This window comes from Spea bombifrons, chromosome 3 (genome assembly GCF_027358695.1).
Source record: "Spea bombifrons isolate aSpeBom1 chromosome 3, aSpeBom1.2.pri, whole genome shotgun sequence".
NCBI classification, from domain to species: domain Eukaryota; kingdom Metazoa; phylum Chordata; class Amphibia; order Anura; family Pelobatidae; genus Spea; species Spea bombifrons.
The window spans coordinates 87,550,807-87,694,985 of NC_071089.1; the positions used below are offsets into that span (position 1 = coordinate 87,550,807).

General features: G+C 39.2%; 5 protein-coding genes across 6 annotated transcripts in view; 2 read left to right on the plus strand and 3 right to left on the minus strand.

Moving 5' to 3' along the window:
* Nucleotides 1–777: 777 nt before the first annotated feature.
* On the minus strand, nucleotides 778–5,342 carry ZNF639 (zinc finger protein 639). The gene is made up of 5 exons (XM_053459718.1): nucleotides 5,182–5,342; nucleotides 4,230–4,296; nucleotides 2,891–2,986; nucleotides 2,692–2,799; nucleotides 778–2,567 (listed from the first exon to the last, which is right to left on the minus strand). Exons 3-5 carry the CDS (start codon nucleotides 2,973–2,975, stop codon nucleotides 1,483–1,485), a joined length of 1,278 nt encoding a protein of 425 aa, XP_053315693.1. The 5' UTR covers nucleotides 2,976–2,986; nucleotides 4,230–4,296; nucleotides 5,182–5,342; the 3' UTR covers nucleotides 778–1,482.
* A 16,234-nt stretch (nucleotides 5,343–21,576) lies between these two features.
* On the plus strand, nucleotides 21,577–26,728 carry KCNMB3 (potassium calcium-activated channel subfamily M regulatory beta subunit 3). The gene is made up of 4 exons (XM_053459766.1): nucleotides 21,577–21,905; nucleotides 23,789–23,989; nucleotides 25,357–25,555; nucleotides 26,037–26,728. The coding sequence occupies exons 1-4, from the start codon at nucleotides 21,796–21,798 to the stop codon at nucleotides 26,442–26,444; spliced, it is 918 nt and encodes a 305-aa protein (XP_053315741.1). The 5' UTR covers nucleotides 21,577–21,795; the 3' UTR covers nucleotides 26,445–26,728.
* An 8,065-nt stretch (nucleotides 26,729–34,793) lies between these two features.
* PIK3CA (phosphatidylinositol-4,5-bisphosphate 3-kinase catalytic subunit alpha) lies at nucleotides 34,794–52,174 on the minus strand. Its single transcript, XM_053459922.1, has 20 exons — nucleotides 51,795–52,174; nucleotides 49,559–49,768; nucleotides 48,874–49,124; nucleotides 46,555–46,800; nucleotides 46,381–46,466; nucleotides 45,896–46,001; nucleotides 44,747–44,899; nucleotides 44,525–44,659; nucleotides 43,446–43,570; nucleotides 42,988–43,069; nucleotides 42,199–42,363; nucleotides 41,742–41,845; nucleotides 41,332–41,503; nucleotides 40,828–40,934; nucleotides 40,129–40,250; nucleotides 39,036–39,114; nucleotides 38,124–38,294; nucleotides 37,160–37,277; nucleotides 36,917–37,068; nucleotides 34,794–35,798 (listed from the first exon to the last, which is right to left on the minus strand). The coding sequence occupies exons 1-20, from the start codon at nucleotides 52,144–52,146 to the stop codon at nucleotides 35,528–35,530; spliced, it is 3,207 nt and encodes a 1,068-aa protein (XP_053315897.1). The 5' UTR covers nucleotides 52,147–52,174; the 3' UTR covers nucleotides 34,794–35,527.
* Nucleotides 52,175–63,865: 11,691 nt separating this feature from the next.
* On the plus strand, nucleotides 63,866–81,000 carry ZMAT3 (zinc finger matrin-type 3). Its single transcript, XM_053460761.1, has 6 exons — nucleotides 63,866–64,036; nucleotides 69,352–69,662; nucleotides 73,192–73,311; nucleotides 73,766–73,932; nucleotides 76,580–76,677; nucleotides 80,596–81,000. The coding sequence occupies exons 2-6, from the start codon at nucleotides 69,378–69,380 to the stop codon at nucleotides 80,802–80,804; spliced, it is 879 nt and encodes a 292-aa protein (XP_053316736.1). The 5' UTR covers nucleotides 63,866–64,036; nucleotides 69,352–69,377; the 3' UTR covers nucleotides 80,805–81,000.
* Nucleotides 81,001–126,142: 45,142 nt separating this feature from the next.
* KCNMB2 (potassium calcium-activated channel subfamily M regulatory beta subunit 2) overlaps nucleotides 126,143–144,179 on the minus strand; it is a 110,962-nt gene continuing 92,925 nt past the window's right edge. For both annotated transcript variants that reach the window (XM_053458847.1, XM_053458846.1), the window contains 2 exons: nucleotides 142,938–143,133; nucleotides 126,143–126,921 (listed from right to left, as the gene is read on the minus strand). In XM_053458847.1, the coding sequence (XP_053314822.1) occupies nucleotides 126,637–126,921; nucleotides 142,938–143,133 (481 nt within the window). In that variant the 3' untranslated portion in view covers nucleotides 126,143–126,636. The remainder of the gene's footprint in view (nucleotides 126,922–142,937; nucleotides 143,134–144,179) is intronic.

Genomic DNA, 144,179 nt, shown 5'->3' on the forward strand with positions numbered 1-144,179 from the left:
AGACCGTCCCGCGAGTGACTGTTTTGTGGAAAACCAATGATGTTGCACCCATTTTAGAGCCATAGAACGCTGTGATGGACATTCTACACTCCTAAAGAGGGACATCTGGGTTGTAAAGTGTTGCACCACCAGCCGTAGTTATATATATATATACATATATATATAACAAAAATAAATGAAAACTGAACAGAATATTTGGGCTCAGCCGTGACCCATACAGGGGTTTATTCATTAAAGTCAAAGTTCCCACAGTTGTACCTGTAAAAAGGGTCTGGTTGTCCCTGCGTAATGCAGCTGTTTGGGGGATTTTTAGGAATTATTGCCGTTACAGTTATTTGAATTACTCCGGGTCATTCGACAAACAGAATGGAAAAGAGATTCTGTGACAGCTGCTGAATCAATGTTTTCCTTAGATGTGTGAATAAAGAATATTAAACTGTGAAAAAAAAAAAAGGAAAAAAAAAAAGATTCTGTGGAAGTAAATGGGCAGGGGCTTCACATTCCCCCAAAAAACATAATTGATCAACTATAAAAAAAATATATATATATATACATATATTAAAAGGGTTTTTTTGTAGGAGCTTGTAAAACCAACAGCATGTGTGTATTTTGATAGCACTTAAAGCTATAAAGTTGCCTTTTAAGTATCAACCTTTAACAACAATATCAAAAAATAGTTTTATCAGTGTGGGGAGAAATGGGAACTCTCTCCAAAACGTTCTAGTCATTTGCATGTCAATCAGATGCAGTGTGTCTATAATACAGCCGGAAGTCAAGTGTTTAACAATAATTTTAATTTTGCAGATTTATCAGACCGTACACAGGCGACTGCCCACCACAAAGCTGTAAATAAAGCAGGTACACAATAAGGTCACACGCTGCACTGCACTTAAGAATTCTCTGCATGACTTGCCCACATAGTAAAGATCATCTTTTTTTATGCAACAGAATAAATGTATTTTCCAATTTAGACACTTATTTAATAACAGCACGGGTGCATGATTGCAAGGTACAAGCTATTCTCCTTTTTGAAAGACACACCTTATACATTTCCTATAATGTGACCGTTCATACATGTAAGGTGCATTCAGCTGTGTGAGCAGAAGATTAAAAAGATTCCCCACAAATGGCATTTGTCTAGTCCAATAAGTTTTCTTTTTTGTATGATTCAAGTCCATGCAAATTCATTTTCATAAATATACAGTAACAATGTCCACTGGAAAAATCAGAAATCTTTCACCAAGTACGGAGTATTTTTTTTTTTTTACTTTTAAATACTGATTGCAAACTAATTCGGAGTGTTATTTATTACTGTGAAAGTTACTATCCAAGAACGCACGTTTTGCAACAAATAGGCGAGTCAGATTTAATTTAACACATAATTACATCCGCATGCATTTGCCACCAGCAACCGTGAGAAAGATTTATTTGGTAGAGCTAGAAGCGATAACTACCAAAAAGCACAATAATCTAGTCTACTTCTTAATTCCCCAAATCGTGAGTCACGAGATGACTTTTAAGTTCATCTTCTGACCCAAACCTCAGCAGGCAATTGCTGCATTTATGGGGCATGTCTGCAGAGTGTCTAAAATCTAAATGCGTCTTCAGATCTTCCAGCTGGCCCGTGGAATATTCGCAATACTGGCATAGGTAGACGCCTTCAGATGAATGAGAATTTAAATGCTGGCTGTATTCCAGCATCCCAGAGAACCCTTTTCCACAGTCATCACAAACGTGAGGGTAGAATCGGGTGTGTTCTATCGCTACGTGCCTATTGACATTGGTGTGGAGCCTGCTGCTGAAGCCACATACTTGACAGACAAAAAAGTTTTTGGACTTATCAAAGTTGATTTTGTTTAAGAGGCTGAACTGCCCGCGAGCCCCGCTATTATAAGCATCGCTTAGCTCGATCAAGCGACAGGTGTGTTCGTTCACCACATGGCTATGGAGGTCTTCCGGATCGTTGGTCTCATGCTCACAGAACTGGCATAAGTACTGCTCATCACAGCTGTGCTCCTGGAAGTGTAAGTACAGCTCGCTACTAGTGCAGAACTGCAGGTCGCACTGCTCACACCAGTACAGAAAGTCATTGAAATGCACATCGGCCACATGATGGTTAAGGCTCTCAAAGGAATTGGTCTTGTAGTCGCAGTGCTTACAGCTCAGCTGCTCCTCGTGGATCTTCGCGTGTTCTGAAAGCAAGTCATCACTGGAGAAGCCCTGTTTGCACACTTTACAGATGTGCGACTCGGCACATTTGTGCTTCAGAATCATGTGCTGTTTGAGATCATTGAAGTACTTGCTGTTATAGTCACACTGCTCACATCTGAACAGGCCGCTGCTGTTGGCCCGGAGTAAAGGCCATTTCTGGGCTGCAGTCAAATTCGAAGGACTGCTCTCAGGACTTTCATCGATCTGAAGCGGCGAGTCTTCCTCGCTGACCGGTGAAGGCACGTCCTCAGGTTCTTCGGTGTGGATCTCCACGACTGCATCCTCATCATCCGGCTGCGGGATTAGCGTTGGGGACTCACAGTTGTCCCTGCTCTCTCCATTAGTACTGAGCTCATCTGAAACGCACAGAAATTAGAATGTAGCCGACATAAGTACATTGAGACTATACACACACATTTATAAACTTGTATGCCTAGAGTTTCTATAAGTAGGCAACACATAGATATAAAAAAAAAATACCTTCAGTTTCTGGAGGTTTATATTCCGGTGGGATAATGGAGCAGACACTGTAACAGTGATCAAAGAATATTCCATTGTTTTCTATCGTTTTGACAGGAACAGACACTTCTGTTATCAAAAGACAAAAATGAAGCCGGTTAGAAAGCATTAATCAGCATAAAAAACCTAACGGATGGAGGACACCCTCTGATTACCGTACCAGGAGATGTTGCAGTAGCAGCCTGTCCTGCATATCGAGATGGGAAAGAAGTTTTCCTTTTTCGTTTCTTGGGATGTTCATTCATGTCTCTGCAGTCTAAAAAACACAGACTAAGTTAATTAACAAGAAAGTACGGATAAAGAAGGTTAGAAAGGAACCGCCCCGCTGCATCTCTGGTCACCTCACACGCCATAACCCGATATATAACTGTAGTTTGCAAAATGTAAACTTTCCATAGACGTGGACATTACATTTAATCCTGAACCTGACATCTATAGTGCCCATCAACCCTGCTTGCTTTCACATGTCATATACTTCACGCTGGTCCAATCATTTGCCTCTTAAGTTCCAAGACACCTTAGATCATGGCTCTAGTTTAAAGGAGTCTTCTGCCAAGCCGGTTACGTGTGGTCCACCTGGTACCTTTTTGTTTTGTCCTCTGGTCTCGCGAGCACCGAGGGCACAGTGCTGAACCCTTGGAGGAGGGCGGTTGTAGAAGACCAATATCATTACTGGTTTTTGTCTATGTAAGTTTACCTGGATAGCTTCCTATTTTCTTCCAGTTTCTTGCTTAAGGTGAAGCGCTGCATGTCTCCACTTTAATTCTGCTAAGAACCTTCTTCTTTTACCTAATGTGCCCTATGTTTTCACTTGTACCAAAACCCTGTAGATCGTAAGCTTGGAAGATGTGCCCTTATACCCCATAATGATTTAGCTTGAGTGCTGCAATACATTTGGCGTAATATCCAGAATCACCAAAGAATACCATCGAGCCACATTTTGATGATCATGTAAACTTGGGGTAACTAAGTTACATCATGTCATCAAATTGTTTTCAAATTGAAGAGCTCGCTAACTTTTTTTTTTTACTTTAAAGTAACATCAAAATTAAACAAGTGCAGTGCAATGCTTTGCCCGTAAAACAAATTATTTTATAATGAAGATGCACTTAATAGACTAGAAGGCAACAAGCAAAACTTTTATGTTTTGTGATGAGCAAATGTCAGGGTAAATAAACATACAAAATTTCAGGGCTAAATAGATTTGTCCCGATCCGTGTTTAGTTCGGGGTAATTGTAAGTTTTTTTAGAACTACAGCTGAAGAGCAGTCAAAGTGAAATTTCTTCCTACTCTCACTCGAGGTCGCTCGGGACACCACGGCAAGTTTGCTTTTATAATTAGTAGCCGCAACATCTGGCATAAAACACAAAGCTGTATACTGCAATGCGACATGCACTCGCTCACCGAAACAACTAATATACTAACCCGGAAAGGAATAGGACCCAGCTGTGGCCATCCCAGAGCAAATGTCAAAAGTAATGGGACAAGTTATACTTACGGTCGTTGCTCAGTCATAAGAAGCGAGGGTGCTGCTCTTGATGTGTGGGGCGGGAGCGCCAACGCTTCTGTACAGAAGAAAGGAAATATACATATATATTGTGTACACATGGTAAATCCAGGATGGGGGGGCACGCGACCCAGACCATCCATCCCCTTATTCCCCCACCTACCTCGGAGGCACACTCACTGTGCAAACTACCGCTCACAAAATGCTTCTTACTGAACCATTTGTTCAGATGTTAAAACCACACTTCAAATGTGTTCTATCAATAAAGGGAAAGATTCTTTGGGGAAATAAGCATGTTTCAGCTTCAAAGAATGTTCTTGCTATGGCCTGCCTACCCATTGTACAGCGCTACAGAATATGATGGCGCTATATAAAACAATAAAAAATCACAAGACAAATCTAACATCCATAGAGGCCCATGGAACATACTACCGGGGTAACAGCATTCATGCGGACGGAGGTATAGTATAGCACATAACAGACATAATAAATATGCAGGAAATTGCATGATTGGGTCCTTTTTACTTTGGCCTTTAAGCACAGTGACCGGATCAGCCATTTTTTCCACGACTTTTCACACGTAAACTGCTACCAGGCAGCACATGGGACACAAACTCCCAGATGGCGATCAGTTACTTCACTAGCCATGCCACATATTAGAAGGCTGCACTTTACATGTGCTGCCCCGCAACATGTGAAACGTATACGAGTCCCGAAAAAACAAAAATGGCTGATGCGGTCGTCCTACCTTTGATCCCTCATCAAGATAACATATATTATTTCCCTGGGAATATTCCATGCCGGTACCACAAAATAACACGTATGTAACTATAAATATCAACCGAGGAATGAATGGCAACATATGACAATAAATCGCGGTTTCCTTGAGGAGAGAAAATACATATTGCGATCAATCACATTACACCGAATCTTCGCGACTCACCTGCAATGATTACACACAGGAAAAGGAAGCGCGAATCCAGCAGCCCCGAATAATACCCAATCGGTTCTCCTACTGACAGGCCACAACTTGAATCATCATGGAGCGCACTCCTTCCCAGGCCCAGAACCAACGAGCACCGAGCGGGAAGGAGAAGCCCGTTTGAAACCAGAGAATGCAGGAGCGCCACCTACTGCCCGCCTGGTGGAATTTCGCACAGCAGTGAAAGCAAACTCCAGGAACAGATATTGGAAACGTAATCAGATTACATAATCTTAGTCCTCCGACCGTCTCGGGGGCAAAACCCTTTGAGTCAAAGGGAAACGACGACGCATTTTTGAATTAAGGGCGCATCTATATATATATTCTAAGAAATACTTATTTAACTATACACGGGGGGTAATAAGTAGCAGGTGAGGGCGCCAACATTCAGCTGGGGGGTCACTCCAGCCACGTGTTTCAGTGAGTAGTTTAAAGCTCATGTAGAAAACGTGTATGTATATTACATGCTACCCAGTCCTGGGCAAAACATATTAACAGAAAGTGAAAAGCTTGTAAACATATAATGTGGGGGTGTAGATTATTCTTTGTTACACTACACCCTGGTGGTTGTGTGTGGAAAATACACTAGAAATTCAGGCTAGCACAATTTTGGGATCTTTTTGCTAAAGAAAGAGTTGTGATTGCAACTCCCTCACTTCAATATTCATCAAGAAGGGTAAACACTGGCAGGTTTCTCGAACAAGATCTGAGTTGGCCCTGTATAATGCATAATCCAAGGTGAAGGAGTCTTATTTATATAGCACTAACAATTTACACAGCACTTCTTACAATACATATATTTAAGGAGAATGACAAAACTAGAAAAGGGAGTCTAAGACAAACCGATACATTAGGTAAAGAGGGCCCTCTATGTTATGGAGTTATTATGCAAATACCGGTTATGGTTATGGTAATATTGCATTGCCTTGTACTTCCTGTTCCAACCTCTGACCTGGATGTAGTTATACAGTTTAACAAGATTCCTCAAAGCAACAGCTTACTGTGTCTTGATTTCTTTACATGAAACACTCTACCACGTCACTGCCTGGCTTAGTATATAGTGATGAGGGTTATACTGTACCACCTCAATGTCTGGTTCAGTGTATAGTGATGGGAGTTACTATGCACCACCATCAATATTTGGCTCAGTGTATATTGTAGTGATGGGAGAAATATTTTTCTATGTTGGCCCAATAAATATTTCTCTTCATTTTCTTACCAAAATTGATAAAATTTTGCATCAGATGATTATTGTTAATACCATTAGATAAGAATAATTGCCACTGGAGAAAAGGTTTATTATTCATTATTCTTTTTGACTGAGAGCCAAATGCATGCTCTTCGTCTCTGCTTTCTCCCCTGTGCCTCACACTGATTTCTAAAAACTGTAAAGGAGACATGTTAGGTGCCAGATACTAATACAGTAGTGAACTTTATTATATTTACATCTAAAATACAACTATAAGAGCTCACTACTGCAAACAATACAGTTTATGGCAGTTTAGTACAATGAATAATGGCTTATGGACTTGGATCAAGTCCCATGAGCAAATTTGTTTTGGCCCATTTATGGATATGTTGGCCACCAGAGGGCATAAACTGTATGTTAGGTTCTTGGTGATGAATTCAAAATAAAAGCTACACGCTAGAGAAGACTGTATCCAAATGTTATTACAAAGACTAAGATCAACAAATGCACATACTTCGTCTTCTTCTTCTTATATGATTATAGTGATTATAATTGGAAATTATTCTAGCCTGGGTGCCCGAATAATTATAATTTTAATAAAGACAGGAGGCGAGTATTTTGCATATCTTCCTTTACTTCTCACCAATAGCAGCAAAGAAAGAAATACTGATAAAGAAAAAACAACCAATAAACATCCTTCAGAAGGTATATAAACCCTAGCCAGTCCTTCCACTTCCTCTTTCGACCGCTGAGAACCGAAACCGCCGAAGAACATCCAAACACCGGCCACCGACACCGGACACGAACTGGAACTCCAACCGGAAGCAGGAACCGAGGCGAAGAACAGCTTCCAACCTCAGGTGACGAAAAAACTGGAACCATGGCAGACTCCCAACAGGAACAAAGGAATCCTCAGGAGAAGAGCCTCAACAGCAGGCAAGGAAGTATCCCGACGAGAAGGGGCACCGCCACACAAAACCAGAGAGGGCATCAAGCTGAAAAGCAAAGAGAACACGTAACAGTACCAGATCCCAACAATAGGATAATGAGAACAAAGGTACATAGCGGCAACGATATGCAGAGGCAAAATCAAAATGATAAAGCAACACAGCGAAATGCACCAATTTCAACAAACAGGGGAAAAGACCCCACGAACAAAAATTACCTCACCAAGGATCCTGATGCTAAACGGGAGGGAAGGGAGGGAAAATACTCGCCTCCTGTCTTTATTAAAATTATAATTATTCGGGCACCCAGGCTAGAATAATTTCCAATTTTAAGGCAAGACAGGAGGCTTCCTATTTTGCAGTTTTAACGCCCGACACTAATGCGGAAACTGCAGAGGATAACGGACGGAAATAAAAGGTGCGAAAGGTAGAAGCACGAGACCAGTCCGCCGCTGACAAAATATCACTCAAGGCCCCACCGGCCCGAAGAGCACCCGAGGCCGCCGCTCCCCTGACCGAGTGGGCCCCAAAAGAGGCCGCTACACCAGCCAGGGAGAGTAACCAACGCACCCACCTGGCCAAAGTAGGACTCGAGACCGGCTGAAATGGCTTAACATACGAGATAAGCAACTGTGAGGATGAAGGAGGTCGGATGGCCGACGTGCGCGCCAGGTAAGACTGAACACATCTAGCCACGCAAAGTTTAGGATCATCCGACAGGTAAGGGTAGGCAACTGAAGAGGACAGGGACTTGGTCCTCCTGCGAATGGAGAAACGAATACCATCCGGTGAAAAGGAGATAGCCGAGGCATCGAAAGCCCGAACATCAGAGACCCTGCGAAAAGACAAAAGGCACAAGAGCAAGGTAAGTTTGGCCGACAACTGCCGTAAAGACAGAGAATCGTTATCGGGCCAGGCCCGAAGGAAGTCCAGGACCAGAGCCACATCCCACAAGGATTCATACCGAGGGGCCGGAGGCCTGGACAACCTAATGCCACGCAGCAAGCGGCAGACCAAAGGAGCCTTACCCACCGGCTCACCTGAAAAACCCACATGGCCGACCGAAACAGCCGAACGAAAAAGATTGATAGTCCGATAAGACTTACCCTCACGAAACAAGCCGGCCAGAAAATTAAGAACACCCTCTAGAGGGGCCGAATGGGGATCCATTTGTTGTCCCAAACACCAAGAAGCCCATCGACCCCAAGCTGACCGGTAAGACTTCCGGGTGCCCGGAGCCCAAGACTCCCTGAGCAGGGACTGAGCGACCTCCGATAATCCCTGGACGGACTGGGGTCCCCCGAGATCGTCCACAGCACCAGCGACAGGCGACCCTCTTGGAGAAGAGGGTGAAACTGGCCCCCCGGGTCCGTCAGCAGCGACGGAAAAATCGGAAGGGCCAACGGATCTCGAATAGACATCTCCAGCAGAGCGGGGAACCAGGGCTGCGCATGCCAGAGCGGAGTCACCAGAACCAAGGAGCCTCCTGCGCGCCGAAGAAAGTGGACGACCCGAGAAATTAGAGCGAAGGGGGGAAAAGCATAAGCGCCGGACACTGGCCAAACCTGGGTGAAGGCGTCCGTCGCCAGGGCCTCCGGATCTGGAAGCCAGCTGAAGAACTCCCTTAGCTGGCGGTTCGTCCGCGACGCGAAGAGGTCTAGGTGAAGAGGCCCTCGGAGACGCTGGATGTCCTGGAAAACCCGCGGGTGAAGCCTCCAGTCGCTTGCATCTCTCCAATGTCTCGAGAACCAGTCTGCTAACAGGTTCTCCGGACCCGGAAGGTATTCTGCTTGCAGAGTGATGTTGCGAGAGAGACAAAAATCGAAAATGCCCTTCGTCAACTCTGTAAGGAGCTTGGAACGCGTACCTCCTAGGCGGTTGATGTACCGCACTGCCGAGATATTGTCCATTCGGAGAAGGAGGCAACAATCGGATCGGTCCCTTGCCAAGCTGCGGATAGCGAACGACCCCGCAATCAGCTCCAGACAGTTGATATGGAGTGAACGCTCCTCTAGCGACCAAGAGCCTCCCGTTGCCTCTGTGAGGGAGGCTGCGCCCCAGCCCAGCAAACTGGCGTCGGACTCCAGGATGAAATCGGGGTGGGACCCGAAAATGGCCCGGCCGTTCCATGCTTCCATATGACGAAGCCACCAACTTAACTCCTGACGAGCTTCTTGATTGAGCCGGACCGGCTGATCGTAGGAAGGAAGAGCGCGAAGGTGTTGCGCCTTCAAGCGCTGGAGAGCCCGGTAATGCAGTGGAGCCGGAAAAATGGCCTGAATGGATGCTGAGAGCAGACCCACCACTCGAGCCAGCATGCGAAGCGAGCAAACCTCCTTCCGCAAGAGGACACGGATCTCCTTCCGAATCGTCACCATCTTGGATCTTGGTAGGCGAAGCATGGCCGCCTTTGAATCTATGATGAACCCCAGGAACTGAATCCGTTGACGTGGAACCAACTCGGACTTGAGCGTGTTGACGATGAAGCCCAACTGATGGAGCGTCTGGACCACAAAATCCGTCTGTCCCTGGAGGAGATTCCGACACCTGGAGAAAAGAAGAATGTCGTCGAGGTAAATAATACAAGTAATCCCCCGAGAGCGGAAGAAAGCCATCACTGGCTTGAGGAGCTTCGTAAAGCACCAGGGGGCCGAACTGAGGCCGAACGGGAGCGATCTGAATTGCCAAAGTTGATCGCCCCAGAGGAACTGAAGGAACTGTCTGTGTTCCGGATGGATAGGGACGGAAAGGTATGCGTCCTTGAGGTCCAATCTCGTGAACCAATCCCCTTCGGACATAAGGTCCCGTAAAAGGTGAATACCCTCCATCTTGAAGTGGCGGTAAGCCACAAACGCGTTGAGGGACCTGAGATTTATCACGGGGCGAAATTCTCCGGAGCGTTTCCGAACTAGGAACACGGAACTGAGGAAAGAGACGGGACCCCTGGACCGTTCGATAGCCCCCTTGGCCCGCAGTGCCCGGAGTTCTGACGCTATCAAGAGTTGGTCGGGCACGGATCTGACCGCCGGAGGAGGCCTGCTTACCTGGAAGGGGGGAGACACAAAATCTATCTGATAGCCGCGAACCGTTTGGAGGATCCAAGGGTCTAACGTAATCCGCACCCAGTTGCGGAAAAAACGGGAGATCCTGCCAGCAACCTGTGGATGGGAAGAGAGACAGGAAACATCTGTACTCACCGAACCCTGAGCGTCCTCTGGGGAAACCGGTAGAAGCTCTGCCTCTGCTGCCTCCTCGCTGTGAAAACTGTCGCTGTTGAAAAGCCCCGCGGTAGGACTGCTGAGTCTGCTGGGGGTATCTGGAGCCTTGGTAGGAGGAACGGCTGGCGACCCGGCCCCGCGGTCGTCCAGCCCTGGAGGAAAAACGAGGGGCTGGCTGGAATACCTTCCTCATGGAGAGCTTGGCTTTATTCCACGAAGACAGGAGGGAAACATGCCGATTAAGCTCTTTGACAAAGGCGTCGCCAAAAAGCAGTCCGTTGGCAGCTGCTCCCAAGTCCTTGGAGCCCAGTTCAGCAAGCCGAGGATCCATACGGAGCAAAGCCGCCTTACGCCGTTCCGTGGCCACGGCGACGTTAGCGTTTCCCAGAAGGCAAACAGTCCGGAGAGCCCAATCCCGGACAAGTTTGGGATCCAAGGGAGAAGCCTGGAGGTAAGCCCTATCCGCTAGAGACAGAATCTGGGTAATGGGACCTACGAGATCCAGGATTTTATCCTGGGCGGATTTAAGACCCTGCTCCAAACCCTTCCTAGGATCACGCCTAGCGGACAACAGGGCGACAATATTAGGGTCGAGCTCAGGTGTGAGGGCCACCTTGTCGGGAATGCAGGGACGAGGACATTCAGCCCGGAGTTTATTGCGCACTTCCTTAGCTAAAGGTTTGCGCAGCCATTTATGAATATATAATGCAATGTGTTCTGGAGGAGCCCATTCAGTAGCCCGGGGATGGCGCATTGTGGTGGGATCAAATAGGGCAGAGCCGGAGGGGTCTACGACCGGGAGGTCGGTAGAAGCAGAGGCAGAGTGGGGGGTAACCGAGGGCCCTCCGGAGTGATGGGGTTCATCTAGATGGGGTTCCTCCACCAAACACTCACGTATGAATCGTGAGTCCAAGGTCCTGGACGAAGCCAGGTTAATTGAAGCCTCAGAATTGTCGGATCTTTCTGCCTGCCATTCGTCTATAATGGAGAGGGGGAGATGGAGGGACTCTTCATCCCCAGCGGTATGACGCCCGGAGAGGAGGGATGGGGCAGAGGTTTTAGGGCGTTTGGCAGGAGCCTTGCCCTTGCCCGCCGAGGCACTGTTGCCCTTCCAGGGGCGTTTAATAGATCTAGTCTCCTCCTCTGACTTGTCAGAACCTGAGTCTGAAATAACATTAGAAGGGGCCACCGGGGCTGGTAGTGGAGGCTGGGCCGACTGGGGCATGGAGGCTGACATTTTAGCTATGAATGACTCCACTGAGGAGGAGAATTTAGAATCCAGCCAAGCCATAAAGGCATCCTGGCTCGGGGCGTTGTCCTGAGACATGATATAACCAGCAGGGGCTCAGCCTGGGAAATATATATGTGTGTATATATATGACAGGGACTCAGCCTGCCGAAAGCCAATAATGATAATGGCCCTCAAGTATAAATGTGTGAATAGCAGGGGCTCAGCCTGCATAGATATGACAGGGACTCAGCCTGTCTGAAGCCAGTAGCAATAAAGGCTCCAATAATCTCTGAGGCACACAGCAGTGATGTACACACAAATTCAGGGGCTCAGCCTGATTGAAATTTTTTTTTTTTTGAAACCTGCAAGAAAAATGAAGGTTCTGTAAGGAAAAAATTAGGAGACAACCTAAAAAATCGAAAAACAAGTCACAATGGTGTCCAAATCCCGAAAACGCGAGATCCGGACGCCCCACACAACATGGCCGCCGAAAACGGCAGCAATGTAAATAAAGGGAAACCAAGATGGCCGCCGCCACAATAAAATCACGAGAGAACAAAGATGGCGGCGAAATCTCGCGAAGCGAGACCTCACCGCCAAGCCAGAATGGCCGCCAAGCGGCAACGAGAGAGGAGAACTCCGGAAAGCCCGCGAAACTAAAAAACCGCCGGCAAGGGAGACGCCGGCACAGAGAAAACGCTGGCACTCAGAAACGCCGGTAGAAGATCAAAAACAGGTAAGGAGGGAGCGGAACAGACCGCGGCAAACCAGAGGGGAAAAAGGAGAAAATATATATGAGGAAACTAAGGGGGGGGGGGGCGGGATGGAAGGGAAAGAAGCCGAAGCCTCCGAGGGGGGAAAAGTAAAAGGGGCAGCAATGCCGGGGACAAAGCACTTATAAGCCGAAAGATAAATATATGTATATATACATATATATGAATGAAAATAATAACAGTTATGTAGCAAAATCACAGGAAACCTGTAATGGAAAATATCTGACCTGTCACTATCGGTGAGCAGCAAAGAAAGAGGAAGTGGAAGGACTGGCTAGGGTTTATATGCCTTCTGAAGGATGTTTATTGGTTGTTTTTTCTTTATCAGTATTTCTTTCTTTGCTGCTATTGGTGAGAAGTAAAGGAAGATATGCAAAATAGGAAGCCTCCTGTCTTGCCTTAAAATTGTTATTATTATTTTTATTATTATATGCTTAGGGTGATTTTTATTCTTTATTTATATTGCAGCAACAATTTATACAGGGTATGACAAAACTAAAATTGACAGACAGACACGCTGATACATTGAGTTAAGGTGGCCCTACTTGCCATTTTACAATCTAGAGGATTTAAAGTATGGCAAGACAAAGTAGACATTACACTATATAGGTCTGTGCCTAGACAGCATAACCTACATAGTATCTTGTGCCCAATACCACATGTTCTACTAAAGCGGACAGGCTCGTCACTCCGTATCCTGGCACTCAGTAGAGAGGACAGCTGCAGCAGAGGTGGGTGCTGGGGGTACTACTCAATTACATAATGCAATTGAAATATTTTGAATTTTGGAAGATATGGAGCAATATATCAAGCTTCAAACTATTGAAACAGTAACCAACCTGTTTCTAGTGGTTCACAAAAATCATTCTCACGCAGAAAAACCCAAAACAGAATTTTACCCGCTTCATGCTTGGAAGATAAGAAATGCAAGTCCGTGACCTTATGCTCTGAGAGTGAACATATCTCTGCAAGGAACTCTCTTTTTAGTGTTTGTGTATAAAAAGCTACGCATTATTCCCGTATCACCTCCATCTCTGTGTTTGTATCAAATACAAATACTGTAGAGTGTTTACCGAATACAGAAGTGTTTATAGACTAAATAAATTAGCCAAAATTAAAGCCATCTGCATGGATGTCTTCCAATAATTTATTAAAAGACTATTTGTAGGAATTGCACAAGATTTTTCTCCTTCATATACAGTATCAGTATCTGTTTCATGCTGTGTAATGTTTATTCAATTATATGACCTGTAGGCTTATCTTCCATCTTGAACTGGTATGAGCTAACCTGAAGCAAGGTCCTTTCCTTCCATAGACCACAATGTAACGCGTAGATGCTGAAGCTATGTACACTCACTGACAACAAGCCGTACGAGTTTCAAAATTTTGTCTTATAAACAATGCTTTTCCATTTCACTGATATGACCAGAGGCAACAATTCTCTTCCTTCTGAAAACATTCCATCGCCAGAGAAGAAGGACCAGCTCTGGACATTTTGTTCTGCTGTACAGCGATGGTTAAGCTGGTGAGAATGGGCTCAAGTTCAGCTCAAGGGAAAGTCGATTAAATTGACCGTGAAATAAAGCAGCTCATAACACATTTGGCAGAGAACACACGTGTGATCCTGTTCAATATACCTTTACAGCAGTTGAATAAAAAATCATAAACGGAGCACAGAAATAACCAAGTTATTTCTTGTTGCTCTGGGCATCCTGGGGCTACATGTGGAATCGCAAGTAAAGGACACAAGAAAGAGGCAGCGGCCCCATATAATTAAATCAGAGCAGCCCTAGCTCCATGTTCAGGGGACGACTGGCACCTTCTAGCATTTTGCCCCCCTGGTAGCTAATATACCCCACATACTCACACATACTCACACATACACACTTGCCCTAACACACACATACGCTCACTCCAACAAACACTCCCTCTAACACAAGCGTACACACTCAATCTAATATACATTCACACATACTCGCTCCCTTCCTTGCCTTCTTTCTTGAGCCTCGCTTTTGCTGGGGGGTCATGTAACATCACGTTACATGGCAGAGGCCACATATTCCTGCCTCCGCAAGTGTGCCAGTTTAAGTCTGACTGGTCTTTTTTGAATAACTTTGGAGCGGCTCGGGGGGCAAATTGCCCCTCGACCCCACGAGCCAGCCCCCCCATGTTCTCCTAGTGATCCATTCTCCAACCTGTCATCTCTATGTAAGATCTGTAGAATTGTCAGTGTTGTACTCACGAGGTTCTATGCAGTTATGTATTTCACTCATATTCAGCCCAAAAACCTTTTTGCAGCAGCCTGATGAAGTAATAATCATTCAGTAATCATAATTACTCTTTTACCATGCCTCAGAATCTTAAAAGGTACTTATCACGTCACCATATGAGGGATCTTACCTAAAGTGCATTACCATGCACATGCGGGCTTTGCCTGATATTTGATACAGTAGAATGTACCCCATAACTGCCCATTCTAAATATGTCACATTAGCATTCAGGATTGTTGAGAAAACTTTGATTTCATGATGGGATTCCATAATAATTTGAATATTATTCCAAGCAGACACTTTAAAACTTATTGACAGGGGTGGGCAGGGAGCACTCAGATTTCTGCTGATCTCTTAATCATTAAGTTTAATAGTGATATCTACTTTTATGCAAACTCCCAAAAACTCCTGTGTCAGGATCAGGATCAGGAACACAAGTGGAAGAGCTCGTACATCCTACCCCTGGCAGCAGGGATTAGTAATGACCATGTCGTTAGTTCACCAAGTTCACCATGCAGTCCACTACTGCCACGGAAGCCCACAGGACCACCCCAAGCTCCAGAGCAAGCTAATACTGAATTCACTAGTCAGTTTATTAAAAGATATGTAACAGCTGTTCGATTTAGTTTAATATCTGGAGCAGGTTAAACATAATCAACCAACACTCAAACTTATGTGGAGTGTTTTTCAGTCTGTTGTGAGAGCATAAACAAAAATCAGTGTAAATACTCATTTTTGTGGTATACTTCTCTTTAAATTCCCTGTTGATACTAAATAAAGAATGATATACGTAAGTCTGCCCTTTTGTTCCTTTTGTCATTTTGCTTCCTGCTGAAATCCCTCGAGATCTTGAAGGTTAAACATACATCTGTACCCTGCAACGCGGGGAGCCTTTCCTAACAATACAGAAATCTTTTACATTTACCAATCTGGTTTAACTGCTTGCTGGCGGAAAAATATCAGACCGAAAATATTATTATTATTGTTTATTGTTTTATATAGCGCCATCAAATTCTGTAGCGCTGTACAATGGGTAGACAGGACATAACAAGTACTATGTAACATAAATTGATTTACAGAGACAACAGGTGGGGAGGGCCCTGCTCAAACGAGTTTACAATCTAGAGGGATTTAGGGTGTATTACACAAAAGGTAAAAGTGCCACTGTTGGGGATAGACCAGCCACGCTAGTAAAAGTATTGCAGGGGAGGGAGTAGGAAGGGTAAGCTAAAGGAATATGGGAGGAAAGGGGTTAATGTGCTATGTTGTAAGCATCCTTAAAGAAGTGGGTCTTGAGGGATTTTTTGAAGGAATAAAGGCAGGGGGAGAGACGGATAGACCGGGGGAGGGCATTCCAGAGGATGGGGCAGCCCTTGAGAAATCTTGTAAGCGTGCATGAGAGCTCAACTTTAGGGTTCACAATAGAAAATGGAATTTTATATAAGAGATGATGTCTTTCATGTTTCAAGAATTGCTGGTATTAGGCTATATTCCAATTAAAAAGAAAACATTTCTGGTAGAGCAGTACGGTTAAGGTTCATTTTTAGGAGAGTTGTAGTTTAACTAACTTCGCTATATGTTATGAAGGTCCAATACTGGTAAGCCTCTCTAACTTGAAAGCCTCAGTTGTATTTGCATAATTCAATGGGTGAAGACAAATTGAAGAACTCTCGATGGTCTAACTATACGTTATACAGGACCAGCCAAGCCACTGGGACAGGACCTTCATAATGTTGAGGAGCTGAAACACAACTGTCCCACAAACTCCCCTGTCAACTCTTCCTGCAAACTCTCCTTTTAGTGAATCAATAGTGATTTGATGGATAGTCACCCTATCCTTGCAGAAACCAGAAGTGCAAAGGAGAACTGACACCAATTTATTTTATTGCTGATATCAGATTAAAAATGTTTCCAAAAACATTGTACTGTTTCCTAAAACTCTTCTAGTGTTCTATTTGTTATTTTGGTCTAATGGAACACTTTGCCTCCTTACCATTCTGCTTTGTTGTAATCAATAGAATGGCTCAGTCTAAAGCACCCAGACAGATACTCTGACTATGTCTATGGAGAAAGGGATTTCATTGTTCTAACAGGACTTTATTACCTATAGGAGGATGCTATACCTTTCTTGCACAGGGGTCATAATGGGGGGAAAGATAATAAATGTGTGGGTCATGGTACATCTTTGAAGTGTGGGCAGCTCTCTTATCTAACAAACTATGAATATTACACAAAACAAATTTAAAAAAACATAAGAAAATTAGGATGTCCTACTTCCCTCTTACTGGCACACCAATAAAGCAACTCCTTCCAAGGACCAGGCTTGTTAGTGGGCCATGGACCTTTTAATAAAGGGACCTTTGGTCACCTGTCCCTCAACACTTTTTGAATCAAGGTCTAAATATGTCTCTGTCCAGTTTATTTTATTGACTTGACTTGGCCAGGGTCTGAAATGTATTTTGTGGTTGTGTGAAGAACCACACCACACATGGGCAGTGTCGTGAAGTCACAGTCCATCTGTAGGGTTCCCAGTCTCCACCTCATTTTCTTCCTGATTAGTTGCCCAATTTTTTTGTAACCCATGTAGAAGCCATAGCTTTGGGATTAATTAATGACAGGTTAAGTTAAAAGCCGCAGACCTATATGACATGGAAGTAAGAACAACTTACACTTTAATGCTCTGCCTTAGGATTTCTTTAGCATTGTTGCAAAGGCATATTTCAGTTGTACGCCTGTATGATGTCACCTGTTTGATATACATCTTCTCTTTGTGAAATATGCCAGCAACCTTTCGATATAATTAAGCATATCTAACTATTTGAACTTTGACTAGTTTAAATAAAAATAAATACATTGAATGTAAAAGCAAATTTAATAATTAAAATTATAATAAAAAATAGTAATAATGAAATTCCACGCTATTAGTAAAGACAGATCATTGGTGGTGGTTATATTGAATTTTACAGTTTCAGTAGCCTCTTGGAAAAGCAAAACCAGATGCCACCTTTTCAAATATTTATGAACCACTGAGTAGCTAAACCTTCCTTTCTATTCAACACAAAAAGATTATGTACAATTTTAGCCCGTTCAGCCAGAGACAACAAAATATTCATCAATTATTTACAGGTCAGTTGGGTTGGTATAAAAAAAAGAAAGAAAGAAAAGGGAAAAATCCTGGCAAGTCATCATGTTCAGGGAAACAAAAGCTTCACTTATAAAATTCTTTCAGGGGATTTCAACCAAAGATTAGTCAAAGGTGCGTGAAGGATGACAAGCAGGAAGATGCCCACTCATCGAGAAACGGATGGCTCTCTATTCATTATGTCGGGTAAAGTATTTTCATTTGACCAAGTTACCTTTTGTTGGCGATGAGAGTTAAAAGTTTAATGATGAACCAAATGGGGATTAGGTTTTGATTTGACCGTCAGCTAAGGATTTAATGATAATCAATTATCACCTTTGGTCATTATCATTTTTTCATAATTATAGGTTTTTTGTTTTTTTTTCATCCCATTCAATATTTGAGAGATTAAAAATCCACTGTTCTACCAATAATTACTAATTACATTTACTATATTACTAGTTGTAAAATATTGTACATTTTTAAAGCAATTGTGCTAATTGTATTTATTGATTAAAATATGCCATGAGCCAAGATTTCTTTTTTACTGCTTCTTCATGTAATATATTTTTTACATTAAAATACATAAACTAGTTGATGATCTGACATTTTTCTCCAATGGGTAAATGGCAAAACAGGTTTCTTAATTTAGAAATAATCAGTTTTTTTAATAATAACATAAATGGTGAAATCTAATTTTCTTTGCCTTCTTTGTTGATCAGTATTTTCGTGGATGAGATCTTCTGTATGTTTAGTGACTGTTTCAGTCCACATAGCTGAGATAAATCAAATAGTTTTTTTTATGTGTTGGTATAAAGACACTAGTGCAAAAAAAGTAGCTGCAAAAATAAGTTGTGCATGTGCTTATCAAAGGCTGAGCAAACCCGTGGCTCTCCCGTGTTTACTGCTGTGCTATAGCTTTTACAATATCTGACTGAAGGTGATGGGAGTTATAGTTTAATGGAAGGCATCAATTGGTCAGACTGAGAGCACAATCTTGCACAGCCTCTGCTACCACGTGTATAAGCGAGAAGTAATGGCGGTTGCGCCACCATGAAGGAAACAGCTGTAGACCATGACTATATGACTTTGTGGCCCATTGCGGCTATATACTAACAGTACTATAATAAACGTGGGTTATCAGTGCTTCAAAAGTTTGTACGTGAAGCTATATCCATCAGTTGTCATTTGCACCGGGGATTCCAATATTTTCTTGTAACCCATCTCTTTCTCAGGTGAAGGCAGTTGATTTTGTATTGTGTGTAAAGGCAAAGCTAGAACAATAACGCTGCTCAATATTTCTGCCTGCAGTGTAGAAATAACAGATATAAGTCAGGGAAAGGCAAGTTACATAATGACTGGATCACTCTTGTGCTCCTTCCTGTGTTCCTTTTATGGGGTTTTAATGCATTTTCTGTACATGTGCATTGGATGGAACTAGACAAGACACAAGTTGTTCAATAGGGGTAAACTAGATGGACCAATTGGTTATTTTCTGCTATCACTACGCCTCCGGTTTTCTTAGCCCTTTGCTACAGGGCGTTGCATATAAAAGGTGAGAACCCAGATTCATTTTAAAAACTCCCTCCAATAGCCCAGAGTGCATTATGAAGTTTCAACGTGACATCAACAGGCAGAGGTCACACATATTTGGGTCAACTGTACTCCCTACCATTGTTCCTTTTAGATGGCTCCTGCCTAGTCTTATCTACCTAGCCTACTAAGCTCACCCTTTCCAGGTTTAGCCATCAATGGTAATTCTTATCATTCTTATCCTATTCTACCTGTTACACACACTTACACCTTTCCCCTCTTTCCACCTTTTCTAACAAATGTTCACACATCAAACCCTCCATTCATATTGTCCTTCTTTTACCTCCCCACTACGTTATTGCACCGTAACGCACAACCAGACTCAGAGACATTAAAGTATTGACCGTCTTCAGCCTAACTACGTGCGGCATTGTTCCCTGTTAAGGAGCCACCTAGACATTTAATACTTTTGTGCCTAATACGTCGACAAAGCTACTTGTCATGCATAACTGCATGCAGTGGCATTTAACCCTGCCTCGACGTGGTTAATAAATAATAATCATGTAATTAATACATGATTGGCGGAAATCCTTAAAAAAAGCACTGCATAAGCCAAAATCCATTGACAGACAGCATGGAGTATCCGGCATGGCTGGTGAGCAGAGACATCTGGCTCCAGCACAGGGAAGCAGAGTGGGACAAATGCTTAATTGATGTTAAATCGCTATGTGCTTAGTGATTCCAGAACAGCAGTCAGTTCAAATAGGTCTTATTTTTAAATCTATAGCAATGTTTGGCATTTGGGAAATGTCACTTGTAATGAGATGCAGACAGATGTTTAAAGGGGAAATTCAAGCAGACTCATTTGCTCTTATTTGCCCAATTAATACCGATTGTATATTTTAAAGTGGTCTATAATATATATACATTTTTTGAATTATACATGTAAAAAAAAAACAGTTTATTTTATGGTAATGTTCACAAATCTGTGCATGTCTTCTAGGCACCGTAATTTTAAGTAGTTAGTGTTATTTGTCCTACAATAACACATTGAATGTCACAAGTAAACGCAATATACTCATAATACAATGTCACACGAGTTTAACAGGTTATATAGTATATGCTCACTTTTCTCACGTGGATATAAAGTGGAGGGCTCTATACACCTAATCAAGATTTGGCTACTAACTTCCATAATATGGTGGGATGGTTAATGAGAAACCCGGGGCATCATTGTCTGTGACCGATGTGACCCGAAAAGTGGACACAGGCAACTGGTCCATGTGTTTTAGTTGGCTTGGCTTTAAAACACATCTAATATGTTCTGATGACCCAGGCGTTGGGCTCCAGAGTGGCTTGAGACCTTTCTGGCTCACCTACAGACAGTACTGTCAAATAATAATGGCAATATTAAGTAAACTGGGCTCCTCAATCAGAGCTAGAGCAGATCTGGGCTCATCCCTTGAATCTCCAAAACACGGTCAATCAAGGACCAAACTTCCAAACGTTGCTTATGGAGGACATTTACTGGGGGCTGTGGTGGACAATTTAATGATGTTCTGTGGTGCCTATCCCTGCTATATATCATAGGCACAGAGTCACACTATGCTTTATTTTCAAAATAAATGATTTTGGCTGGAAACCGTATTCCGTAAGGGATACTTGATTCGGAAAATCTGTCGTAGGAGGCATGCGCTTGGAATACATGTTTGAAAAACCCTTAAACGCAATAATAATCATTTATTTTATGGTGGTATGTGTACTATGTGTCCTCAGTATAGAAATAGTGATCATAATAATCACTCTAGGCATCAAATAATTTAGTTTACTAATCATGTTATCACCGTAAACCTAAATTAGGCAAGTTTTCTGTGTTTCTATGATGAATTCGCTTCTGACAGTAAGTAAGAGCCAGCTGGAAATCAGAACTTTCCTCTACAGGCTTAACATGAGCTCCTGAGACTCAAGAACTTCCCAAAGGAGTCATGGTTTCTATAGAAACATGTAATTCACTGAAGCGGAAACACCCAGGTGATAAAATATGCTTTTTGTTAGACAGGCATTAATTAGGAAGCCTGTTATCTTCGTAGGAGACAAACCCTTTCTTGACCATTACGACATCTTGCCTATGCTTTACAGTTTTTAAGCATGTAAATTTGGAACACTGCGATAACAGCAAATAATAGCAGATAGACACATCTGGTGGCCCGTGTGCTGAAGAGGAGGAATCGTGTTGGGGCTTATGGCTGGAGTTTGGCCTTAGCTGGTTCTATTTAGCTTACCCTTATAGTTGATGGCCCTGCTAAAAGAGGAGATGTGGATGCAGTCAGTGCAGCAAAGGCAGTCATTCAGCGTGCCAATCCAGACCACCCTGCAAAGCAGCCGAAGGCAGCGCTACACCAGGTGAGGCCAAAAACTCTCAGAACTCTGTAGATAGAGCTATAGGGAATGCAACCATGCTATCAATTCTGGCTTTTAAAAGTTCTTTGCCATCAATTTAATGAACCGTTATCCGTGTTCTTCTTCCACCGATGAGGTTGCATTGGTCTGAAAGAAGAGCTGCAGCTCACAGCAGTGGGGTGTTTGGGGTTGGTGTGTGTCCATCCCTGTCACTCATTCCCAATGACACAGTGAATGGGGTGGAAGAAGGAACTAAAAACCAGTGGAGATGCTGGAGTCATAGTTTTCCAATGGGCTAAAAGACCATAGCACACATATTCATCTCTGTATCAGAAATTAGCTCACTATTTGTGGTAGCCCTGTTTAGGGTCTTTGACAGGGCTGGTCTTAAAACCTTTAGTGCACAATGCAAACTGTCACTAACCCCCCCCCCGTCCTTCCTGCACTAATATACTACATACTAAGATAGTGGTGTACATGGTGGTGGCATCGGGCTGCTTTGTAGGAGCTTGTAGAGGAGTGGGGGATCTGAGCAAGAAGTGTGGCTGCAGGTAGAAGAAAGAGGGGGCATGATTTGTCTCTGCCAAAAGACACTGCAAGTGAGCTCTTCATCTTCCCTGCATCCAGCTGCTGAGGACCCCAGAAGCTGAGACCATTAAGTGCTAAGGATCCATGTGCCAGGTTGCCATGTGGCTGAAGGTATATGTGCTACATTGAAATTGCCTTGTGGTTTCGGCTGTATTACTATTTGGTAGCAGAGGGATAGAAGTCAACCTGTGAGATCTAAAGCCGCCGGACTACACTGGATACAGCAGCCAGGGAAAGGCACTCAGCATTATCTGCAGGCCAGTCCCTATGTACAAGGACACCTATAGCATATAAGGACCTAAAAACACAAGTACCACCACTTTTCTATCAGGAGCCCCAATATATATGTGTACCACTGTTACCCCACAGAACTGGAAAAACACAAGGGTGGGAGATGATTTGGATGGGGGTTTATTAAAAAAGTGGTTTATTTGCTAGATAACTTTCATTGCAATGTTATTGTTATGTTATTATTATTATTTTTTTTATAATGCGCCATCATGTTCCGTAGCGCTGTACAATGGGTAAACAGCACATGACAAGTAGTATGTAACTTAACAATTTGACAACAGGTGAGGAGGTCCCTGCTAAATGAGCTTACAGTCTAGACCTCATAACACTCCTTTTTCAAGAATATATATATATTATAGTGTGTAATTCTTGTGTTCTGTGTGATGTGTGTCCTAGTACACTATAATGTAAGAGTGATAATGGTAACAGTTTAGTGGTATTTTAATTTGGGAAGCAAATGAGCCCTTTGTGCAGTGGAACAGCTGTCAGCACCATGGACAGTGAATAGATTATAATAGCTCAGCGTCTGAAACACTGCCACAGAGCAGAGAACGTATGGATGTTTACAAAAGTCGCATGGCCCATTAAACTACATAAAAATAGATTGAAACACATGAATTTTTGTTGCAGTCCGTTTAGTATTTAGCCTAAGGGCCAATGCTGTAAAAGCATTCTTCCTCAGATCTCTTTTCTTATTTAAAGTCAGTGAATGTATTCTTATGTAGCTAGCTGCCTTTGTGTGTGCATATCCTCTGTTGATTTTTACAGATATCATTTTCTGTGTATTTCAATAAACTTTATTATTGCAGAGAACACTGAAAATATATATAATCAGATCAGATTCCCAATATTCAAAATATTGCCAAGGTAACGCTTGTTGGTCCTACATAGTCCAGACTTGTGAATATCTTCTGTCTGATTTGTTTTAGAATTAGAGTTCCTTTTTCCACACACCCACACAAAAAAAATCATATAGCAATTGTCATTAAATGCTCTCTTATTTTAAGGGAAGCCTTTTCCTCAGTACCTGGAAGGGCTAAGAGGAAGGAAAGCAGCAGCGATGGGGTTAAACCATCTGATAAGGTGAAGAAACAAGTTTCAAATGCTGGAGAAGATAGAGCGATGCTGCTTGGGTTCACAATGATGGGGCTTTCTGTACTCATGTTCTTCCTACTTGGAATCACCATTTTGAAACCATTCATGCACAGGTGCGTAATGCAACATTCATGCCAACACACATGGTATGTTGTGGCCACTGAAGACGCAGAGACATGTTCAGGTAACAGTCCAAATATAATGTGTTGATTTGATTGATAAAAACTAAAAACTCATCTTTATGTTCAGAGTAGGAATCAAATCCAATGTTTTGCTTAATTTTACTCTATTTCAAATAACATACCTGCAGTTCTATTACTCTTGTCCCATTCTTCATCTTCTCTTGTCATTCTCATCCTACCCTTGCTGCACTTTAAGTTGAATTTGTAAAAATCAATGAGTGGAGAATGAATGGAGAGGGGGATATTAGTCTGGGGCCCAGCATAGAAGGTTAGGCTGAACAGAAGTGCAGCCTACAGACGGGGGCTCAGCTAGTAATGGTGGGATATGTAAGTGGTTGCATTAAACAAAATGCAACCATCAGAGGGTAAATCTATTAATACTCCAGGTCCGTTAATATATGTAAACCAAGGATCACTTAGACTGCTAGGATGACAAAAAGGACAGTTCTGGATGTATCTAGAGTAGTGAGCCATAATATTTGGATATGCCAGCTTCAGCAGAGGCATCTCAAATAGAAATGTACTAAACTACTTGTTTTCAGGCAATAACACACAGAATACATGCCCTATTTGTGCCTCTCAAGGACAAAACAAATTGGCACTAAAATGGCATTATGAAGGAATCCTAGAGCACTGAAGTGTAGGTAGAAGCCATGGAACATATAGGTATTTATCAAATAGTAGGGGTTAAAACATTTTATTATTTGTATAAGCAGATTAACTCAGAAACATGTTTCAGGAACAACAAGCTTACTTTCATGCATGTTTGCATAAGTGGCGTTGTAAACATTGCGTATACCAGGATGTTGGGGGAACAATACCAAAAATGCCAATTTTTATACAAGTTTGCAAAGCAAGTAACAAAATTAACCATCTTAGTTTAAATGTGAGATCGAATCTACCAAAAATACCTTATGGGTAGAAAAGCAAATACCTGCTACCCGTCTTTATTGCTTTTATCTAAACATTAGATCAGAGCAAATACTAATTGATACCATAAGATTATTGGGTTTATTATTTTTTGTCTGGAAGTTGTGGCTTCTCCCTGCCTTCTCAATTATGTATGGCCAACATGGACATGTTTCTCCGGCAAGCCAAACTCTTTCTGCAGCAGAAGCTGCCTGGGTCGGCTCTTCATAATGTATCGTGAAGTCAAGGAGTCGAAACCACAACTCTCCTACATTCAGATATTAAAATGTTAATACTTTCGTATGGATTCCTGTTTCATCCGGCAGCCTCTTGAGATGCCACCAGCATGTGATTTTTGATATGTAGGATATGTCTGTGTTTCTTGTCAGTGTGTGGAATGAAGAGTCCAACTGTACAGTAATCCAGGCAGATATAATGGACGACTGGGTAGACTGTTCTTTTACATGCGGTGTTGACTGTCATGGACAATCAAAGTATCCCTGTCTTCAGATACTGGTCAATGTGTCCCACTCGGGAGAGGTAGCTTTACTGCACTACAACGAGGAGGCCATCCAAACGAACCCCAAAGTAAGTACACTTTTCAACAGCGCACAAGGAAAACGCACATTGATTAACTCTAGTGTTCAAAAGCCCATTGTGGAAACTGCACAGGGAAGGGGTGACGAAGTGAGATCTTCAGGACAAAAAAAAAATGATTAGCTAATGCTGACCCTGCCACAAGCTGGTGAATATCTCAACTTCCATGAGCTATATTTATTCAATGCTTTAAATGAAATGAGACATTTCTCTTTTAAAGGTGAACAACAAGTTTTTTTTTTATATATATATATATCACTTTTTAATATAACACACCAATAGGTTTATTTAATGTGAATTGTTAAAAAATTAAGGATTTGGTATAAGTATTTAACGTTAAGACAAAATTAGAGCATTTTAATTTCTTGATCAAAGATAATGGTTTCAACAGTGGGTTTACAATATTTACTTTATAGGAAGCTTTATTAATTAAAAAAATGTTGACTTTTTCATTTTTTTCCATTTCATCCAGTGCTTTTATGTCCCCACGTGCCAGCGGGATAAGATTAATTTACTGGATGGAGTCATGGATGTGAAAGAATACTTTGACCGAAAAAATGACACACCTTTTGCTTGTTTCCATCAACAAGACCGCAAACCTGAAGATGTCATCCTCATAAAGAAGTACGACAGATGGGTGGTCTTCCACTGCCTGTTCTGGCCGACTCTGATGCTCATGGGAGGAGCCTCTATTGTAGGAATGGTTAAACTAACTCAGCATCTCTCCCTGCTGTGTAAAGTCTACTGCAGCTCAACAAAAGATGATGTTGGGAGCGTAACATCCCGGGCTGACTCTCAACCTACTAAAGCTAGAAAGGAAGAAAAGACTTTAAGGTGGCGGCTGAACTCGCAGAATATGAACAATGCACCATTTAAATGAGGCTGGCTAGCAGCCAGAATGGACAATTGTCAACTATACGGAGAAGAGTGTCCTAAATCCTGTACATGATAGTTTCGGTATCAGACAGTAAGATTCCAGTTAGAATAACAAAATAATTAATTTAGGGAATCTGATATAATTTTTTTAGAAGTATATTTTTAGAAAAACATGGAAACCAATGTTAGCATTGTGAATATTTTTTAATAATGGTTTGAAGTGTTTGTAGTAAAAATGTGCCCTAAATGTGCTAAATAAAAATGTGATGCTTATGCTTTTGCTAGCAAGATTGTAGAAAACAAAATATTTTTTTTTTTTTATTTAAGCAACATAAGCCCACAACCGAGAGCAAAAAATCGGTGGACACGACTACGCAGTCTGACGTTCCAAGAGAGCTTCAAATTAATAACTCCATAACAGATCTTTTTACACACACAGTTGTCCGAGGTCCAGCAAGCTCCATATGCAAACACTATGGCCGCTTGCAAAAATCTAAATTTGTGGACTCATGTCACCCATATTTACTTAAGAGCCAGAAGCATCGCTGAATCCTTATCTCCTCAAAATAAAGGGGTAGGAGTCTCTGAAATGTTTGTGTAATGGTTACATTACAATGGTTAAATAAATATGGGTGCCACAAGTGCACCAATGTAATAAAGATATAAAACGAATGTTCTAGTCATAGATACCGTATTTGCTCCATTATAAGACAAGGTTCTTTTCAGAGCATATGGGGGGGATAAGGGCTTTCTGGAGGCAGAGTGGTATATAGGGGGTTAAAAGGAGTATCAGGGAGGCAGAGTGGCATATAGGGGGTGTAAGGAATATCTGGGGGCCAGATGTGAATATCTGGGGGCCAGATGTGCATAACAGGGGGCCAGGTTGGCAAATAAGGAAATAAAAACAATAAAATCATTTTTTTCAATCAGTTTTTTATTAAATACAAAAAAATTGTTTACATGTGAATTAATATTTACTAGTATAACTTTTTCCTTATAGAGTAGTTTTATATTCAGTAGTTTTTATATTTACATTTTAGGGGGTCGACTAAGGAACAGCAGTTCAGTTATTAAAAATTGCACCCTGATGATATAAATTAGAAGAACAACCAGTACCGCATTTTGTATTTACGTTTTGCTGTTTTGCTGGGGCACTCGAGTAATGTAAAAGGCAGGTCCAGAATGGGACCCTGGGCTGCCTGCTGACACACAGTCAGCTAATCTGATACTCCAGCTGCCGACCAGATGCTGCAGCACGTGGCCAGTGGCCATATTCAGCCGTCAGCAATACACGTCATCAGTGGAACTAGACTGGATTCGTAAGAACTTAATTTTTAATTTTACAATGTTGTGCATTCATATGAATTTCTGATAATGAGCAGGGCACTCTAAAACTAACATTTTAATTCAATCTTTAAAAAGCTCAACTAAAACAGCAACTTGCAAAGATGAGGAAAAGCCTCAGGGGTTCCACTCACTAAAGCAAATCTCCCTTACGTTAAAACGTTAATGTTAAAGTAAAAAGTGGCTCTGTGGACCTCAAGCTACTAAATGTGAGTATGTGTCACTGCTGTGCTGTCCCTAAAATTATCAGTTGCTTGAATAGAAAACTAATGTTGCCTCACTCAGTTGCTCAAAAATGTGTACCCTGTCCCTCCCTTCTCTCACTCCCCCTACATCTTGTCAGTGTGTTCTCTGCAGCATCACAGAGAGATCAGAGGAGATCTAATTTTGTTACTAAAAAAAATAGCTCTCCAAATTCTGTCCAAACCGAAGGGGCAAAAAACGAAATTGTCCAAAAACAAAAATGGAAACAAAAGTTCTCTGAAATTATTTAAAACCTCGTGCACAAGCCCAGTGGGAACTATTTATGCTTACACGGCATATTAAAGTATAATGCACAGCAATGTAGGTTTTCAAGATGCAAACATTCAAGGTTTTGAAGTAATTTAAACCCTTAATGACTGGTGAGGTAGACAATACATCACCAAAAACTGGACCTGGTTTAAGGACATATGCCCCATGTTATGGGGTTTTGGTACCAGCAGAGTTAAATTCATGCCAGTGAAATGACAGCTGGCCTTCCCTCTGAAAACTGGGGCCAAAACATGTGGCCCCAGGTTGTCAGGTTTAATATGACTGTGCTTTAATTGAGTGCTATTAGATTCTCTAGGGATTTAATGGCTGAACAGAAGTTCGGGCATTTCCTTCTGGTGACATCACCTGGGAATCCTCTTGATGTAGCAGAGGCGCTGCAGAATCTTGTTACGCATTTGCAAGGGGGACAACAGGGCTATCAGCCATCATATTAAAGTAGACTGGAAACATACATATATCCAGTATTCAGTAAGATTCAGTAGAGCATAGTAATCTAAACAAAATGATAAATACATTTATTTATAGCTTATTACATGACACTCAAAAGTTTTGAAACAAAGCATGTACAAAGTCACTTAAAGAGCATGGGTTATACAAACTGTGAGGTTAAACCTTAGTTTATGTTATTTTTTTCAGGAAGAGACAGGAATCTAGCAACCATAGTTGAAATTAAATCTTAACGTGTGTAGCCCTTTAACCAACAAAAGGCAAGGGAAAAGTATAAGGTAATATTTATCAAAACATTTCATAATATGAGGTCTCTAACAAATACATGCAGATTGCCTTCGAAAATAATTTCATCCACTAAAATAAAAAATGCATTTTATAATAAAGTAGCTATTACATAGGCATCTTCTAAAGCCTATGTAATAAAGACCCACCAGCAAAAAAGGTATCCCATTAAATTATTTAATGTACATAGTCCCATAGGATCCTATAGAATTTAGTGCCAAAATGCGTTCATATGCAAACATGCTTCCACGAGGGGTCAGGCAGTACACGGATATTATGGCTTTAGGATAGAATTGTAAAGGCATGTTTGCACACCACATACAAGGAGTACAGCCTGGTACATACATCTTCAGTACAATGTCTGCCATGTTTCAGCTTTGCTTTCATTTAACCATAGATATTACGAGGGTCAGAGGTTCAATGTAATGTAGGGAAGCTTTACGTTACCGGGAGCATGGTTGAGGCGAATACAATGAGGGACTTTAAACGTGCATGGAATAGGCATTAGCTTTTGAAATGAAGACAAGCCTGATTAAGGTCTTTTTATTACAAAAAATAGGCAACCAAATGGTCCTCATCTCCTGTCAAATTCTATGATTCGATTATCTAGAGTTTTAATACGAAGCATTAACACATTACAGATGCATCATTGTATATTTAAAATATGCATATGCAGTTCTCACATTACAATTAAAGCCTTTATTCGCTATGTGGTGGAAATGTACTGCAATGCCTTAAATCAACGATTCATGTTATCTTCAAACCCTGTGAAAAATAGTAATGACGACGTATAATTCTGTGACAATGGAAAGACTTTGGACCATTTCCATGTAAATGATTGGACATGAAACTCAGAAATCAAATCACTATCTGTGACCAAGATATGCTAGATAATTGAATTAGCACAATTAAAAAAAAAAAAAAATTATATATATATATATATATATATATATATATATATATATATATATATATATATATATATATATATTTGCATGGTAGTAAATGCAAGGTTCACCTTTATTTACAGCATGATTTATTGAGGGTAGCAGAGGAAGAAAAAAATAGCCCCTCCATTGACACACCAAAAGAAAAAAAACCACACCAGAATATTTACATAGAAACAGACAGCAGATTCATCCCATCTAGTCTTCCCGGTTTTATCCTCATACCATGTATGTTTACATTTCTTCACCGTATTAGATGTATCTAGTAAAATGCAAAAAAAGTACAACACTTACTAAAGATGATCAGATACTCTATGAACAGCAAAATAAAAAATAAAAATAAAAGATGCTCAAAAAGCCAGATCTGTTAGGAAGAGATTAATAAAAGTATTTGGGCAGAGTGTTTCATAGATTAAGTTTATGTATGTGTTATGTATACTTAGTTGAAATGCCCCTTGTCTACTTCTTACCTCCCGAGATACCTGAAATATAAAGCTTTCTGGGTTTTATACTCAAGAACAAAAATCTGTAGAATTTTAAATAGATAATACCAATCGAAGATGGTGATTTCTAGCATAATGATTATCTAATGTATCATCCAATAAATTTGCAACTTTTTCATATGTAGTAACTCCCATATTGATAAAAAATAAATACTTTTTTTGTTAAGCCAAACTTTGTGTGTTGAAATTCTGACCCACTTTACTAATATTGAGGTAGCTATGAAGATGAGGTGTTAAACACTGAATCTTGAAATCCTTAAGATCATGACCTTTTAAGAGACTCCGTAACACTATATAGACCAGATGTTTAGCATGCGTTAATGGACCTTCTGACAACTGTTATTCTAGCCATCCACAGATACCGATAATAGAAATCAGGACTGGTATAAGGTTTCTCGATGAAACTAAAATTTGATTTCAATATCTAAATTTCTTTATAGGATGTATTAAAATATTAATATCACTGTTGGGGCACAATTGCTTTTTGGTAAATAATGATTCCCATGAAAGATTTTTTTGTAACGTAGAAATTTCTCATACTGAAAAGGACCACTGATTTGTTCTTTTTAGGAAAGGGAGCAGTAATTTGGCAGTAGACCAAGGGAAATGTAACACTGTACTGTCATATTTCAACAACTTCTGAGTTAACCCCACAGTCTTAACAAGAAAATATATAAAAAATAAAATAAAATAAAAACTACCTGTATGTAGGAACACATACATTATACCATACCTTGTTCCCCCCCCCAAAAAAAAAATCACAGTTTTCAAAACATTTCCTAACAGCGGGATTGCTGAAGTCTGCACCGACTGAAATTTGCTCTAAACCTAGACATACGTGGTCATTTTTGGTTGCGCCAAACACGTCAAATGAGTAGGAATTCAAAAGAGGCTCCCAACTCCCGTACACAGATAATGATGTTAGTGTTCATGGGAAATGTTACACAAGTATGGACAGATAATTAAACTCATGCGGGCAATTCTATAGGAAAGCAGTAGGGATAACCTTCGATTTGTTGGTGTTTTTTCCTAGCACATACCCGACGAAGACACAAGACATTCGGGAAAGGCCAGTGTGCAGAAACATGACTGGAAGCAGATGCTAACTCAATGTAAACATGAACATGAACATTTCAAACCCTTTAGAAAGGTTTCATATAGTAACAAAAGGTGCATTTATTCATTGTTACCTGGGGGGGTTGGACAGAATGTAAACAGAAAACACAGATTACGACGCCAAGTGAGCACTTCCTCTACAGCAATTAAACAGGATTTATAGATTTGTGTTAAGAAAAAACCCTTTGAAACCACTAAAGTGCACTGAATAGTTTTGCATACGAGATGCCCTTAATAGCGGTAATGTATACAGGATAAAGTTACTATATAAACCCTACATATTGCTAAAAAGTTACAATACAAATAAAAATAGAAGAAAAAACACGTTCTTACCTCCATGAACTACAGTGTGCGAAGGCAAGTGTATAAAACATTTCTATTCTTCCATAAGTTAAAGCACCAGTCACTAACTGGTATTGCACATCTCTTTGCCCTACACAATGCTACACAGAAAGTTATATATATATATATATATATATATATATATATATATATATATATATATATATATATATATATATATATATATATATATATATATATATATATATATATATATAGGTGCGCGTTATCCTTAAACACCACAAAAATGTTTGCAGAAGTGTTCATTAAGGCTCTGCATGTGAGATGTCTCAGGTACATTACATGGAATAACTTGCAGGACATGAAAATTCAGACTTGAAACTAATGGCTCACATTCTATTTGGTCTATTTAGAAATATACTTCAACGACCAGCTACAATGTGTTGGGTAAGCAATCAGCCACCCCAAGAGCATGTGCAACTTTGTTTACATCATTAAATGTATTTAAAAAGCTGGAACTTGTGATAAACAAAAAAAAAAAAAAAAAAAAAAAACAGTAAATATGTGATAATCTAGGAACTATTATAATAGCAAAAAAAAAAATAAAATCAAAAATCAGCCACCACCAGTCCACACACTATTGCACTTCTTGTTCAACAATAGCCTAAATAGTATTTAAGCCTAACCTTTTGGTAATGAAAATCAAAAAGTTGAAAATTGTGCTGTATCCTGGCGTTCCCCACATTTGCATTTGAAGTTATTTCCAAACACAAACAATCTTAAGGGGTAACATGACATCTTCAACCAATCTTAACCTTTTTTATTTATGTATTAAATTTGAGATTACCTCTTATTTTCATTTGTGTTGCATGGAAGCTGCCTTTTTTGCTGCCACGTCACATTTTATTACAGTAGTTTGGCCCTAATCAGGTTTGTCGTGGGCCAATACAATGCCCATGAGTACAGGAAGCAGATTTTAACTTCCTGCTCGGGCCGGTAGAAGGGATTCCAATACAATCATCACAGAGGGATCATAGGAAAGGAGAAAACGTGCATGAAATACGTCAGTTAAACCTTTGTTACAAGCAGGTGTGGCTTCTAGGCTGGAAAATTTATCTGCATAAATTAACATTAAAACGCCAAAAGTGGTGGATGATTTGACGCTGGATTCAATTACAGCTTCATATCTGTGCAAATATCCCAGAACGGGGTAGGGGTGGCAACTAACGCAGTCACTTACTGACAAGGCCACAGACTCAAAGATTCTGAAGCATTTATAAGATCACCATGACTTTCTTAGTATATCACTTTGGTCTCATTTTAACAGATTAGAACCGATGCTTAAAGAGGAAGTCCCGGGGAATAAAAATATAGAGTGTGATAAAATGTAGTGTACAGATCATGAGTATTTGTTATTTTTACTTGCTTGCTCTGTAAGCATCAATAGCAAGAAAAAGAAATGTATGAAGTTGTTAAAATGCACTAATAACTTAATATACACCGATTTAATATATAAAAGAGAAATTCAAGCTGCCATGTACGTTGCTGGACTTGATTGATCTGCTTTTTTATTGCTACAAGAAGCTCTTCATTTCGGAGAAAACAGGCAAAAATGTTACTAGAGGACTAAAAACTGACGAATTCGAAACCAAAAGGCGAGTTCATGTGCAACATATTGTTTTCATCAAAAAAGACAAGAATTGAATTCACGGTCACCCGCTAAAAAATGGACAAACGAGAAACAAATGGTAGACCCCTGCCAGCTTTGAATGGACCGATAAAATGGAGAGTACTCAAGTCCCACAATATGTAACAAACAACGTTCTCTGAATGCGAATGTACTACTGTCCCTCAATTCTCTTGATTAATCCTGACTAGGGTATTTAGATCTCTGTATTCTATACTGGAAACTCAGTAAGTCAAAGATCTACCAATTGACCAAGTAGGAGTTAAAAAAATAAAAGCAAACTGTACTTTATGAAAGTACTATTGTTGAAAGTGGAAATATGCAACACTATTACAGGCAGGTTTTCAAGTGGTATTGAGGAGAATAATGGACTTCTCCTTAAAGCATAAAGTAAATAAAATATTAGACGCTTCATGGGAAAACATGCACCTTATCTACACACTACTGAACATCTGTGCCTTTACCTTATTAAAAATAACACGCATTTTCACTTATGAATGCATTAGTGTGCAAAGCATATCAATATATATATTTATATATAATAACATATATATATATAGAGATATCTATATAGATATGTCACAATCACACAAATGTTGCAAAGGTAAAACAGACCAATATGGCAAAATAACAGTTTTGCAGATAATAAAACAACCTCCCACATGATCCATGCACTTTAAAGTGATACCCTATAAATCAACCTTTTAAAACAAATGAAGATTAAAAGGGTATGGCTGAAATTACATCTACCAAAGGTCAGATGAGTATTCTCAGGGGGAAAAAAAAAAAACATAATAACAAAACATAAAAATAAATTGCACTATATAAACTAAAATGCATGTAGAAAGACACCTGTCAGTGCAACAAGCAGATAAGTTAAACATTTGATGTCATCTGGTCTCTGTGTACTATGGTAAAGGGTACTGCTGCTCACAAAAAAAACTTCACATAAGGACAGTATGAGCATTAAGTTCCAAGGTATGTAATGTGGCGGGCACTCAAGTAATAAAAAGACCTATAAGTGTAGTAAATACCTAGTGAGCCGCTGTAAAACCGAGGTGTAAGTGGCAGGGGAAGCTTGTAAATATGGTAGCATAGTGGTTACAATGCAAGTAATAGAGTTTGTTTGACACCAGAGGTATAATGGTACAATTTGCTGCAGCCACTGGAGCAACATCTACCGCTCTTCTGTGGGCAGTTCACACAGGACTGGCTGGGATTTAGCTTGTCTGCTTGACACCGGTTCACTAGGTAAACTTGAGATTTGATTTTTTTATGGTCATATCCCTAAAGTTTGACCGTAAAACATTAGATGAAAGCTTCCAACTTTGTTCTTCTGAGAAGGCGCAACCATTTTAAAACAATAAACAAAGGTGTAGGAAAATGAAGAGGCTGACTTCTAACAATGCTAATCTTAAATCACTTCAATAACCTGTCACAGTTCTAAAAGTTGCATTGAAGTCATACAATACTGTGAGGCATTTGCGAAGGGTATTGCCCTCCAATCCGGTTTATACTATCACTCTTACTGCATCATGGCCCACGATCAGTATCCCCAAAATGTAACTGGGAATCACAAAAACAAAATAAGTCTGTGCCAAACGTCCATTTGTAGCAAAAAGACTGAAAACATTTACATTATCTATTGTACACAAGCAGTGAGTGTTAGCCTTCTGATCGGGCTTAAGGCATTATCTTTTGAAACCACGCCATAGCTCTTGAAAAGTGTTTCTTTAGTGTTGTTGCAGACCCTGTTAGCATTAATGCGTATACATGTTTTTCCTCTTAGCTTCTGTAGAAACATTAATGTTCTTCATGGTATGTGCAATTTCCATGCAGCCGGCTTCCACTGGCTGTCTATGTGAACAGTGCAGGACCTGGAAAGTAGTGAAGTCTAATGTATGCTTCATTGGGTTTGTGTTCAGTTCAAAGCATGTTGCTTTATCGTGTGGAAGATCCAGTCCATTTTTGTTGTCCAGCCACCATGGTGGGCATCATTCATCTGCTTCATGAAATATTCCAGAGCCTCTTGCTCGGTTTTGTCCAAGGCTAATGTCTTTCGAATGTAGGCAATGTCATCAAAAGATTGCAGTTCAGGCATTCCGGAGCCAAGCATCATGGAGAAGAGGTTGATGAAAAGGTTTGCATGCTGACGAATTGCCAAGTAAGCTTTGTAACACATTTCTTGAAACCTAGACAGGGTAGAAGGATACATGAGATAAATAGTAACCTTGCTTTATATTTCTCGCTTATAGTAGTAGTTGCTTCAAAGTGCCACCAAAAACTCTGGGTTTAAAGGTTTGCCCAGCAACATTCAAATATTGATACGGACACAGGCACGTCCGGGCTTTGCGTGGATATATTCCTAAAGGGCCCAAGTACACTTTGCCTACTTCTGCACGGTTATACATGTTAAATGGCTCAAACTGCACCGTTCTAACATATAATATAATCCGGTTAATCAGAGTTGTGCTTTACTGAATTTTAGAGATAGGTTTAGGCGATATTTTTTGCACCTGTGTTGAAAACTGGCTTAAAGATAGAGGCTCGAGAGGAGTTTTTAATGTCAAAATCTCCAAATGGACAAACGCGGTAAATGGTGTTCCTCAGGTTTCTGTCCTAGGTTCATGGTAAAAGTCTTTATTTATGAGCTTGCAGTGGCTATTAAAAGCCACATGTGAGTGTGACACAAAATTACTCAAGGTAACAGTCTGAACTATATGTTACTTTGCTCCAAAGTTATGGATTTATATATATATATATATATATATATATAATGTGTAAATTATGCTTTAAATGTGGAAATCATTAAATAAAAAGGACTTGGGAATAATTGTAGATAAAAAAAAAATAAAAAAAAACACTTAGCAAAAGTTTTCAACATCAGGCAGCTGCTGCAAAGGCCAGTAAGAGATTGTCATGTAAAAAAAAAGGTTTTGAATCGCCGGAGGAAAGTATAAATTTTGCCTCACTGTAAATCAATAGTAAGACCAGCTGTTCTTAAAGTGGTCATTATGGAGCTTGAAAAAGTTCAGAGGTGGGCTGCAAAGTTAGTACGAAACCACCACAGTTATGAAGTAAAATTAAATTGGTTTATGTTAGAAAAAAGGTGTCATTGACAGGATATGATATTATAGTGAGAAGTAATTATTTGAGGTACAGTTTGAAATTGCTTCAAAGAGGGTTTTTTTTTCCTTCTGCTGGATCAACAATGAGGTTGAACTTAATGAAGTAATTAACAGTTGACAGACATTTTTTGATTACGATAATTTAGTGAATCAATTGAGTACAATTTCATTTCTATGCTCACCTCTCAAAATCCCTGGTCTTTGTGCATTCTTGAATTCCTTTACTGATTACTATTAAAAAGTCTTGGGTTAATACAAAGGGTACACGCTCACGTTTGTACCCAAACTTTTTCTTCTTGTGATCCAGAAAGTGCCCGAAATCTATGTGAAATAGCTAGAGAAAAGGGGTAAACATACTTAGAACTCCAAAGATGTGCAACAGATAGAGGAATAAAACAAGATACGTGCATTCAGCATTAACATACCTGCCCATTGTCTTTAACCATGATGTTACTGTTGTGTCTGTCACCTATGCCGAGGATAAAAGTGGCAACGCAGTATCCAGCACAAGATCGAGTGAACAAGTCTATGGCAGCATCGTACCTAATAGAAGACAGATCGAGGGTAAATAATTGGCTTTGTGAGTAAACACTCTAGATCAAATATTCTAAAATGTCAAGATAATCTGGGAAGTGCTCACAACAACATAGCGAATACAGAGAAATCAATTTTAAAGGCTTTTGTTAGCATATCAGTCTTCATACTGCTGGGTTATAGCAGTCTAATTACACGCCGCACACATGGTGTGTTGCAGCAGTTAGGGAAGGTTTACCAAGTGCACAAAAAACAAAAATTGAAAAAACAAGTTTATATATATTTTCCATTGTAGATTCCAATTCCACTGCTTGGTTTGTGAAGGACTAGGAAATACACCTAGCAAATAAAAACTTTGCGTATGAAAAGGTATGGACATGTTGCCGAGACACACTGTCATATCAAAGGAAAAGAAGAATAAAGCAGATAAATTATCCACTTTCTCCAAAGGTGCACGCGAAAGATGGAGAAGCAAAGGAAATAACTGCAAAGGCAGTCTTCTACCCAACACTGGCTAGGAGACCATAAGCGCCATCTGCAAAAGTGGTAAGAAGTCTCATATGGGACATTACCAAGATGTCCCAGGGGGCTGCTGGTCTACATTGATACAATGCCTTCAACTTTACCAACGGGGAATAAATGGGGCAGACAATAGAGAACAGTTGTCCCTGGAACTAGCACATAATATGAAGAAGGCTCCAATATTTTATGGGTACATGTCTTGCTCTACCTAGTTATACAGCTAGCAAAACACATCTCCTAAGACTAATGGGAATGATATGCAAAAATGGCTGAATTTAAAAGAAAAGACAATGCCAATGTAGAAGCAACAAATATAGGTAAAGCACAACTCACGTTTCACCCTTGTTTTTATCCTTTAGCCACTGGTGTAACGTGTGACTGTTGAACTGCAATGCACCTTTCAAGCCTCCCTTGCATTGAATTTGCATAATCGTATGAGAACATCTCACAACTTCAATAAGTCCTACGCAATCACCAATGGATAGGCAACCATAAGGCAGCATCCTAATAAGAAAGAGCACATTTCCCATTTAGACAAATTCTTAAAAGATTGGATTAAGCTGATGTTGTAAATTACACCCCTTGAACTACAAAATGGCACTTTTGTAACACAATGTCTATACATGTGTCACTTAATCTGTAGCACATTTTAAATTTTATAAAATTGATTATTTATATATACACATACACACTATGCAAAAGGTTTAGGCAGGTGTGAAAATTCTGTAAGAATCCTCTGAAAATAGACATCTTAGTTGTGTACTTTTACAATTTAACAAAATGCAAAGTGAGTGAACAGAAGAAAAACCTAAATCAAATAAATATTTGGTGTGACCACCCTGTGCCTTCAAAACACTCAATTCTTCTAGGTACACTTTCACAGTTTAAGGAACCCAGCAGGTAGGTTGTTCCAAACATCTTGAACTAGTTCTCCTGTGGATTTAGGCAGCCTCGGCTGCTTTTCTCTGTTCATGTAATCTCAGACAGACTCGATGGTGTTGAGATCAGGGCTCTGTGGGGTCCATAGCATCACTTCTAGGACTCCTTGTTATTATTTACACTGAAGATAGTGTTTGATGGACTTTGGCTGTGTGTTTGGTGTCGTTGTCGTGCTGCAGAATAAGGAACCTCCACAATGCTCCTTACCTGCTGTAACCTGCAAACATTAATTCTTGTACCGCTATCCAGCCCTTCAGCAAAGAAACTGCCTTCTGTTACCGCTAATAATGACGATTTTGAACTCACCGTAAATCAAGGCCTTGATTCTGCCAAATATTTTCCATGATGCGTATGATCTGAAGTGTCAGCATATCTTGTCTTAAATCTGTAAAATAAAAAATGCCAAGCAAGGCAACGTTATCAGTTTTGGCAGGTGATCTTTGCTCATGTTACAAACAATAATGTGTCCTTAACATACCCAGTGATACAGCTTGTGTATACATGGAGTTTTACAAAGGATTGCAATAGTGACACAAGAAAGGAAAGCACATTCACCATTACATATAATATTCTTAGGGAAGAGAAGTGTTTTAATAAATTGGACAGAATGCATGCAAACTCTCCAAGTGAAAATGGCTCTATATCTAATCAACAACTCTACTTGGAAGCTGTATTGTGATTTAACTAAATTTCAGGAAAAACTAAACGGTTTAAATCAAATTGTTATATATTAAACGTTATGTCCCGTCTACCCATTGTACAGCGCTATATAAAATAATATTAGTGTTGATGGTGGATAAGTCGCATGCAATTTGGCTGTTGGATCAACAGCTCTTACTGTGTGAGTGGTCACAAATAAGTTAGGTTTACGCATGTAACATACAGTGTCAGCACTTTATGAAGAATACATTCCTTTATTTATTGTGGAACATACCTCAAGATTAGGTAGGATAAAATTCAGATCAATATATTGGGAAGGTACTGATCTCTAATATTTAAATGATAACCAAGAGTAAGGATTTATCTAGGCCATTGAGAAGCTTTTGTTAAAAAGCTATTCCCATCTCTTCCTCGTGGGGTGGAAAAAACTATTTACGCCGTACAATGAAGCACCTCCCTTAAAAAAAATTATTAAAAAAAAAGTATTTGCCCTAAACTTCACTGTTAACACAATTATTCATTTTGAGAAGCAGCAACTGTTAGAGGACACTGGGGCATGGAAAGATAAGATATAATGGGTGGAGGTATTTGTAAGAAAGAGGCAGACATACCGAACAGCGTTATTAAAAGGGGCGAGAGCTAAAGAGGGTAAATAAGATATACACACAAACATAAACAAGATATAAAATTGCACAACGTTAAGTGCAAAAAACATAGCAAGTTTACCACCTCCCCTTACCATCTCCATTTTTAAAGATGATCTCATTGTTCAAAAACAGCATCTCTGACATAATATCTGGATTTTCCCAGTTTAACCAGAGCGGTCTTTTGGCAGAAGACATTATCCTGCATTCTTCCAGCCTATAAAAAGTAACCAGCATTGACATAATTCTTTATTTACTGTGGTAGCTTTAAAACAGCTCACTCATTCGTTTCCTACATCTGGCAATGAATGACAAATTAAAACGATTTTAAAGTAAAGTCGTTTAAATTATATAAAGTAAATTTAAGCAAAAATTATAAAATTATAAGTCCCTACGATGTCCCAAAATCTTATGTGACTACGTTTTTCCTATGTAGGCCCAATAACTTAAATGACTCCATTTTCTTTAGGTGTTATATGGATATTTAAATTTTTCCTATTTCATCAATATAAAATGTATTTCTTTGTTCTTATACTCTGTAATATATAGACATCTGTATCAATTAGAAAATTTTACTGAAACATAGGCTGTGCACAAGTAAAAGCACACCCTGTTGCAGTCTTCAATAGCTCTGCGAAAAAATGTTTCATCAGAATAGTTAACAAGTACTGTAAAGTTGTCCTCCGACTACCATAATTTAAATTGCTGGAACAGCAGTCAAACTGTCAGGGGGTAAGTAAATGTGGTTAAAAACAAACAGCAAAACGGAGATTTAAAAGGTCTGATGTAAATACCTGAGGTTGCCCAACTGATGTGCAGGGTTCAGAGGTGAGGTAAATCCCTGCAATGCATCCATGAAGTCTGGCCGCTTCATTTGTTCAACAAGGAACTTCATCTGAACCTAAAACACAATGTTCATTCCTTAGCCATTCTGACCAAGCCACGCCTGCTCACTGAAGTCTATGAATGAAGCTGCACAAACAACTGTCAAACACTGTGCAGACGAGCTCAACAAAACAATGCCACAAAGAACTCTCATCACACTGGAACATTAAACGACTGGTTTCCTATAACAGAATTCTTAACATGTGTTCCAAAAAAAACCCTTAATTAACTAAACTATACATTATTTATATTGTGGCTTAAGTGCATTACCATCAACCTGTTTAGATAATGGGAATTCGAAAAGTTGTCTTCTTATACGTTAATCTACCTTACGAGACTATTGAGAAGGATGTGGACTGATCATGTCTGGGGTTCTTCTAAAGACTTTTGGTAGGCAAGTAATATGTGTGTACCTTCTGAGTCTCATCTTTCTTTTCCTGTTTGAGAATATCTGTGAGGTTAATTAGCTTCTCCATGGCCTCCACTTGTCTGCTTAAATGCTTCAGATACATCCCACATGCACGGCAGTAGGATTCCAGCACCAAACCAAACCTCTGGCTGACAGTCTTGTTGTGCATTTCCGACCTAAAGAGAATACCCACAACCAGACGAAGGACCTTGGTTATTTTACACCACATGACCAGATCACATTTTTGCTAGACTATGTTGTCTTTCTTGTTCCATGTACAGGGCAAGTACAGTTAGTCAAGTAGGATTAATAAAATTTAAAGCGATAGTGGAAAACATGTTTATACACATTACATATATATATACACATATCATAAATAGACATGATGGTTTGTTGATGAGCTGCATCACTTACTTTAAATGCCAGAAAAAGAAATGTCCTATTCTTTGATTCGTCAGAGCCTTCTTTAGAAGAAATCGCACTAGTAAGTTATCCAAGTACTGCTCATATTTCAGCACCTGCAAACAGGAGCATGCAATACTTAACATGCCTGTAACTTCATCCATGTTGTGCTTATAGACAAAACATCTGCATGCTTTTAAAAGTTGTGTCTGTATTCCCCCAAACAAGAAGTTGCAGCACTCAACACCTGCGCAGTGTAATTTGTGCAAAAAGTGCATATGGTCAGAGCCGGCCTTAAGTGTTCTGGCGCCCTGTGCGGACTACTCCTCTGGCGCCCCCCCATCCCCCCCAAAAAAGGAAAAAAAAGACTCCCCCCCACCCCTTATCCCTGCCTGCCCCCCCTCGCCCCTTATCCCTGCAATATCATCTATACATAAAAGGCGCAATCCTGTAAGCAAAGCAAACGTACCTGGACAAGCTGGATTAAATACTGTGAAAGCTTGTCATCTGTTAAATACTTCTCAAGGCATGTCACTGCAAACGATCGCACCATCCGATCAGGGTAATTAAAATCCAGAAGTTCCATTGCTTGCTCTGGTCGGAGTGCAGGCCACTCTTTAACCAAGCAGTACATCTTTAAAAAGGAAAAGTACATTATACACAATGTTAACAAAACACAGCCAACTCCAAAGTTCATATTAACGCCTTCAGTCCCCTATGGACGTACCGCTACATCCAAAAAACGCATCCCAAGAATCCCCTATGGACGTACCGGTATGTCCTGCCCTTCTTGCAGCGGCAGGGACACACACACACACAAAAATGGCAAGTATTGTTCTGGGACTTGAGGTACCAAAAACCCCTGGGACTGAAGGGGTTAATGAATATTGTGAGCTATTGAAAGGCCTGCTTGTTAGTAAACAGAGAGATTACATCAATAAACCCGTCTCTCAAACTCAACAATCCTAGCTATTTATATACGTGTAGTATAACATCACACACAAATTCCCCACTTGTAGCTTTCCTGAAACATCACTGTACAGCTCTGTGTAACTTGTTGGTGCTTGATTATCGACTTTTATTTAACTGGAAATGTCAGCATTTTAAAAATGACTGAAAAATTAATGATACATAATTAACATTTTCCTGGCATGTTTATAACAGAAATGCTAAAAATTGTAGCAGGCTAAAATCGATTAACTGAACTTAGCTCAAATTCCATGCCCAGACAGCTTACTTACAGTAAGTAACCCCCTACCTGTGCTACATCGTCTCTGCTATTCCATTTCACTGCAAGAAGCAGCTTGGGCAGTACTTCAGGGGTATTCAGACAATAATGCCTGTGAAACAAAATACAATGCGGTCTAACATCACAGATTCTTTAGAGAGGAACAAATACATTGACGGTTTTAAACTGAAGCATTCAATAAATTCTCTATTTCACTCAGATGTGAAATACAGAGCCTTCAATCATGGCTTGTTATAGACTTCTCAAAAAAAGTTATATAGAAGAGTGTTGATAAAAAGAAAGAAAAAAATGACAAGCTTCTTGGTATGTTGTGGGCTATATCTTGCTTTAAAAGATGGAAACCAAGATCAAGAACTTAAATTGTAGCTACATATTTCATTGATACAGAGACCGATGTAACTTGAAACGCTTTCCCCCTGCAAAGACATGGCGGCGGTATGGCAGGCATGGTGAAACGCACGAGGTACCTGTGACTCCACAGGAATTCTTTTTCTTGTTCTGTGATTTCCGAAAGCGGGTCGCGGTTAGAAATTGCTTTCAGCTGCTCTTTGTCACACTCTCGGACTTCATGATCTCTCGCTATTCTGTTAGTCTGCAACACACAATATAGCAGAAATTCAAGCACACAAAAGGTGTGTATTTTCACCACCAAAGAGTATTTTATTTAGGGGTTTATTCATTAAAAGTTATATTCCACCATTCACAAAAATTATGGACCTTAACCATCGTCTTCTAAGAGTTCATAAGGAATTTTGCTACTTAAGAGAAATGTGAAAATAAATAGTGCTTTATTTAAGCATTTGGACTCTACATCTTGATTGATCATGGCCTCCTTATAAAAATATATATCCCTATCACTTCATTTCAAGTTTTACAGGGATGGGAAGCAGATGCTTCACCCAACATCAGAATTCACAGATGGAAAGAATATAATGCGAAGATTTCACACTCGTGTAATTATCATTCCGGTGAGGGTTTCATGTGTAATTGGATGTGTAATGATACAAACACAAGAATCCAACCTATCAAGTCTATGAACAAACCAATAAAGCCACTTACTGGGTGTCCAAAACACTATAGGCTGTTGCCAAAAGATTTAGATGCAAACCCATTGAGACCACTCAGGAGTTTTGAGTGCCAAAGTGCGTCACTGAGTGCCTCATTAGTCAAAACCACACTCTAAATAGCTCAATCGAGTCATTGTGACTGGAACATAAAACATCTCTGGCCTGGTTCCCAGTTCATAACAATATAGACTGTGGTACTTACAGAATTGGTGGCAAAAACAAACAATTTCTTACAGATTGATTTATAACCCGGTGCTTGATGTAAGCACATAAATAAATGTTGAGCCTGTTTCTATGGTACTGAGCTACTATACTACTGTCCAATAATGCATAGAGAAGGCGAAAATATACTGTGCTTCCTTATGGATCCAACGTGAGCACCTATGTAGCAGCAGAAACAAGTGTGTTTACAAAAATGTACTAAGGCTCTATTGATTTAAACATAAAAAAACGTGCATCACGAAGATTATACAACTTACTATTCCTGCGTGGCTGTAATTGTAGCCCATTTCACACTCAAGGACTTTATTGGCGTGATCTTCGACTGCAGCCATGTCTGGGAATTTGACTGGGCTGCTAAAGCAGTCAAATTCGAGCTCTAAGCAGGGGGTTTCCTGAGGACAGAATACATGCGACAATTATGTGCATTATTACGGTAAAGAAACTCGTGAAGCTCAAAAAAACCCAAAATGTATTCTTACCTTGTTAGGATTGGATCCACTAACACCGATAGGATTGAGCAAATCCTCCAACCCATGGGGAACAGGCCACAAGTTTAGAGCCATTTTCCCAGAAACTAACGTATCTGTGTAATCAAACAGATTTATATTGCCCCAAGCTAATGGACAGTGCTCCTGGAACGATACAAAGAGCATGTGTAAGACACACAGAAACACAGTTCATTAACAAAAAAGAAAACGCCCTACATCGCAGGATTCAAATATCTTAACATGTAACATTTTTTGGCTATATATTTCAACAAACCTGTATTAAAAGGTACTGGGAAAACTGGAACTCCAAGACTTCAGGGACTCGTGGAAATACATTAACACGGACAATAAATCTAATAATCCATTAATATGAACGACAATGTGCAGATGGATCATTAGTTCACTTAAATGATAACGTTAAATCATTCCTTGTGGAAGTTTTAAGGAAGTTTGTTCTTCTATGCAGCCAGAAATTGGTACACCCATACAAATCAATCAAAAATGACACAGAAATGTGTCAATCTCTCTGCTGCGCCACACAAGTAAATACAATAATATATCAGGCGCAGACCAATGCGTACACAGCATTCTGTCTTTCCTATCTTTGTTTGTACTAAAAGTACTGCTGGTTACAAAGGTATACAAGCTTCTATCTGTAGCAAAGCCCTGTGTTGCAGTCTTAATTCTTGGCCCTACGGAGACAGCGTGCAGAAAATGGCACATAGTCACAGGCTATGTGACTATGTCCCTGTAATGGAGGCAGGATCCGGCAGCCGTTGAAGGTAGGCAGGGGTAGTGGTGCGTTGCAGTATTTGTTGGTAAGATGTATGTGGGGGTAGAGTGAGTGCGCATGTTATTTACAGGGAAGTGAAGAAATACTGCATCGAGGCACCACTCACCCTAGGCCGTCTCACATGCCATTGGGCTATTGCTGGAGAGCATCCATTAATGAGCTACCACAGTAAATAATTGAAGGCACCAAGCAGGATTACCAGCCCTGCTCCACCTAGACTCCTCAACAAACTATGGTCACTAAGTCTTATGGTACTTTCTGTACCATAATGTGTAAAACAGTGGGGGGTGGGGGGGGCAACAAACACCGCCTAAAAGAAATACACAGCCACAATGAAGTGTACTTACTTCCTTAGCACCCTTCCTGCCTTTCACTGAACAAATGGAAAGACAAAGGCGAGCAGCACGGGGTAAATCGGGGATGTACATGTCATAGGAAAGCCATTCATTCCACCTATTAATAACAAAAAGCCCACATATATGATAAGAAAGCTGCAGTAAATACACAAACACAAAACATTACATTCTGCAACTCATGGCATTCATTTTAATTACAAAAATTAACATTTTAAAATCACAATAAATAAGACATAACACTTATAGCCAAAGCGTCATTCAAGGAGCAGTGATTTGGCCAAATTTATCTATTACAAAGCATTTAGTTGGGGCGGCTGAAGTGTCCATTTCAATGATTCTTAAGTGAACCTTATTAACCCAAACCCAACTATTTATCAGCCAAAGCATTAACAAATCACTTGTTTTCAGGGATTCTTCCAAAAGAAGCAGGACACTTAATGGCAGCAAAGAACATAAGTCTACAACATAAGTATTACCTTGGGTTTGAACATGGCACCCTCTGAGTGTTCACATTATCACACAGCGGCTCAACTCCATGATAGATACCAGTTCGGACATAGATCTAATAGCAAAACAAAATCCAGTGTGAGGCTTAGACACGTTTGCATTCATTTCTGAAATCAGGAGGTGAAGATGTACAGATAGTTTACCTTATCAATGTCTCTAATGTTTACGTTTACATACGTCGCACACAGAATTTTGATCCGCAGAGTACTGTTGATTGCCCACAAGGATTTGGCGGAAGCTTCGCCGTTCATGTAAGGAGTTGCTGTTGATATGCGCCTCGAATAAGACGGCATTGTGAAAGTGTCCACTGGAATCTGGTTGTAAAGGCTGTCTTTGGCCATTAGCATTAAATTGGGCATGCGACCGAGCATTATACAGCTTCGTATATACTGAAACATAGAAGTCACGATAATGTCAATAAAAGTGATTTGAAAACATTTCGCACACTTGCTCTCATTCGAACAAGATTTGATCTGCTAATGAATGAAGTCTCAAAGGCTAAAAAGATTTTAAATGTCACCAAGGACAGCTCACTGAATTAAGAGACCGGTGAAGGAGCAAGCTGACAGAAAGAATAAAATATGTTTTCTGGGTCTAACAGATGCAAACACAAGAAATGTATTCAGTTACAGGAATTTGTGCATTAAAATGGGAAAACAGAAATACCTTACAAAATGTGAAAATGTTATTTAAAACGAGGAACTCCTATAGATGATATTTTGCAATAAAAAATCTTTAAACTATAAGAATTATACTTTATATTTTTCCCCATAAAAAGAAACTGAACAAAAACTCCACATTAACAGCTTGTAATACACCAAATACTTTTTCCTGCAGAGAGCAGCCGCGCTACTACGAACACAGCTTATGCTTTGAGATATCATGGTTAACCCGGTAATTTAACCATATTTGCCTGTTTAGCAAATACATTCAGAAAGGTTTATAACTGTTTTATTTAGTTACAAAATAAAAAGGCCTAAAGTACCCATCCTGCAGAACCTAAATTAGAACATAAGGTCTCTAACAGGTCTATTGTCACTTTCAATCCATCACACAATGGCCCTGAAAACCTGCACTGCTGTTCTGGCAAAGACTTTGATCCATACGCCTATCAAAGGCTGCCTCATAAAACTATGGGAAACCTTTTGTCTTAAAGAACTCTGGACATAGAAATTGACAGTAGATAGCAGCCCTTCTAGACTCTCCATTCTTATAAACACTCGCACCTTATTTTCTTCTCTGTATTGCTACATGCATACGCAAGGCATGTTTACATTAATTCGCTACACACATTTCCCTTCACAGAAATAAGCATTGCGCCGCTTTACTACCTGATGAGCGTTTTGTGCATGCAGTGGGTGCAATATCTGAGGGACCAGGAACACCATTTTAGATCACCAAAATAGTATTAGAGAAAGCTTAGCAAAAAGAGAACTGGCGTATTTCTACTATAAAAAACCGCTAAATCTGCAGAGTCTATTCACTAAAAGGAGACTTAGCAGGAGAGTTCTGGTTTGAATTTTCTCTATTCAGTACACGTCATGAAGGGCCACCAGGAGTAGGTTTCTCTGGCAGAGAGCTGAATTGACCATGTATGGAGCATTCGGAACAGTTGGTCACTGACTGAACAATGTATTATACAGAACCTGCCAAGATGTCCCTGCGGCAGAAGCGCTCGCTGTGTTGGGCCCTTCACAATGTTTAGCGAATCGAGGCGGTTAAAACCCCAGCTCTCCTGCAAAGTCTCAATTTAGCAAACAGACCCAAATGTTTGCCCTTATGAGGACACACGGATATTATGAATCACTTTGACCTGGGGGATAGTTACAGAAGTTTTAATTATTTGAGTAAAGTAGTATTAGCAAATATATAAAGAAAACATTCTTGTTTGAAATGATCACACACACATTTTTTAGAATATTAATAGGGCAGAAAGCACTCCCTGTGAGTTGCTGGAATGGAATACTGCCGTTAGATGGGACCTTTTACACAGCACAGGTTCTTTTGGAGACTTTCAAAGATGTCCGGGTCACACTTTAATTACCACGGGCGGATATTTGACAAAAAAAATCTTAAAATACACCGTGGAGGGGGCTCCAGTGTTGCAGACCACTCACCACAAAAATCATTGTCATCGAAATACATCCCTTCGATACAGTATTAAAAAAAGAAATCTGCAAACCCTAATATCCAGTCAACATAAAAAACAAAAGTAGTTACTTTAGGACAGGGCTGGGTATGTCTGAGTTTAATGGCAGCAACCATATAGTCACATCACAGATTTAAAAAGAAGTGATTATAATGAGAACAGGGCCGTTCTAGATGCCGGGCACTTCAATGGTTTTTTTAGGGTGATTGACACATTTGGAGCAATCTCCCCTGGCCAGTCAATATGAATATAGCCCTCTCTCTAAACCATGACTTCACTTAAATAATAAACAGAAAAAGCACCCAAAGCTCACCTTATATTGGCTCAGCGGATACTTTTCCAGCAAGTATTCATCGCAGCCGCACACTTTCAGAATGTACTTCCCCTGGTACTCCAGAACGCAAAGCTTCAGCTGCTCGGAGGACAGTAACATGCTTCTGGTTTTTTTCCTAATTGCTTCAGCTATGACATGTTCGGGGACACAGTCATGATTGATCTTCAAAGAATACTTCTGCTTTTCATTGTTAGGGGATACAATGACCCAAATAACCACAATTATTTGCCCTGCAGGAACATAAGGTGTTTGCTAGATTCAATAACAACCGAAATCATTCATACAAATCAATGCTTAGAAGGTTTACTGCACTTCGTTTTCTCACCCATACCAAATTAGCTTTGCAAATATCATTTGGCCTGCACTAATTATACATATAATTGTATATATATATATATATATATATATATATATATATATATATATATATATATATATATATATATATATACTCACACACATTTCCAAAGCATTAAAAATGAGTACACCTTAACTGTGGAAGTGTTTGTTGATCAATAAAGATGTCACATTTCATAAAATTATTGTCCTAACATTAGACAAGAGAACAAAACAAAGAACATTTTTCTACTCAATGCAGGTCAGTCACAAAAATGTCTTGTACCTGGCCTGGGGTGCATAGTAAAACAGTGCTTTTGCTGCTTACCTTTATCTAGTTTACTTTCTATGTGCTTAGGAAGCTCTGACGAGGACTCTACATTGGGCGGATAAACATAAAGTGCTCTGCTGATGGGGCCGTTGGCATCACGAAGCTCCACGGCATCTTTACAAACATTCAGGATATTTTTACGGAAGTCCTGGACCTCTGGATCCTTCACCAAGTCAAACTCACAAACCGGCATGCCGATGGCAAAACCTTTCAGAGAGAGAGAGAGAGAACAATGAATATTTTCTTTTTCACATTTTCAAATAAATATAAATGAGTAATACATTTAAGAACATAATATGTACATTGCAGATACATCTACGACAATACATATATAAATACAGTAATATACCCTTAATCCTAAAAGGATGGACTCTCAATAATATATGGAGAACAATGAATGTTTTCTTGCCACAGAATTTTAAAGGTTGTCCGTGTGTTTCACGCATCCGTCCGCAATACAGGTTGCAGGGTAGTGAAAGTCCCCGTTACAGATAAGAAACATACTATGCAAACCACTAGCAATTTGGACCTCCGGCTTCTAAACGACTTACAAAGAGTACTTTTTGTCTGTCATTTATAACTATAATAGACTTGACGTACTGAACTTTCAGCGTGTAACAAACTACATCTATTTTTCAATTTTGAATAGCACATAAGTAACATGATATGGTTGAGAGGATAAGATAAGCACGTTCCCACATTATAGGCTGATGTATACATGATAATAATGTTAGGGTTGGATCTGCTCATGAGTGAAAAACTACTGCAAACGCACAAGTGACATTTACTTGATGGACAGATTATGATGAAAGGAGAGATTTCAAATCAGCAAGTCACCCGCTCTCGTGCACACAATTTATATTGACTACCACAACTGATTTTGCTCCTAGTTTATATTGTAAACACATTGAGCTCCCTTTATTATTATTATTATTATTATCTTTTATTTATATAGCACCAACAGTTTACGCAGAACTTAATACATAAATTCAAGGGGTATGACAAGACGAGAATTGACAGACTAAGACAAACCGAGCCCTGCTCGCAAGCTTACAATCTTGAGGGAATGCTTCTATTCATAACAAGCCAATTATTAAAGTATTTTTAATAATATCGGAGCACATGATGAAGAGTTGTTTGGGGTAAACATTTATCACTGCTCCTGAACTAAGGCATCGCTAATGTGCATCTCTATTATTCTCTTCTCAAGGAGCATGCTTTTTCGCAACAAAGAGTCACATGGCTTGTAAACAGTTTCCTACTGGTATCATCTCGTATTGATCAGCATGGACTCCTGCGTGGTTCCTAAGTGTGGCTATAGTGATAACACGCACACACGGCTCAGTAGAAAGTCCGTCACCGTGCTTACAATGTTGTACTCTCATGTAGAATGCACGCCTGCGAACATGTTGGATTCCAACGCATTCTACTGCATGCAAACGGGTTCCGCCATTGTTTAGTTACAGTTAGAAAATACGAATTTTGTGTAAGTTAACTCTTCCTCCATGCACTAAAAACCAGGAAACATATTAAAGTGTGCTTCCTGCACGTGCTCTGTAACATTCCTATTTCAGTCAATAGGAGAAGAGCCCCCCTGAGATGAATGGGAGTTGCAGCAGCACATATTTGCTGCCAGCAGGCGCACTGACTCCAATGGGAAAGCTACAGAGCATGCAGGAAAACTCACTAGTGCCCTTGGAAAACAGACTTCAGTGTGTAATCAAAGAATAGGAACAGCCCCCATAAAGCAGAGCGTTCTGCCACACAACTAAGATGACTTATTTGCAGACCACCCTTCTGGCAAGGTAAATATACCTTTATATATACACCCATACATGCTTGAAATTTGCTAGCAGAGCGTATATATAAATTTATATTTACTGTGGACGGCAGGTCCACTTTATAAGCAGTTTAAAATATTCCATTCTGTATATAAGATATAATCACATTTAGTCTATTGCTTTACAAACTGAACAAGACATAATGGGGCATTTATATTGGGGGCTCACGCAATGACCTGTTAGGGTGAGTACACGTGCCCAGACACTGGACCACAGCTTATAAATATGCGATAATTGAGGCATAAAGTTTTAAAACGTGTTATCAATGCTAGCCAGATACGGTAAATAACATCCAGCAACATCTGAGAAAGACAAACAATGTAAAATATCACAGATCCCACCGAAGGCAGGAAGGAGGGTGTTCATATACTAGCAGATCCTACAGATCTTACCTATTTCTCGGTTAAGAATTTTTTCCTCTCTGTTGCCAACGGGTTCGATGACTTTCAGGAAAGGTTGAAAGAGTCGAAGATCGCAGAGGCGGCGCGTCTCGTCGAAAAACTCCTCGCGTTCCGCCTCTTGTGTAACACTCACAAAAATGTAAGAGGATTCGTCTTGAAGAAGGTGATACAGAGGATACTTCCTGGCTTCTTTAAACAGTTCATGCTTAATATTGACAAGAGTCGCCTCACGAAGGCATTCTAAGACTACCATCATTCCATTTGGTAACAAACATTCCACCAGTATCCGAGGGGGCATCAAGTGGATGCCCCATAGTTCACCCGACGATGGCCTGGGTGGCATGATTGACAATGTTTTTTGCCTACTTTATCTTCAGGAGGATGGTATCAGAGAAGCATCTCCGAGCATAAAGACCTAAATCAGAGAAAAAAAAATAGATTTAGGATGGGAGATACTTAAATCACAACAATAGAAATAAGAAGTACGGTATATATAAAGTATATTAAGGTAGTAGTAGAATTAATGAAAGGTGTGCGTGTTTTGAAAGGGGTAAACCCTTTGACTCATCTATCATACAGTACATTACTAAAGCATGTTGTCCATGCACTAAAAAGCATGACAACAGATAATATAAGAGGCTTTCCGTATTTATGAAACAGGAAAAGAACTTAGATGACAAATACAAACACAGCTGCACAGACACAGACAAAACATATCACGCTGCAGCAAATACATAAAATGTAACACTCATTCATAAACGGCAGACTGAGTAATGGGTAAACCTGCCAAACCCGACCACAACCTACAAATACAATCCACACTGACAAAAGAGCAGCCCATTTCATAAGTAGTGGATCGATATAGGAAACAGAATGCTATCATTTATGTTTAGAGGACTTGTAAATAGACTTCATATAATATATATATATACTTTTACTGTCCGACAAGAGCCAAATGTGAGCACAACAAGGGAACCAACACACCAAAGGGAAACACGGCTGTGGTTTTCTCCTTTCAAAGCGTTCCTGGAGGAAAGGATCACGTTAGGGGTGGAAGGTGATGGCGGCAAGTTCAGCCTCTGCATTGTCTGCGGTGATGGAAATGATCGCCAAGAAAGGGTCCTACAAATTACACCAGTTTTAGATCCGTTTAGCTTAAATGTGCAATAGGAATTCAAAGATGGTCTGAAGATCCGATCAAACACTAATGACTGGGCAGCTCGTTGTGTGAGTCCCCATGAAGGTATTGGAACATCATGGGACCACCTAAGAGCAAAGCCCCACAGATTTGGATAAACCAAGTAACACGTATTCTCTGGGGAAAGATCTGCGTAGTCAATGTCTTGGCCAATCCTTGCAGTCTTTACTGTATATTTATATTTAGGGTAAATCTGTTCAAACTTGTCTAGTCACCTAATTGCCTTATATACATAATACCATTTTTATTGCTTATGCACCATAAGTGTATAATTATACAGCAAGTGATTTTATTTTGGCAGAGTTCTACAAGGAAAAATAAAAGGCTTTAATATTAATACAAGTTGGCGAGAAGAACAACAAGAGTCGTTTGGGTTCCATTACAACTTGGTAAGCGTACGGTAAAAAAGTAGAAAACCAAGATAATCTACTAATTGAGGAAATAGTGAAAATGACAGTGAAGGGGGAGGTATCATCATGGGTGACTTTCTTCTTCCTGATGTCAACTGGGAAACCAGTAGCTGGTTGTGCCCAGAGTGCAGATCTTCTGAACTCTCTACTGGGATTATTGAAAGCAAGTAGTTGAGAAGCCAACTCGTAAGGAGGCCATATTGGATTTAGGTGGAAGTTTGGGATCTAGTGATCATCAGTCGGCGTGAGTCACACCACACAAAAACAATTTCGATTTTGGAAGAAGTGACTTTTCTGAAACAAAAATGTGTAAAGTAGTCATTATCAGACTGGAGCGGGTCAAATGGAGTCACCGGTGGGGGTTTCGTCTTGAAATTTGTCAAACAGTTAATGGTTCACAGGCAGAGACTGTGTCTTTGTCAAGGCAATTTTGTCTGTATAACATGGTAGCTTCTAGAACGCAGGTGCTAACAATGTATTTAAGTAACATTTTCTTTTATTTTCTTAATAAAACGTTAGCCGTGTTACCCAACATTCACTGATTTTGAGTTCCAGTGTTTAAGCAACTATAATACAAAGTTTTGCGAGTGTATAGATAAGTGTGAAGGAAAGTCAAAGCACTCCCGATTGTGGTGCACTGGACTGGTAACACGTACCGTACATACAGAAGAACGGCAAAGAGGTTTTTGCACGTTCAGGCACTATTTGTATACATTAATAAAGCATTAACTTATTGCGACATAAAACTGGAAATCAATGTGGGACAGAAACAAAATATATAGGATGATTCAAAACATGTGGTGATCTCTCATTCACTTTGTTTGTACATTTGTATTAACAAGATTTACTAAAAATGTACTGTAGTTTGGGGTAGCCGTATTAGTCCAGTGTATACGAATGCAAAAAAACAGAATGTTGCAGAATCTTGTAATACCTTTTTTATTGGACTAACAGTATTTAAAATAATAGACGAGCTTTCGGGAGTCCTCCCTTTGTCAAGTCAAAAGCATTTCTCAAATGAGAAATGCTTTTGACTTGACAAAGGGAGGACTCCCGAAAGCTCGTCTATTATTTTAAATACTGTTAGTCCAATAAAAAAGGTATTACAAGATTCTGCAACATTCTGTTTTTTTGCACTAAAAATGTAATATCAATTCAGGGCTGCCATGTATGGATGCAGGGCTGCCATCATGAATCGGGTGTATCGGTTGCCATAAGGTGCCCAGAGGGGTCATATAATGCACACTACGTGACCCAACTGGGTGCCTCACATCACACGCTTCACCACACACCCGCAGGAAAGCATAGCGTGCCGAATTCACAATGTGTATAATAGTGTGGTGCTTGTGTGTTCTGTGTTTATGTTACAGTATGGTATCAGTGTGAGTGTGTATGTCAGCATATGGTGTTAGCATGTGTGTTACTGTAGTGTGTTAAATTTTTTTTGCTGGTTCCTAGATCCAAACCAAATTTGTCGACCCTGTATTGATTGATTAGCTTATTACATAGATTAATGATTTCACTAATACGTTATTAAAAAAGTTTCCAATTACATATGTTTCGTGAGATCTCTTCATTATCTTTAGAATGGGACACATTTATTAATTATGATTTAGATAACATTTTATATTAAGGGAGCACATGATGGTGGAGCGTCACCTTAGATGAGAGAGAAGAGATATGACCGAAAATTTAAAAAAAATCATATTTCCACTGAACACCAACCACTGCATTTTCTGTTTTCTTTTAATGTTTATAAGTTGCCTATAGTTGCCCCGCTTAGTAATCCGAATAGATATTTACATTCTTGCTCACTCTTTAGGCACATAAATGTATTAACTAAGCAAACCGAATGGCTGCGATTTTCATGTTAAGTTTTCTGGCAAATTGCACATATAAACATCTTTTTAAAGCATACATGAACGATAAAAAAAGCAGCACAGGCCCTATAAATATGCCATATCCTCACATCCCCTTTTTTCCGCTTTCACAGAAAATAAGTCAGGGCTAATGGAAGCCTTCTACCTACAATGCTGAGAGAAAACAAATATGTACAGATACTAAAAGAAACATTTCTTGGTGTACATAAATGTTACTTTCTCCAGTTGTCACCAACAGCACAGTAGCCTTAATACCATATTCTGCCTTTGGAATTTTATCAACTTCCACTTTCAATCCTCCTCATTTACTCAAGTCATTAGCCGTTTGGCTTACTCTACCCTGTTGCATTCATTTGTATCTCTGGCAAAGACAGATACCCTAACTTAAAGAGCTTTTTTATTTTTAATAAGACTTTTAAAATTAAAACTAAAAAGAACGGACCCCATTACTGATCCCTGAGGTACACCACTAGTAACAAGTCCATCCTCTAAAGTTACCTTACTCATTCAAACACTCATTTATTTATAAGTCTTCTCTAAAGGACACAGCCAAATGTCTTCTCAGATCTAGATATGGCTACATCTACAGCCCCTTATCTAACAGCCAAAACGTCAGTTCAGTTAGATTGGCGCGATCTCCCTCAGCAAATCCATGTTGTTTGTGATCAAGGAAGCCATTTACACTCAGAGATGTAACAGTCCATTCATTTAAAACTGGTTTCTATTACCGGCCCCACACCATACATTCTCAACACAAGCGTGTCCTACTTTAAGGATATCTAAAAGTACATATACGGTAGATTGTGATTTTCTCAGTGCAGAAGACATTTGATCATAATGGACTATTTAACAGAAGTTGATACGTGCGGCACAATGCAATGGGTATTGTAATCCAGATTACATTATTACGCTACATTTATTAAAGCGCCTGCAGATTCCATAGCGCTGTTAAAACCAGTGGAATAATTTATTAAAGTCACACACAACAATCAACAAACTGAAACGAAATTTAACATTGTATTCTGCCTGCCACACAACTTCCATCAGCGGAACAGTAACCATGCAAATCCTGTTAACCCTATGCTACACACACAAGGTGGGTTTCTAGTAAATATACGGTTTGTTTTTGACATGTTAAAACAATTACCTGGGTTTCGTTAATGTAATGAAGCCCAAAATCTGGGATTTGTGAAAATAGCAAATCCTCTTGAAATGAGGAGAATCACTGGGCGGCTTGAACCAGGCGACAAACTCACTGACATGAAGGATAATGGCCAATCACTCGGTTCTCTAGGGAGGAAGGATTGGGAGAAGTCTTCATATTCAGGGGACAGATAGCTCATTTACACGTGAACACATTAGAAATGGGCATCAAACAATCCATGGCTTGTCCTAGTAACAGAACAGATACAGAGCAGAAAAGCACAGGACTGCAAATGAGACTGGCATCCAATTAGGCAGCTGCAGGGCTTAAAGGAGTGACATGACAGCATCACTGATCCCTGACATTCCCCAATAACCATCACCATAACAAATAATAGCAATAATACGAAAGAATGCGCTTCATCAACACCGCCTCATCTATGAGAGTTAATAAAAGATGGCAATCCCATCATTCATTTTTGGCATACGTGCCATGAACCCCTCATATTTAGGTGGGCATCATCAGCTCTTCTATATGTCATATATATATACACACACATATATATAATATATATATATAATATATATAAAGTTTATTAAGATACCTGTAGGACTATTTGAAGCATTTCATTTTCTGGTGAGATATTTAGACAGGAAAGCACCACCTGTATGCCAACTCTGTCAGATAACAGTCCCCTGACACGTGCAGACAGGCACCATCATGCTGCCAGCCACATCCGCAGTGAGGAGGACACTAAGGCTTTCCGCATCCCTCCCGGTCCGCAAACTCACTGTAAATTTCTTAATCCTGTCAGGAGCTCCAGTAGTTTAAAATACCTCGAACATATACGAAGCATTTAAGACACACAATAACCGGGATTAACCGGATGTCAGTACCGGGGCTGAGCCACTGGAGCTAAATATGTCCCGCAAACCCACTATACAGTCTCAAAAGAGCGCTAACGCCCGGTAATAACAACAATAATAATAATAATAATAACCAGTACAATAGGCGGGCTGGGATTGTGTCTCTATCAAAATACACAAAATATATGTAGACAGAGAACATCCAACGGAGCACAAAAACATAACCAGAACGAATATAAACGCCCAAAACACGTTAAAACACGTACTGCCAAAGGTACGAGCACCCTGCGGATACCAGCCCCCTCCTTCATCCCAGCCAGCCCCTGTAATAGTACCAGTTAGGTCTCCGCTTCCTCCGGACCCATTCACTGCATTCCTTTCCACTCCATCCTCCCCCAAAATGGAGGCGCCGAGGCCAGCTGAGAACGGTACGGCCGCCGGTACCGTCCAGTCCCGTGTCACACAGCGCGACTAGTCCTGTTATTTTTTTTTTCTCTTTTTTTCCCTCCTCCTCCTACTCAGCCGCACCGTTTCCTTTCCTGCTTCCGGCATCCGGTAGCAAATCCTGTGACGTCACGAGCAGCTACCTTTGACTCAGGAGCTGTTTTTTTTATAATACTTTATTTAAAAAAAATATGGTTGATGCAAGAGATCGCAGTGCTGTTTGTTTTTCATTTTGTGGTAGAACAACACCGTGCTGGGCACCAAAATTGCAGGGGCAAAATAAAGCAAAAAAAAAAAATCTAATTACATATAAAGACCCATTCTTACTGAATACAAATTGTTTAACGTTACATTGATGCTTTTACACAGCAGGCGCATGTACCTTACTACTAGCTTCTGTTTCATTGCATCTAAAAGTAACCATATCACTGCCATTTTATAGAAAATGTAATTATAAAGGTGACAGGGCAGTCTTTGGCATGTGCCTCTAACAGTATTTAATAGTCCAATATAGCTATACTGTAATATAGAACACTTCAGCTGCACATTTCACATGCAAACTGCATTCCGTTTTGCATGGACTCCAATGCACTCAACACAAGGGTTTTTTTTCCCCTTTTTTTTATTGAAGCTTGAAAATAGGGTTAGAAAAAACAATAGGTACACTTTGGATTAGTGTAATATCGCAAATCATAAGGGCAATTATTATTTTCCCTTTAAATTGGGGTGTTTCCTGCTGCCGTCGGCAGGAACGCCCCCGATGTCAACAGGACCTCCCACCGACATCAAGGGACCGCCCACTGGCATCCTGCAAGGAAAGGCTCGGGGTAGCCAGAGCCCAGAAGTTCATGTTAATGACCATACCAGGAAACTCTCGGGGTTTCACCGCTTCTCTGGGTCAACACCCGAATCCTCTGGGTTGCTGGAGCGGGGTCTTGACACAATTTCCCCTTTAAATGGGCTGACATCAGCTTGAACACACCTGACGTCAGCGGGAATGCCGAATGACGGCAACGGGACCGCCCTCTGACATCAGTGTGCAGTCCTGGCCGCGTCCCGCAAGGGAAGGCTCCAGGTAGCCAGAACTCAAAAATTCCCAGGTATGTTAATGACATTAAAGAGAAGCAGACATCCCAACCTGAAGAAAATCATTTCAGGGAGGTGGCTTCAGCGGCCACTAACCGCCACCACCAAACATGTATCACGTTCCTCCGGCCCCCGGTACTTGAGCCCTGGTCAGCCTCTGGGGGAGAGCGAGTGACACAGTGCACATCCTAACTGGTCTCTCCTGTGGTAACTTTTCAGACAACTGATAGGTGCATTAACGCAGAGAGACCAATCAGGACACGCCACAGAGGAGAGACTCCCGGAACATCCAGGAGAGTTTGGATGTCTTGAGAAGTGACATCACACTAACTTCGTTGGGGGACACCCCAGCCGCCATATGAGAGGTCCCTTTAAATCTCTGTGGTGTCCCCCCTTGCAAATGTACTTTAATATGCATTCTTCTTTAGTGGAGCTGTCAGTCACATTAAACTGCCCTTAAAAAAAAAGAAAACAGCACAATACTTTTAAAAAGTTATTTTTAATCTGAATCTAATAATGGAAATGGTGGGAGTTTTTCTTTACAATTTTTTACATCAACACAATTAAAATACGCCTATTTTCAAGATGTAGATTACATGTAAACCCAAATGCAAAATGATAAAACTGTACATGCTGAGCTTCCAGTATGCTTTACACAGAGCCTCCAGTATGCTCTGCACAGCTTGAGCTTCCTGTGAGAACCTTCGGAAATCTGTAGAGAAAAGAACACAATAATATAGAGTCTCGATTAAACACCGAGAATCACGGAAAACCCAGAATTATTTTTTTTAAACAAATTACTTTTCAGTAGCTATATAGCCAGGATATTAGTTTCAGGATCTAGATAACTTGTAAAACATACACATATTGTTATTTGCCTTGTTGTTTTAAGATCAAAGAGCCATACAGACACTTTCCCATGCAGTTGTTTGCGCTGTCATACAAAAACATCTGAGTCATCCACCAAGAATTTCAATTGAGCTCATGCCACAAATGGCTTCCCCAAAAGTGAAGTCATGTGGTCAGTATGAGTCATTTAGTCTGGAAATTGAGGTATGAAGACCAAAATATTTGTCCGCTCAGAATGCTAACCAAATGCCCCAGGGTAAGCTAATATAGCCTCACAGACACGCACACACACACACATTATATACACATATGTGTGTATAAGGTGGAGCATTGAATACATACCAGGCTTGCCAGGTGGCCAGCTTGACCTGCTTGGCTGTTTTATAAAAGTTCAAGCTGGTTGAATAACCTAACCTGGTCAATACGGAGCCTGTTTCCACAGGGAGAAGGCTATATTCTAACGGCTCCTTATTGTAAGACACAATATAACAGCTCATGCAGAGCAGCCAGCCTTCCCTTTTAGCAGAATGTATAACATATCCCATTGTACAGAGCTGCAGAATATGATAGCTCTAAATAAAACAATATATAGTAATAATATAGCTGATACATTGTAACTAACACTATGATGAAGACATACCAAGACATTATGGACAATGCTATGCTTCCAACTTTGTGGGAACAGTTTGGGGAAGGTCCTTTTCTATTGCAGCATGACTGAGCCCCAGTGCACAAAGCAAGGTAGATAAAGAAATGGTCGGATGAGTTTGATGTGGGAGAACTTGACTGACCCGCACAGTCCTGGCCTCAACCCCAGCAAACACCTTTGGGATGAACTGGAACAGTGATTGGAACCCAGGCCTTCTCGTCCAACATCAGATTGTCCTGACCTCTCAGCTGGATGAATGGGCAAAAATTCCCATTCAAATACTCCAAAACCTTGTGGAAAGCCTTCCCAGAGTGGAAGCTGCTATAGCTGCAAAGGGGGGGACCAAATACATACGAATGTCTGTGTATTTAGAATGCAATAAAAGTCCCAATACTTTGGTCCATATATATATACATATATATATATATATATATATATACTTAGAAACAGAATCCACTAGATAAAGCCTAAGCTGTTTAGAACATTGTAACCTATGATATAGCAACACAACAAACATTTTGGCCTTCCAAAAAATGTGCCCTGGCACTCAAAGGGTTGGTAACAGCGCCCGCATCACAGCCATTTTACAGAAGCATTTCAGCACAGTATTATAGCTGCCTTTGTGGACACATGTTCCTGCTCTTCCCACCCTCCCTGTACCCAGCAAGACTCCCCCTTGGGCCAGGAAAAAGAAACAGCCAATGGGGATCATACCTACTTTACAGCGACCAATGGCAGCGCCTACTCTTTCTGCGATTACCTTCTCCGTGTTATTCCCCGGGGACTGACGCAGGCATCCCCATTTAACCTTTATTGTGTGCAGCTGCCTGATGTTGGACTTGGGACGTTCCCATCATTACTCTCCTATCCCGCCTCCGCTCCATGACACTGTCCCCGTTTATAAAAATGTCACAAAAATATATAACATGGGAAGTAAATTTGAGAGAAAAGCTTGTACATGTTGACAAATGTTACATACCAGGAAAGGGTTAAATATAAACAGGAGCAAATAAAGCCATGAAGGTTATTTATCCAGCAGTGTAAAATATAAGAATGTTTACACTATGCTTTGTTTGACAAAGTTGCTTTTAAATGTATATTATTATTATTTATTGTTTTATATAGCACCATCAAATTCCGTAGCGCTGTACAATGGGATATGTATATAAAAATATACATTTGATATAGGATACCTTAAAAATACCATCTGTGTTATTTTGCTGAAAGAGTCATTATTATAGCATAGTAATAAACCCTATTTAAGTACATTTTGATGGATTCACAGCATATATATGTTCATCTGCAAGAAACTGTCATTTTGAATTCCGAAACACATCCAATGCAGAAAATCTGCTGTAATCATTCTATCAGTTGGTTCAGTAAGGGTCTTGCTGGACCTGGGAAGCCACAAGAAGAAAGGTTTTTATGTTGGGGTAATTCTTTTTCAGTTTAAACAGCTTATGAAGCAAATAGGTAGGGTATCTCGCAGAAAAAAAGATGCAAGGGAACACCTAGTAAGCCAGTTCTCAATTCCACATCAATGGGGTTTGTTCACTAAAGCTGAAACTGGTTTCAACTCACTAACAAATCTACTAATTATGAAAGACCCTCCCCAGGGGTCTTCTGCAGACAGATGTTGCCCCTGTGTAATGCTTAGTCAAGTCAATATGATTCCTGCGAGTACCCTCACAGATTTAAATGTAGATGGAGGAGGCAGGTACAACTGACATGCATGCTAGCAGATATACTTACACCCACCCTCACAATAGCACACACACATTAACATCATCACGTCAAACAACTCACTCACCAATTACACATCACGCCCTTACCTGGCGCACACTGTGCGAGCAGCTGTGCTTTTACCGTGGGTCCACATAACATTGCATTATGTGACCCCACAGCCAAACCGTACCACCCTGTTTTGTATATGCCTGGGGTGCAATTACCGACCTGCCCCCAGGGCCAGCCCACCCCTGTAACTCAGCCCGTCTTGTAGGACAGACTTGCTGGTGTTAGCCCCTCATAACATTTTGTAGTGCACTGAAATCACAACTCTCCTGCGAATTCACTTCCAAACTCCAGCTTCAGTGAAGGAACCCATTCTCAGTGGCGATAACCTATTTCGTAACCCCTTTTAAACATTCAAGACATTCTATGACATCATAAAAAATGTGCCCAAAAACCTATATTGACAGAATAGAACATCATGAAGAAAATAGCGAAGTACACCCATGGCTACCTGCAACCATGCCATGTAAAGTAAAAAAAAAAAACAATAACCGGAAAGTACATTTTATTTGTATTTTTTTATAAATGAGCTGATGACAACTCCCATCAATCTCAGCCAGGCTGATGAGATGATGAGGGTGATGGGAGTTGTGGCCCAAAAAACATTTTTGCACAAGGAAAAGCAAATATACTTTTTTTTTAAAATCTAATCTGTGTTTGCATATTGCATAAAAATGTAACCCTTTATTATCTTTACCTTTCTTGTCCTATTCTGTGTGCTGTCATGTAGTGTGCCCTGTATATACAAAAGCCTATGCATGTGGGGTATGTCCATAATCTAGAGATGCATCTGAACACAGTTTGGTGGGTCTCTCTGCGGTTGCATATAATCTGTGCAATCAGTCCTAAGAAACATGGAAAGTTTGCTGGAAAAAAGCAATGAAAATCTACGTTACGGCTCCCTTTTGCCAGAGATTGCCAACCAAATGGTTGCATGGTAAGTATCCAAATGCTCCTAGTGAAATACTCTGGGTTGTCTTCTCTCCAAAAAACTATACTCCTGTATATTTTGAGCCGGTGGGCTATTAAACAGTCCCACATGGGACACAGGCTTCACAAAGTAAGATTTCAAAATTTCAAGTTTACAAAAGCGGACTGCCATGTTCTTAAAAAAACCCAGGACACTTACATTAATATATTTTAAGTGTATTGTTGTCACAGAACTGGTTTGGGGACCATTTTCATAGTAAAATGTAAGAAAAACCAAATCTTTCCAAATATTTTCATTTTAATGTATTATTCATACTAAATGTTGGACTATACGTTTAAAATGGTATCAAAAGAAAGCTCTGTCTGGGCACACGGAATATTAAAAGGAGAAGTAAAAATAGTGTAAAAATGCTGAAAACGGGGTTAACTCTTTGGCTAAAACTGTCAAGATTTTGTAATGATAACATATTATCTCTCCACTTTTCTCTCACTCTGTGCAGATATATCCAGATAGTTCTACACTTCCCTGTCCACAATACACAACGCAAGAGGGGCGTCATAACAATGTAAAGGGGCCACTCAGTTATATATATGCATTAAAGTGCATATAATGGATGGGGGGTGTCCCTGTAACACCCCCTATGTTATATATGGTAGCACCTGCAACCCACACCTCTGTTCAGCTCGCCTGCTCTGTGTTCGAGGGGCATCTGTAGACTGAGTGTGGCAGCCAGCCAATGGGAGGGCGGGAGGCCCCGGAAGCTCGCACACAGACACACAGCGAGGGAGGAGGCAGGGACTCTGCGGCTGCTGCTGCCTGGATCATTACAGCTGCAGAGAGCCAGGAAACCAGCCGGCTTTTTTCTGGGCCTTTTTTTTTTCTTTCTGCATCCAAAGGATGATTTTTAGACCCGGCCATTTGCACATTATTAAAGGGGAGAGCTGAACAGTGCATGGTGGTCCCCACAGCAGCCCTGGAGCACTGTGTGAGTAACCTGCATCCTTTCTCCATCACTAGGCTCCCACAGTCATCATTAGTCATACTCAACATCACTCTGCAATGTACAGCTGCACATCACTGTCACCACAAGCCAGAATTACTCATCCTCAGTATCACCTGCAGACAGAAGCGTTTATACAATACCTGCACATATATGTAGCGTGTTATTTAATATATATTATACATATATATTCTTATATCATATGTTCTATTTCAGTCTTTATGTTATGATGCTGGTTTGTCTGTTTTCTATTGCAGGATCTATTGTCTCTGTTAATACAACCTCTAATAAACAACTATTTCTGCTGTGTTTTATGGTAAATCTGTCATATTAGCCTTCATCTGTTTTTAACCCTGTGTTGGAATGTATGCCTCATCTGTCATTTCCGAACACGCATGCTGTCCAAAATTGCGATTTCACTGCACTTTGCTTGATGTAATGGAAACGCCAACATTTTAAGATTAGTTGTATTTGTATATGTATTTATTCACTTAAATATTTAACTATAAGTACCACTGCTAGCAGCACTTATGGAAGGTAAGACAGTGGCATAAAGCAGCATCTTATGTATGATTTAACATAGGATACAAGACCGAATCTTTTAAAGGAATCCAATATTCTTTTTCATTTAATTTACAGCTTAAGTATTAGAATAATCCTGGTGCTTTTTTAGTGGTTGTTATGCTATCTAATGGCAATAGAGATAATAATATTATTTTTGGCATTATGGCTTTTAATGGACGTTGATTTATTCTGGAATAAGACCACTGATAGAAGGTCCTATTTTTGTATTCTTTAGTAAATGACTGTTTTCTGTTAATTTGGTTTATCCGTATTAGATGATTTTGGTTGATTTAAGATTTAGGGCAGAGGAATCATGCCCGAAACTGAAATGACCTAGTGGACATACGATGACTTTTATATTAAACGTATTTGATTCTGAGACATAATCTTTTTTCCACCCTGATATTAATAATTATTTGTTAATAAAAATAAATGATTTTAGATTATTGATGACCATAAGACAATGTATCAACCAGTGTGTTGAAAATAATATGTAGAACCAGGAGAAGTGTCAATAGCTACTAAAATCAAAGCTAAATTGTAACGTAGCTAAATTTGTTTGTGCAATGAACATGTACTTAGTTGCTGAATATTATATATCACTCTGCTGTAACTTTGAAGACCTGATGTGTATGAGAATCCAAAAGAAGAACACAGAACCAGAACATGAGTGAATAAGCCCAGGGAACTAAATGCAAACTGCAGGAGCATCCAACATTACAAGGCTAAAGCCATGACACTGGCCCTCGAGGTCTGGAGTACGGACAGTCACGCTAGGGCTTGAATGATATGATTAGGGGAATTTCTGTCACTCGTATTGGTAGTAAATCTGTTTAGTGTTTTATAGCAGGTTTGTCATCAAAGCCAAACACATATTTGTATTTATATGTTTTGTGAATTGTTTTTGTGATATATATATATATATTTTTAATAAAGGGATGTTTTTAGCTTGAAATATAAAAGTACAGTAGTGATGAGGGAAAGTACCAAATCATCTGTCTGTCTGTATATCTATCCTCTTATCAATTGATCTCACTTTATAGGGATAGCAAACCAACAGGTGGCTCTCATATTGCTGAACTACATGCGGAAAATGACAGCAAAATCTGAAGAGCCACATGTTGATTGCCTTTGTATCTAATCTTTCATCATTACCAATGTGGAGATGCCACTATTGAGTCACTTTTTATGAAGTTACAGTCTTCTAGATCTATTCGCCGTAAGAACAACATTTGTTGCTTTTTGTATCTTTTTAAGTGAAGAAGAAACACCCCAACACAGCATTTCCAAGTTAGTAATGGCTCACTTGGCGCTGGGGTTTTACTGGGTTTCTTCTTGCCCCAGGGGGGCACATGGAAGCCGTGTACTCAGCAGACTCAATGTTCTCTTGTCTTCGAGGAGCTTAAATGTGTACTTTCTGTCTTTTCTTGGCTGCACCACGTTCCGAAACTGTCTTCACAGATGCAAGCTGTCTATGTTCATCTCCGAAGCAGAATCCACTTGCTAATTTGATGTGAGTTTTTGAGTCGTATAACTAGCAAGTGGAAACCATTCGGAGTGAACAGCTTATACCCTGCTTATATACGGCTTTTTTATTAACCTGTTTTACTAACATAATATTCAGGGATATTATTTTTTTAATCATGGGGAAACAGCTTCTTGATCCAAGGAGAGATCTGACTGCCATTCTGGGGTCAAGAAGGATTTTTTTTCCTTAGTTTGTGCAAAATTGGAAAGAGCCACAACTGGGTTTTTTGCCTTCTTTTGGATCAACAGAAAGAAATAAACAGATATGGGAAAGGCTGAACTTGATGGACGCATGCCTTTTTTCAAGCCTATGTAACTAATGATAAGGTGTTTTTTGTTAACTTTTTCAATACCACTGCCAACAGAGACATTACAATCATTAAACCCCATGTCTCTGCCCTACCTGCTTTATGTCACAAATATAGTGTTAAGATTTCCAGCAGAAAAACGTATATGTGAGCTTCACTCATAAACAGGTGCAAGCATCCTGTGTCGGCCCGGTATGAACTATTTCAACTGGGCTGACACAGAGCTCAATGGGCGTACGTATTTTTATTTATTGATTTATATAGCGCCATCATATTCCACAGCGCTGTACAATGAGTAAACAGTAGTACAAAACAATTTGGACCTACAAAACCAAAAGGTGAGGAGAGGGCTTACAATCCTACGTAAGGCAGGAAGGCACAGTATTAATGAAATTAGAACGTTCCGGAGCTCAAATTATTCCATAAAGAGGTGGTGTATCCTGATACACATTTTCTTCAGATTGTTTCTTTATACATCAACTTTTTGCATCATCACTTAAAAAAAACAAACAGTGAAAACTTTATGATAATTGCCCAGCTTTTGGCATTTTTCACTAATATTGCTATTTATATGTAGCCCGACGTGGCTACATCTGGCCAAACACCAACCTTGAAGACGGCAACATGTTTAGTATATATAATATTTAATTAAGATCATGATACACTTGTTGCTAATGTTTTATATGTATTAACATACAGTGTTTTTGTATTGACTAGAATTTTGTATGAAGGTAACGTTGCATGGAATATTGTTGCGGCCGCTGGAGACGGTTTCAGGGTAACCATAGCAACTGCAGAACTAGCAAAACGGTTCAGTGTCTGACAGCTAGCCACAAGCAATTTATGTCGATGATTGCGTTGTATTGATTACTTGGATTGGCCAATATTCCCCTATTGATTCTGTAATCCAGAACACTGTACATGACAAAGGTAACAATAATAAGATAATTATAAAATTATAACAATAATAAACAATATTAATGGGTTAATCAAAATATAAGAAGCTTTTATGCTAAACGTAAGAATTCTGTAATTAGTTTAATGTTGGTGAGAGTACCTGTGATGACATGCTGCGGTTTTCATTGTATTTTATATGACGTATGCTGTAATGTATATTTTATACAAAGAAATATAAACAAAAGATTTCAACAGCTATCACCTAAGGAGACAATTATTTTGGGGACTGTGTATATTGTGTATTAAGTGATTTCATAGATGGCAAGTCATATCTTACTTGCATATAATTTAGCAGAAACGCAAGGTGTTTCCTGAGCAAATAAATTTTGCCTAATGCATTTACAGGTAACAAAATATTGCAACATTGGAATGACTTGTGGTTAAAGGTATCACATACTGCTTTAATATTTTCATACAGTTATATAGCTGTTTGTCTAAAAAGTAACTTTAATAAAAGGCTATTGCTCCCCTTTTCATGTCGGTTTATATTTGGATTGTTCACGCGTCAATCTTTAATGGAAAACCACCGTTAGTGTAGGGCCACCCATCTTAACTTCATGTTCTCGTGTTCTGCATGGTTCTTCCTTCTCACTAACTTATCTCTGCCTTGTTATGAACTTGCTGATTGTTGTTGATTGGTTCAGGCATCCTTTGAAGGTCCCCCCAGTGCTGTATATTGTAATGAAGGTTAGCCTTGACAAAAAAACATTGATTTATTTAATTTTGTGCCAATAAACTTGATTTTGCAGACCTGGAGGCTGCCATTGTTGTCTGTCACATGATCTCTTCAGTGATTTATCTTGCCCAAGCACCGCACTGAGCTGATTCTTTATGGCAAAGCTGATGAAGTCTGCTTAATCCTTTCCTCTGTTTGTCTAACCCAAGAAGACCACATACAAACGGCTAATATGCAGCTGTCGTTAAATATTATATTATGCAAAAACTAGAACAGTTTTTTAAAAAATAAATAAAACAGAACAATACTTTTGAAAACATATTTTTATCTGAAACTAGACATAAAGAAGTGCCGTGAGTTCCCCTTTAAGTATGATGTGAAATGAATGGAAATAGCTTCGGGACAGGAAATTAATATGATAGTAGTTACTTTAAAAACTGATCAAAAAAACAAATAATATATAGGGTGTTCTTGTCAGGCTTCCATTGCCAATGCCAGAGTTCAGTGTGTGCACGTCTATGCCCGCAGCCTGTGCGTTAACAGCCAGCATGGTTGTCCTGAGTGTCTGGTTCACTTACTGAAGCTTTATCTCATGGAAAGGGCTTAAGGGATTAAGTATTCTGCCAGTATTGTTCATAGAAACACTGTTTCAAACATTCAAATAATGAAGAAAATCATGATTCACTGCTTCTTGTAAAAGTATTTGCTTCTTCTGAAAAGATATTACAATTTATCATTGAAAGTGCTTAATAGAGATACCTCCTGGTAAAACTAGATTCCCACTGCTGTTCTTGAAACCACATATACTCCATTACCTGCTCAGGGTTGGCAACGAGAATTGTTTTCCTAGCTTCAGCATAAAATTATCATATTAATAGTTTTTTAGAGAGTTAGTTGACTAGTATGCCGCAAGGTAGTTTACAGCAAGGTTCTATCCTAGGATGAGATGTTTTGATCCATACACTGGCTGGACACAGATTGTTAGCCGTTGTTTCGGTTGAAAGATATTATAATTCTTACAAAAAATTTGACCAACACACAGTATACATTAACATGTCTTCTCTGCTCAAAGCACGACTACCATTCCATACTTTAATTTGCCTCACAGTATGTTTTGACTTGTATGTATTTTTAGAAAGACCTGTATTTAACCACTAGCATTTATCGATTATGCTTAGCATACCTTTATACCATGTACTGGTGTTTTATTCGTAGATTGTCTTCAGCGTTGAAACACAGCATAATCTTCTGATCCATTCTTCTTTCAGTAAGGTCTTTCTGGAAACCTGGGCAGATGATTGTGCTGCAACATGCCAACCCACCACCTCATCCTGAACAAGCTGCTTTTCCTTCATCCATTGGGATGGGCAAAAGACAAATAGTACTCCCTGTCCCTGGTCAACCACAAAAGATGCCAAACCATGCATCCCAGCTCCCTTCTCCAGAAGTCTTACAGGATGAAGACCTCATAAAAGTCCTGGACAGGGATCCATCCCTCGAAGATCTTTGTAAGCCCCTGTCCTGTAAGCTTTGTAATGTCACTCTGAATTCTGCCCAGCAAGCTCAAGCTCATTATCAGGTAATGAAACCACAGTTTTTTTGAGCGGTGTTCCTCATGGCTAAAGTTATCCTAATCAGACAAGCAGTCATTCTGGAAATATTTTGAGAAAGCTGCTGTCTGGCAGCTCTAATAATAAATAGACTTTGAATTTGCTTTGGTCACTTATGGCAGATGATCTAATTCTAATAACTATTCCCAGCATTTAGTGCTAGGGCATTCTTTTTCTCAGGCTTGGATCCTTTGAATGTTAACAAAATGTTTATTGTTCCCTCTGACAACTATCATTATATATAATTCAAGCAGGGTTTAAAATACAAACTCCAAACACATGGAAAATGTTCTTCTGTATGGAAATATATTGGAAGAAAATATGAAAAAATGAGCAGAAACCAACACTAGTAGTAAAGACTGTCTGTCCAAGACAAATGTTACTGAAAGCCAACTTCTATCTGCACACAAGATATTTATTGAAAGCAAGTATTTAAGGTAATAGTAGTATGTGCTTATAGACATATAACCAAGATAGCCCCAAATAAACTTCTGAAATTACAACTGTTTCTATAAATGACACACAGGCCTTGTACAGTCCTTTGAACTGTGGTTTAGTAGGTAGAGATAAGTACCGTCATATTGTTCTGTACATTGAGATGGGAGGGAAAGCTTGCCAGCACCCATGAGGCGTGAGCTGAGCCATTGCGAACCCTAGACTTGGCATGTCAAGCCAGCCATGCCTTACTTTCCACCAAATAGTAAAAACATCTCATGTGTCCACATGGATGTTCCCTAGGGCCAAAAGGAGAAGCCATTCCGACTTGTACTCTTCTACTTTTGATGAGCCAAGTGTTGAGCTCAAGCTCATGCTGTCTCATAAAACAATGTGTCTGTCTGCCTTTCTATCCATTGAGCGGTACTTATGAATGTTTTGTCTTACTTAATAAACATGCCTACATGAGCTTAGAATTAGGTGAACTAGTAGCAACCTATGCAAAAAAGCACAACTAGATTTAGACCTAATGACACCTTTCATGACAGCAAAACTTGCTCTCCTGAAAAAATGCCCATATTGTGGATTGCTGACAGCTTTCAAAAAAAATATTTTTTAAAAAATAGCACTGTGCACAGTATGTATTGAGTGTATGCCTAAACAGTAAATGAAATCAGGTCTATTTCGGAAAACACTATAAATCACAGTTTTTTTAATTGTAAGATATATGAATTATGCAAATTTCCTGATAAAAGTATTTTAGGAACCTTAAGTAACCCAGTTTTAGGGAGAGCCATAATACAAGCAATAGAAAGAATAGTTATAAATAAATGAAGAACTGAAAAACTCAAGGTCACCTGTCTTTTATTATTCTTTTAGTATATTGTTACACTATACGGCCTAAGCTGACTAGTACAGCAGATCCAGGGGGGGCAGCAGTTGTTGCCTCTCGTGTGATTAAGCCCCCGTGTCCTGTTGCTCAATAGGTTGGTTAGAGGGAAGATATTTGACCCTTTGGCACTATGGAAGCTGTGTCGGCTCAACACAGCCTCTATAGACTTCATTAAAAGGCAAAACTCCCTCTCAAAACAGCACATACTTACAGCATACGCTAATACATACCTGCTCACACTAACACCTTATGTTTACTCTCTCTAACACCCAACTTTAATTGGAAACGCCCCCCTGCTCTACACTTACGTGTAGGTAGCCCCAACCTTTCATGTAGAAGAGGGGGACTTCTCTATAGCCTTCCCTGGGAAGTTCCCAGGCATGGTTATGTTCAATATACAATAGAACTTATTCTTTTGGAAATAGTGGTTATGATGCAATCACCATGACAACCAATGGTATGATTCTTGTGCAAACACCATGACAACAAATGGGATGATGCTGGTGCCTGCTGAACTTTTTGCACCAGAATTGCTTTTTACACATAAGCTCTGTTAAGCCATATGTATTCCATAAGTATTTTTTTTCTTTAATTAATAACTGCTTTATTCATGTACGGTGTATGTTGCTTTAGTAATATTTTTCAAGAAACGAATGCCTTTTTCAGGAAATATTGTTTAATAAACTGAGAAGTATTGAAATACAACACCTGTTACCTAAAAAAGTAACTTATTTAAAAGATCTTACTAGAAATGAATTCTTTTTTAATGTTGTTGCATTTAAAGTAAAGTAGTATTTAAAAAAAATCTTGAATAATCTGGAGTTTCAAGTTCCAGTAAAAGTCATCTGAGTTGCTGCCAAATGCTTATCCAGAATTTGGCAATGTTCTAGAGGGAACATATTCCTGTGAATTTCATAGAAATATAATAATAAAAAAATAACAGTCCAATTACATCCTTAATTTGACGTTGCTTACGGTAAATGTTTCATTAAGTGTAGCTATTCACTAAGGAGGCAAGCAAGAATTTCTCAATACTGGGAATTTCCATTACTAATAACGTGCAATGTGAAAGTGATTGTTCAAAGACGGTAAAAAAAAAAAAAAGTTGTTTTTTTTCCCAGATAAAATATTAACCATGAGAGCTCTGAAATGCGAATCAAAAGCAATTTCATTTTAAAGGGACAGTTTAATGTCCTTGAAAACCCCACTATCAGAAAATGTATATTAAGATACTACGTGAATACTAATACTAATATTGGAATCAATGGGAGTATTTGCCGCGTATGCACACATGGGTCTTATTAGACCCCCGTCTGCAGCGTTTGGTGAGCCAGCTCAGGAACTGTCTGGCAGTACGTATATCATGTGCAGGGGATGACAGGAAGGAAGGACGGGGCAAATGCATATGGAGGGATTCTGCACAATCTCCCCCCACGCATATGCAAAAACAACACCATGGCTGAGCATATTGTTTTGCTCTTAACAATAGACAATAATACAACATATACTGTACTGGTCTTAAAATCCTTTGTAACATCATTGCCGGCAAAAATATACTTGTAGCAATATTATATATCTAGATAAATATTTATTAGCAGGATATAGGGATTTTGTATCGATGAGGATGATTGGGATGTCACATTTATTTGTATTTATTTATTTGTATTTAACTCGGACACTGTCCTGGGCCTGAACAAGGACAGCCCCCCCCAGCTCCCACGACCCCCCCTCCCCCGCTGCGGCCGCTATCCTCATTGCAGAGTACGGACAGCAATCCCATTGGCTTCAATGAGAATTTGATTACATACCTGCTACTTTGTAGTTTGTTTCTTTTATGTGTTTATTGGGACTATAATGTCCCTTGAACATCTATTTTTTGTTTATGTGGCATACTGATGGAAACTGATGTAAACTCCATAGTTCAGGTGCTGTAAAGTCATTTACAGTACATAAACACAGCAGCTATCAGTGTGTGATAACAAATGGTATTCATTATAGTATATACTCCTGTTGAGTCACTTATCCTGTTATACTTTATGAAATAAAGAAAAAAATATATAAAAGTATTTGGTGGATTTGTGAATAAACAATTGCATTAAATATATACTTTATTTTGCATTATTGATCAACTTGCAACGCTTTTGAGTCACAAACTGTTGTCCATTTTTTAGGGTAAAAACCACAGCAAGAAGCTTCGCAATTACAGTGCATCGAGCAGCTGTCCTGCTTCATCCCGACTCAGTCATACCTTGGAGGCAACGTCACCCCAGGCAGCTGCTTCAACACCAAATGTGAGTATAATTCCATTGGCGACATGAACTGATTAATCTGTAATGATATTGAAATTGTTGACTTGTAGCAGTTTGAAATTCCTGTGTAGTATCAGGGAATTAAATAAAGTCAGATGGTAGTACAAGTACAAGAGCTAGAGGGGGGTTTCAAGTTAGAAGATGGAAGGCTGATGGGTAATGTGAAAAAATTCAGAAATGGCGGTGGATATGTGGAATTGCCTTCCAGAGGAAACCATATAGGCATCACTAAACTTAAAAAAGCTTGGGATATGCATCTACTATAAATAAGTATACAGACTAGATGGGGCATTTGGATCTTTTCTGACATCAAAATGTATGTTTCTAATATCCTTGCTGTAAACTGTCCTGATTTTAGACTGTAATTCTCAGATTTCTTCATTGCCTCTATAGATTAATAATTCTAATTAGGTGGGGTATGTTCATCACTTTTCAGGGGACGTCTTCAAAAATTGTGGGACGTGTAATTCTTGCAACGGAAAATGACTATTGCAAACTGTGTGATGCCTCATTCAGCTCCCCTGTGGTAGCTCAAGCACACTATCAAGGAAAGAACCACGCAAAGAGGCTACGTCTATCAGAGGCACCCAGCAACTCATCAATGTAAGCATTTGTTAACCTTTCCATATTAAGGATTTGTAGCTTCTTCGGATAAAGCGGCATGCTATATTCATCATATAACTGTTTGGTTGCATCCTCAAATTGTCTATAAGCTGATGAGAAATACTTGCCCGCTCTGGAATATGTGCACCTTTTCAACCACATGACCTGATAAGCATTTGGATTATTCTGAATGAATCCCCATAAATCTGCCATTCTCAAGGGGATCTTGAGCCACACAGAATTCAAGATCTAGTAACCTCACCTTATTTGGGAGTGTTATTAAAAGCTAGGACCTGGACCTCTTGTTTTCCGTTCATGCTATACAAAATAACATAAAAATATAATATAAAAATTGAACATTCCTTCTATGGCCCACTTAGTATTATGCTTAGGTTCTTCCATGAATTTGCAGGAGGGACACTATGGACATTTCGATGGACCTCTCACATACTATATCTATTATACACAGAAGTGGTAGAGGCTAATATAGATAGGGAATCTATACATGCATGTGGTAGACATAAATCTATCCCAAATCTAACACTAGGCCAAGGTCTGACTCCTTACATCAGGAGAAATGGGCAGACTAGATGGATGCTGAATGGATCTCATCTGCCATAAATTGCTAGGTTGCATTAAAGTGTATGTTACAGCTGGAGAGCTCTTTTAAGTTCTAGCTGGCAAATCGTTGTAAGACCATAAATACTGGAAAAATATATCCTTCTATGAGTTGAAGAACATAAACGCTTAGTCTGCATTGGATGCAGGGTAACAGTCAAAAATAATGCCCCATAAGAAAAGAGAAAATGTTCAACTTGTAAGACAAGAATAAACAGTCTATAGCCACAAGCAATTCCCTGGAACTCCAAGAGACCTTTTTTTGTGCAAAACTGCCCTTAGTTTTAGGCTATGGAGGCTTGTACAAGTTAAACTATAAATTTAACTTAGTGTCAGGGGTACTCCTGCATTCCTGGTCCTGCCAACGTAGGCAAGTGGGCAAGGCCTGTACATGCTTCTAACCTCACCCCATAAAGCTATTAAATGGAAAAAAAACTAAATATAAGTATAAACGTCCACATATTGGGGTGCCGTTAAATAATGACTGCAATTTAATTTAAAAAAAAAAAAATGAATTGAAAATTAAAAGTAAACATATCAGTATTTTTTATATTATTATGAACGTAAGTTACTGAATAAATATGGATTCACCCTAATGTATGGTACACAAAAAATACAAAGTAAAGCAGTTTTCAAATTTTGATTGAGAAACAGGAATTCTGAACCCTGTCATCGCAGTCTGTCCTGTGAAATGCCATGATAGGAAGTAGTGATCCCAGAAATGATCTTCAGAAAAGAGATTCCTGTACGCCCAGCATTTCTCTGGGCCTGCAGGAAGCTCCCAGCAGCCAGCCTCCCTCCTGGGAGGAAACAGATAGCCGGCTTTCTCTGTTTATAAGAGACAACGTAGGAAGCTTTTAATACACATATGTTTGTTAAAGTGAAATTGTGTGTGTTTCAGATTTCAGCTTATTTGGTCCTCATCCCCTTTCTAGAATGATCTGGATACGTTTGTACCTCTTGTCCCTTCCTAATGCTATGCCATGAGTATCAAGGGTTGGCCATGGGTATATTCTGACTTCCCATGGAGTCATTAAGGATTGTTTTTTCCCCTTTTTATTGTTTTTATCTTGTGTTTACTATGAGTTGTCAAGTAGTCCCACTCTGTGAGCCATTATTTTTTTCTTTTTTCCCATAATCCATCAGTTAAGCTTTAAAAAACTAAAAAGACTGGCACGACAACAGACAAGTACCGCTTACTCTTTGGCCTGATATCTCAATATTTTTTCTCGGTACCCCCCTGGTCCTGCAAACACTGCTCTTTATTTATCATTTGCCATTTGCCATTAAACAATCTTTTTCTAAAGCTTTCTTCATCTTATCAGCATTAGAGTCAATATGAAAATAAAGCACATTTGGACCTCTTGCTTATCTATGAAATATATTTTAAATAGCAACATATGGTAGATTATCCATAAATCCAATAGGCATGTGCCTAGGCGGCTCCAAGCTCATATGGATGCTTAATGTCTGTGTATGTACGTATGTATGTTAGTACGTATGTGTGTGCTCGTGCTGAGTGTAAGCACACCAAGTGGCAGCTAGAATGTATATAGCGTTCTGTCACAGAAGAAAATATTCACTTAAACTCTGTGTTAAACGGGTGTATTCCAAGTGACTATGAATTTTATTAGCCAATAACAGTCTCCATGAGTCATGTGTTGCATTTAGAGGCAAGTAAGAAGAGCAATTTTGTGGCACTAAATTATATTCCCAGTTTAACCCCTTAATGACAAAGCGGGCTCAAAATGCATTGTTTTCAATGGGTTTAGGGACCGCTCATTGTCTTTAAGGGGTTAAACATGCATAAAATCTATCCTACTCACAAGATCTATGTTAATAGCCTTATATTAGATCCCGGATCATATGAATCCTTCTCCTGAACCATGATGGGATTTCTTGTAAATCAAACCCTAGTAATATTAGAAACCACTGTTCCATGCTTCCAAATCTTGATGTATAGATGGAGTTTTTGCTTCCTTGCTGACCGCATTGCCTTCTATATAAACTGTAAATTTATCACACTCAGGGATTCTGGAGAGTGTAAAAGGAGAGCCCGGAAAGAAGGAAATGAACATAAAATGATGCAGAGTCGAAGAAACACCTGCACGATTCAGAATAATACAGGTACTGGATGACTTATTTATATCCATTCTGACATTGTCTCACTGTTTCTTAATATTACACTGGAATGTATTCTGGATATATATGTATACCTTCAGACTTCAGAATTCAGACCAATTCTCATTTAATTCCAAAGGTGGAGTCCAACACATCCATTATCTGTGCATCTCATGCTTCAGTTGCTGAAGTTAAAATATATTATCCTTGTTTATTCACATTGAATCATAACCCACACACACAGACATACTGTATATATACGTATGCATGGCAGAAGGAAGCAACACATAAATGCATATGTATTATAATTATTATTATTTATTGTTTATATAGCGCCACTAAATTTCGTAGCGCTGTAGACAGGACATAACAAGTAGTATGTAACATAACAGTTTGACTTACAGAGACAACAGGTGAGGAGGGCCCTGCTCAAATGAGCTTACAATCTAGAGGTTATTTTAAGAGTTGCCATTAGGTATTACGGAAGTACATTTTTCCTAGCATCCTATTGGGCAGCCAAACCCTGGATCTTGTCCCTTTGTTTTGCATAGGACAGACATCATACTAAAAACTCTAAAAGAGAGCCCCCCCATACTTTGTGTTTTTTCCTTGCCTGGGCGATGGGTGTCAGACAAGACCTGGTTCTTGGGCCACTGAAGTAGTTGCGGCTGCTCGTGCCTTTCATCAGTCAGCCACAAAAAAAAGTTCTGGACCAGATGTTGGGTGTTTATGCTGAAAGACAAGAGATAGAATATCATGATGGGAGTTTTGAGAAACTCCTGGGGGTGAGTTACACCAGTTTGGTGGTGTTTTTGCTGGGTCATATTGCTGCAGGTCATGTACAAGTTTTCTTCGGTGTCTGCGCGTACTATGTATGTCCATTGACATTTGTTGCCTCCTGGGTGTCTGCACTGGCCAATGCTACTCCCGCAGAGCATTATTACTTCAACCTCCAAGAACAGCTTATATACCATCCTTTCTCAGGAACAGAACAAGTGGTGGAGTCGCACATTTTTTCTTCCTCATAGAAGAAAAAAAAGAGTATACCAGAAAAGTCCTACCAGCTTTACGCTTACAGAAAGTCTAATCAGTTTTGCAGATGTAAACCACGCGATGGAAGAGGCAAATCCTCCTCCTTCCAGGGGAACCAGAAGCGTCTTTGATGGGAGCAAGATTGTACAACTTCAGCAACCAGTTGGCAAAAGTCATGTCAGACAGCTGGGCCCTGAACACCATAGGAAATGGACATGCCATAGATTTTTGGCGTGTCCACTTTAAGATTCTTGGTCTCAGGAGGCACATCATTGGTGAAAAAAAAGGCTGTGGTTCGAAATCTGTGGTTCAAGATCTCCTAACAAAGAGGTCATAGGGCCATTACAAGAAGGGATGGAATTCCAAGGTATTTATCCTCCTTCCTGGTTTCCAACCAACAAGGCAGAAGTTTCAGACCTGTGTTGGATCTCCGATTTGTAGATCCCTTTGTGACAAAGAAATACTTTCGAATGGTATCCATCTCACCTGTTGTTCAGATTTTAAACAAGGATGATTGGATGGTCCTTCAAGATCTGAAGGACGCTTATCTACAAATACCAATTCCTGTGTCTGGCCATTAAGACAGAAGACGGTCTACAACATTATCAATTCAAGGCTCTGCTTTTAGCCTTTCTAAATTAACTGTGACCCTGCCCTCTCTGCTTCATCAGGAAGGGATATTTTTGGGGCTATTTCACCTCCACCATCCCAGCGGTTTCCTGGGCTTGTCTGCATATGAGGCCTTTGCAGAGTGTGGTGTTGCAACACTGGGACAGTCTGGAAACAAGTATTCATATTCCCCAGGAGGTTCGCTTAGGATTAAGATGGTGGACAATCACCACTAGGAGCTTGAGAAAAGGGCCTGCTACTTCTTCAGTGGGTCACAGTGACTAGAAGAGCATCCATTCTCGGCTGGAGCACCCATATGGGAAGTCAGTAAAGATCTGGGATCATAAAGACAAAGTTATGTCATCAAAGTTCAGAGAAATAAAGACATATGGTTAGCTCTCAATTACTTTGCTGAGATTATGTGCGGTCTAGATTCAGTCAGACAATGCCACTGCAGTGGCATATATCATCAGACAGGGAGCCACACACTCCCATCTATTACTCAGGTTTTGCACAAAGATTCTGACTTGGGGGTGAACATTCACTGGATCAACTTTCAGCTATACACATAAGAGGGAAGGACAATGTCCGAGCAGAATGGTTGATCGGTGGCAAATGTTTGAGAGAGGACGGGGTCTTACACATGGAGACTTTTCAACAGATAATGCAAAAATGCTGGAGACCCTGTATAAAACTGATGGCATCAAAACAGAACGCCAAAGTTAGCCCGGTTTGGAACTACGAGCGTATGTGTTGCCTCCTGTTCCATTGATTCCGAGAGCCCGGAAGATCAAATTGGATCAAGCCAGAGTCATCTTAATCACTCCATTCTGGCCCAGAAGAGCCTGGTTTACAGAGATTCTGCTAATGTCCAAGGGATAGTACTGGATACTGCTGCACAGAGAATTAGTTGACTGCTTGGTTGTGGAACAGGAGATATTAGAGGAACAAGGTGTGGACTCAGAAGTCATAAATATCCTAAGAGCCACAAATTAGCTAAGGCAAAGGTGCATAATGCTGCATTTCTATCTCTTTTAATCCCTTGATAAGACATTTTGTCAAAGGTTCTTCTAATATATCTCGCAGTTTTCTGTGTCGCATTCAAGGCTGGGACTTGAATTTTGTTTTACATTAGTTGTGTATTTTGTCTGTTGAACCCCTGTAGTCCACTGGTTTGAAATTGCTGTCCTTCAAAAAGAGCTATGGTAACATCCTGGGCAGAAAAATATCTATAGACCAGATCTGTAAAGCAGCAACATGAGCCAGCATTCATACATTTTTTGTTAGACACTATAAGCTAGTCATTCTGGCCTCAACAGATGCAGCTTTTGCTCGCAGCATCCTTCAAGCTGGGACTTCCCTAGGATTGACTGCCACATAGGACTCTAGGGAGAAGAGAAAATTTCTTACCGTAAATGTTTTTTTTTTTTTCTTGGCAGCTGTTTATTTCCCTTCCTATTGTCATTATTAAACTTTGTTGCATCTAACTTTTGTTGTCGGTCTTGTTACATCACAAGGTATGAGGGGGTGGGAGGTATCTTATAGGTCCAGGAGGCAGAGTTTTTAGGCTGATGCCTGTCCTATGCAAGATAACAGGATAAGACTATAGGTTTGGCTTCCGCATGGACTAAAGAAGAAATACATTTTGCCTTTTTCATGATGCTTGGCTATTCTGTTGGCTGTTAATCACAATATAATGTCATGTGATATTCACTATATATAAATGCTGTTTTAGCAGGGGTAAATGAAAGACATAGAGAATTCTTGTTTTATCCATCCACCGCATTATTGGTTAATTATATAGATACGTGGCCTAATACAGTATAGTTACTACCAGTACATATATACACGATCTTGTATATCTCATTATAGTTACTATGATTATATAGTTATATGTACTATAGTTATTATGTGTGCAACCATGTACGCTATTGTTAACATAGATGCATACCTAGTTAAAGTATGTAGATATATTGTCTGACACGGTACAACAAAGTTGCTATTATTTAATAGATATGATGGCCTCATAGAGTACAGCATAGCTGCCACCCACTGCTATATTTCTACTTCTGCCGCTCTCATCTATATTTCAGCTCTGATTTCCTCTTCTATTTATTAAGTCAGCCACCTATTGTTCAATTACCTCCTGCACTACTGTGGCATGACTCCCCCTAATACTAATACTCAGTGGTAATGATTCAAAAGATACTTCCACTGTTTTTGGGCATGTTGTCATTCTTATGACTTTCCACCTTGCAATGAATTCTTCATTTTTCCCCCCAGGCCCGTATTTCAATCCTCGTTCCCGTCAGAGAATTCCTAGAGACCTGGCCATGTGTGTGACCCCAAGTGGACAATTCTACTGTTCAATGTGCAATGCAGGAGCCGGCGAGGAGCTTGAATTCCGACAACATCTGGAGACAAAACAGCACAAGAGCAAAGTTTCTGAGCAGCGTTATCGCAGCGAGATGGAAAACTTGGGATACATGTAGAGAAACGGCCTCTAGCAAGCTATTGTGTTTGTGCTCTGTTGCTTGATTGGTTTTCTGTCAGTGCGCCTTTACTTTGTAAGCATTTCACAACTTGGAGGCCTTTTGGTTCATTACCACCTGGCGTTTCTAGTACTAGTGATTAGTTGTACCAGTACCTCTATGTGGCAAGATAGTTTATCTCTTTCAAGGCTTGTTCTTTTTTCAACAAAAGATGCCTTTTGAGGTAATAATTATTTACAAAATATAACACACAATTTTAATGAAATTGTGTTCTTCATGTTCTAAAAGATACACTGATTGCTGATGGTGTAATTGTTTACATACAGGATGAAAGTATTGTCTTCAGCTGCTGAACACTGTGTTCTCCATTATGGACTACGTGTGATTTAGCTGCCACTCCAAAGATTCTCTTTTGGAAAATTATAGGACAGTTACAATGGATATGTCCTGACCACAAGCTGTGTCAGTGTTATTGTATGTATGACTGGTAAAACACTTAAAACGACATTGGAACGATTCATCAGACATGTCAATTATAGGGTTTACCACTAAATAACTCATCACTGTGTTTGGCAATAGACAATAAGTATTTTCTTAGATATTATCCTTTTGCCCCCTAAACCTAAGAGTTTAGAATTATATTTTTCTCTTTGCACTTAATTCCTGTTGCTGTTCTAGGAGCCTTCAGCAGAAAGCTGTGCGTCTACAGCAGCTAAAGGGACAGCTTCTTTGTTGGCCAGTTAGTAAAGGATGGATAAATGTTTTGTTAGTAGACAATCGCCATTTCATTTTGGGCATTACATTCAAATTGTGGCTTGTTCTTTTCCATAAGAAGTGAGGAGGACGGGACGATTACAAAGCCTTCCTGTGATGTACAGTCTGATTTTCATGGACATAACACATGGATCTACCATTGCTACCTGATTTTCTGGAGCCACAAAAGTGGCAGTCGTGGCTCATGGTCTACCTCCAAGGCAGATCCATCCAACTTTTCTCTTTATTTTGTTGTGGAACTCACCAGACACTCCGTGGTTAACCTGATGGTATCCTCTGGTTAATATAATTCATATATTCCGGCTTAATGATGGTTACTCTGAATGAGATATGAACCCATAAGGGAGTTTGATCATTCTGACCATCTGTCACTTCTCTCATATTACCGAGCGATGAGGCATTTAAGGACAGAAATCTCTTTTTTTTTTCAAGGCACAATTCAGGACTCTGCAGATAAAGCCAACACTGTTAATGAAATAAAACATTGTTTCAAATTTACATGCCAACTGCTCAATCTTTTTGGTGTACGGACAACTGATTAATATTCTGGCTTGGAGAATGAAGGATTTTGACATTTGTGTCCACTATATATGTTTTTTTTAATCTTACCACATGTTTTAACAGTAGAATATATATACTAATAGGGATTGTATTATTGCTGTATTAATATTGTCAACATGCTATGTTTTCCCTTAGCGCATGTATAAGATACTGTATAGAATCCCCTGAACATTATGGACTGGGTGTTCAGAGGTCTGTGTTATTTTCAACATCACTTGAGGGTCCAATAAAGGGTTAACGTGCTTCCCGACCCGAGATCAAATATTGGGAGCTTATGTATGACACAGCAAGAGAAAGTATGCAACAGGTAGATAACCATCAATTAAAAAAGTATTCTGGTACCTGTAACTTATAACCTAGCTGGGGAAAATATACCTGATACACCTTTACTGTAATCGTAGCATTCCGTTTGAAAAATACCAGGAGCCATGACTCCCGTAAACATTACTGTGTTGAATACATTTGAGTATTTTATATAGAACACTATAGATTTATCCATATACCTGGCTCATAGAAGAAAAAATAATTCCTTAAATATATATGTCTCCTAAATTCCGCAGCTACATGTCATTTTATGCACTAGCTAAATTGTGCGTAATCTCAAATGATAGGCATATTTGCTAAGTGTGAATAAAAAATGAGTTATGGTCTGTTTTTATTCTCATCATGAGTTAATTTTAAATGCTGTTGTCTGTATGAAGGTGATTTGTAATGAAACATGTTGAATTACAACTATTTGTCTGGGTCTGTCACAATTTAAACATCACTTTTTTAAATAAAAAATACCTTATTCACGAGATTTAAATATATATATTGCATAGAGTAGGGGTGTCCAACGTGCGGCCCTCCAGCTGCTGCAGGACTACATCTCCCATCCTCCTCAGCCAGCTCCTTAGCTGAAAGAGCATTATGGGAGATGTAGTCCCGCAGCAGCTGGAGGGCCGCAGGTTGGACGCCCCTGGCATAGAGGAAAGATAGTAACAAGTAGGCTTGTGCACGAGGTCCAAATTTATATTGGACAAGTATTTTGCTTCGTTTTCCTTTTAGGGTAAAAAATTTTGTTTTCTGCCCTTTCGTTTCTGTTGTTTTTTTAATTCAGAAACTAACTTTGAGGGCAAAAACATGTGTCACTCTCCCCCTCTTCACTTACCTTCTCCAGCCCTTTTCTTATCTCCACTGATTTATTGGCAGATGCAGAGACTGCTAACAGGGAGCGGGAAGGAGGAGGAGGCAGTATGTGAGACATTGTCCTACTGCATAGGAAAAAAAACACGAGAAGGGGAGGGGCATGTAGTGCACACACATGGTGTCTGCAAAAGAAGCTGCTCTAAATTTTAATATAATCCTTGATTGTCTGTAGAGGAAAATTCCTTACAGACACTGAAATAGTTAATTGTCATTGCCATATTAATTATGCTCCCCCTGCTATTTTTACTTTTATTTAATGTAATAAGTTTTACTTAACGTAAGGAAGACTTACCTCTCTAATATAAGTTGGTGTTTTGGTTGAGATTTTTAAAGATAATATTTTTACAGTGTTCTGAGTTAGGATTTTTTCAGTAAAGATATCTATCTATATATATATATATATATATATATATATATATATATATCTGACATTGCAATGGTTAACTATAGCCTTTTTTTCCTTTGCTGTAGGTAATCTTTTGCACCTTGTCCTTTAATGTGGAGTTTGCTTTTTTTTGCAAATTTATTGGGCACTTAATGCTTAACACATGTACCCACTTTGAACCTTAATTTGTAGTACAATACCTCTGGGAATGGTACCAAAACTGCCACTCATAGCTTGTTAAGCCTGTATGATCCCAGGTAAAGCAACATTTTGTAATTAATGGAAACCGTCCCAGAAAATGTGTGAGAGGGAGAGGTGACTTATCTATAGCAGGCAAATTTCGGCGGTTTTGCAATCCTTTTTCTTTAGTTTCGTTGGTGATCGCCCTCTTTTTTAATGAAACAGTCAATTTTCATTAATAAAACAAGTTCGTATGAATCCGCATGAACATTCTAGTAATAAATGTGTGTCACCATCCCTCTCTAGTGTCAGGGGTCTGGGGGAAGGTTTGCCTATTTGAACTATTAATGTTGAGTGTAGTGTGGCTACCCAATAAAGTGTGCAGGCATAGGTTGGTAATCAGAAGCTTACACTATGTTGGACATGTCTAGTGGTGTATTTAACGAGGTGGCTTTCTTAGGCCTCACCCAAGGCAGCTCCCCCCTTTAAAGGACACTCTAAAGAAGCTAGGCACAAATCTCCATAGCGTAAAAAGGGCCAGTCACAAGGGACATTTCCAGGGTAAATCTTTGATCTCCACAACGGCCCATTGTTTTACCTCAATCATAAATGGTTCTCCAGGGAGCTTGATCACCTAGTAGGGTGACCTGACCCTGGGTGATGTTGCAGATAATTCTTGGTCAGTGTTAGAGGGAGGATTTAGGTTAGAAGTACTGTATATAAAATTGAGGAGTTCTGTGTCCAGACAATGCTGAGGAAGCCAGAAATGGTGAAACGTGTATGTTGATTTATATGTCAGGAGGTGAAGGACGCTGCAGCCACTGAACCACATTAAACATCTTTGACAGTGCCGTTACATTCGAGGACTTCCCGCTTTATTTTACCAACGCTCTGTGGAGAGGGATTTCATGTGCAGTCAAATCATTCATCTGATGTGAGGCTCTTGCTTTGTACAATATCCAGTAAACACCACAGGACTCTTTTTCTTGTCTGTATTAAGATATTTTATTTTTAGCACTTTTTAGCACATTTTTCATACATTTCTTTGTTTTTAATATTGTGCTACACTTTCTATGCTTTATAGCTGTATTTGTATGTTTGCGAATGCAAACTGTGGGTATGGGAAAAAAAAAGATTACTTCATTAACCATTCCATTGCTGGAAAGCTTACAAAATACTTTTTTAGATAAAGAGCAGTTTTTGGTCAGATCAGACATGATAAGTTTTCCCGTTATTTTGTATTTAGATATAAAGTCATACTAAGACACAAAAAGAATTTATGAACACAAATGTCCTTTGTTTATTTTATTTGATGTATTCTTATCATTTTACATAGCACCATCATATTCCACGGCACTGTACAATAGGTAAGAAGGACATAATAAGTAGCTTTATAACATAATAATTTGACTTTGGAGGGCCTTGCTCAAACAAAGCGTTAAACTTTGTACTGCAATCAAAATGATTATTTATCTAATTTATACATCTAAATAAACAATAAATTAACCCCTTAATGACAAAGCCCGCACATGTACGGGCTCAAAATGCATTGTTTTCAATGGGTTTAGGGATCGCCCATTGTCCTTAAGGGATTAAAAATGAATTAATCAGAATCAACTACGAAATAGTGAATCATAATACATATCTATGAATTGAATTACAGATAAATAATTCAATCATAAAAATCAAATAATCCAAATACTTACTTAAAGTGTAGGAGAAATATTATATATGATGAGGGGAGAGGGACCATCTGATTCATGAATCCATGAGTTACCTGCTTTTTTCATCTTCCATCGGTTTGACTGTCGTGCAGTTGAGTGTATGCGAGTTGAGGGTGATTTTTGCAAGTTGGACTTTGGCCCAACCCGACCAAGTTTACTGCTGCAAACTTCCATTTTTGCTTAACTTACATTCACTTGCATACGTTCATTGCATTTATGCATCCAATTATACAATAAACTAAATATGAATTCATGAGAACCAACTAAGAAATAATAACACCGTATTTGCTCAATAATAAGGCAAGTTTCAAAACTTGAAATTTGAAAAAATACTTTCTAAGAAACGCGTCTCTTTCTCTGCAAATCCGTGTGTAATATTCTGGCCTCTTGGAGCACTTTGGCAAAAGGGCCTTTGATGTAAGTGATTGGATAATGGAGCTGTTAGTGGAGAGAAGTGGACAAAGATACCTACACATTTTTTATTACAGAGAAATAATTTCATCATATAAATCAATTAACTTAAATGCTTGTGGACTGGTAAAAAAAAGTCTATAATTACAGACAATCATGTGTGGGCCAAGCTATCCGCACAATGAGTACTTTTACATAGAAAAGATAAAGCATTTTGTGCCTTTCAATAGGTTATCTGCTACCACCATCTAGTGGAGTTAATTAGCACAAAGCAAGCCAGACCTCTTAGCTGCTGAAAAATAAATATTTTATTTTCAATGCACTGCAGCCAGGAGGTTGTTCAGTCCTCAGGCCCTAAAACGGTTACTATAGCTATGCTTTAAACAGTGTTCAACAAAATTAAAAACACTGCAACAACTTCTAAGCTATGCTTCTTTGAAATGCCACCTGACATTACAATGTAGTCATCCCTATGTAGTCATCCATGCTGTCCGCTGGCAGAGCTAACGTAGGTAGTGCTTGTACTCAATAAATAAAATACAACAATAATAAAACAAAATGTAAAATGTTACTCAAAGAAAAAGTGATGCTTTTTCTCCCAGCCATCAGATCTATCAAGCCGTGGTAGTCTCCTACATTATGAGTCTTCTTCCTGCAGAGAGCTGTGAGATGGCATCATATCATGGTGCGCAACTTATGCGGAAATTATAATACTACAGTCTGCACAGACCTCTGTAGTACAAGTGGTATGGTTTCAAAGGAAATCTTTGATACCTTGACACACTTCTATAGCAGCACTGACAGTGGTGGCACAGATCTCCCTTTCACCTTGGGTCAGTTGTATTAGTAATGCCCCTGGTGAGTGCAAAATGTAATGAGTTACCATGGCAACATAGAAGGGTAGCCACACTCTTCCTCCAGCAGCTACAGGAACTACGGCGTGACTTGGCATGATGTGATGTATAGACAACTCCCAGTTATTATTCCTGATGATGTATGCAGCACATCTTTGTAACAGGGCATCCAGTGCAGACTCATACTCACAAATGAAAACATTAGTGGTTGTGATGACAGAGAAGAGCCAAAATGCCAATCTACCAAAATGTCATAGATACACTTAATGACCAAAAGTATGTGGACACCCCTTCTAATTATTGAGTTTAGGTGTTTCAGTCACAGATATTGCTAACAGGTATATAAAATCAAGCACATAGGCAGCCATCTCCATAGACAAACATTGGCAGTAGAATGAGTCATACTGAAGAGCTCAGCTACTTACTTCCAGCGAAGGGTAATGTCACTGCTACAGAACGCAAAGACATTCTATGCTTTCAACTATCTGACAGCAATTAGGGGAATGTCCTGTCTTGTTCAGGATGACTGTGCCCCTGTGTATAAAGCAAGGCAATAAAGACAGGGTTTGACAAGTTTGACATGGGGGAAAGTGAGTGGCCTTCAAGTAATCACCTTAACCCCTATGAACACATCTGGGATGAATTGGAATGCCAGTTGTTCGCTATACCTTCTTGTCCAACATCATTGTCTGACAAACTCTCTCTTTTAGCTTAATGGACACAAATTTCCACAGACACACTCCAAAATCTTGTGGTTTGTAGAGGCTGCTATAGCTGCAGAAGTGGGGTACACATCCATATTAAAGCTCATGTTAAGTGTGATGGTCAAGTGTCCACATACTTGTGGTCAAATAGTGCATTTATTCTACCTGGCACCCCTACTGCTTGAATAGATGTAGGCCTAGAATGACATGACCCCTCATAGGGGGTGTAGAAAGGTTTCATCTTCTACATTGTGGATACATCTCACTATAAATTCTTGATATGAGACCCCCAGAAGCAAGTAAAAAAAACACCAAACCATCAAAACAACAGTTACCACCAATACAACTGAAGTCCTAATTCCTTTTATATACCATTCAGCCCAAGGGTCTGGTAACGGCAAGTTACCCCTGCCCCCCCTGTAAGTATACACACATTCTCTCACACACTTTCTCCCTCACACATTCTTTCACCCACTTATATACGGATCTTATACCCTGCTCTCACCCATTTAAACCTACCACGATCAATATGCCCACCTGTCTTAGTCTAAACCTTGTTTCTTTTAACTGGTAATCTATGCATCAGAGTATGTAGCAGAAATGTAATTGTTATTTGGATGGCTTTATTTGGATCGTATTTATTATTTACACATCTTTATATATTTATATCACATTAACTCTGAGGCATTCATTGAGCAATTGTATACCTACCTAGAAAGCAATAGGCTTTGTGATCTTAGCTAAAACAGGCCCGGCCCACAGCAAAGGTATCTTAACGTTTTAGTTAGGACAAAGTAAGCATATAATACCCAGACGGTACATAAACATTAACTACTAATAAGAATGTAGGGATTTCACTAAACACCTCAAGATAGAACTTTGGAAAGTTCAGATCCTTATTCAAGTATGTCAGAAGTTCTGGCCATCATTTTTGTCTGCCGCAGTGACAAGCACTTTAATTAACTTCCTGGTCAGTGAAGAGGGGAAGCATTATGCTGACATCTGCAAGGAGTTTTTACAGCAAACTATAGACACACACAGATTCCCACAAGGTTATCCTGGCTTTCAGAGTGTGAAGTACATGAAGCATAAATAACTGCTAATGAAAACAGCAGAAGAGAGAAAAAATGAAGAGCTTGTGACCTATTCTACATCTGCTCGATAGTCATTACTCATCATCTATTCAGGCATGGGAGGAGCTAAACACAGAAATATCAGAGTCATAGCTTGATTTCATTCATTTTAATATCATTTTGATTTACCAGCTATTGACCCCAGTTGGCTTACTTGACTATGCTACTTGTATCTTGTCCTGACCCCTGCTCTGTGGCTCCACCAGCTGAATTATTGTGACACCATGATGTAGAATATAACTTCACTAATGACCTATGTACAGATATTGTCCCACTAGCATTGTTGTCTTGGTCATCAGCTTGTTATGGTTCTTCTGCTTTAAATCTGTCTGTCAGTTCTTTATACCATCATACCATCCACAATGTGTGAAGACTAGTTGCTAATTCTTGCACATACCTGACCGTATCTTTAGAAAGGGTCTAGAGGCATTCTTGTAGTGGATCTCCCAAAACATCAAGTCATGTTTCATTTTGAGGAGGGTCCTTGTCACTTGCAGACACATATTCCACATAAAGAAATACTGCACATGTTTTGAATAACAGCTCCCTTTCCAGGTCTTGGGGGGGGGGGGACTAAACCACTTTACCCTGTGAGTGTTTAACTTTGAGTTTCCATGGTGAATAAGTATAAACAGAACGCTTTTGGGATGACAAAGGAAATGTTGCAGAATCAAGTGCTTTAGCAGCTGGTTTGACAAAAAAGAACCCACAAGCTAACGTTCCAATGGTCTGCTCCAGATATGAGTCAAAACACACTCACATTTATTTTTATTTTATTATATTAAAATACTAACATTTAAGGTGGACAATTTCCTTGTTCATTTTATTGTATTTCTACATTTTCTCAGGGCTTAAAAAGTTTCTGTTCTACCAAGATAAGTGTAGGCAGATACCAGTGAAATATGGGTAAATAATTATTTGACAACATTTAAGAATCAACTGGCATTGTATAGATGCTGAAATATAAGCAACACACTGTGTAAGTGATTATATTAATTGTCCATTAGAAAGCATTCTCTTTTAACTTTACACTGGATTTCCGTCTCCCACCTCTCCTGTCAGCATGGTATCTGCTTCTGCAAAGAGATATCAGAGGAGACACAAAAATGGTTGGAGAAGGTAAGTGAGCGTGTGGGGGCAGATATAAGGCAGGTGAAGAGTGCAGGGGGCACAGACAGGACTGGGGGGACAGAGAGAGTAAATTTCTGGGCAACAAATTTAGTTTCCAAATAAAATATCCCCCTATTTACCAAAGCTTAAGAAAAGGAATGTGTTGATCAAAAACGAATGAGCCAAAAACGAATGAAAATTCAGTCTGAAATTATTTTAGGCTCCGTGAACAAGTCTAATATATAACATACGCCTGGGTTTGTAATCTCAACAGTTCCATATTATGCCCCGAATGGCAGAAATAAAATGTGGTCACCCTAGCCCTTACTGGTACAGGCGTCGCTAGTGTCTCGTCATGCCTCTTTGATGTCTATGCCCTTAGACAGCTTGTTTGACCCATATTTGCACCCAAACGGTATGTCTGAGACATATTTGCCCCTAAAAAGGATGAGTATGGCTGGTGGTGCTGAATGGAGGGGGTCATCTGGGTAAGGAGGCCCAGTCCATTTGTTTTGTAAGGGGCCCCAAAACTACTGATGGCAGCCCTGGGGAAAGGCAAGCTGGCAGCATATGCAATTGCATATTCTGATGGTGAGCTGTGCCCATGTGGGCCGCCAATGTCAAAGTAGGGAAGAGTGGACTCTTGAATATTAGTGTCACAGGTGGTCAGACAATGCTTCAGTCTTCCAGGTAAACCTTCACTACTTATGCAGCACTCCTACGACCCAGAGACAGAGCACCTTGGCCAGAGAACCCCAAGGCAGCCAGAGAGCTTTGCCAATCCCCACCTAAAACAGTATCTTACTAGAGTACTATTTATTCTATGATATTTTGGCCTAGGGACACAAGTCCTTTAAATACGACCAGTTTTTTTACACTTAGTTAATAGAAAATTATTCCACTGAGCTATTGCATGAAGCAGAACAACACAGCATTTCATCAGATTCAATTAACACAATACTTTAATGGCTTTTTAAATGACAAGCTGCCAAAACAGTGTTTCTATGTTGACAACTGTAGGCTTTAAGGATTCGATAAAGCTTTCAACAACGGCCAAGGTCCTTCAATATACCATTAGTCATTTAGTCTTTGATTATGGAGGCTGAGTTAGTAAAATTGTAGATATAATACCTGTAATGTAGATGTGGTGGTCAGCTGGAGCCCCAGTGCTGCTAACAGCTTCTGTATTCAATTAGTGTAGCAAATATCTTGCTTGGCAGTCAATCTAATCTGTTTTTTTGTTCTTTAGAAAACCATTGTAAAATCTCTACGTTATAATAAACTCTGATGCACTTTTTATCTTATTATGTTGTCAGATCCAAAAAGTACTGTAAACCTACTGCATGCTCTATTAGTGGCAGCTATTTTTACTACCCCTTCTGTTAATGTCAAAACCTTTTTCAGCACGCCGGTCACATCACAGTTTATGTATGGAGTTAAGTAAGACTGAATCTATTGTATAGGTTAGCTTTTACTTTTAGAGTTTCATTCCTCCCTAAATGTCAAGGGAAATCAATAACTTGAAGAGTTTCTGAACACACATAATCCAACATTACACTCAACTGTGTTGGCTCTTGTTGACTCCTCAGATGTGCTCCAATGAGGACAGTTGGATCTTTAATAATCACAACCAGGGTGGAAGACAGTTGTAGGCATTCTTAGACATGTAATTTAGAACAGTCCTCTTTGTGGCTAGTTGTCTTTGCATGAAATCCTAACAAATCTATATTAAATCCTTCATATAAGTTAGGAAATACTCTGTTATGCATAGTGATACACTTACTTGGATATCCACGTGTCTCCAATTTACCAAATCATTTGGATTTGCTTCCTTGCATATAATTAGTTTGTTATTATTGTTCATTGAGCAATGCCGAGCCTATTGTCCCCGAAGCCAGTTGTATTTATGGTTCTTAAGGACTAGACTCCGCTTAGCAATGGTATGGAAAGGAAAGCCACATATACCGTTTACATAGTAACAACACTCACCTAACCTCATAAATATTCATATCTACTAGGAAAAAAATATGTCCCATAGGCTTCTATTTTATACTCATCTGAACATACACCTAAAAGTATAATTATGAACCACTGATGGAAAAATATGTTCAGCAATAGTTGCCTGAAATGTTAAATACAAACCATGAGTGCGTGTCCTAAGGGTCACTGCAGCTTTTAATAAACTGCAATGTCTGTGCGTTACCTTACCAGTGTTACTAAAGTACCAGACAACCAAACAGTGTCGACTCATAGTTTCTCCTTACATGTGCCCCGAATGGAAAATTGTGGTACTACCTTAAACATAAACATCTGAGAGCCTCACACATATTGTACGTACGGATTACTTTAAATGTACAAATTTCAGATTATATACACACATTAGACTAACAAGTACCCTTATCACAATTTCCATGCCATTTAAATGATTTATTAATTCAAATTATTACCACTTTTTGTCTGTATTCCCAAAGGTGAGTGTACTTTCAGTGAACTCATTTTAATGAGTTTACACCAGTAAAGAGAAAAAATTACCTCTCCAAATAAATATGGCTTTGCATAAAATTGTTTTCTTTTGCTGTTGGGTATGACATGCAATAATGTTATAAACAGCTTACCTGATGCTGATTTGTTTAAATTTAAAATATAATAAACAAAAATGAAAAAGAAAAAAAAAACGTAATTTCTGACACAAAAGAATCCATTAAAGGTTCTTTTCTGAACAGCTTTGTGCAATGATATGTTTTTATTTTTCTCAATTATATCTGCATACAGATTGCAAAATTGATAACAAATGATGAAAACCACTGTTTACGTGTGTGTTCACACTGAAAAATGCAGATTATTTCCAACCAAAGTAAGGAAAGAAATGTATTGCCTTGTGCTGCAATTTATGCTCGGCAAATATCATAAGAAATAAAGTTTAATTAGAATTCCAGGGAGTTCCTGGACTAAATAGAGTTCGCTCACAATTAGTCAGACATTCCTAATTGCAGGACTTGCACTGGGAACTCTGATACTTTTCTTCAATCCATATTTAGTTATCATAAGTGAGACCACTAGGCATTTAATTCTACATTATTGCTAGATGTGTAAACTTCATTATATGTGGGCATTATCCCAATAAATGGGGTTTTAAACATATCCATTCTATAAATACACTAGCTAAGTCGACCATATTTAAAACGTATTTAATATTAATGGCTTAACATTCATGGAGTTCAGTTCTTGAAGGTGAATGGAATCCAAAAATACAGATTGGACTAATTATTAAAGTACTGTAATAACATGTAAGTGAAATCAGTGTTGTCATACTACAATATTTTATTGGTTTTAGTCGAAGAGGGATTTATTGGGCCAAGATTGAAACAGATGAAAAGTTACATAAGCTTTCAGGACCTCAGATCTCTCTTATCCAGATAGAATCACAGATACCATCTTCTTCTCATGCTATAATCAATACAGTCACAAAATATGATTCTTGACACTCCAATATTAATATTGATATAGCTTTGTAAGTATCTTATGTATGTGTATAACCTTGCCTGGTTCGTCAATTTGGAATATTTAGAAAAAAATAGGCTAATTCTCTGTGCACCACAAATCAGCACCATGTTGTCTTCTCAGGCTGTTGATAAAAGTGCTACAAGACCAAATAAACTCTTCTTGTCCTGGAAATTTGGCAGGTAGCCCAGTAGCGTACCTAGCGGGGGGCGGGGGGGGCGGTCCGCACCGGGTGCCGCTCATCAGGGGGGTGCCAACTTGCCGGCACCCCTCCAGAGACGGACAGTAATGTCCGCCGCTGGAGGAGCAGGCTCGCAAGAGAGCGGTATCGGAGGTCTTTAACAGACCTCCGGCTCCCTTGAGTGATTTTAAGCCGGTTCCCTTGAAACCGGCTTAAAATCACTCAAGGGAGCCGGAGGTCTGTTAAAGACCTCCGATTCTGCTCCCTTGCGATCCGCGCGGCAACCGCTGCTGTGCAGAGGGCACTGTGGGCGCGGCTTCAGTGCCGCCGGGATCTGACAACAAACCCCGGCGGCACTGAAGCCGCGCCCACAGTGCCCTCTGACCCGGAAGAAGACAGAAGAAGAGGAGCGAAGAGGAAGACTGCTGTAAAAAGAAAAGACTGCTGTAAGAAGAAAAGAAGTAGAAAAGAAGGTAGGAAATCATTCATTAAGACTGAGTGACAGTGAGAGTGGATTGGTATGTGTGGAATCTGTGGATTGGTATGTGTGGAATCTGTGGATTGGTATATGTGTGGATTGGTATATGTGTGGATTGGTATATCTGTGGATTAGTATGTGTGGAATCTGTGGATTGGTATGTGTGGAATCTGTGGATTGATATGTGTGGTATGTGTGGAATTTGTGGATTGGTATGTGTGGAATCTGTGGATTGGTATATGTGTGGATTGGTATATGTGTGGATTAGTATGTGTGGAATCTGTGGATTGGTATGTGTGGAATCTGTGGATTGGTATGTGTGGTATGTGTGGAATCTGTGGATTGGTATGTGTGGTATGTGTGGAATCTGGATTGGTATGTGTGGAATCTGTGGATTGGTAAGTGTTGATTGGTAAATGTGTGAGAGTGATGGGTGTTATGCTGTACCATTTCCAATGTCTTTTTCATTATAATTATGCTCTAAAGTACATCATAACTCCCATCACTCTATACTGTTCCATACAGTGGCAGAGCTAGGAGACAGAGGCCTTGCACCCCCACCACAGGGTGCTGGTCAGGTTCTATGTGGGCAATGTGGACGCTGGCTTTGAGGTGTGCAATCTGTGATCTATGCCTGTAATTTAGGGTGTTTTATCTATAACTTTAATGCTGAGTTTTTATGTGAATTCCAATTGATCAATACCTGAAAACCTGGGTTTGTGTGTTAATGTGTTGGTCTATATCTGCTATGCTATGTTTCTATACATTATTTATGTTTACCAGCAAATACAGGATTTGTATGTCTTATTCAGTTGATCAATACCTGGGGTGCTGTTTCCATGTGTTGTTTATTTGATCTATACCTTCAGTGCTGAGTGATTTCCAGTTGATCTATACCTGCAATGCTGGGTTTGTGTGTTCTGTTGATTTATACCTGCAATGCTATGTTTCCATACATTATTTATGTATACCTGTAAATACAGGATATTTATGTCTTATTCAGTTGCACGTGCTGTTTCCATGTGTTGTTTATTTGATCTATACCTGAACTACAGGGAGTAATTAAAAGAGAGTTGTGGTTTAGTGACGTAGGGGACAAATGGACTTTGGGGATGATTACGGGGAGAGGACCTCCCAATGTCACGGTGCAGTCAGAAGAAGGGAAGGCTGTACTGACTCTCACAGTCTTCCCCTGATCTGCAGTTGAGGGCAGTACAACATAATCCCTATCACTATACATCGATCTAGACATTTACAATAATGCAGCATAACCCCTACCACTATATACTAAGCCAGACACTGAAGTGGTAGGCCTACACCACATCAATGGCTTTGTATATAGTGATATGGGTTATGCTGCATTATTGTAAATGTCAGGCTCAATGTATAGTGATATGGATTACGCTGCCCCACCGTCAATGTGTGCTCAGTATAAAGTGATAGGTGTTATCCTGTATCACCGGCAATGTGGGCCTCAGTATATATTAACAGTTATGTTGTACCACCGTCAGCGCGTGCCTCAGTATATAATGGAAACAGTTATGTTGTACTACTGTCAGCGCGTGTCTCAGTATATAATGATAGCAGTTGTGCTGCACAACTGTCAATGTCTGGCTCAGTTATAGTGATAGGTGTTATGCTGTTCCACTGTAGTATCTGGCTCAGTGTATAGTGATAGGAGTTATGCTGTTTCACTGTAATGTTTGCCTCAATATATAATGAAATTACTTAAGCTGCACCACCGTCAATGTCTGTCTCAGTATAGAGTGATAGGCATTATGCTGTACCACCGTCACTGCCTGGCTCAGTATATAGTGATAGGTGTCATGCTATACCACAGTCAGTGTCTGGTTCATATGGTATATATAATCATGAGTCGACATGGCAACACCACTATATATGCAAATGCTTAAATGAAAAGAGAACAATGTTATGGTGACTCCTGATTATAATATCAGATTTTTTTTTAGTTTATAGTGTCTTTAGCTGCTTAGCCAGTACTTAATTTGTAATGTTTGTCACTCATTTGTTAGGTCTTCTTAGAAACTTGTTGTGTTTGTTGTTTTTTTGGGGGGGTTATTAAAGAAAGCACTATTATATGTTCAGTAAATGTTATTTAAACATATTTATTTTACTTATAAGTTATTAATTTATTTTTTCAGATTTCTTGTTGTTTACAGTTGACATACAGTTTACAAATTGGTGCAATAAATATTCTTGCCAACATAATTTTGTAGATGTCTTTACATTGGGGGGGGGGGTGCCACTTACAGGATCCGCCCCGGGTGCCAAATACTCTAGGTACGCCCCTGAGGTAGCCCACTATTCCTGCTCATCAGGCCTTTTTCTTGAATTGCACGTCATGTCTCATAAACTTTTAGTTTAGTCTCGTAATTACACCTCACGAGAGCCATTCACAAGTTATATATGTATATATTAGGTTGCAAAGGCCTTAGTGCACATATTCTGAGTGGCCCAAACTAAGTTGACACCTATAAAAACATAGAACTTGATATGACATAAGAAATGCCTCACTCATCCATTCAGCCCATTTATTGATGCTTGGCCTTGTCTTCTATTCAAGATAGAATTACATGCTATAACCACTCTGACATTTTCTCATATTACTTCTTATTCTGATCTTTTATTCTAGCATTATTCCCAAAATATACTTTAATCATATATATTGTTGAATTCCATAATATGTTACCCTTTTTCTAAAATATTTAGAAAGTACAGATTTGTTTTCCATTTACTGATAATTGTAACATTTTTTCCATATTCCATATAGCTCATATTTGTACTCCAGAATGTCTTCTGCCCTCTGGAGATGGTGGTCTACATTACAATATAAAAATATGGATTCACAGATGAACCAGAAAATATTTTAACCACATTTATTTTTACCAACAAACATGCTCAGTTTGCTTAAAAGCTGAAGCAAATACTCTGTGCACACCCCACCGGTGGACAAATGGAATTCTGAAGAACTTCTCAAAGGTTTTGAAAGACAGATGACTAGACATTTGACACCAGGGTACAGAAGTACAGAGTCACTTACTCTGCTGTTAAGATTTTCCCACCTCATGTATTACCTAATTTAATGAAGCAGTCAATGCATTAATTACTGTAGCATTCTGTTGTTTTCCATTTTATTAACGGTCCTTCTGGCTATCTGATCTCCAGATTGGAACATAATACTCTAGGTGAGGTCTCGCTAATGACCTATAAATACAAATCACCACCTTTCCCTGCCCGCTGATAACACTGCACATCTCTCTGTACAACCCATATGTTGCTGAATCCTCAAACTGCTTTCTACGTTGCTTACCCACTGTGAAGTCACGTGAAATAATAATAATAGTCACATCTATATTGTTTAGAAGATACTGTTGACACTGAGGTTCTTATCTGCTGTCAATTTGGTACTTTTTTATGCACAAATCTGTGTGCTTTTGATTAAATTGTAGAGAACACTTTTTATAGAAATGTACAAGTGCAGCTGTAGATACATTTCAACACTTATTTAGAATGATGTTTTGTTTAATAATCATAAAATTCATTTTAATACACAACTGGTAACATGTTATAGTATTGAATAAGACATCATTTTGTGCATAAACTGTTAGTTGATGGGCTATTATATTTTTATTGTTGATAAATTACCTGCTTTACCCACCAAATGTATTTGCTGAAAGCAATTTCCTTAATTTGCTTTCAAGAAAATAGGGCATATATAAAATAATCTTCCAATTATGCTACTGGTATTGTTTTGCTGGGAAGGGAAGGATTGCTTTGGTTATTTTCACTGACTGCTGTCAAGGCTTATCTTCTCAGGTGTCTCCCAAAGTCTCCAGATGAAGTGCTATTTCTATGGGACTACCTTTAATAACAGAAAAGGTTTGGAGTATGGACAACATGTGGAATGATTATAGACATGTCTGGGTAAAGAGTGGGAAGATTGGTAGCCATACCCTGTTCAAGACTCAGTGGCACACAGATTCAGATATCAATACTGATGCCTATGGACCAAACCAAGGTTTGGCAGTTTTTCTTTGTTGTCATTGTTGAATGCTAAAAACTGGTGATCTTGTTTAGGGAGTTTTGGCCTCTTGCATACAGTATGTAAACAATATGCCGTAGCTACATACCAACTTGATACCACCTGCAATGTAAGGGATTCTTTTATGAAGTCCTAGGAGCATTAAGGAGGCAGGTATTTTGTATGAAATGTTTTCCATAAGACCCCTGAAAACTTTCCTTTATAAAAATGAAATATTAATTTTATTAAAGATATGCAGCCTCTTTGGATATTTTAAATTGAGTGGAAGAGAACAGCCAGCTATTCTAATGATGTATGGCTACAGCAGCTTGTAGGATCTCCCAACTTCTATGACACAATGCTGAAGAGGGAGCCTTTGGATCAGTCTCCGTTAGACTTGTGGATTCAGATCTGTACAAACTTTATTTTTAATGAAATTTGCCAAGTTCCCATTGAAACAAATAAAAATGTTGTCAGGGCTCATTCACTGTCCTGTTTTAGTGCCATTGCAATCTGTTTTTGCATTCTTTCAGGAGTGGAAAGGGACTGTGTGTAGAAGGGTGCATAATAAATTATTGATAAGTAAAATCAGGGGGGGGGTCCTCACTGATTATTATGTCTGCATATTGGTGGATGTGTAAGTCTGCTGGTGCCTGCCCTGCCTCTGGTGCCTTCCTTACGCTGAGTGATCAGTTTTTTCTTTGAATATTTTAAATTTGCGGGAAATGTAATTCTGTACAATATGGATGTGTCTGTCTGCCAGTGCCTGTGCTGTGTCCTGCCTTTGCTGCTGCTGTGGCTCAATCTCCTTTCTTACTGTGGGGGATCAATTCTTGTTCTTTTTTCTAATACTGGGGAGGCAAGATTCACTCTTGTACCGTATGACTGGATGTGTCTGTCTGCCAGTGCCTGCCCTCTGCCCAGCCCTGCCTCTGCTGCTCAATCTCTTTTCTTAGGGATTATTTTAATTTATTGTCTAATCTTGGGGTAAATTCAGTACCATGAGGCTGGATGTGTTTGGATGTTACTGCTGTAAGTAAAAAGGTGATCCCAGAAGGTGGCAGGGACCCCCTCATTTGAAAAAAACCCTCTGAATTTGATTTCAAAATAAAAAAAGGCCTCCAAATTTCATCCGAATGGTCAGAAACCTAGTGACCACTACTGTCCTTTATGGTACTGTGTTGTATAGTATGGTGCTGTGCTGTCCTGCAGGAAATTCAGGATGCATTAGAGTAGGGGTTGATTATACTACTCATGGCTATTGGAGGGTCCATCACATTTTTTGGTACTGGTGTTGATTCCTGATTTGCGGCACTAGGGAAAGAGAATAGTATAGGTGGTATTTTATATATATATATATATATATATATATATATATATATATATATATGGGCATTTTTCATAATGGATGGTGTGGGTGTTTTTTTATATGAAACCCCTTTTTAGGATTCTTACTTTACATTTCCCTTTATTGACTTAGTTGACAGTGTTTCACTTTCTTCTCTTTCCAAGCATGCTTGAATTAAAGTTTTCTGTGTTCCATTAACATCTAATCTGTGTTTTGGATGGTGTTTGGGGGTGTTATTGAGGGCTGTTAAGGTTCAATTCCATTAAGCATGACACATAAACAATAGGACATTATTGAAATAAACATTTGCATTCTTTATTAACTTATAGAAGTTCTGTATAGCTTATCTTGTATAAGTCATTTAAGGTATTATTCTCTTTCTTTGCAGAGCTAGTCGCGTAACTTTTTTACCTCCTACACTATTAGACATCCGAAGGCTATACTGCACTCAAGGTATTTCTGGCGTTTGAACATCTATTATGAAGCCATCTGGCATTCCAAGAGGGGTTTCTCAGAAGAAAATCCATATACTAGCTAAAAAGCAGAAAAATCCAGCTAGATGTATTTGGTTAATACCTCATGATGAAACAGGTATTTCAAAATGATTTATTTCATGCAGGCATGAGAGTCTTAATAAAGATACGAGTCACTTTTTTATAGGGAACAAAAGAAATTCATTATTTTGGAAGTCTTTTGTTGGAGTGCTCTCAGAAGTCCACATGTACCCCTCAGTTTCATCTGGTTGCTGCCTGATTTTGTAGTTGTGAAATGTCAAAATGAGTTTTCATGGAGATATATTTTTACATGTTCATTGTTCTACCCTGGTGAGGTCAGGTGTTTTGTAATGTTAGCTCATCATACTACTTCCAGTGAGTTGTCAAAAAGATTACGTTGACCAGAAAATGGTTGTCATTAGTGTTGTCCTCCTTGAATAAATGAATTTCTAGAGAACAAACTGGTTGACTTTGTGTGACAAGAGTTATATGTGTTGACATAATTCTTCTATTGTCATGGTTTTAAATTTGATTTCATAGTCTGTAGGGATCCAGTGAACTGAATGGTGCAGCCAGCGAAGATCATTTGGTCAGATTAATCACATAAAGTAGTTAAAAGCAGTGTGGAGGCAATATTTGAGGCAGGACATAATTTGTGGGATTCTACACACAAGAACAATTTCACAATTACAATCCATGCCCACATAATCAATATCATTATGAGAACTCATGAAAAGCTGTAGCTATACCAGAGGGATTACATTTATTGTAATTTGCTGACTGTCAGGTTGCAGCAAGGACTAAATCAATCAAAATAATCACCAGGGTTTCTGCTAAAATACAGTTTTTTTGCCTAGACTCTTTGACATTATAAGAAAATTAACAGAGAAAAAGGTATTTCTATGTTTGTTTCGGCAGATTGTCTGCATTAGCATCTCACGGGCCACTACAAATATTGGTTTCATAAAAATATGATAGGAATCGATAAGGTAACTCAACATGCAAACAATGCGCATTAGGCAAACTCGAACTGCACTGTGTCTCATTCTGTTCCTCTAGATGGCGCAGTGAGAGTACCGGTGTTAAACCATCATCTCTGTCAAACATTAAAACTCTTAGGACATAACAGAGCTACAATATGTTTTCTTATATGAAAATAAAGTGTATAAGGTTTATAAAATGCATATGTAAAAGTTATGGTAATCTTTGTTTTCTTAAGCAGCTTGTTTGTTAGTTTAGCAGAGCTGTTTACAGCCAACTAAGTTTCTTGAGTCCATCTCCTTACTTAAACCTCTTCAATCTAGATTCTACTCTCAACATTCTACTGAAACTGCCCTTACTAAAGTTACTGATGGCCTCCTTACTGCTAAATCCAAGGGCCATTACTCTATGGTAATTCTGGACCTTTCTGCTGCTTTTGACACTACTCTCTCCTGGTTCACACCCTACCCTTCTGATTATACCTTCAGTGTCTCCCTCTTCAGTAACACTTCTCCTCCCCTTTCCCCCCTCAGTCGAGGTACCCCAAGGCTCAGTTCTACAATCTCTTCTCACTTTAGACTCCCTCACTTGACAATGTCATCTCAACCTTTGGCTTTCAATACCACCTGTATGCCTATGACACCCAGATCTGCTAGCTGACTTCCTAACTAACTGCCTTGCCTCTGTATCTAACTGAATGTCTGCACGTTTCCTAAAACTCGTCTTTTCCAAAACCCAACTTCTCATCTTCCGAAGCTAACATTCCCTCAACAGTTTCCTTCAGTGGCAATGGTGCAATCATCACGCTCGCTGCCTTGGTGTCACCTTTGACTCAGACCTCTCATTTACCCCCATATCCAGTCTGTCTTAAAAGCTGCCACCTCCATCTTAAAAAACATTACTTGCATTTGTCCCTTCCTAACACAAGATGCTACTAAGGTACTTATCCGTGCCCTTATTATCTCCCTCCTTGACTATTGTAACCCTGTCTTATCTGGTCTCCTTCATGCCCGTCTCGCCCCTCTTCTCTTGACTCTTAGATGAGACAAAAGAGGAAGGAGAAAGTACAGGTGGAAAAAAAATGATATGAGAGAGAAACATGAAAGGAGAGAATGAAAAGGAGAGAAGAGAGAGGAGAAAAAATGAAAGGAGGGAAGAGAGAAGAGAGGAAATCCCTTTTACTGACAGAGAGTGATGACTTTTGGACAGGCAGCAGCTGCATCAGAAAAATAGAAAATATACATGCAAAATCTGGTCACGATTTTAGTGCTCCAGATATCATCAGCCGTCTACACAGATTGGATCATTGGTCACCTCCATAGTCTACAAATCTGGAGCACATGCACGCCTCGATAGGATAGCTCATGCTTCCTCCTGCGCATTTGCATGAGCACTCAGAGCACATCAACTCTTCCCTCACACTCTGATCATTCTCTCTCACATGCATTGCAGGGCCCTGATAAGTACAACAATCATCAATTTTTCATCCAAAAGCTGCCCTGTCTCTCCTATTGGTGAATGTGGGCTAACATGGCCACTGGCCAGTATATTTCAGGACATAAAGAGGTAAAGATGTAAAGACGTAAATCCGGGACCCAGGACTGTCCAGGGGGCAACCCTAATATATGCAGACTAGTCATATTTTAGATGCCTACAAGTCAGTTGGGTGTACATAAAGTATAGCTCCTATCAATCTTTTGCAAATACCACCAACACTCCACCTACATCAAGTCCTACTAAGACTTGTATTTAATCTAGGGACAGCAGGCATTTATTTTCCTCCCTTCCTTGCAAATTTCAGATACGTCTCTCATTGGATGCATTGACTCTAGATTCATAAATTCTCAGTGATAACAGTATGAAAACATGCTTAAAAATACCAGACGCAATTACTGTAGATTAACAGCAAAAGAAAACAAAACGTCTCATTTCTCTTGTCCTCCTAGCTTTTACACATGAAATTAAAGAAACATAATCTCATTCAAGGAAAAAGGTTACACAGAAATAAACATTAAGAAAAACAACACATACCTGAGTCAAAAGAACAAGAAAATTATGCTTGTTTACAGCTCATGGATAAATCATGGATTTGTTTTAGTTAATATGGCAACTTGTAGGCAATAATGATACAAAACAAGTGACTTAGATTGGAAAATGTTCCTAGCTATAAATGCCTTTAGCTCTTGTGGCCCATGCATGCTATGAACATGCACCAAGTGCTGGTTAACTTAATTTGTCTCCCATGATCGCCACCAGTCAGATGTATCTGATATCTGTATTTTAAAACACGCTGGTAATCCTAGACATGTATATATAACATACAAAAAGGTTTGAGATCAACTCAACTGAGAACAGTCAGCTGCTCGAGAGCATCCCAAGAACTCTACTGTGTTGCAGCCCAGCACCAAGAAGCATTTGTACATTAGTGTATAATTTATTATAAAAAAGCAACAGTCATCAGCACAATAAAAAATATATACAATTTCAGGGGTACAAAAATGGTGGTATCATAGCAGAAATGACACCTGGAGTTGAGTCATTAGGGTTGAGGGGATCAAATGAGAGGTTAGTTCTCCTCCTTGAGGCTGTCAATGAATGGGTAGTCTTTAAGCAAGCCGAGGATCAGCCTGAGACAGTCTTTGCCAGATCAGGCGGTTCCTAACAAACCAAAAAGTATATTAAACACAGCACATAGGTGACAAGCTTCCTCAATGGCACCTTCTGTGTTAGATGTCTCCACAGTGCAAAAGTATACTGCCACAAGTAATGTAGTGAAGTATCTTCGACACTATGTACTGTGGACAGTGTCTGTATCTGCACAGCCCCCTAGCATGCCTAATTATCTTTAAGGGGAGGACTCCCTCAATGGCCACCCATGCAATGTCCTTGTGTATATTGGGCAACCTGGGCAGCCCAGAACCTAAACGCAAGACAATCCAACAACCTCAGGCATATGTGTCATTCTGTCTGTCTGGACTCACCTTAACACTTGGGTTGTACCTCAAAAGATTCCAGGAGGATAAAATAACACACAAAAAGATCAATTGTAATCCTGGACATATATATTATTTTCCATAAGCCTACAAGATTTAGTGCCACAAGAAGTTAAATATTGCCCTGTACTGCCTTGCACTATTGTTGCCTATTGTGCCACCTCATCACTTGATTGGCTCACCAACTGACAGCTAAGGTCAGTGGTGAGACAAAGAGTTCTTTCCTGTATTTGAGTTACACTGCAACAGCAGTCCCTGCACAGATTCACATTGACCAAGAAATAATTTCTGTTCCATTTTCTGGTAGTACCTTGGGTAAGTACCAATCGTATATTCTAACCTAGGTTGACTAGGCCTGGGGTGGCAGTTCCAGTGAGGGAGCATCTCTTCTGCTGCATAACTAGGGGACTAGGGGATCTCTTCTCACTTTAGACTCCCTCACTTGACAATGTCATCTCAACCTTTGGCTTTCAATACCACCTGTATGCCTATGACACCCAGATCTGCTAGCTGACTAGCAGTGGTCACATTGGATGATCTGGATTCCCAGCGCCACTGCTCCATGAGCTGGTTGGGATCTCTGTACCTGGCCCATACACACTATGGAGCACAGTGCCTCATTGACACAGCCTCCATTGTGAACTTACAGTGTGCCGGGATATGATGTTCCATCCTGGCACTCACCATAGAGGACGATGGCTAAACAGTGGTGGTGGCCATGGAGCTGCTCAGGGCTAGCAGATGTACGGCTTTAAACTTGCTTGTCCTGGAAGTATCTTGCAGAAAAAAATGTTGTTAATCCTTGACACGTATCTTATCTTCTGTAACACCCACAAAATTTACCGAGAAAAAGCGAACATTGAGAAAGATAGTACTACTTTTGTATAAAAATCTCTGCCAACAGGTGAGGTGAAAAAAAATGACAAAAAGACACAATAGTGAAGTGGGACTACATATGCCAATATTTCAAAAAAAAAAAAAAAGAAACAAATACCCTAATACTGATCCTAATAAGAGAAGGGGTTTCACAATATGTGGGAGAAATGAGTAAGACATATTTTAAGAAGTTGTGCGATCCAGTACTTTTTGTGGAATCCAATTAAAATCTGCATTCTGCAGGCAAAGATTAGATCATTAAAAAAATCCTATTATTTTACGTTATTGACTATTTCATTCACTTGGAATGTTTCAAGAATAGTAATTGTTTTTAAAGTCAATACCCAAAATATTGAGTTATCAAAAGTTATGACCTCAAGAGAAATGGCATTTCGCATTGGTTATTATATAGACATATCCTATCCATATCAAAGTATCATTGTGTTTATTTAACAGATCAATGAAAGCAATGTCTGTTTATTTATTCATTATAATTGATTATCAGTAACCTTCCACTCTTTCATATAGAAAAAAGAAAGTAAACAAACTTACTTATTACAAATTTACATAAAAAGCCCCCAAAAATCAATATAAAGTTGTGTGAGGTCTTAAATCATTTTAGGATGGGGTTGTATGAAGGCAAAGAGAAGCCAACTGTTTAATCTTCGTTTCCAACTCAGCAAAATGAATAGTGCAGGTATTTATATAATGTTTTATATGTTACATGACATGTCTGCAATAAAGCTTTCACATGTTATTTGGGTTCTTTTTGTATCCATTAACTGAAAAATCCTAGTGAATAACTAAAAAGAACATAACAAAGCCAAAAATATATATCTCCAAATATATTTTTGAAGTATATGGAGCTAGCTGGTTGTTGAATATTTTCTGGCGAAATCAGTTCAAAAGCAGAAAATAATTTGTCCCACGAGTCTTGTACGATGTGTTAATATTCAAGACATTTACTGCCTTTCCCAAATGCGGTTTATTTTTCACATCTCACAGTATAATTTCTTAACAGTGAGATATTTATTTTTGGTAGTTAAAATGCCTTTTTATAAGACAAGGAGGGACAGCCATAAACTCTTAGAGGAGCATATGCAAATGTTATTTTAATCAAATCCAATTTTAGTTTATTAAATATTTTATCTACTTTTGTATATTTTCTAGGTTAAAAATGGTTATATTAGTCATCTAATTAACACAATTATTGTGCATTTATGTATAATTACTGGGAACATGGTCATCTTTTTTTCTGCAGAAACCTTCCTACCGGATGGATTGGCAAAATCTTGTAGGTGTGTAATTGTGTAAAATTATCATTCTATAACAATACATGTGATTTTAAGATGGGACTACTTGGAAAGGAATTTAGGGCCCAGCCTCAGACAGACCATATCTGATAACAGTTCTTAGACACTACAGCCAATTTTTGGTCCCTATACCCACTTCTCTGAGACACAGAGATGTTGATGAAGACCAGGATAAGAAATAACAGCAAGTTTTAAAGAGGTTAAAGTAGTTATGCCCCCAGTGAGAACTGAAGGCAGTTGTTTCTTTTGCGTCATGAAAGGTCTCTTTCAATTTCTTAGTGAGGATTTTATTTGGAATTTGTTCAGATATTAGCTTTTAACGACAATATGAAATAAGTGCCGAAAAGGTTAGATTATACCATTTGCTGTCTCTGATTGGCATTTAAATTTGTATCAAGCTGTCACAGTTAATATTTGCTTAATGGCATAGACATGAATGTGTGGAATAGAAAATAAATGTTGGCTTTACCCCTGATTAACTATGCAAACCTATCCAATTACTGGCAGAACATAGTCATACAAACACAGAATTTGACTGCAGTTAAGAACCATTTTCTTATCTAGTATGCCCATTTTTCCTGAATTGAGACTCGGGTCTCAAGCCCTTAAGGGCAGAGCTGTTTTTTTTTTCTGTACCCTTCGTGACAATGTCCGTTTTAACATTTCTGCGGTGCGCGTGCTTCTTCTCCCTCATTTAGTGAATCTACACAAATTATATATTGTTTTATTTAGGAAAAGAAGGGCTTTGTTTGGATACCATTATTTTGATGATATCTAATTTACTATAAGAAGAATTATAAAATATGGTGAAAACGTTTCTTATGGTTTTATTTAAAGACTTGCCCTTAAAAAAAATTGTTTTTGGACAGTTTTTTTAACTGGATGATTTCCCTTATAATGCCATGGTGACATCACTAGGGTCTTTTTTAGTTTTAAATGTGATTACATTTTTATTTATTTATTTAGCTATTTTTACATTTTACAGTTTTACAGTTTTTTTTTATATATTTTTATTTAATTTGTTTCATTGATTAGTGAGCTGGGCTCCATTGACCTACAAGGTTGGCTGCAGTACTTGGAGAGACCCTCTGGGAACTCTTATTTTGAATGGGTGTCGCCATCTTGTTAATGGCAGCATGTCTCCAAGGAGCAATTAAAGGGGCCCCTGACTTTCGCTTTTGTGTTGCTGAATGCTCCTATATAGAGACACTTCAGCAACACTTAGGAGGCAATCCACTTTTTTCTAGCTTTTCAATACGATGAATATGACCGGTCCTAGGAGCAATCATACCGGGCCCCTACATCCTGTACTTTATTACATTCCTTTAAGTATGTTAATGTTTCTATCACAATGTTTCTGTTTCCTCCATGCTATGTATATATTGAGTTCCTTTGCCTGATAATTTCTATCCTGCAAACCATTTATTATTTTGGTAGCCCTCCTCTGAACTCTCTCTAAAATCTCAAAATCCTTCTGCAGATGGGATCTCCAGAACTGTACAAAGTACTCTAGATGTGGTCTGACCTGTAATCTGTAAAGTGGCAGAATCGCCTCCCTCTTTCAGATACTAATGTCTCTAGCTATACAACCCAGCACCCTGCTTGCTTTTTGTAACATGTTATTGCATTGCCTGCTTACCTTTAAGTTCTCAGAAATAATTACTCACAAGTCCCTCTCTTCTGTTGCCACTGATGGAACAGTGCCCCCAATGCTATATTTTGGGATTTTTATATCCCAAGTACCTAACCATTAAGACCTTTTGGAATATTGATAATAAAACTATTAAAAAGCATGGGAACCAATATTGATCCCTGTGGTACCCCACTAGTAACAGGACCTTCCATCTTCCTACTCAGGTGATGTCCTTTATTTCTCCAGTAAGCCAGTGTCTTTGAAGGGTGGCAAGAAAGATCCTTCAAGCACCAAAATGTGTGTAACCAGTCAGTGTCCTATCTGTCATTGTAACTGGTAACATCAACATATCTGCCTGTGGATTAAAGCTATCATTTGTGAGAAGTCTATGCAGATGATTAAAGGATAGAGATGTGCTTTTACTTTTTTGTCCAAATCATTCTTCTTGACAATATAATAACAGGAAGGTCATCTCATATCCCATTCTTGTCAGAGTGATGCATTGATACACAAGGCACAAAAAGCTACGCTTCTGGATAAATGCATATTGTCTTGAAATAAATAATACTATGTGTAGTATTTGAAAGCTATCAGGTATTTTAAGAACACTTCAACATTATGTTTTATGAAGTAGTTTTATTCCTTGAAATTTCACTTGCTATGGAGTATTTTACACTGGCAATATCATGTTTAATCCTGAATACCTGGACATATGTACATGTGGAGAGGCAGTTTAGGACAGCATTTTTAATGATTATCTTCTGTGTTTGATAATAGCTGTCAGAACTTGGAGAACATAACACAAGTAAGGTGTTAAAAAGTGAGGTTATAAAAATATAACTCAATAAAGTACAAGCATTCGAAGATATCTCTAACTTTATTGATCTAAAGCAAAACACACTCAAAAATAGTGAAAAAATTTGAACTGTCCCCGTGGCAGTACAAGGTCTTGTTCAAGTGATTATGGTTGCTAAATCTGTTAAAAAATATATTTTCACTGTTTTTTGGGGTTATTAATATGTTTTTTTATTACTAGATTTCCAGATTGTTCATTATAGTTATGCCTCACACTCAGTGGCCATTACCCACACTCCTGTTAATCTCTTTGTGCTTACCTGACCACCTGCGTGTTCCCCTGTGTCTCACTTATCCAAGTTTTAATCTATGGGCCACTTTGAAGGCACATTCGCCCATCACCTGTGATGCCCCATTGACCATAGATAATGATAGCCAAACTGATTTGTGTCTTGTCTATTTACCCATGACTACATTAGTCGTTTTGAATCTGATGGCTTGTCGTGTCCACTTTCGGGTGGATTTTTGGAGATCCTTTCTCTGGAGTAGTACATTATGCTGAGGAGTGCAGTGGTTACCTGCTTGTAGCCAGCTCAGAGTGTGAGGAAGGCGGCTATGATGGCCTGGATGTCCCTGGTTCTCATTACATTAACCATAACAGCATTTACCATAATTTAATATTTTAATTAAATTTACCTACAGTTTATAAATAATTCAGATAATATGATGAATGCAGAAATATTATTACCATGTATACATTTAGTAAAAATCTTATGTATACCAAAGGTACCTCAACATTCTTTGGATCCTCTGGATTTGCATGATGATACCTCTATTAAAGAGACAGTTTAGTAAAAATCTTATGTATACCAAAGGTACCTCAACTTTCTTTGGATCCTCTGGATTTGCATGATGATACCTCTATTAAAGGGACAGGTTAATATCCATTCTTGCAAAATGTCAAAAAATGAAAAAATCTTACCTGATACAGAAGTGGCAGTTCTACTGCAGCAGCTGCCCTTCTCCTCCATGGTCTGACATTTCTCAGAGCCAGCGCTGGAGCTGACTGGCAGTGAGTATATGACACATGCGGAGATGTGTTTGGCCTTACTTTCAGAATATATATATATATATATATATATATATATATATGCAATACAGTTATGCTCATTGCTAAACAAAAAGCACAAGCTATACGTAACTGTTTCCATTAATGTAATAATCATACCTGGGAGATAGCCGGGTGAGCACTGCTTCTCTGGTTCTCCGGGTCAAGACCCGAATCCTCCGGGTCGCGAGAGTGGGGTCTTGACAGGCCCCGCTCCCCACCCATTTTTCCTTTAAATGGGGGTGGTACCCGCTGCCGTTAGCAGGAGCGCCCCCGACGTCAGCGAGAACTCCCATTAATGTCAATGTGCAGTCCTGGCCGCGTCCCGCAAGGGAAGGCTCCGGGTAGCCGGAGCCCAGAAGTTCCCAGGTATGGTAATAATCTTAAAGCTGACAGTTACCCTTAAATATACTTTCCCCATGCCGTATGGTGGTTTTTACTATGTAAAAATTATTAATTTCAATCTGTAAATACAGTTATTTTGGTTTATTGGGTTATAGAACTGTAACATATAGGTAATGTAGGCAAACAACCATATCGATTAATATGGTTCACTCTTAAAATCCTCCATACTCCCCGCAGACACTATTTCCATGGCCAGCACATTCTAGAGCACTTATTTACTGCAGAGAAATCCCTTCTCAGTTTCGGCTGGGAATTGGGCTCTTTTATCCGTAATATGTAGTTTCTTCTTATCAGTTTTCTTTGAGATCACCTTATACTGACCCTGAATACAGTCTATTAACTTCTCCGGGAGGAAAGCTCTCAGAAAGAACACACAAGCAATCCAGTCACAAATGTGCCGTCAAAGTTATATAATACAGCATGTAAATTACCCCCATGTTCCGTGTTCCCAAGGCTTCTACATGTAAATGTAAAAGGCTAATTTGTTCACAATGCATCCAGTGAAGTGCGTTTTGCGCTTTTGAGGCGAAAGAGGCATCTACATGTTGCACAGGAGTACTGTCAGCAATATTTTTTGTCAGTTTACGGTTTCATTTTAGTTCAGTTCATTAAACCGTCATTCTTTTCTAGCAGAGCTTAAAACAGCTTTTCAAGGTCACCTTGCATTAGAGAAGCCTTTGAAGTGAGCACCAGACACACATCTGACACGGGTTCCACTGTTTAGTCAAGTGAGGTTAAAACACTAACTAATACCGCAGCTGTCTGACCTCTTTCGGCTTGCTCAGCCTCATTTGTTCCAAAAGAGAGAGCTAATGGCGGGTCACCGTAGAAACGGATGCTGAATGCAATCTGTGTCCTGTGCTGCAGCAGCAGAAGAAATTGGGAGTTCTTTAGGCAGCTAAATAACTTGCAATTAACAAAAAACACACAAATTGAAAATATACTGGATAAAAAAATTTAGTTATAAACATCGATAACTTTAATGATCAGTGGGATTTAATGCAAACATTTGATACATTAAAGAGTTACTGTTCACTTTTTGCCAAAAAAGAACCATGTGAGATATGCTTGTCTATCTATCTACATACCTGGGAGACCCCAGGGTCTCTGAGTAAACCGTTGCCTCCCTGGGAATCCGGGTCAGTTTTTACAATCTCCGGATAGGGTAACAGATCCCCCCATCCCACCCGTCTATCTGTGTTTCTATCTATCTACTCATCAACTTATCAATATTTGAAGAAGAGCTAAGGTAATTATCATTCCCAAAACTAGAGGGTCATGGGCTTTAGTGTAATGTAAGGCAGTTTGCTGAGAGTATGGTAGAATATTGAAACAGTCCTCCAGCAGAAGTGGTAGAGGCTAATACAGTGAGTTAATTTAAACATACATAGGATAGGCATATGGCTATCCTGAATCTAAGATAAGACCAAATACCGATGAAGGTTTGAGTCTTTGCATTAGGAAAATATTCAGACTAGATGTGCTGGATGTCTCTTATCTGCCATCCGATTCTATGTTTTATAACTTCCCAGGAATGTTGCCCTTGAGATCTCTCGCTCACTCTTCATAAGCATACCTGGGAACTTCTGGGCTGCGGCTACCCGGTGCCTTCCCTTGCGGGACGCGGCCAGGACTGCACACTGATGTGGGTGGGCGGTCCCGCTGATGTTGGTGGCCGGTCCCGCTGATGTTGGAGGAGTTCCCACTGATGTCGGGGGAGTTCCCGCTGATGTTGGGGGCATTCCCGCTGACGTCAGTGGGAAACGCCCCCATTTAAAGGAAAAATGGGCCGGGAGAGGGGCGTGTCAAGACCCCGCGACCCGGAGGATTCCGGTCTTGACCCAGAGAACCGGAGAAGCAGTGCTCACCCTGCAATCTCCGGGTCAAACCCGGAAAGTTCCTAGGTATGTTCATAAGGAAGTCACGACAGAGCAGACCCAGTCCATGCAAAGTGAAACTAGCCGTAAAGAGACATGCCTGCCATGGGCTGATAATTAGCTGCTACAACTGCCATACTTGTAGCCTCCAAGGACTCATGTTGCCTATCCCTGCCATATAAAATCCTTAGAACAGTAGGGACTAGAACTAGAAATGTGTTTCCTGGTTTTCTTATCACAAAATGTAGTCATTATTACATTTTATATAGCACCTCCTAATCATATAAAAGCTCAGCACTGACTGTTGAATCCTGAAAATTGGGATATATAAATATTATTGAAACCCTCTGTACAATCACACATCATTTTCTCATTAGTGCAAAAACTATGACAATCATTGGTACTGCATTTCTACATGAATAATGCCATGTAATTTTCATGTAACACATTCTTATTTTCAAGTATTTTTTGCTCTTTAGAATATAGATGAGTTCCTTAATGCTGCAGCCTAACAATGATCTTTAATTTATGCACATAATCTGGTAGACAATTTGTTATCTTCTTTTATTCTGATTACGCTGATGGCACAGCTGCCCAGTTAATTATGACCAAATTACACCACTGATTCTCGTTACTGTAAACTGCATAGTTTATTCAGAAGTTAGATCCGTGCACGCAGGTTGACTTTTAAAATGGTAAGAATCTGTTCTGTACTTTCCTGAATAACAGCTGCACAAGTTGAAGCGGTCATCATTAAAGTTGAGCTGTCACAGTTTAAGAACATAATATCACTAAAATCTTTAGTATGTTTTGTAAGTATAGTGAAGTGCATTATCATGTGAAAAAGATATTAAGAAGGTCTAGGAGATTATAATCAAACAAGTAAAGGGTCTACTTAACCATATGCCTTGGACCATAGGGTACCAAGCAGGAGAAGACTCCTCTTCTGGTCTCTCTGGTTGAGTAGGCTTCCTTCTTTCTTGCTGTAGCGATGGTGGTGTTATACAGTCATTCTAAAGTCTTGCATTTCATGTTGTATTTTCTTCATTTTTATGGATTGCTTCAAGAATATTTGTATATCCATGGGGGGGGGGGCTATGGGGTTGTGCAAGACTTTGGACAACTGAAATGGCCAGCTCTGAGAGCCAGCAGTTCAGCTATACTGTAGTGGCTCCTGGGGGGGCTCTTTCAACATCAACAAAAAAATAAAAAATGTTTCTCCAGTGACACAAAAAAATTACAGAACCTGGTCCAGTGGTGTTCCAGCTCTCAGTGATGTGTGTTTAATTCTATAGAAATTATTGTTTCTTTGGGGGGGAATTTGTATGTGAAATTAACATTCTGAATGCACCTTATTTATCGGCGTATTACACACACTTTTATAACTAAAATACGAAGCTGAAACCCTACCTGCGTGTTATACGCCAATGAAACCTAGAGCTGCACGATTTGCAGCCACGTCTCCCACACTTCCGGTCCTGGGGAGGGCGCGTGTTATATGCCGGTGCGTGTTATACAATGATAAATACCTTAACATTTTTAATAAAATATATAGGGGAAATATGGCATCACGGACCCAGAGTTATGGAATTCTCAGAATGACATAATCACTGCATCATAATTCACTTTAACTTCCACTTTATTGTGGTGTTCTACATAGTATTTAAGTGAAGGAGCAAAATTATGCTCTTCAGTCTATCGTGAAAATGTGTATATTCAACCATAATAATCAATCATTCTTAAAGGCATTCATTCTGAAGAATTATGGGCCTGTTTGCTTGAGGAGTGCCAGTGAAGAATTGGCAAGCCAACTAGTTGGATACATCAGTGTGTATATATTAGATAGTGTATCTTTTATGAAACTTTCTAAATAGTCTAACCAGAAGTAAGTAATATTTAGCAGCACACTGATAACTTTATTGGATGTAATCGTATTTGGGCATTTTCTAGAAAAAGCCTTGTCCAATGACCCTCAAACCTTAACCTGTGGGTTCAGAGACATACCCTTCTGGGCCTCTCCTCATCCAGTGGCTCCCTCCAGTGGTGTCAGCATTGACTGATTATGTGAGCAAGGGCATAACTAGAAACCACAGGGTCCTAGTGCAGAAATTGCCCCGGGGCCCCAACTTTACCAAGCAGCATGTGGCAGAGTGCACCTTTGCCCCAAACAGCTCGAGTGCCTTTTGATGGACCACAACTAGTTCCCCAAATGACCATCTCCTGTTCCTCAAGGTCATCAGCCTCCACCTTAGTCTCCCTTTCTCCATATTAGCACCCCACCTCAAAACATAATTCAATGCCAGGTGGGCATAAGGGAAAGTGAATGTGCACCCTTGGCAATTACTACTTTTGAAACTCAAAGCAATGCTTTTATCCACTGAATATGAGTAGCATATACATTTGACATTTTCAGCTATACATATGCCAACTCAATCCATGCCTCCCATTGTCATGCAATTATTACAAGTCCATCCATCATGGAAAGGTTTTAATAATTGTGTTACGGCAATATATTGTATTTGCTCATCTTACCTTTTCATTAACTGACACTGCACCATAAACACAATTAATCCCTTGCCTATATAACAAAGGGTATGGCATAAACACAAAGATACACGGATCGTAAAAGAAGAAGAACTCCCACAGTGCAACATGCAGGGGATTGCACACATCAGAGAGGTTTAATGATCCCTTTGTTACTCAGTAAGAAAGCACATACATCATTGTCACATCCCCAGACACTCTGCCCTTGTGTTTTAACATTATTAGTTTTTCTTGGGTGAGCTGTTGCCAGGCATGTATTAATACGCGTGTTGCCATTGTGTTAATCAAGGAAAGAGTATTCGTATTCACACGGTAAAGGTTATGTACAGTGCATATATTTGTATAGATGCATTGGGGAAATAGATGTAAATTCAAAAAGTAACTGTTGGGAAAGGTTCTTCTTGGATGTAAAAGCTCCAAAATAAAAGATGGTTAGAAGGCAAGACAATGAAAACTTGGGAAAGCTGCACTTTTTGATGACATCAGAATTAATTGTGGGTGAAGTCTGGTGTGACACTAGAATTGTAGGGGACTGATTTAAAGATACATTATGTAGATATAACTTTGAGGATTCTTTATTTTACGATGAACAGTGTTCAATGTATATGGTAGCATCACCTCTACTGACAATGACAGTAGAGTTTTCCTTTCTATGCTAACACGCTTGTTTTTCTGTTTTTCTTCTGTCCCTTATTACAGCCATTTTTCCAGGATGCAAATTCATGTCCCATGTTGTTGACTTGCGTAGGGAAAGAGCAGATCTACATTTGTGTGTCTTTTATACCACACATGCTACAACTTGCCTTTGTTGGACAGCAACAAGTGAAATGTATATGTCCTTGAAAATATGACCAATGTCCTCATCCTGTTGTCACCTTGTTTTTCTCATGTTTTTGTGTCTCACTGTCTCTTAACCTTATCTCCTTCATGTCTCTCTTCCAAAATGTAAAAAGAGGTCTCACTCACTGTATTCCCAGTCCATTTACAGCCGTTTGTGCTCCAACTGCACTTCGTCCGAGTATTTTCAAAAGTTATTCAACTTACATGATCTAATTCCCCTCATCACTCCTCAATGTTGCATTATTACTTCTTCTTCTTCTTATTATTATTATTATTAAATAATATTATCATATATGATTATTATTTTCAAGTTATTGGATTTCAGCGTTTATATTGCCCAATGCTACCTTAATGTTGGAGCTTTTTCTAGCAAATCCTCTCTTCTTTTGTTTTATTGTCATACTTTGTCTTCAAGAATAAACACCCAAACTCTTCTGTATAAATGATTCCCCACTTGGCTCTGAACTTCAAAGGGCTTCTTTTTCTCCTGAGACCTCAGCTTGTCACTCAGTGATTAAACGCAAGAGCATGATTCTCAAACACCATTTTTAATAGAAATTAAATAAAACGATATCGAAATTACCCCAACCATACATACTAAAAAGTAAACATTATCTAATTTTTAAATGCGTTATAAAAATGAGCATAGTACAAAATAAGATAATGTCAGATTTTAGCATTTAATCTCAAACATATTCTCAAAACTTCCGGTGAATGACATTTATATGATGACAATTCAGTGCTGGAGGGTTTGCAGCATTATCTTACACGGCAGACAATGACACATTTTATCACATGATTGATGGCTTGTTTTATAGGTCTGTGGAAACAGATAATACGGTGTTTGTGGCCAGCAAGATTTCTTGGGTATGTTGGCGGATGGAGCATCCATAGAAGCAGCACAAGTGAAAGCTCTGACAGTATCTTTCTTTCCACATTTAAACATGATAACATGCTGTTAGACTGTGGTGATCTGACTGAACAGGCAGGATCAGGTCTGGCAATCTATCCAGTGATAAGAGGAGCAGAGGGACTTGGAGGAGGAACATGGCAACCAGCAGTCACAATAGAAGTAAAAAGGACCTGTTTTCAAATTCTATTTTTTTTAATTAAACCATTTGTAGCCCCCAGGCTAAGATAATCTACATTAACTCTTTGTTCCTTGGAGGTCTGTTCCCAAAGAGACACTTCCAGGCTCAGAGGCCAGTAGTCCTAAGCTGGGACAGACTGCTTCAGAGGAAGGGGGTCTGACTTTAGAAAAGATAGAAAAGATAATGCGGATGATTTATACAGCAGTCTGCCCCTAGGTCCTAATTTAAACCGCAGAACAGGTTCCCAGCACAAGTCCTTCAACTGAGGTAGCTCTACGTGCAACAAAGTAATGGTCCCCACCATTTGAGACTGGATAAAGCAAGCTGGGAGAAAACTGGGCCGTTTGGGAGGGTGACATTCTAGGTGGTTGGTACAGCTTCACATGACTGTGTGGGAATTACAGTGTGAGATGTTCTTTCATTTTGTTACGTCGGATCAGGCACCACAGGTGATGGACCCACAATGCAGGAATTGCGAGTAAATCCGATAAACAAGCCGGGATCGAGGCAGGCAGCACAGGAGCGTAGTCAAAAAACAATAGCCAAGGTCGGGACGGGCAGCACAGGATCGTAGTCAAAAAACAATAGCCAAGGTCGGGACGGGCAGCACAGGATCGTAGTCAAAGAACAATAGCCAAGGTCGGGACGGGCAGCGCAGGATCGTAGTCAAAGAACAATAGCCGAGGTCTGGTACACATAAATAGCAATCAAAAGGCACAAGAGAAACAAACACTCTGAGAACAATGATATGGACTCGTTGAACGGGCAAGGAAACACAGGACCAGGAAGTTTAAATAGGGCCAATGGCGGGAGAGCAGGTACGATGACGTCATCGCGACCGGCGCAAGAGAAGAGTCGTCGCGATGGCAACAAAACAAAACAAACCCTCCTGCCTGTGGTACCTCCGCGAATGACGCGGAAGCGCCACACAGGCAGGAGAAGAAAGGAGACAGCCACCGTGGACATGCAGCGGCGATCGAACACTCGATCGCTGCCAACATGCCTGCGGCGGCTAACCACAATGTCCTCTCTGCCTGCGCTGCCGCCGCGAGCGACGCGGCGGCGCCACACAGGCAGAGGAGGTACTGGTCGGGTGCCGCGAGCATGTAGCGGCGGCCGATCAGGACTGTCAGTGGCAGGGAGGCGTGCCTGCTCGACACGCACGCCCCCTCGTGTACGTGCTGCACGCATGGCAACACACGAGGAGGACGGGCGCGAGGAACGCCGAGGGACCCCAGCCGGACAGGTAGGCATGACACATTTATTCATTGGTTTTATTGCTTTGAAATTAGTTTACATCAAATACTTCCATAGTCTCTCAAAGCACTGCAAAGGCTCAGGGTCTGCCTGTCAGTTCCAGTGGCATGTCTGAAATCAGAAAGGATTACAAATTGAGGCACTGCTGAAATGAATTGGGGAAACGTTAAACTATCCCTCACCTCAAGAATGAGAGCTTTGGCTTTGCAAATGAAAATTCCGCTCACGAGAGTTGTGGTTTAACCAGGGCCGGCCGAAGACTTAACGCCGCCTGGGGCGAAGTTTAAAATGCCGCCCCCCCCGCCGCCGCCGAGGGGGGGGGCGGCGAAGTTTAAAACGCATACGCCGGGGGGGGCATTTTAAACTTCGCCGACGCCATACGATCCCCCTCCCGGTACTGACCTTTAAACAGTCTCCCTGCTCTGCCACGGTGCCGGCTTGTAATGCTGAGCGCCGGAAATTGACGTCACTTCCGGCGCTCTGCATTACAAGCCGGCACCGGGACCGAACAGGGAGACTCGCCGCAGAGGAGAGAGAGAGAGGGGCGCCGAGCGGGTAAGCGAAAACCACTCGGTGCCCCTCTCTCTCTCTCCTCCGCTTCAAAAAAAAAAAAAAAAAAAAGCGCTTGGGGCGGCAAAGTGCCGCCCCTTCTAAAGTGCCGCCTGGGGCAATTGCCCCAGTCTGCCCCATTATAGGGCCGGCCCTGGGTTTAACATAAGTTACTAGGAAATGTCAAGGTAAGAGTAATGAAAGCTACTCTTAGTGGCATGCTTGGAACTCAGAATTTGCAGCTCATAGACATCAGAAGAGACTGAAACTAAACAGGCAATAGCTCAGATAAAAAGCCATGCAAATATGCATAAAGGGAAATACATTTACTCCTGTCTGAAGCTTAAACGGGTTGTCCATTAGCGTGTACGTGAGGGTGTACGTGATGAAGAAGATTTTGTTAAACAAGATCCCTGTGGGGTATTCTGTAATTTTTCAGATGACAGATAAAATTAGAAACTTTTTACAGAATCATTTTTTATGAGAATATTAATTAATGTGAACCAGAATTGTGCCTTCAGAAACATACGTTTTAACCAGGATTTCCTTCAGTGTTTGACCTGATTACAGTAATGAGTAGTGAATGGGCAATGTCACATGCTGGACCAGGGGGTGTTAAATTGGTCGTTCTCCTAGGGAACATATTTATTCCACATTCTACAGTTCTTGCCACCAGCAGTGTATACACGCATGGGAGGAAATCTATCACTTATTCAAAAAGTATGTGTGGCACATTTGGATTTTCCTGGTACTAATGAAAGTTTAATATTAGTGGTCATAAAGTACGGTATTTGAGGCCAACGAAGTTGACACCAAGTTACGATTTATGTCTTACAGGTATGTCTTACATTGATCAGAAACTTTTATGACATTTCTATCCAGTGTCCTCTGCCCAATCACTCTTTAACAGGGCCACCATGATAAAGAAGTCCAGCCTCTTCTGGACCCTACTATTGGGACTACATTCAATGTAGGCTTGTAGGGAGACAACATTAGTGTGGGAATCTGGAGGACTTAGAGGCTGGATCCCACATAACATAACTGTCTGTGCCCCCTGATGGGAGCCCTTCCACTTGATGAGTAGAATTTCTTAAATCGAGTTCAGAGGCTTAATAGGTCTTAAGCTCTTAGCAGCTGATACAATGAGCACCCTGTACCCTAATTAACTGATGCAGCTGAAGCAAACCTCAGTTGTTGGAGTCCTTAGAGTTGAAGCCTTTTATTTTCATACAGAACATAGTTGTGGGGTCACATAAGCTTTCTGGATCTCATCTTGGGAACCTGTGGTTCAGACAACCAGCCGTTGCCTGAGGCTGACTGGTCTAGCAGAGTTCGGCAGACATGGCTTCAATCCTCTCGAGAGTTGCTGCATTATTATCTCATTTTACTGCTTGTCCTCTCTGGCTGTTTGTGTTATTCACAGCAGAATACACTTAGCTGGACGGAGTGATCTTGCACCCACCCAAATACCCTAAGTATGTGATGATTGAAAACACATTTAAAACATGCAACCGAAGTACAGACATACCCTGCTTTAAGGGCTTTCACTTTAAGGACACTCGCGAGCAATTACATAGTTAAATACTTTTCAAAGACACTGTATTAAGCTTTGTAGTTATACGCAGTGTAAGAAATTTCTCCTTTTGGACCTAAGGATAAAAATCCTTACATTGCTTTTTTCTGCAACTAACTGCATAAAAATAACACTATGCATCTTGGGCATTGTTTGTTAGAACATTTATTTGTATATGCTTAAATAGGAATCATTTGCATTCATTATGAGGGGGTACATGGTTTTAGTGGAATATATATATATATATATATATTCCATATATATATATATATATATATATAAAAGACTCACCACACGATGTAGGTGTCAAAAATGAGTGGTATTTCATTGTAACACTAGGAGGCATTAAACACCAACTCTCAAAGGTTTGAGATTGGCTGTGCAGAACAACAAAAACAATCTAGGAAATTTTGGGAACAATTTAGTCTGCAAAAGCAATATAGGGAAAAAGAGGGCCTTAAGCTTTAGAGAATCATTAAATGGATAATCGCGTTGGACCAATAAAGAATTCCTAGAAATATGTAAGTGGGGGAGATTAAAGGTTTTTTCAAATGAGGTCTGACTATGAGACTAAGATCCAGATCACCCGCAGCGCTGCAGGGGACCTGGATCCTCCTCTCTGGTAACCTCAGCTGCTGCCGGCACTTACACCGGCGTCTATTACCGAGCGCCGGCAGCAGCGGAGATTGTCTACGCGCATCGCACATACCTTCCCAGGCTGCCAGAGAAGAGAATTCCCCACAGCCCTGTGGAGCATTCTCTTCTCTGCCAGCCGACGAACGTCCGCTCGATGGGCGCAGACAACCCCCGCTGCTGCTTGTACTTCCACCGTAGCTTCTATGATGCAGCACCGGTGTCACATGACCTTCCGGTGCTCACAGAAGTTCCGGCGGAACTAACCCTGGCCTCCACCCGCTGCCCCCACCAGACACCAGGGAGTCAGAAGCACTGGTAAGTGTGGGGGGAGTGTTGTATAGGTGGCATAAGGCTTTTCTGGAGGCAGAGTGCCCCATGTAATATTGTTTTTAACCCCCTGTATGCCACTCTGTCTCCAGAAATGCCCTTTAACCCCTATATGAGGGTTAAAAGGCATTTCTGGAAGCCGACTGGCATACAGGGGGTAAAAAGGCATATCAGGGAGGCAGAGTGGCATATAGGGGGGTATAAGGCATATCAGGGTGGCAGAGTGGCAAGCCTGGGGGCAGATGTGGATAACTGGGGGTCAGGTTGGCAAATAAAAACAAAAAAAATATTTTTCTCAATCATAGCTTTTATTAAATATGAAAAAATAGTTTACATAGTTTAAAAGTTTTTTTCCCTATAGGGTAGTCTTATAGTTAGGCTCTTTTTTCCTAAATTAATATTGAGATTTTGGGGGGTCGTCTTATAATCGAGCAAATACAGCACTATTAATTCATTTGTTATTATAATTCTTCCCCTATGTACCAATAACTACTACAACTGAGTGGCAGGAGTTTTTGTGCCATGCATGAGACAATACATATAAATTCATGTGGTCCAAAGAGTAAAAATAGGGATGCAGAACAAACTCAGGTAAAAAAACTAAATCATGAGATATCGACAAGGGAACCTTTTTATGTCCCAGAAATGCGATTGGATGCCAAAAGCTACTGAATATAATGAAAGTGACAACAATGTACAAGAGTTAGAGAGGGAGATCTGAAGGTCTCTGCACACTGTGATGAAGTCAGGAAAAAACGTTAAAGCATTCAGCATCAATTTATACTTAAATGGTGTACTGTTACATAATTGTGTGAATACTCTTATGGCAAAAAACAATAATAATAAAAAAAAAAAAAACAATCTGGCCAAAATTGTTCAGTTGCTTTACAAAGAGATACCTGCAATTAATTATTCTGCGAAAATAAACTCAACAAATAAATAATCATTGAGGAATGTTTAGTGGCAGTATTGTTGTGAGCAATGCAGGGGTTTAGCTAACATATGTGTTTTAATTATAAAAACTGAAGTGGATATCTATTTTATTTTTACTTTTCAGTAATAAGCCTTGTGCAATATTAAAAGATAATATATATATATATATATATATATATATATATATATAGAAACAATAGCAACAAACAAAGAAAGGTAGTGAAAGCTCTAATCCTTAACCATGTATTTTATTTTTAAAATGCTACTTGACGTCAATTTAAGCTTTTAAACTGAACTGATATGTCCCAGAGAACACGTGTGGACAAAATAATGCATTTTGGGTTATTCAGTCAGATATGGAGTCCGGGTGTATGCGTGTTGGTGTATGGTGTTCACATGTGTGTGGTTGTCAGTTTATGGTGCTACAGTGTCAGGGGTAAACCTAGGGTTAGTGGGAACCGGGTGGTGGCAGTAACACACAAACTCTACAACGTGACACTTACACACACACAGTTACTCTAACACCATACACGCTCAGCCAGAAATGCCACGTTGCCACCCTTCTACTGCGGGGTCATGTAACACAAGTTAAGTAACCCACGCTGTGCACCTCAGTTCACTTAGTGCGAGCCTGGGAGGAAAAACGTAACCAAGGCTCCCTCCCCCCAGGAAAACAATTTCACGCATGGAGTTTCATAATGAAAAATATCTGTGCAAAACTGACCCCAATGTCCATTGAAGTAGTTAAAGGTAAACAAATATATTATAAAAAAATGATAGTTTTAAAGAAACACACTAAACTTCACAAATGCAAAATGTAGTGAGGGTTTATTGATGATGTTTCCAAATTTTAAATACATATTTGAAGCCCTCATTACACATTAGGGATCGTCTTGAGAAAGAAGGCATCCACTTTGCTACAGTCCCAGCTTTGAAGACGTTGGAACCTCATCCATGCTTGCAACAGTATGTAAAGTTCCACTTGGCAATGTCTAATGCCCACATACTGTTTCAGATTATTTTTTTAAGTGCAATATATCCTCTCCAGACCAAAGAGATGGCTCCAACACCTTGCAGTGGCTATAAAAATCTCCAGATTGTCTGTTAAAGAATACATGGATATAAAACAGAGAAATGCAGGGATCTGTGGCTACAATTATTTAGTCTCTTTTGGTGTCCCTACACGTATAGATTATTAGATAGCGTGAAATTAATATTACATTTCATCAGACCTGTTACAAATTCACATTGGCCAGTACCACAGACAGAGAAAGATCAGAACTTGTTTTAATGTTGATGTTCTCTAACAATTCAACAGTTCGATGTAGCAACAGACACAGTTATCAATCACTTGTCACAACAATATTGACCTTGATTCAATTGAAAGAACAACAAATAGGTCCACCAACAGGTAAGTGCTGATTACAGCTATGAGAACATATCCTGGAAATTTGCATGGTTTCAATAACTCATTAAACGCCAGAACATTGCTTTTACACTATCATAATTGCTTTGCAAAATGTTCTTTATCCCTCTGACATCACCTATAATATAACATTTCCATTTGGGTACCAGGTGATGTGAATTACTACTGCCTAATGTGACATTTAAAGAGTTAAAGTGGGCAAGGTGTAATTAAAATAACTCAGTTGAACTCTAATGTCAGCTACATTTTGTTATATCTGGCACCAATAATATATATATAATATATATATTTGGCCAAGCAAATCTGAATATACTCCCACATCCCTAGTTCTCATGACCTTCTTTTTAGTCTCTCGTGAATAAGGGAGACTTTTTCCTTTTTGATGTTTTTTTAAAGAAAAACATTTAAAATTACAATACATTAGATATAATATAATCTTTTTTATCCAGTAAAAAATATTTAATAGTTGCAAGTAAAAAATAAACAAATAGCCGACAGAGTTAATCTTTACAGTGATATGGTAACGATACAGACGAGTGCCATAGTGAATCATTACAGAGCCTAGGGATAGCATTGTCATATGGCCAGTTAGCAAAAGAGTATTATGTAAAAGACGTGTTGCAGAGCTATTTTCTTTAAATATCCAGACTTTTCCCACACACATTCACAAAAGGGGACTTCATAGAACCCAAAAAAGCAATATAGAAATTATCCGGACATGTTGTAAGCGCTGCCTAGACTGGTTCAAAGTAGCGTACCTGGGGGATGCCACCAGACTGGCATTGGGTGTGCACCCAGGGCATGACTGGCCTAATCGGAAACTGCCTAGCAGCACTGGGGCCGTGCAGATGTCTATGTGGCCCAATGGCCTAACTTGGGCCCACAGCTGCCGCTGTGGGGCTCACTCACTCTGCAAGGAAACTACTTCACCTGGGCGGGAAAAGAGACTTTCCTCACACAGTGTTCAAATGCCACAGAGGTAAGCTGTGGGCCTGCGTTGGAGTGAATGAATGTATAAGTGTTTAGGGGCAGAAATGGGACAGGCAGGGCTTAAAGAGGGCAGAGGTAGCACAGGCAGGCTGCTTCAGTGGCAGAGGTGGCACAGGAAGGCTGTTCCGGGGCTCAGGTGGCAGAAGCAGGCTATTTTAGGGACAGAGGCCTTCCACATCCGTGTCTGGCTCAGTATATACTGATGGAGGTTAGGCTGTACAACCCTCAATGTCTGGCTCAGTGTATAGTGATAGGAGTTAAGCTGTACCACCATCAATGTCTGGCTCAGTGTATAGTGATATGAGTTATGCTGTACCACATCTGTTCAGTAAATCTTATCTATTTAAACCTATTTCATTTAAGTGAATCATTTATTTTTTCAGATTTCTATTTGTTTCCCAGTTGAAATACAGTTTACACATTTGCGAAATAAATATTCTTGCTAACATTATTTTTTTGTGGTGCCTTTTCATTTTAAAGTGTGTGTGTGTGTGGGGGGGGCATACAGGATCCTCCCTGGGTGCCAAAGTACACCCCTGATCACCCATCCCTTTCCTCTGTCATTAAAATGTGTAAATTAATCTGATATGTCCAAATAACATCCAAACAATATTCAGGGCAAAATAAGTCTGCAACATACAACTCAAATGTTACTACCCCTAACACAGAAATGGTTAAGTATGCATTTAAACTGCAACAGTCTTATATTTTTTACATTTAACAGTTTTTATTTTGACTTTTTTAGACCAAACCCTTATTGTTATGTTCCCTTATTTCTGGGAGAAATTATTTTAACTATTTTTTATTCATTTTCCTAACTTGCTTTGAAAATAATTGGGTAGAAAAATAAGATATATTTGTTTTTGTCTATAAATAGCTGTAAAAAAAAATCTGAAAGTAATACTAATAAGCATTCTTAACCAGCTGAATGTCTTGGGTGAGTAACAGCCTACACCTTTGGGCACTCAGAAAAAGGGTTAATGCATTGTTGAGTTAGTGGATCACTATAGGATTATGGCACATTGGAAAGGCCTGTATAAATGTAAAATCCCATAAACATTAGCTTCGTATGGAATTTAATGAAGGCAGTATATTATGTACACATAATATACATTACATACATAGTATTATATAAAGCATTGCAATGTGCAGTCTCTCATAGGAATAGGCATCTCCAAGTAATGTAGGAATATATTCCTTAAGCCATTGTTCCTTTTTATTGACAGTGCAGATGTAGAAGCAATAAAATGCCTTACAGACCTAATTCCAATAGTTGTTGCATCTCATGGAATACAAGAATAGATCATTATCATAGATGATTGGAATGTGAGAATTAAACTACCCATTTAACATTAAAGGTATAATACAAATCAAAGTGCTTTTTCGGGTTGTTTGGAAATGCGACCCTTCAAACCGAGTCTTTTGGAAGCCCTGTAAATCAATGAAAAAAAAAATATAGGAACATTTTATTTTGTTTTCCAGCAACTTTAAGGTATGCAAAATGAACACCCTACTATAGGAAAAGTATAGCTAAAATGCAGGTTTATCACCTAAAAACATGCACGTTGTGCGGGTTTCAGAATTCAGTATATTTCATTTAGCCAAAGTGTATAAAAGTTTCGGAAAAAGTTCCTATATCTGGAAATCCCACACAATGACTAGATGTGTTTGCATAAAGCATACAGCTGTTTAAAATATTAGACTCTTCAAAGTTTAAAGTAAGATTATAATAACTGTCTAAAGCAGCTTATAAATTGTCATTAACGCATTATTCAGCAGCCAATTGTTTTTCATTTTATAGTCTTATAGTCTTTATTCTATGTCATGCTTTGCCTAAATATACCCCAGTACTCTATGGATTTATGAGGTTCAAGGTTGGATTGTGCAATCTTGCATTTTGGGCCATGTATTGATGAAAGGTTACAGACTAATGTGCATTTGTGCAACTGCACATTTCCAAATGTTTAAGAAGTATGACCAAATGTATGTGGACACTCCATCTAATTATTGAGTTTAGGTGTTCCAGCCACAACAATTGTTAATGTGTATAAAATCAAGTACGTAGCCATCTCCATGTCATTGAAAAGTAATTCTGGTGCAAAGTGGTATCACCATAGCAAACAATGGAGTGATCCAGCTAGCAAGGACATTCAATTGGTTGCTTTAGCAATAAAACCACATTTAAAACATTGAACAAGAATCACTTTTTATACATGGCCCCATGGTTTCTCCCAGGCTGCTAACAAAACAGTATATGCAACAAAAGTCAACTTTGGAAGTAATGCATTACATGTCATATTGGATGAACCTGGGATTTGGCTATACTTTTCCTATAAGCTTTTGCTGTTCTTCACGCCAACAGAAGGGAAAGTAAATAAGCCTTGTATTGGCTGTAAATTAAAGCATAAATAAAAATATACCAAAAAAATATCCACAGTTTCATTCTGCCTCATTGTGACATCATGTTTGCATATAGAACAGATTTTGCATTATTGCTCTACTTATAAGAATATATTAAGGAACTTATAAACAGACTGGCACATTACAAACTTAAGGTTCTTTGGTGAAGAATGAAAAAAAACAGTATTTAATTGTAAAGTAAATTCAGAACTTGATTTTATCTGTTGATCCTTTGGATTCTCTCGCATAGTAGCGAGAGATACTGTGTAAGCTTTACCATTGCAACAATGGCAATTCCTCCAACCATCATACATGTCGGCCAAAAAAGCGAGTGAAATAACACATTAGAACTGTAGAGTTTGGTCAAAATAACATTCTTTTGATTTCCTTCTGGGTCATAAAAACAAGAAAATCGTTGATGTTTTCGGAAATTTTCCATAATGATATTTACTATTGACATTGATTCTTCATAATTCTTCCCACACCTGGGTATATATGAACACTGTAAAGACAAAAAAATAAGGTTTATTTGGTTATTGAAAACATTTACTGATAAGATGGAGCGGGGGTGGGGGGGATTATTTGTTTCAGAAATACATACTATTCCCCTGTGAGGGCTGGATGTATTTTGACTGTAAAATGATTCATATGTGATAATTAGATTTAATACATAACTTGGCTTCTCTTTAAAACTAAAAGATTTCTAAAAAGTATCTTTTTTTTATGAGCGCTAGTGGTTGGTCACCCACAGAGACACTATCATGCACTTGTAAATAATAAATTAGCTTCATAAATTACAGTATGATGAAGCACACTTCAAACACTGTGTGTTAATAATTCTAGACCATTAGCTAGGAAACGCAGCTTTGAGCCCTGAATGTAAAGACGAGTACTAAGGACTATAATCGGTTCTCCTCGGAAAAAAATGCATGTCCAGGGTTGTTCATGGCACCTTCTGCTCCCTGCAGAGACATTAAGTTAAGGAATACAAAAAAACCTTTGTATTAACACTGGCCAAAATGAAAAGATGCCCTGGGTCCAAGATCACCTTAAGAGTCCAAAGCAGAAGTCACGTGGTTCCCCTCCCAGAGTGAATGATGTGGTGGTAGGCCTTGCAATAGCTTTAAGAGAAATCCTTGGACCCCTTGATATTTTGCTCAATCTGTGTCCCATGGCACAGAAAGTAGATTGGGCAATCTGTGGCGACAAATCACACGCTTTGTAATTTTTATTTATATTATATGTGATAAGGAGGCATGTTAAAATAGACAAATCCAGGAAAGCAGCCCAGTTGCTAGTGATAAGGTCTTGTGTGACTAACTGCTGATTAAAACATCATATGTTATAATTCATTTTCCGTACTTAAAAGCTAAATGTCTCGGGGAAACTTAGGAGCCTTTAATAAAAATTATCATCGTGAGGTCTGGGTTACCATTGAATGGGAGACAGGGCCTGCCTTAGAATGCCAAGGGACCTGCATTCATTCTACGCAGAGATTCTCTTTAAAACAAAAAGGGTCACCCTTACAGACACTTACTATATAGGTATTGTTGTGCAAAAAAAAAAACCCAAAAAGAGGAGAAGTATAGAAGGAAAGATTGGGACTCTTGCCTGTCACAGCCATCAAAAAATATTATGGAAGAATGCTAATTTTGTTCTTTTACTTTTTCTTAGTCATAGTTCCTATGAGACAAGTATGCAAGACTAAGGATGAAGAGACCTGACATTTTAGTGATGTGCTTTTTCTTACTCTTTTTTTGGGGGGGGGGTTCGGTGCCACTTTCTTAAATTGCTACCTTGCTGTACATGGCAATTAAAAGGATTGTATCTCTTTACATTAGTTTAAAATGTTATCTACCTAATATCGATAAAACAGTCACGTATTTTGCACAAAAAATGAAATTTAGCCATGAGAGTGTTTAAAAGATTAAATTCTAACTCATATCAAATTATTTTAAAGTTCTATTCATTCTGTGTTCCTAACGCTATATTTTTGTAGATCATCAGTATTCCTGAAAAATGTTGCATATGGGGAATGAAGGAAAGATATCACGTAATCAAGGGTGGACCAATTCAGATTCTCCTAACAGGGTTGGTCTGAACAGGGAGTTAAATGGGGTCACGTAAGGCGACTCTGAGACAGTATTGTGGATGACGTGAAGAAGGACATTGTGCAAGGTGACCCCTTGACTTGACAGGTAAGAGGTAGACCAGAGAAAGTTACAATAATCGGGGCAGGAGATAATGAGGGCATGTACAAGAGCCTTAGCGGCAACTTGTGTTAAGACGCAACGGATGCCGGTAATGTTTTTAATATGGTGACGGCAGTTTTAAGAGACAGATCCAATCATAGTATACTTGCATTAGGCTGCAGTTACATGCAGGAACCCACAATGAGAGCCATAGTTGTATGCCTGCACTGCCCTCTCTATTGGCCACTGCTTGCCTGGACTAGCAATGACAGGGTGGTCCTAGCACATCCAGGCTGCCTTATGTCTTAAGTGCGGCAGACGGCTGGATATACATGGCCACATACTATGTTTTTATACACATATAGTGTACATCTGGCAAATCGGGTTAGTATTATGTGCTGTCAGCCAGCAGCCCACCACGCATTTGCCCAGTGTGCCAGATGGCCAGTCTGGGCCTGCTGCTTGCTGACCGCTGTGGGAGACTCACAAAAAGGCTAACATTATTTTGTTGAGCATGCCATTTAAATGGTGGCCATATATTCTAATATTACTTAACAAGCAGTTTAGTTTGCAGCCTCCTCATGTATATGTATTTTTTTGTAATTTTTTGTGCATCTTTTTTCTGAGCTGTTACCGGGGAGCAGGAACATCATTGTAGAAACATGAATAGAATGAGGAAATTTCTGCATTCATAAGAGTTACATAAGATTATCCTAAGTACAAGGGCACAATCAGGTATCAGGTTCTTTTTCTGTCTAGGCTAAATAGAACGCACCATTAAAGTTCACGTTTCTAAACATTTAAAAAATATATTCATTGTCCATATAATATTCTGCTAATCTGTGTGGCAACATGCTACAAACCACAATGCCTTTTAATTCCTTTTTACAAATCCATACACCTGTTGGGTATTTGGCAAAACAACTTAACATCCGGTACTTTCAGATGAGGATTTCTTATACTAAATGACCAATGGCTACATCAAACCCATTATACAGCACTAATATCTTAAAGCACTTCATCGCATTAAGGCAATTACCATGTTTGAAGGCTTCCAATGCATATGGGAGAATGGAAGATTACAGATGTTCAATTTGCATATGTTTGTCATAGGAAAAAAAAATATCTGCTATGTTTTGGGAACGATAAAGCCCATCACGGTTCCTTATACATATTCTGTCTATTTCATTACCTTAAATCGCCATCAGCAAAAAAAGTGAAATTTATGACAAGTAAGAAAAGGTCAGCATGACCTTTGATGAACACTCTCTGTGGATATGCGGTGGGGACCAAGCAGGGATTGTTAATACGTAGGTTAGCGCATTAGAGACAAACTGCTTGACTTTGGAGGTGACTCCTCTTTTATCCATGCGTACAGATTCAATTTTTCCACTCTCCAAAAAAAATTCTAATGACAATAACTACATAGCTTTATCTTCTGTTTACAGGTTGTCTTAGCTTAGCAGTAGAGTTTACATCTACAGCAGTAAGGTAACACTCAGCACTTCCTAAACATATTTGGTTGTCCTAGGTGTCTCATACAAGATTTGCACATGACAATGTTAAATGTTTCAGACAAGGGTTAAGATATAATTTTACTCGCGCATTGTGTATCTCTAAAGTGAAAGAACTCTAAAATAATTGTAGTGGAGGAAGGTGACATTGGTAGGCAGCAGGGGAGGGCTGAAGGATTAGACATGGGAAAGGATTAGTAAACCAACTGAGGATGAAGGAAATATGGAAAGTGCTATATAAGATACATAACTAAAGTCTCCCTCTTTAGGAGACACCATGCCCATGTCCTTATTTCTATTGTCCTTCTTACTTCCTCTGATTTCCCTCTTGTGTCAGAGCTCAGAATATTTGCTGGGTATGTTTCAAAGTGTTCTAGAACCCTAAACTCTTAAACGTATGTGATGTGAGACATACATGACACATATGGATTCCTTATCCCCCTACAAATTTATCATCATAACAGTTTATGGAGCACCTGGTATCTGCGCTCATACAGTCTGCTAAAACAAAACTGGTATTACCGGTATAAGGACAAATACATCTCTGTTATCTGAATGTGTGAAGTCAGCCATGTGATACGAGTACATTTTATGAACAGCACAGTCTCAGTATTTGCATGTTGCACTTACAAAAACAGGTTTAGATTTTTTGCGTTATTAGCAACTTCTTTCTACAGTATTTCATCCATGTGCTGAACAAATTAAAACATGAACACTTCAGTAAGTGTTTTGAATAAGCAGCAATTCTCAGCGTTGCAAACCTTATAGGCAAGCACTGCCTGCATTGCCAGAAGCAAAAGCAAAGGTTGAAGGACAGCGATTATTGACATATGTCTATGAATATTGTACTGACTATGTTACTGATGTCGCTATTGTGCAGCATGATTGTATATGCTTCTACTGTGGCTATATGTAGCCCACAGGAAAAAGTTATCTAGAAATTAACACTTTAATTGTATAAACAAAGAACAAAAAACATGCCTTAATGTTTAATATTCAGCATGCCAAATGCCTTTGAGGAAGACAGAATAATTGGAAATTTGAATTATTATTCTTGCACCAAGCATAACTAGGGATACAGTGAAGCCTGCAATCTAATGAATTTGAGTCTAGAAAATCAAAAATGTATATTGCCAAATTGGTCACAGAATATTGTTCCAAAAATATTGAAAACTCTTATAGGACTAACTTTCTTAAAAAAAAAAATAAGATGAGGAATCACATAAGCTTTCAAGACCCCAGAGGTCACTCAGCATTTATTTGACTCTACATTTTACTCAATAAAAAAACTGGCCCTTTGTCAGATCAGATACTAGCCTAGAAAACAAGGAACAACCAAACACTTTATTTTATTAGGAGATGACACCTTCATTTGAGTTTTCAAATATAGTATACGAAATATGAAACTATCTGTGCACATATTTAATCTTGCGCCTCCATTCTAAAACGTAAGCCGTATTACAAACACATATAAACGAGCAACGGCAGCAAATAATCCTCTAATACATAATGTGTAGAGTCAGAGAAGCTACCGTCATTAGAGTTTTCAGTGCCTCGTTAAGTATATAGCCAGGCTCTTATTAAAATGTATGCCGCATATTTTTTTTAACATATTCTTGTACTCTAGGAGAGACGACTCCGTTTATAAAGCTACATTTTCTTACAGTTATGGCACTCAAATTATGGCTGACATTTAAAGTTTTTCGCAAGTCAGCTCCACAAGTACTTCTGTGTTCTATCTGAAATAAAAGATCAGGACAGAGAGGGCATGGGGCAGAATGTCAAGCCGCTTGCCCACATGAGCCTCTGTCATGAACGCTCCATCTCTATGGAAATAGATTCTCCCGATAGCAAAGCTTCAGCACAAATATTATGTCAGTTTGCTTTTCTACAGCAGTTATTTTCTCCATGGGAAATGGTTGATCATTCAAATTCAGTTTTTCTTCCCAAACTAATGTTTTTGGTTGAAACATAAAAACAAAGTGAGGAGAAACCTAGATCCTTTCTGTACACAGAGTGCTATATCCAAATAAAGCTTAACAGAACCTGTGCCTGTCTTCTTCTTCTTCTTATAATTATTATTATTATTTTATATATATATATATATATATTTTTTACAATATAGATTTCCAGTAACAGTAGTAGAACCCAGTGGCAATGGGCAATGAGTTCGAAATCTAGTATCCACACCCTATTTCCCACAATATTGCAGAAATGTAGAATGGCATACAAATGGCACACAATTGAATTCTAGTTGGACTTTTGAACGATAGCTACAAAAAAACGTGATCACCCACCAAAAAATGCAGAACTAAGAATAACCTTATGAAATTACCCGTCTACTATAAATTGTAATAATAAAAAATACAAAACATCCAATAGCCTGACTATAGACATCTATTTTTGGACATTTTGAAAAGTACTACTATTTTATTGACAAATAACTTTTGTTTCTGTGGCATCAATCAATTTATCTGCAAATGCACATAATGCAACTAACATTTTTATAAAGTTTATCATATAATGTGAATTTTTTACCTACAATTTATATGTACTCGAATGAAAATCAATATCAAAACGAAAATGAATATTAATCAGCATTTCAGATTAGACAGCCAAACTGGATACGAGCGGCCCTTATTTGTACTTGGATAAAAATAAATATCCAAACGAAAATTAATATTAATCAGCATTTCTGATTAGACAGCCAAACTGGATATGATCCGGGCATATTAGGTTCTTCATCTTTAACCATTCTTCATTCCCGGAAAATCACTGGATTTGACCCTGAGTCTATGGATGAAGCCCCCTCTAGGACAGTTTCTTCTTCTTCTTCTTCTTTTAATAGGACTGCAGTATACATACATTTTAATTGAGAACCCATGAGAAATAGGGTCAATTATGCCATACTGACTTATGAAACTATATAGAATAAGTTGCAAAAGTTAACCTTTTCCATTTACCTTATTTTGGCAGACATCCTCTTTTTTTGTTCATGTGCAAAAAACTATTCTGGCGTTCTTGTGTCTACAATTAAACCATACTTTGCTCTGGATATAGCCTAAAAGTGTTGCAAATAACACTGTGGTGTTTATTCACTAAATAGAAGTTTACATTAGAGTTGACTTTAGTTCCTTTCCTTCGCAATGCATTATAAAAAGTCAACGCCAGTAAGCTTCTGCTGTAAAAAACATAACAAAAAAACGAAAACTTAGATGGCCTTGTATAATGTCTCCTTACACATTATGCATGATACAGAACCAGCTCAGGCCTTTATGTAGGGCTAAGTTGCTAGTGCTGGACCTTCATAATCAATAGCGAAGTGAGAGAGTTGAAACCGCAACTCTCCTGCTGACTCTTCCTTTAGCGAATAGTCCCCTATAGTGCAGTGAAATGACTACAAACATTTAACACGTCTACTAAAATGTGAGCTTTTAGATTTTGCACAGTAACCACTGGTAGTAGTTGCCACAGTAACGTTCTGACATTTTCTGGGAAGCCTGTTACGGATACATTTTAAATTGATGTTCAATCCAGTGCTGCCACCGCTAATGGTTAGACATGATGGAAGTAGCTGCGTTTCTGACCCAGATAGTGGCTGCAAAGCCAATCATCTTTAGTCGATTGTGTTTGTGGAAGCTCAGTCACACAGCTGTGATTGTTTAAACTAATGGCAGCATTGTGTGTTAGCGCCACGGCCGTGGAGAGTCTGCAGCTCAATTTCATTGTGTTAAATCAAGTGCTATATGCTTTAGGAGAAAATATATGTCTTTCAAAGCACATTATGTTTCTGAAAATGCAGTATAAAAACAAAACACTAAATAAAGTGTGCCCATCCTCCTCCACAGCAGGACTCACAAAACACAGTCATGAACAGGAGACCAATATGCCAAAATATGTGTAACGTGGTCTTTGCTTAATATTTTTCTTAGCGGTTTCTTTAGGACAGGGGTAGGCAACCTTCGGCTCTCCAGATGTTGTGAACTACATTTCCCTTGATGCTTTGCCAGCATTATGACTGCAAGGGCATTATGGGAGATGTAGTCCACAACATCAGCAGCGCCGAAGATTGCCTACCCCTGCTCTAGGATGACTACATCAGTTAAAGGGACATTCTAGTGTTCCAAGCAGCATTAAAACATAGAATGGATAATAAAGTACTTTGCAAGTACTTTGATATGTGTTCTCTAATCCTGTTGAAAGAGTAAAATTAAATGAAAGTACTTATCTCTAGGAGAAGCTGCAGCGCAACACCTCCGTTGGGATCTCATATCCACACCACTGTCTGGCTGCTTAGAATTCTGACGAAATTGATGGGGGCTTTTTCTGCGGATGTGCACAAGGGGTCTCGTCAGACAAACCAACAATGGACCTGACTGGCCGTGAGTATAGCATGACGGCTCAGACAGCAGGAGATCTGTTCAGCCAAACACATTTCTGATGAGTCAAGGAGCTAGGGGATGGTGAAAGAGGCAAATGTATATAGGAGATTCTACAGAATCCCCCCATGCACTTGCAAGAGGGACAACACAAAGATATAAAGGTACAACTCTACAGATATCGGAGTGCATTAAATTGCTTATGATGGCAAGTGGACTAGTTCAGGATACTACCAATAATGTATTGACATATAGTCATGTTAGCAGAAATGCCTGGGCTGGAGTGATTCTTTCCAGCTGAGCCATAACAAAAGAGTTAATATTTTCAAAGCCATTGTATTCCTCTCATTTTAAAACCTAGCAGGGGATAGTCAAGGGTTAGGGTGCAATACAATAAAAAAAAGCCCTGCTGTGCTGACCATCTCACCTATAACATTAACCAAAATGGGTCTGGAGACTTGTCTCTTCAATGTCTTGCTCTTATTGCTAAGATTTGGAGACATGCAGCTGTGCTCGGTGAATCCAGACATCTCTGACAGCTCAGAACAAGAAAATAGCATTTTTTAAATCCTTAAGGCCAATCAACTCCACACAAACTACAAGTGGAGCAGTGATCTGTGAAAACAGTCCGCTGTTTACTGAACACCAACTCTCATCTACTATGTCCTTTCATGATATGCCAAAAATAGTTGACTTTTGCATCCAAACAAGCAAAAATAATTAATGTCAAATATCAACCTGTTATTAATACTTAAAAAAAATAGCAGATAGAAGACAAGAAATCATTTACATACATTTGTAAGTTGAGGAGTGTTTGGTTGGATGGATCTGAAAGATGTCCTATATTTTGTGTGAACAAAAGGAGTAACGGTTGGTTGTGTTGTGGCTGATTGAATCATTAAATTTGTCCTGCGCACTCGTATAACACCAGACCAAATGCTAAGAGGTAATGGACATGTAGTTACCTCATCCATACCCATTTTCCTAAGCCTTACCCATCTCACTACATAGATGGAGTGAGGAGCCAGTTGTGCGTCACAAGCTGAACAAGGGCCAAACCAGATCAATGTAAAAAAATTCCAATGAAAAGAAGCCTTTTAAGATGGCTTGGCTCTTGCTTGTACTTCTCCACTCAGTCAGGCTGAGCTAGGCATTGGGCTTGAGCCAGTGCTGGGCCACCAAGTTGTATTTACACAATTTACTTAAATTCAGTCCTGCTTCAGCTCCCCCAGTTGGCTTGATGCAGGGTCAATGGACTGGCTATATTGTCTGAGATAGTAGACTGTGAATACAACTAATAGTGTTGTAAACCAGTGGTCCTGAAAGTGAGGTAGACTTTAGGACACTTTAAGATGGCTTTAACTTTGATACAATCTAAAATAAATTGTATTTGTCTGGAAAGATATTTGTACACATAATATATTTTCTAAAATTGGACCAAGAATGAACAATTAACTAAAGCATTAGGCTTCATATTAAAATCAGGTTATTAATGCACAGGATATTCAATAACTTGTACTTATCTCTCCAATATCACATATATGTTGTTGCAGTTAAAAGTAGGGGTAATTCTAGGCCCTTTGTAATTTGTGCGTTAATGACCTAGAAGTGGGTATTAATGGTAACATTTCTATTTATACAAACAACACTGATACATGTAGGGTTATAAATTCAGCTAATGATGCATTTTTGCTGTGAAATGGTTTAATTAAATTGATAGAATGGAAGATGAGATTCAAAAATGATAAATGTAAGAATTCATTAGTAGTAGTAGTAAAAACACAAAGCTAATTATGAGCTAAATGTTGCTCATGAAGGTGAGGGTACGAGTTGACCGCATACTTAGCAACCATATGCAATGCTAAGTAGCAGCTGGTAAGGCTAGCTGTCACTAACCATACTGACCAACAACTTCTTAGACCCTGCTCCAATCACAAATGGGTTCTTTCACTTGCCTTTTTGCTTTAGTGTAATTTCTCCCTTGGGCACTTTTACCATGTGGTTTTGTCTTTATAAGATGTTTATACGAGTCATTACTACTTTGCCTGTTCAATGAGCTAATTATCTGAGGTTGAGAGAGCTTCCAGTGACTTTTGACTTTGTCTAGCGACTTGATTTCCCGACTCTGGCTTGTCCATGTCTAAGTCAAGGCTGCCACCCAAACCCAAGAGCTCAACCTGAGTGGGACGTTTCTGTGTATCAGTGAAGATCTGTACCTATACTTTTACATACTTCACTGATTATCCCGTCCTTGATCCCACACGTTTTACTAGCCAGGCATTAAAAAAGTATTGATGCAATAAAATGTTATTATGCCTCTATACAAAGCACTTATTTATTTAGGACTTATGTAGAATATTCAGTCCAATTTAGCAACCAATAACAAATGGCCATGGTTCCATTTTAAAGGGGATGTCTTATGTAAAGAAATATTTTTTTTTGGAGCACAAAATTCAGTGCTGCATATAGTAATGAAGGTTAGCTCTGGTAAAAACCCGGTTTTGTCTTATTTTGTTCTCATAACCTTTTATCTGCAGGCTGCCATTGGTGTCAATCACATCATAGTTTCGGTGACTTTCCGTGCTCAAGCACCACATCAACCTGACTCTTTAGCAATACTAACGAAGTCCATAACGCCACAGACATTCATCAGTCAGAGTGGCCGGCTGGTTGATTAAAACTGACCCACAAGTGTATACCACAGGCGGTATGATAATGACTCAGAGTATTTGTCTAGTAGACTGAGATAACAGAGCTGGAACACATATAAAAGGCCAATATGCAGCTGTCTAAAAAAGTCTGCCAAAACTCAAATTATTTAAAAAATAAAACAGTACAATTGTTTTTTTAAACTTTGGTTTAATATGATACAAGTAATAAAAAATATAGTTCCCTTTAAACAAAGTTGGTCCTTCAACAGGGCTGTAAACTACCTATGGAGATAGCAGATGTTGAATGATGTAACAGAGTACTGTTAAACTGATAATATACTTGATTAAATATGTATGTATGGTGATTTCTATATAAAATGATATGACCTTAGGTCAGGACCATAACACAATTTATATAACTTATTTTTATCTAATAAGACTGAACTTGTATTAAACTTGTAGTTAAACAAATAGGTATCTATGGGTCATAAAGTAACCTACAAATATTCAGTGAAGCACTACCCCACCCCACTTTCTTAAAAGAGTACATTGACTCATTTATAGTATGATTTCTATGTTAGATATTGCACACATATGATGCCATTGTATTAGTTATTAGTATAGTATTCTATCCAGTAAGTAGTAAAGTGCTTTAATGTGCAATAAAGTACCGATAGGAACGCATTGGGACAGGAGGAAAAAACAAACACAAAACTTAACGCGTTTCGCATCTTAGATGGAGCTTATTCATAAGTATTCTATCTTGGCAAATGACACCATGCTTTCTCTAACCAAAGCTATTTGGTCTTCAACTGCTGCACCTGTATACACATTGTGGCTTCTGCATGCACAAAACGCTGCCAGGTGTAGAGGATAAGGTTGACTACTTTCCTAATCGCAAAACGTGGACACACGGGGTTCCCTTGTTTCAAAGATCACAATATTATGAATCATAATCACAGATGCATGCAGAGTTGAAAAGCAAAGGCCACTAAACAAAGACTCAGAGGTACGGAAAAAAAGGCATATATAAAATTATATTATAAAAAAGACGTTATAGGACTGGCAAAGGTGCAGGGAAAGAGAAAAAAAAGTATAGCTGGATCCTGCTGAATCTTTCTATGCATTTATATGCAAGAAAAAATATTAAATGTTAGACTTAATGATCATATGCATTCATTTGCATACGATTGCTGGAGCGTAACTTTAAGAAGGAGTGCTTTCCCCTTTGGATTTTCCCATCTGAATCAACAGATATGGGTTAAACATTATGATAACTGTGGGTAACTACATAAGTATGTTATTTTAGGACATCTGCATGCCACATTTGCTCATATATATTGCTCATTGAGAAATCACATAATTGTGCAGAGATTATACAAATTATATACGCTATAAAGGGATACCATCATGTCAAATTATCTTTAATTCTATTCTGTACATCTACACGAATGTGGTCTTCACTGGGGGATCATGAGGAATGAGGGGAGGTTTGCATTTAATGCTCTTGCGCTAATCTTGATGGAGGTAGATGCAATGCCAGAGCTGACAAATATAAACCTGAAATAAAAAATGGAACTCAAAAACAAAACATATGTACAAAGTGATAGATGGTTTTCAGTATTGTATTAAATCAAGGTTTTATTTTAGATATGACAGGTCCTCTGTAATTAATATCTAAACTTAAATATTAACAAGGCCAGTTCTCACAAACTTTTACATCAGTCATCTGCCTTTATCAGTAATGGCGTGCTTTCATAAAGGTATACTCTAGACCACATTAAGGGGTTTGGGGCCCTGGAGCCAAAGTCAACACAAATTTAAAATAAAACAAAAAACCCACAACCATTTATTGTACATTTCTTTACATTCCTTCATAATGTTACATCCTGTTCACATTAAGTGTTGGCATTACATTATGCTCCATCTAATGGATGGACTGGCCACTGCAAATCATGTTTCACTGTGAAATAAGCACTGCATATGTCTAACCAATGAAGTGCCAATATTTTGTGTCATTGGACGGGCCTGTTGGCAAGTACCACATAACTTCTGGTCAGCTGGCTAAAAATCTAATATAGGGTACAACATAATATTACATATACCACAGAGCACAGGGTGGAAAAATAGGCCACTGCACTTTCTTGTGGTCTGGGGCTGCAGGACTGTGAGGCGCTTGTACCCTGCCGGTGACTGGGTACACAATTCTATGTAACATGGAGGGAAAGGAAAGGAAGGGCAGCGAAGAAAGGAGGAGGTTGAACAGTCAGTCAGAGGTCCTCTACTCCTTCCTGTCTGGATGCAGATGGACAGTGGGATCTCTCCGGGAGCCGGCTCTGCACTCGATTAATCAGGTAATATCCTGCTGTAGAGCCGGCTGCTCTCTGTATTAATGTCAGAGACTGTCAGACACTAACAGAGCTCACACACAGCACAGGTCATGACAGTAGAGGAGTAGCTCAGGCTACTGCAAATCAGTTTAAGTCTACTAGAGGATGGGAGCTCACAGACCCTAACTACTCAATTGCTTCATCTACCCCTTGGTTAATTTGGCCTTGGGTTAATTTGGTGGATTATAAAACATTTTATATACACAACTAAAACATTTACATTAAAAAAAACTACCGAGTACAGATTTATGTACTATTCTCTACCACGCTGCAAAATTGACCTTCTGCAGGTTGATCATTACCATACAGTAGTATTTTCTGGCCTTAGGCAATTAGCCCCTCTCCCACATAAGTCAGCCATGTTTTTGGCAATCAGGCTTTCTGTAGGACCACTACTGGATGGGCCAGTTAAAAGGGCCCCAATGGAGGAATGTGCTAAGTTTGCACAGTCTTCCATCGTTTTCTCTTGTCCAGTGCTGCTCATCTGCAAAGCAGTGGTATATTGCTTCATATAGACCTAGGGCAGTGGCAAAGATAAATACCCATACAAAAATAATTTGTAACTGTAGTCACATTGCCAATGCCGCGCAGGCTATGCACATATAGGAAGAGATTACATTCCATAATTATGCTAAAGCTATAAAGGTACAAAATACATACCCCCAGAAGTGTATACCAGCATGCTATCCAGCTGGCCGCCTGCTCCATGGACCCCACTGCTTCTTAAAAGCAGTGACGTGATTTTTACTTCAATTTACTCTTACAGAAACCGCTTCTCAGACAGGAGGAGGTAAGAGAAGGCTGCCCATCAGACAGAAAAAATATGGAATAAAGAAGCAGAGGCTCAGCACTTTAACGGTGAGGTGAGTTTATTTCACACAGGCACTTCATAAATGAGTGCCGTATTCTCACCTTTCTTTTTTGTGTATCAGACAGAAAAGCGATCTGAGCAATTGCTTTGCTCGATATGCTATATATCGTTCGTCACCCCAGTTAACTTTGGAAAGTGAGTACCAAGCTATTCACTTGAAAATATTTATTTTTGTTTTATATAATTATCAAGAAAATTAACAAAGTGCTCCTATTTAAAAATGTTGCTTCTAACCAGTCCATATAAAAGCATTGCTTCATTTTTAAAGCATTCCAATCTCTTTGTCTTAGCAACTGCAACCTGGCTTCGCATATCGTTTGGAGTCAACTAGTACCATCAAATCTATCTATATTTTTTGTGTATTTTATTATCAGAACCACTTATTGATGTTCCCCTCAACCTCAAGGGTCACACATTCATATTACATAATAATGAAAAAGTCTAAATCTCAACTTGTAAACCAGATTTGGACAAGGTACATACAGTATTAACTGCAGCTTACATTAGGTTAACAGGGCACATTCTAGAGTGAACATTTTGATTTCTGTTTCTAACACAAAGGGAGAATTGATGATTCCTATAAGATCACACTCTGGTGACTTTCAAATTACATATTCCCTTAAGAATTAGCAACATGTCATAACTCAACATCAGCCTTATAATTCTAAATACAATTTATTAATGCTCACAATATACAACAGTTTGATAAATGAACACGTAAATTAAGTTTCAGGCTATGTGCTATTAAATAGTATTTGTTGGGTGTGTGTTGATTCCATATTGCTTATTTCAGCAGCACCTCAAAATCTGAATTTATATGCTTTTTGTGTGATTATATAAAGACAGTTAGGTTACTGAGTAATAATTAAATGCCGTCATCTTGTTTTCACAACCTTCATGGTCCCTGCCCTCCATTTTTAGGCTAGTCATCTCTGACTTATATCTGCCTTCCTGGCATTGCATATTATATCATCATATTTCATCATATCCAGAAGTACAGAAGTGGTGCCATATCTGCTACATATTTGGAAACTTATACACGCTGAAAGGTTGCATCCCAGTCATTGGATTATTCGAAAAACATAAATAATTCTACTTTTGAAAGAGAAATTGTTTGCACCGCTCTCCATGGTGCTGAATCCAGGTTCCCGTTGTAGGTACACCACTTCCTTTTCCAGTCTGCTTTTAATAATTTTTTTTTCAGCTAATTCATTTTGTGCTACATGATTTAGCTTAAACGTAAAGGTGGGACAATCCAGAATTATATCATATTTAGCATACTAACTTAATTATAGTCATAAGAAACAAGTGGAATAAGACCTCATATTGGAAATGATCTGACGGAGGAGCCTTAACAGATTTTATCATGTTTAAAGAACTTAAAAAGGAACTGTTGCATTTATTAAAACGACATAGAGCTTTTGGTTTTTGTTTGACAGTTAGTTTACTTGTTCTAGAGATATTTAGTTTCAATGGTCACAGCATGTAGGCTGAAATGGTTGCAAGAGTGGCAGCTCCAGCATTGTCTAATCAATTTACTTTCTCGTCCCTTCTCCTTATCCACCGTTAACAATAGGGATAAAACAATGGGAGGAAAAATTTAGAAAATGATACCTTTCCCTGTAGTTACGATGCTTTTTTAAATACATATATAAAGATATTGCTTTTTTTAATTTAGAAATTGTTTAATTGACTTTATTAAATGGGTCAGCTACTAATAAATACAGTGGCAAAAAGTAGTGATTGATGAAAATCTTTCAAAGCATATGGACACATATAAAACAGAAAGAATGGAATAATGTGTAGTTTATTTCATCTTATATTAAAAAAGCATTAAAAGACAGCTCTGTATATTGAATCAAGGAAATTTGAACATACATAAAAGACAACCCCAATGGCAAGAGAGCCCACTTTGAGTCCAAGTTGAGAATGGTGGCATCTTTTAATGATTTCCAGTGGCTGTTGTTACTGTTAATATACAGATAATACCTGATAATCTTATTTAGCATAGCTGGTGCAGTTCTTATCTAAGGAAGAATTATCCCTTGTATACCATATGCCACACTATAAATATTGTTCTACCTTTTCTCTTTTGGTTTTCTTTCTGCATGTTGTGCTGCTGTACGGCAGATTATACTTGTGTGCACTATAATTTCTTTTCATTTGGTATATTTATTGCATATAACTTTTGAAAAAAAAATCAATCAATCTTCTTTTAGTACTGGGAAACAGCCACATACATAAAATGTTTGATCTAGAGTCAACCATAGGCAATGGCACATACCTGGCTCTATCTGAAGTTATTTAAGCTGTAGTTATATCCTAAGGCTTCCCTATTTATTGCAGGTTACATCAAAGTTCACTCATTAATGACATTTTAAAGTTAGACACTCTTGTGTCTTATGTTTTTTTTTCAAACATAGTCTTAGACATGGCTTACTTTTTGTTTCTCCTAAATTGTAACCTAAGATCAGCTATCAATGACGATGTCTGGCTTTGAATTAATAAATGTATACTTTACCTCTGAATTTACTTTCAGTGTCTCCTCTGTGTGGTACAGTAGAACCTTCTGTCCTACATTTGTTAAGTTTACGTAGACTTGTAGACAGGGATACTGGGAGATTTTCCAGCAGTCTGGACCACAGCTAAACGAGCAGTTGAATGTTTCTGTTATCGATGCGTTTATTAATGTGCACTGAGCTTCTTCTGTCCATACACTGGGGAAACAAGAAAGTTTGCAAGCTCAATTATAACATTGTTATTGTTAAACACATTGTTAACAAAAAAGACCCCCCCCACCAAAGATGCTGAATCTTTGATTTCTATGAGCTTTTCATACCTTATATACTGCATCAAATGTGTAAGCTATGGAAAAATGGAGCGAAAGTACTGTTTGGCGTAAAGACCAGCATTTTTATTCAACTCCCCCACTCGACAATCAGTAAGTGGGAAGCCATCCTTTAATGGCCCAGACAGAGGCCACTTCAATACTTGACAATTGCCTTTGACATTAATCATCCCCTGGACTCATTCCTTGCCGTATGCCACCAGTAAAATCAGTACTGTGGGCCCATGTCAGGATCTTATCTCTAGCTGCTCGTTCATCTTTGTCTTCTAGGTGACATCATCTGGATCTGTCTCCTGTCCTTCTACACGCTTGATGTTTCCCTAGGTATGTCTCTGTGAATAGTGTCCCAAGTACAAAGTCTGCATCCCTCCTCACGGATATAGGTTGCATACCCCTTATAGACAAAGCTACAAACGACCATCCATATGATTTAAGCATATCTAATTTTTTATTTCATTCAGTTTTGAAGACACAGTAATTCAATAGAAGAATCGATTTCAGCACCTGCTCCTAAGCGACTTAGGACAACGTTAGCAGTAAACTTATATTAAAGTCCAGACAAGGAAAAGAAGAAATGTCGGTGCGCTAAGCTAGTCACAGGCTCAAATAATACAAATGTATAATACGAGGCCTACCAAACAGGTGTAAGCATGCTCCAAAAAAAGTGTATTGGCTGTACAATGTATACAAAAAACAAAAACTGTCCCCCCATTGTTACTTGTGTGACGAGCAAAATACAGGCAATGCAGGACATACCTTAAAACATATATAGATTGAAATCTTTAAAATAATGGACTCCAGAGTACACATTGCTCTAATGCTTAAAGCAAATAGTACTTTAGCCTTTGGGTAATCTGAGGTTATTTAACATTCTAAATACTTTGACTACAGAGTATTGTGCATGCTGAGAATGGT

Bases quoted from the DNA above. Each gene is read 5' to 3' on its own strand.
- ZNF639 (XM_053459718.1), bottom strand. From the start codon at position 2,975: ATGAATGAACATCCCAAGAAACGAAAAAGGAAAACTTCTTTCCCATCT. The intron at 2,800-2,890 runs GTACGGTAATCA...TTTTGATAACAG, and splicing joins TGCTACTGCAACATCTCCTG to AAGTGTCTGTTCCTGTCAAA. The intron at 2,568-2,691 runs GTATTTTTTTTT...TGTGCGTTTCAG, and splicing joins TAAACCTCCAGAAACTGAAG to ATGAGCTCAGTACTAATGGA.
- KCNMB3 (XM_053459766.1), top strand. From the start codon at position 21,796: ATGGCCCTGCTAAAAGAGGAGATGTGGATGCAGTCAGTGCAGCAAAGG. The intron at 23,990-25,356 runs GTGCGTAATGCA...GTTTCTTGTCAG, and splicing joins TTGAAACCATTCATGCACAG to TGTGTGGAATGAAGAGTCCA. The intron at 25,556-26,036 runs GTAAGTACACTT...CATTTCATCCAG, and splicing joins CCATCCAAACGAACCCCAAA to TGCTTTTATGTCCCCACGTG.
- PIK3CA (XM_053459922.1), bottom strand. From the start codon at position 52,146: ATGCCACCCAGGCCATCGTCGGGTGAACTATGGGGCATCCACTTGATG. The intron at 44,900-45,895 runs GTAAGTACACTT...GTATCGTTCCAG, and splicing joins GCAGGAAGGGTGCTAAGGAA to GAGCACTGTCCATTAGCTTG. The intron at 38,295-39,035 runs GTGAGTTCAAAA...CTTTCTTATTAG, and splicing joins AATCAAGGCCTTGATTTACG to GATGCTGCCTTATGGTTGCC.
- ZMAT3 (XM_053460761.1), top strand. From the start codon at position 69,378: ATGATTGTGCTGCAACATGCCAACCCACCACCTCATCCTGAACAAGCT. The intron at 73,933-76,579 runs GTAAGCATTTGT...TATCACACTCAG, and splicing joins GCACCCAGCAACTCATCAAT to GGATTCTGGAGAGTGTAAAA. The intron at 76,678-80,595 runs GTACTGGATGAC...TTTTCCCCCCAG, and splicing joins CACGATTCAGAATAATACAG to GCCCGTATTTCAATCCTCGT.